General features: G+C 45.5%; 20 protein-coding genes and 1 non-coding gene across 30 annotated transcripts in view; 12 read left to right on the forward strand and 9 right to left on the reverse strand.

The window, feature by feature from the left end:
- Positions 1–1,067, forward strand: part of LOC129590774 (5-hydroxytryptamine receptor 1D-like) — a 1,209-nt gene extending 142 nt beyond the window's left edge. The window contains exons 1-2 of the mRNA XM_055486146.1: positions 1–355; positions 722–1,067. The exon at positions 1–355 is cut by the window's left edge and continues 142 nt beyond it. Coding sequence (XP_055342121.1) covers positions 1–355; positions 722–1,067 — 701 coding nt within the window. The remainder of the gene's footprint in view (positions 356–721) is intronic.
- Positions 1,068–24,714: 23,647 nt separating this feature from the next.
- Positions 24,715–31,516, reverse strand: LOC129590860 (CD109 antigen-like). The gene is made up of 17 exons (XM_055486287.1): positions 30,892–31,516; positions 30,442–30,726; positions 30,316–30,367; positions 30,147–30,244; positions 29,813–30,083; positions 29,638–29,728; positions 29,434–29,566; positions 28,525–29,373; positions 28,268–28,462; positions 28,024–28,185; positions 27,883–27,957; positions 27,401–27,711; positions 27,211–27,328; positions 25,813–27,147; positions 25,426–25,745; positions 25,170–25,335; positions 24,715–25,090 (listed from the first exon to the last, which is right to left on the reverse strand). Exons 1-17 carry the CDS (start codon positions 31,237–31,239, stop codon positions 24,935–24,937), a joined length of 4,965 nt encoding a protein of 1,654 aa, XP_055342262.1. The 5' UTR covers positions 31,240–31,516; the 3' UTR covers positions 24,715–24,934.
- Positions 31,517–34,850: 3,334 nt separating this feature from the next.
- LOC129590746 (uncharacterized) lies at positions 34,851–38,929 on the forward strand. The gene is made up of 11 exons (XM_055486114.1): positions 34,851–35,278; positions 35,641–35,925; positions 36,014–36,065; positions 36,149–36,298; positions 36,414–36,504; positions 36,572–36,698; positions 36,762–37,595; positions 37,670–37,867; positions 38,318–38,479; positions 38,568–38,630; positions 38,813–38,929. Exons 1-11 carry the CDS (start codon positions 34,973–34,975, stop codon positions 38,843–38,845), a joined length of 2,301 nt encoding a protein of 766 aa, XP_055342089.1. The 5' UTR covers positions 34,851–34,972; the 3' UTR covers positions 38,846–38,929.
- A 74-nt stretch (positions 38,930–39,003) lies between these two features.
- LOC129590775 (CD109 antigen-like) lies at positions 39,004–41,973 on the forward strand. Its single transcript, XM_055486147.1, has 6 exons — positions 39,004–39,128; positions 39,284–39,401; positions 39,480–40,823; positions 41,112–41,434; positions 41,530–41,695; positions 41,788–41,973. The coding sequence occupies exons 1-6, from the start codon at positions 39,121–39,123 to the stop codon at positions 41,923–41,925; spliced, it is 2,097 nt and encodes a 698-aa protein (XP_055342122.1). The 5' UTR covers positions 39,004–39,120; the 3' UTR covers positions 41,926–41,973.
- Positions 41,974–42,846: 873 nt separating this feature from the next.
- LOC129590745 (alpha-2-macroglobulin-like protein 1) lies at positions 42,847–62,130 on the reverse strand. Of its 2 annotated transcripts, none has more exons than XM_055486112.1 (14): positions 61,413–62,130; positions 60,955–61,239; positions 46,194–46,245; positions 46,034–46,122; positions 45,613–45,970; positions 45,435–45,525; positions 45,220–45,358; positions 44,409–45,161; positions 44,135–44,329; positions 43,916–44,077; positions 43,779–43,850; positions 43,398–43,684; positions 43,206–43,323; positions 42,847–43,141 (listed from the first exon to the last, which is right to left on the reverse strand). In XM_055486112.1, exons 1-14 carry the CDS (start codon positions 61,758–61,760, stop codon positions 43,118–43,120), a joined length of 2,973 nt encoding a protein of 990 aa, XP_055342087.1. In that variant the 5' UTR covers positions 61,761–62,130; the 3' UTR covers positions 42,847–43,117. The 2 variants fall into 2 exon arrangements, with proteins under 2 accessions (XP_055342087.1, XP_055342088.1); XM_055486113.1 differs by lacking the exons at positions 42,847–43,141; positions 43,206–43,323; positions 43,398–43,684; ... (7 more) ...; positions 46,034–46,122; positions 46,194–46,245 and adding exons at positions 57,229–57,747; positions 57,812–57,929; positions 58,002–58,288; ... (7 more) ...; positions 60,664–60,752; positions 60,817–60,868.
- On the reverse strand, positions 46,326–47,360 carry LOC129590747 (uncharacterized). Its single transcript, XM_055486115.1, has 2 exons — positions 46,771–47,360; positions 46,326–46,602 (listed from the first exon to the last, which is right to left on the reverse strand). Exons 1-2 carry the CDS (start codon positions 47,122–47,124, stop codon positions 46,429–46,431), a joined length of 528 nt encoding a protein of 175 aa, XP_055342090.1. The 5' UTR covers positions 47,125–47,360; the 3' UTR covers positions 46,326–46,428.
- Positions 47,838–54,940, forward strand: LOC129590744 (CD109 antigen-like). Its single transcript, XM_055486111.1, has 17 exons — positions 47,838–48,391; positions 48,517–48,801; positions 48,880–48,931; positions 49,011–49,108; positions 49,407–49,455; positions 49,583–49,673; positions 49,734–49,854; positions 49,937–50,776; positions 50,847–51,044; positions 51,303–51,464; positions 51,545–51,613; positions 51,910–52,238; positions 52,382–52,499; positions 52,572–53,909; positions 53,977–54,299; positions 54,390–54,555; positions 54,675–54,940. Exons 1-17 carry the CDS (start codon positions 48,086–48,088, stop codon positions 54,804–54,806), a joined length of 4,677 nt encoding a protein of 1,558 aa, XP_055342086.1. The 5' UTR covers positions 47,838–48,085; the 3' UTR covers positions 54,807–54,940.
- A 583-nt stretch (positions 62,131–62,713) lies between the features above and the next one.
- On the forward strand, positions 62,714–70,890 carry LOC129590813 (CD109 antigen-like). 3 transcript variants are annotated; one of them, XM_055486207.1, is made up of 14 exons: positions 62,714–63,262; positions 64,232–64,525; positions 64,608–64,659; positions 64,732–64,829; positions 65,055–65,151; positions 65,294–65,381; positions 65,451–65,559; positions 65,635–65,922; positions 65,963–66,499; positions 66,585–66,780; positions 67,034–67,195; positions 67,295–67,369; positions 67,558–67,886; positions 68,084–68,198. In XM_055486207.1, exons 2-10 carry the CDS (start codon positions 64,412–64,414, stop codon positions 66,762–66,764), a joined length of 1,563 nt encoding a protein of 520 aa, XP_055342182.1. In that variant the 5' UTR covers positions 62,714–63,262; positions 64,232–64,411; the 3' UTR covers positions 66,765–66,780; positions 67,034–67,195; positions 67,295–67,369; positions 67,558–67,886; positions 68,084–68,198. The 3 variants fall into 3 exon arrangements, with proteins under 3 accessions (XP_055342182.1, XP_055342181.1, XP_055342183.1); XM_055486206.1 differs by having other exon boundaries at positions 62,788–63,262; positions 64,735–64,829; XM_055486208.1 differs by lacking the exons at positions 62,714–63,262; positions 64,232–64,525; positions 64,608–64,659; ... (5 more) ...; positions 65,963–66,499; positions 66,585–66,780 and adding exons at positions 68,279–69,619; positions 69,687–70,009; positions 70,100–70,285; positions 70,414–70,890 and having other exon boundaries at positions 67,035–67,195.
- A 169-nt stretch (positions 70,891–71,059) lies between these two features.
- Positions 71,060–73,142, reverse strand: LOC129590814 (mitogen-activated protein kinase kinase kinase 3-like). 6 transcript variants are annotated; one of them, XM_055486211.1, is made up of 3 exons: positions 73,040–73,142; positions 72,420–72,829; positions 71,060–71,518 (listed from the first exon to the last, which is right to left on the reverse strand). In XM_055486211.1, the coding sequence occupies exons 2-3, from the start codon at positions 72,763–72,765 to the stop codon at positions 71,160–71,162; spliced, it is 705 nt and encodes a 234-aa protein (XP_055342186.1). In that variant the 5' UTR covers positions 72,766–72,829; positions 73,040–73,142; the 3' UTR covers positions 71,060–71,159. The 6 variants fall into 6 exon arrangements, with proteins under 6 accessions (XP_055342186.1, XP_055342184.1, XP_055342185.1 ...); XM_055486209.1 differs by having other exon boundaries at positions 72,420–72,789; positions 72,910–73,110; XM_055486210.1 differs by having other exon boundaries at positions 72,910–73,110.
- A 953-nt stretch (positions 73,143–74,095) lies between these two features.
- LOC129590763 (G-protein-signaling modulator 2-like) lies at positions 74,096–79,105 on the reverse strand. The gene is made up of 3 exons (XM_055486135.1): positions 78,372–79,105; positions 75,953–76,444; positions 74,096–75,091 (listed from the first exon to the last, which is right to left on the reverse strand). Exons 1-3 carry the CDS (start codon positions 78,964–78,966, stop codon positions 74,469–74,471), a joined length of 1,710 nt encoding a protein of 569 aa, XP_055342110.1. The 5' UTR covers positions 78,967–79,105; the 3' UTR covers positions 74,096–74,468.
- Positions 79,106–79,927: 822 nt separating this feature from the next.
- Positions 79,928–84,134, forward strand: LOC129590758 (N(G),N(G)-dimethylarginine dimethylaminohydrolase 1-like). The gene is made up of 6 exons (XM_055486128.1): positions 79,928–80,466; positions 81,104–81,210; positions 81,964–82,069; positions 82,904–83,097; positions 83,165–83,284; positions 83,691–84,134. Exons 1-6 carry the CDS (start codon positions 80,214–80,216, stop codon positions 83,832–83,834), a joined length of 924 nt encoding a protein of 307 aa, XP_055342103.1. The 5' UTR covers positions 79,928–80,213; the 3' UTR covers positions 83,835–84,134.
- A 1,260-nt stretch (positions 84,135–85,394) lies between these two features.
- On the forward strand, positions 85,395–87,713 carry LOC129590757 (uncharacterized). The gene is made up of 6 exons (XM_055486126.1): positions 85,395–85,571; positions 85,649–85,706; positions 85,771–85,943; positions 86,026–86,245; positions 86,303–86,568; positions 87,126–87,713. The coding sequence occupies exons 1-6, from the start codon at positions 85,496–85,498 to the stop codon at positions 87,518–87,520; spliced, it is 1,188 nt and encodes a 395-aa protein (XP_055342101.1). The 5' UTR covers positions 85,395–85,495; the 3' UTR covers positions 87,521–87,713.
- On the reverse strand, positions 87,355–90,261 carry LOC129590756 (fatty-acid amide hydrolase 2-like). Its single transcript, XM_055486125.1, has 4 exons — positions 89,282–90,261; positions 88,809–89,224; positions 88,547–88,695; positions 87,355–88,393 (listed from the first exon to the last, which is right to left on the reverse strand). The coding sequence occupies exons 1-4, from the start codon at positions 90,143–90,145 to the stop codon at positions 88,224–88,226; spliced, it is 1,599 nt and encodes a 532-aa protein (XP_055342100.1). The 5' UTR covers positions 90,146–90,261; the 3' UTR covers positions 87,355–88,223.
- A 1,206-nt stretch (positions 90,262–91,467) lies between these two features.
- LOC129590755 (kelch-like protein 18) lies at positions 91,468–101,768 on the forward strand. The gene is made up of 8 exons (XM_055486124.1): positions 91,468–91,667; positions 92,069–92,362; positions 98,549–98,815; positions 98,888–99,164; positions 99,316–99,586; positions 100,303–100,941; positions 101,473–101,548; positions 101,630–101,768. Exons 2-8 carry the CDS (start codon positions 92,295–92,297, stop codon positions 101,709–101,711), a joined length of 1,680 nt encoding a protein of 559 aa, XP_055342099.1. The 5' UTR covers positions 91,468–91,667; positions 92,069–92,294; the 3' UTR covers positions 101,712–101,768.
- Positions 95,516–98,188, reverse strand: LOC129590753 (kelch-like protein 3). Its single transcript, XM_055486123.1, has 6 exons — positions 97,800–98,188; positions 97,413–97,689; positions 97,065–97,332; positions 96,371–96,985; positions 96,079–96,156; positions 95,516–95,987 (listed from the first exon to the last, which is right to left on the reverse strand). Exons 1-6 carry the CDS (start codon positions 98,066–98,068, stop codon positions 95,800–95,802), a joined length of 1,695 nt encoding a protein of 564 aa, XP_055342098.1. The 5' UTR covers positions 98,069–98,188; the 3' UTR covers positions 95,516–95,799.
- Positions 101,727–108,301, forward strand: LOC129590752 (uncharacterized). Its single transcript, XM_055486122.1, has 12 exons — positions 101,727–101,856; positions 103,873–103,954; positions 104,052–104,123; positions 104,344–104,604; positions 104,715–105,155; positions 105,282–105,995; positions 106,069–106,268; positions 106,333–106,619; positions 106,681–107,006; positions 107,066–107,165; positions 107,408–107,514; positions 107,616–108,301. Exons 2-12 carry the CDS (start codon positions 103,885–103,887, stop codon positions 107,996–107,998), a joined length of 2,961 nt encoding a protein of 986 aa, XP_055342097.1. The 5' UTR covers positions 101,727–101,856; positions 103,873–103,884; the 3' UTR covers positions 107,999–108,301.
- Positions 108,302–110,655: 2,354 nt separating this feature from the next.
- On the forward strand, positions 110,656–117,856 carry LOC129590759 (uncharacterized). Of its 2 annotated transcripts, XM_055486130.1 has the most exons (8): positions 110,656–110,753; positions 110,963–111,608; positions 112,231–112,311; positions 112,480–112,794; positions 113,265–113,384; positions 115,246–115,407; positions 117,009–117,296; positions 117,429–117,856. In XM_055486130.1, exons 2-8 carry the CDS (start codon positions 111,029–111,031, stop codon positions 117,617–117,619), a joined length of 1,737 nt encoding a protein of 578 aa, XP_055342105.1. In that variant the 5' UTR covers positions 110,656–110,753; positions 110,963–111,028; the 3' UTR covers positions 117,620–117,856. The 2 variants fall into 2 exon arrangements, with proteins under 2 accessions (XP_055342105.1, XP_055342104.1); XM_055486129.1 differs by lacking the exon at positions 110,656–110,753 and having other exon boundaries at positions 110,796–111,608.
- Trnap-agg (transfer RNA proline (anticodon AGG)) lies at positions 116,108–116,179 on the reverse strand. Its single transcript has one exon. It is a non-coding gene; the product is annotated as a tRNA-Pro (tRNA).
- Positions 117,857–125,596: 7,740 nt separating the features above from the next.
- On the reverse strand, positions 125,597–126,330 carry LOC129590859 (uncharacterized). The gene is made up of 2 exons (XM_055486286.1): positions 126,207–126,330; positions 125,597–125,863 (listed from the first exon to the last, which is right to left on the reverse strand). The coding sequence occupies exons 1-2, from the start codon at positions 126,307–126,309 to the stop codon at positions 125,661–125,663; spliced, it is 306 nt and encodes a 101-aa protein (XP_055342261.1). The 5' UTR covers positions 126,310–126,330; the 3' UTR covers positions 125,597–125,660.
- A 1,224-nt stretch (positions 126,331–127,554) lies between these two features.
- Positions 127,555–134,277, forward strand: LOC129590776 (CD109 antigen-like). The gene is given in 14 exon segments (XM_055486149.1): positions 127,555–128,161; positions 128,264–128,545; positions 128,620–128,671; positions 128,762–128,859; positions 128,931–129,312; positions 129,402–129,492; positions 129,563–129,692; positions 129,746–130,145; positions 131,579–131,696; positions 131,762–131,879; positions 132,052–133,284; positions 133,344–133,663; positions 133,739–133,904; positions 133,980–134,277. Coding segments are annotated over 14 exon segments (3,897 nt in total). The 5' UTR covers positions 127,555–127,810; the 3' UTR covers positions 134,136–134,277.
- Positions 134,278–135,009: 732 nt separating this feature from the next.
- LOC129590777 (CD109 antigen-like) overlaps positions 135,010–135,463 on the forward strand; it is a 6,407-nt gene continuing 5,953 nt past the window's right edge. Inside the window, exon 1 of the mRNA XM_055486150.1 lies at positions 135,010–135,399. Within this exon, the coding sequence (XP_055342125.1) occupies positions 135,136–135,399 (264 nt within the window). The 5' untranslated portion in view covers positions 135,010–135,135. The remainder of the gene's footprint in view (positions 135,400–135,463) is intronic.

Raw genomic sequence — 135,463 nt, forward strand, 5'->3', positions numbered from 1 at the left:
CGTTCTTCCGAGGAACCGCTTTCCACACCCCGTTCAACATTTATTTGGTTAATCTGATGGCAGCCAACCTCTTGCACATTTTACTGGTTAAACCATTCGACCTGATCTCTACAGTAGCGCGCGGATGGAATTTGTCATTTTCCACGTGCACCTACTACCTGTGGGCCTCATACATCGTCGACTCAGGAATGTACCATGCGACCGCGCTGATTGCCATTAATCGCATCTGGGCGGTGACCTTTCCCGTCAGTTACAAATACCGGCACACGAGAGTAGCAGCTGGGTGCATATGTTTGGGCAGCTGGGTGTACGTCCATACTCTCCAGCTACCAGAGATTATTCGCGATGCACTATGGTACGAATTGTTCTTAATCAATACAACTGGAAGTTCTTTCTCTCCCAGCAAGATGTAGAAGGTTAGAAAATCGTGAGTACGCTGCTCATTGGCTAGCTGACGTACTGGCTACATATCGTTTACATCATTTAGTACGGAACTGTACAAAGGCAGAAGCATCAAGAGAAAGAAATGCAAAAAACTAAATCATTTAAATAATTACAGGTATCGACATCAGCAATCTTCATCATTTTGCTTAATGGCCGTTAGCGGGCAGTATCCACTCGTCGTATTCACTGAGTTCTGGTGTTATGTTCTACCGGCAGGCATCACCTTTAGCGCTTTTCCTTATGTAATGTATAAGCGACGTAAGCGTATTCTTGCAAGTGATGAAACAAGTGGGAAAAACATCACAGTCATCAGTGGAATTCGGAGCAAGAACCCCGCACGACCAGATAATGCTCTCGGCAGTAAAGTTCTGGCGCCCCATAAGAAGCGATCCAGTGGCTACATTATTTACACGGCATTAACCATTACGGCGTTTGTCTGCTGGACACCCAATCTTGTCTTTTTTAAAATGAACTTATTATCGGGACACTATGATGAGACCGTTTACGAAATCACGGCCATTATGTTTATGTTACAAGCCGCCCTTGATCCTCTTTTCTTCGTCTTCAGCTTGAAGGATATCCGCTTCTACCTGAAGGCAGCTTTGTGCTGCACATGCTTATGAAACAATTCAGACTTGCAGTATGCTCATTAAAGACGTTAATAAATCAAGCAAAGCTGAAGTGGAATGTCCAACGGTTAGATTAGTGTAATACAGTCTTTTATTCCTCCCTTTCATTCAATCAAGGACCCGAATGTATCCCCCAAGTTCCCAAACTGGTTCAGGTGTGAAATCGAAATTTACTTTCATTGCAAACGTTAATGCACATTTGCAAACTTCAGTCAGGAGTTCATCATGGAAACGCCACATGGGAGCTGGCGACCGGTTTTCGAAACGTAAAGTAAGAGTGACCGGTTGTTAAGAAATGCCGAAGTGCCTATTTGTTGCCGATATACAGTAGTTGTCCAGTCATTGACCTGTGGCCTTACAACATTTCAGGTAGCCGGAGCGTAGTTGTTTGCTGCAGTCAGCAGCAAATGTACGAGCACTGCAAGACAAGATAGAAACCGTTGAAAATATGTCGGATGATTGCCGGTGCACTTAACTAAACTTTGAGCATTTTACGCTATTTGGAGCGTTTGATTAGGACAATAAGCACTTCTCTGGATTTTATTAATCAATGTTTTCGTGTCTGCTGAATAAAAAAGGCATTAATGTATGCGCTGCCCATCCCTGGGCTATCACTGCTCGCCGGCGCTGAATTATGTGATTTTCGGCTTGAACACTGTACAATCTAACAGCGTTTTTCCGGTGTCAATTTTGGTGGCCAACAGTACATCCGATGTGCAGCCGGATGTATTGCTAACCGGTTATCGAAACTGGTCACCGGTGAATGGCAGCGCCATTGTCCGTCTTGCGGTTCTTCTTTTTATGTCGAGAACAGCAGACTGTCGTTTACAACATCAGATGTCATCCGAGCCAACGTCCTAACGCGGGTCGATATAGAAGTACGTAAAGTACAATTACCCGCGAATATCATGTTTACCAAAAACTAGGGAAGTGCACCGCTTTTGGCTAGCACTATTAGACCGAAGCAAAGCCGGAAACTGAGTTTTGTACAGAAATACTTACAATTGTTAGGTTATTTTTATGTGGTTTTAATACGCAACAGCCACCAAATTAACAAAAAAATTGCAACTGCTGGCACTATATCACAGTGAAAATTCAAAAACAAAATTGAAACTGCTTCTAAATCGGAAAACGCATCAAATTATGTTCTGACAGATCAAGTGATTTATTTCTATTCGCATATTTCAGAAATCTTTCAGTTTCAGAGGTCACCTATTGCGGAAGGGTCACACCAGCATCAGATCGTTGTATCTGTAGTGCTAAACTGGTGCTAAATAATTGTAGCACCCACAGAAATGTGAAAATACTATGCACCACACTGACGTAATCGGAGAGTTTGCGCTGCATTTAAATTATTATACGCAAGCTTTTTTTTTCAAAGGTGGGTGAATTCAAGCCCTGCAACGTCAGTCGTATATCTGAGCGTCAGTGTTTCGGACTCGACGAACTTGTTCACTGAGTACAGTATGTAACACCAGTGGCAATGGACAATGCAACCATGGGAACGAAGGGCGCGCTTTCCAAGCGCTCTGGCAGACCCCTGTTCCAGATACAAACGGACCAGCCATACTATAAAGCCAACGATACCGTGCGATTTCGCGTATTGACAGTGCAATCCGGGGCGGTTAAACTTTAAACTACTTTTTTTTCAGAGTTAAATTTTCCGAAAAAAAGTGTTTGTTTTTGTGTTACATGTTAGTTTTAATAACTCTTACCACTTATTCTTAGTATACAGCCATAGGGTGTACCCACAGCTACGTACATATTGTACAATTAAATACTGTTCTACCACAGTGTTTCGCTATTCAGTCGCTATCACTTGTCGGCAGACTGATTATATGGTCACGTGCATAGTACTAATTACTAATCATCTGAATAGTACTAATCATCGGAATTCCTTATCTGTCTGATTTCGGCTTCTCAATTAGTCGACTGCGTTCCTTACCATGGACAACAAAATTAGGTATGGTCTTGTTAATTCAGTAACCGAGCATCGCCGTTCTTAGAAATGTTGCACCGAAATTTACTCTGCACTAATCGCAGAGATCCCGAGATACATTTGCCGAAAATCATATACGTGTTTCAGGATCAGCAAAGCGGAAAGGCTGCTTTATGCTTACGTTAGTTTTGTTCGGCGTTAGGGTTCTATGCTCAGTAGTTAGTGGTTACGCTCAGTCTGCAACCTTTTGAGAAACTGTTACTAGTGCGAATTGTTTCTTAAATAACTGAAAATGTTCAAGAGCAATGTTCACCGTTACGGCGCAGTGGACGTGCGGGATGACGCCGGGCTTGTACGTCGTGGCATGGTTGTTGACGTAGACTCCGACAGACGTGGGCTAATTGTGGATTTCGATTATCCGGGACACCGTGCGGATTTCGTGTCCTTTAAAGATCGGGCACTATTTGACTATGTCGAAATGCCTAAACATAACAGCATGGAGGATACTGTTCGAGTTCTTTGGCAACCTTCTTCCAGTCAACCGTGGGGCTGGTATCCCGGCAAACTTCTGGCAGGGGTGCGGCTAGTAATTATGCTTTTGTGCAGTACAACAGTGGAGATGAGATTTATCGCGAGGTGACCCCGTTCGACCGGGTGGGCAGGAGGGCAGTTGGACGGAGAAAGCTGCGGGTGGCTCCTGCTAGCTTCTTCAAAAAACGCACACTACAACTGTCTGAAAACGCAAAAGTGCTCCAGCTTACGGGAAGGGACGATTTTATAAGCTGTGGAACAAAAGAACTGGCACGCTGCTGATTAAACTTGATGGGAGACTTGTGACGTACATTGCAAAATGTGACTTATCAACCAAGTCCGATTTAGTAAGTTATCAGATAATGTAATTTGCCCGTGCGAATTCTACTTGGTTTACAACGATTCTCCTGTAGAAGGAATTTTTCTACAAAGATTTAACAAAAGCCGGTCGAGGAACGAAGAGGTGCCGCAAAGATGAATTGGAATCTGAAGACGAAGCCACTGAGATCGATGATGAGAACCGGGCAGTTATGGACCAACTTATGGTACTTATCTAGTAAATTGCTGAAGTAGCTCTTTGCAATACCGCAGCATTCATTACTCCTACTTTAGCGACACTACAAGAGCGAACTTAACAGCATCTTAGCCGGTAACTATACAAGCTAGGGATGTCGAAAAACGATTTTTTACATTGAAACTTAAGCACAGTGTTTAAGACTTTATAGTTTTGATGGGTTTCCTGGTGATAAGTACATACAGTGCCAGCCGTAGCGGTAGGACACGTTATTCAGTTGAAAATTTAAAATAACTCAGTAGTCGAGACTGTATTTCTTACAAGTGCATGTGTGCATACCTTGTATGATTATTTTAGTAGCTTGAATAGATACATCTATTTTATTTTATTCTAGGGTGATCTCCAGCGCCAGAAGGAAGATGCTACCGAGAGAAACATCAACACGTACCTGCCTCCTGAAATTTTGTCCAATATATTGTTCTTTCTGACCGCCGACGACCAAATCACATCTCGGCAAGTATGCTCTGAGTGGAACGTCTTGCTGACGTCAGTTCCCACTATTTTCCATGTGGAGATCGACCTAAGCAAGTGCCAGTACAGCAACCGGAAAACGGCGTGGACATTATTCAAAACTGTATCGCCATCCACAAGGACGCTGGTTATTACGGACTCTAGTCGGAAGAAGCGATGCGAAGCACGCAATCTGCTTGTGATCAGAGATATGCTCAGAGCGCTGAACGTGAAAGTCCCTACAACCGTCATGTCGCATGTGACGGTTGTTTGCAGCTCGTTGTTGACGCATGACTGGATACCGCAACTGCACTCCGTATGGTCCACGGTCTGTAATCGGTTGGTGTTGGACGAAGTGAAAATCATTGTCAGGGAAACATACTGCGGACGAACAATCGAAAAACTGAAAATTCTATGTGGATTGGAAGTGTTTCCTTCCACTCATGATACCCGTCATTACACGGTGGTCCAGTTGCCGAGGAATATATGTCTTAACACGAAAGAGTGGACGGAAGCCGTCGCTGTGTCACAAGACAAAACTACGTAACAGTACAAAACTAGTATGTCGGTAACCACCAGGGACTATAAAAGAAGTGGAAAAACCAATATTACCTTTCCGAGCTAATTCGGTGTTACCTAACTTATACTTACCGTTGTGCTTTTTTTATGTTTACGGTTCTCTAGTCGGTTGACATTTGACATACATATAATCACGATGGTACGGAATGACACCATTTTCTTCGCTGGCCTTTGCCTGACGCGAATTGTATATTATTAATTGTATATTATTTGCCGATCTAGACCCATTAGCAATTAATATTTAGCAAAACAGAACTTTCAAAATTTAATTTTGAGTCATTTCAGTGAAGTAATTGTTGATGAATGCTGTAACAGACAATGGCGAGGAGATCACGAGTGTGTCTTTATTGACAAATAAAGGCTGACAATGCTGCGTAATAGCAGTCAAGGAAGAACAAAGGCACGTCTGGCCAAATCTAGCAAGTGTCCGCTAACAGGGTTCTTGAGCGTCTGCCAAGGCGTTGAAGAATGCTGGCGGCAACCACGTGCGTGCTGCAGGCCAGATGCGTCAGCTGTGTGATGATGCGCAGACTGGACTCTATCCAACGCGAGCGTATGAACGCTGAGTAGTACTGCGAGAGAGGAACGAGAGAGCAAGTACAGCTCAGTGTGTGCGCTGCGTATATCCGCTTCAGCGGATGAGTCAGTGCAGCAGCAGCACACGTACGTACAGCGAGAGAGGCGATAGCGGCATGCAATGGGTGCAAGTACGTCCTGTGTGGACCGTACGCACCAGGCGCAGGCTGCCGCCGCTGACATGCCTCTGGGCGGGAATCCGAGCTCCTGCGAAGGATGCTCCGACTCGGTACCGCACCAGTACCGCACAACTCTCCGGTCGGACCCATTGTGGGGTCGTCGGTACGCGTCCTCTGGCAGTGGAAGTCCGGTGTCTGGTCGACCGTCCCTTCTTCACTTCCGAACCCATGAGTGGAAACCACTCACGGCCGAGAAATCCGGAAGCCGCTCGGGCGTTTCGTTGGACCGGCGATGCATCTATTGGCTGGCTTCTTGCTTCTGTTGGCATCGGAGAACAATGTGAAAAGAAATGTAGTGAAAGTTTATGCAGCGCGAAACAAAATACGAAATAAAGTTTTAATCACAATTCCAGTGAGCAAAAGGGGTTACTAAACAGATCTGTCAAAGAGATCGAACTAGAAAAATACAGTTCCGTTTGTTAGGAAAAATAACCGTGGGTCCTATTCCGACTAGGATGACGTCCACGGGGTCTTCTGTCCAATTTCATCCGGTAAGTTGGGTCCGGGGCGTCGGTTCCCGGGTTACCCGTCGTAACCGGTTACATTCACCGAGGTCGGATAAACCTGGTTGACACTTACGTCCGACTCATATCCGTCCGTTAGGGATAGAGAGGCACTGTTGCAGGTGCAAATGCCGAGGCATCCTCTCTGAATGGGGAATAGGACCGAGGTCGGTTTGACCAAGGTTGGCCTACCGGCAAGTCGACCGGCGGCGAAGGAAGTTCGGCTATGTTCCGAATTCCCAAAGTTCAGGTCGGAAAAAGCTGTGTGTAGGTCATGCCGCCTGTGTGGTCGTCATGTACAGCAGTTCCGTTCAAAAAGTGGTCGGTTACAACCGTTCAATCTGCTACCACGAGCCTGGTTTGGAGTAATCCGAGTCGGACTGGCTCGAAGATCCGGTCGGAAATCATAGGTTTCTTCGATGGAAGTGTCAAGTCGACTTCCATCCGATGTGTTCCGCTGTTATCCGACCTTCGGTCGAGGTAGGTTATCCCATCCGACCTGTAGTCGAGGTCGGTTATCCTGTCTGTCGATGGTCGACCAGGGTTAACCTGCGATAACATGCCCATGTGGGGCTAAACAAGTTCCTTCAAGTCGAATTCGTCCACCGCAGACAGTTATCCGTCTTCTCTCGTCGTGTTGACCGAGTTAGCCGACCCTTTGTTGGTCGGTTATCCAGGGTCGGCTGTGGTCGACTTCGGAAGATCGGATAAACTGTGTGTTCATCCGTCCGAAAGCTGAATTCTGCCGTTAGGAGGTCGGTTTCGGACTTCCAAATGCCTCTGCCGACTTGTTGTCGCATCCTTCCGACCTGTGTTCGGTCACTTCCGACCTCGACTTGAGGTCGGTTATCCGTATGGTGTTCCAAGGTCGGCTGTGTCCGACTTCCCAAGGTCGGATGAACTATGTTTCCATCCGTCCCAAAAGCTGAAATGTTTCGCTAGGAGGTCGACATCCGACTTCTGATTGGTTTTCCGACTTGTTGTCGTGCACTTCCGACCTCCGACTGAGGTCGGTTATCCATGTCGATGTTCCAAGGTCGGGTATATCCGACCTCCTTAGGTCGGATAAACTGCGTGTTCATCCGCTAAAAGGCTAAATTCTTCCGCTGAGAGGTCGATTTTTCACTTCTGGTTGCTTTTCCGACTTGTTGTCGTACGCTTCCGACCTCCGTTCGGTCGCTTCCGACCTCGACTTGAGGTCGGTTATCCATTCTTCTTGATGGTCGACCTCCGAAGGTCGGATGAACTGTATGTTCATCCGTCCGAAAACTGAATTCTTCCGTTAGGAGGTCGGTATTCGACCTTCAGTTGCATTTGCCGACTTGTTGTCGCGTTTTTCCGACCTCTGTTTGGTCACTTCCGACCTCCCATTTGAGGTCGGTTACCGATATCGGTATCCTAAGGTCGGCTATGTCCGAGTTCCCAAGGTAAGACAAAATGTGTTTCCATCCGTCCGAAAGCTGAGTTCTTCCACCGGGAGGTCGATGTCCGACTTCTAATTCCTTTGCCGACCTGTTGTCGCACATTTCCGACCTCCGTTTGGTCACTTCCGACCTCCGACTCGAGGTCAGTTATTCCATTCTTCGATGGTCGACCAGGGTTAACTTGTACTGTCAGGCCCGTGTAGGGCTATGCAAGTTCCTTTTGGTCGGATTGGTCCATCGCGAGGTTAGCTGTTAGCTGACCATACGTTGGTCGGTCAACATACTCGACTTAAAGTCGGTTATCTCCGACCTGAGGTCGGCTATCCGTATCGATGTTCCAAGGTCGGCTATGGTCGACTTCCGAAGGTCGGATGAACTGTGTTTTCATCCGTCCAAAAGCTGAAATTTTTCGCTAGAAAGTCAAGTCGCCATCCGACTTCTGATCACTTTTCCGACTTGTTGTCGTATACTTCCGACCTCCGACTTGAGGTTGGTTATCCATGTTGATATTCCGAGGTCGGTTATGTCCGACTTCCCGAGGTCGGATGAACTGTGTTTCCATCCGTCCAAAAGCTGAATTCTTTCGCTTGGAGGTCAACATCTGACCTCTGAATGCTTCGCCGACTTGTTATCGCGTTTTTCCGACCTCCGTTTGGTCACTTCCGACCTCCGACTTGAGGTCGGTTAGGCATTCTTCCTGATGGTCGACCTCGACGGTTTACACCGTTACGCCCATGTGGGGCTAGTCGGCACTCGTCAAATCGACTTGATCCTGGGAACTAGTTCTGTGCGTCCGTCCTCATGGTCGGCTTCTGTTGATCGTTATGGTCGACCTGTGTGGTCGGCCATGATGTTGACTTCTCTGGTCGGCTGCGCTGTACCTGGTCGATCTGTGTGGTCGGCTAAGGTAGCGAGTCATGGTTCGGCAATCTGCCTGATTATAAGTCCGTTCTGGAAAAGGGGGATTTCCACAACCGATCTTTGTGATTGGTTTGCACAACCGACCTTTGTGGTCGGCTGGTGCAACAGTGTCCGCTATATCTCCGATTTATGGGCTAAGTACGGAGTCGACCTTTGTGGTCGGCTCAGGTACTTATAGTCGGATCCGAGTCGTCCTGCGCTGTTGGCAGCTCGGCCGAGGGATATCCGCTGTTTACAATGGTGAAGGCTGCTCGGTTCCGAGGTTGGCCACGGGTGCTTGGCAAGCATGGTGTGAAACGCGCGCAGTGACGTGCTTCGCACCATGCTAGCGTAATCCTCTCGGTTTCTGCTCCGGAGTCGGTTTGCCGGAGTAATCTTCTTAGCTGATCGTGGTTAACGGCAGGATTTGTAACGGCATGTAACCTTGATCGTGTGATCAGCTCCATGTAACGCGGATTGGGGCTTCTGTTGGCTCCGATGGTGGCAAAACGTGGTTGACGATCTGCTATGTTAGCAGATGTGCTATCTCCGGCCGGGGCGTCTGTTGGCGTCCGGTCGTAGCAGATGTGGTTCGCGATCTGCCGGTGCCATACTGGGGAACTGGGGTCGGTTGCCCATTTCGATCCAGGGGATTCCTCGGAGGACGTACCGGTACGGTAAAAGAAGTCGGCTTGTCAGGTCTAACCACTCGTATCCGGGTCAAACCGAAGAATCCGGCCGACTTGTGTAGTCGGCACACTGGCAACGTCATCGTTGACGTCCGCTGTATACATGGTTAGTCGGTTTCTGTAAAAAGAACTTAAGAAAAGTGTTCATTCCGCTGTTTCTGAGCTGGACTGTTTCTCAGTCAGGTCGGTTCTCGACCATGCCGTTTCTCGGCGTGAAGTCCCCTTGGGTGTTCCAGGTCGAGATCATGTTCCAATGTGGGAACCTGATCTTATCCCAAGTTCACAGGGACCGGCGGGGCCGCTATGACTGAGTCTGTCCGGTTTTGACTGCAGTTTTTAGGTGCTTTTGAATTGGTTATTTTGGTCGGTTTCTCCGAGTCCGCCCGTCCTTCTGAGATTCTCTCGAGGATTTCCTTGTGGGCTTCGTCTTCAACAACTTCAGTTTCCTCTAGCATCTGTTGTGCTGTCAACTTCGGTTTTTTAGCTGTCCCATACTTCCGTTTTGGCTTAGTCGGTTCGACTGCCTGGTCGGCTGCTACGACTTCCGTGGTCGGCGCCGATGTATTGGGTAAGTCGACCTTCCGCTTTGTGTACTTTCGCTTGGGCTTAGTCGTTTGGACTGCCGAGTCGGCTACAACGGCCTCTGTTATCGGTGCCGACGAGTCGGTGTTCTTGACCGTCCTCTTTTTCCGAGCTGGCTTTGTCACCTGCTTCGGTTCCTCCGTAGGTTGGTTGGCTGGCTGGACCGGCGTTTCCGACTTGTCTTCCGACTCTTTCGGTTTCTCCGTGGTCGGCAGAGCTTTGTTCTCGGCTTCTTCCGAGGTCGGTGCTGGTTCAGCTGCTATCACATCTTGTCTCTGAAGTTCTTTCAGTGCTGGTGTCTCGAAGTCGGTCGGAGATTTCTTCCGAGGTCGACCTCGTTTCTTCTTCGCCGTCGGTTCGGTTTTATCCGCTTCGTTGGGCGGATCCGAAGGTTCCTCGACGGTTTGTTCCGGTTTCTTCTTCGGCTTCCGAGTAGCTTTCCCTTCTGTCGGGTTGGCTACTGGGCCGGTTGACCGAGTTGCTGGTCGACTTGTCTCGACTCGGCAATGTTTCACTCGGTCGACGGCTACCGTATCTTCACGTCCGTCTTCGCATCGAAGGAGCAAGTTGTTTGGGCCAACGTAGTTGATGACCGTCCAAACTCCGTCGTAGCGTTCCTTCCGAGTTGGATCCTTGGTCGGAAATTCCACCGTTACCTTATCCCTCGGTTTGAAGGTCGGATTCGACTTCTTCTTATTATAGTGCTCGGCATTTCGTTCGAATGCTTCATCAATGTTGATGCGGGCAATCTCGTGTGAGCGCTGAAGTCGTTCTTTTATCCGTCGGATGTAGTGTTCCTTGTCGGTGAAGGTTTCCAGTGTATTCGTTCCGGCCACTACGTCCTGTGGCATGGTCATTTCTCGACCATACAACATGTAGAACGGTGAGAACTTAGTCGCGGCATGGACGGCTCGGTTCATTCCGCAGACGACGTAATCCAAGGCTCTGTGCCATCGGTGTCCGTCTTTTACATCGCAGAGCTTCCTTATTCCGTCCCAAATCGTTTGCGTTTGCCGTTCGACTTGTCCTTGTCCCTCCGGATGGTGGGCAGTTCCAAGTGTATGTTGGATGCCGAAGATCCGTGCGACCTTAGCGAACGTCTTCGCTGTGAAGTGTGTCCCTCTGTCCGAGTGGATGAAGGTCGGCATTCCGTACTTCAATAGGACATCCTTGACGAAGAACCTTTCGAATTCTCTCGCGGTGTTCGTCTTTGTTGCCCGGGCTACGGTGAACTTCGTCAGCTGGTCGGTTACCACTGCGATATACTAGTATTCCTTCGTCTCCGTCCGAGGAAGGGGACCTTTAAAGTCCGCGTATATGCGATACCAAGCTTCACCGACTTCCGTCTTTTGGAGTTTACCCGGTGGTGGGCATCGTTGCTTGTTCGTCATGATGCACTGTCGGCATTTCTCAATGTAAGCAATGGCGTCGCTATTCATGCGAGTCCAAAAGTAACGCAGCTTCAGTGCTTCGATCGTTTTCTCCCTGCCGAAGTGATTTCCGGTTTTCCCGTCGTGGAGCGACCGGATGATTTGATTCCGCATAAAGAGTGGTACGACGAAGCAACGTTCCAACTTTGTGTTGATCGTCTTCAGTCTGTACAATACTCCTTGCGCCATCTGGTAGTGTTCTAGATGCTTCGACTTGTGGTCGAGTTTCTCTGGATTCTCCAATTCGTCGATGATTTTGCGTAGCTGCGGGTCTCGCAACTGCGCTTTCCGAAGTTCCATGTTCGGTTCGGGTGGAGCTGGGAGTGTCTCTTCGACTTCCAACTCGTCATCCTCCGCCGTGTTGACGGTCCGAATGGTCGGTTCCGGTATCTCCGGTGCTGGTATGTTTATGACTCGGACCTCTGTGGTACTCAAGTCATCCCAGTCAGTTATGACATTGCATCCGGGGAGAACCGGTGGAAGTGGGATTTTCGGTGGTTCCTTCATGTCCTTCTTCCTTTTCTTTGAGGCGTTTGCCTTCAGACGTCTAAGAGTCCGTATTGTACAGACCTTAACTTCGTCCTTGAAGTCCTCGAAGTTAGGGACTTGGTCCAACTCTTCGTGTGGATCTTTGTCTTCACTACGTTCGAGTGGCCATCTCGACAGGGCATCTGCATTGTCGCAGAACACACCTGGCTTATACTCGATGGTTATGTCCCGTCCTTGTAAAGCCAGTGCCCATCTTGTTAGTCGAGGGTTGATGCCAGGTCGGTTTGACTCGCATCTGAGCAGGTTCTGCAGTGCTCGGTGATCCGTCCTTACGGTGAATGGTCCGTGGTCGATGAAGTGCTTAAATTTCTGCACGGCCCATACCACGGCCAAGCATTCCCATTCGGTAACTCCATAGTTGAGTTCCGGTCCTCGTAGGACTCTACTGGCGTAGGCAATTGGATGATCGTCTTGTGAGATCACCGCGCCAAGTCCGGCTCCGCTTGCGTCACATTCGATGACGGTCTTTTTAGTCGGGTCGAACTTCGCCAGTACAGGTGCTTCGGTTAGCGCCTTCTTGATGTCGTTGAACTCAGCCGTGTGGGCTTCCGTCCAATCGAGCTTGATATTTTTATCCTTCCGGAGGAGCCCGTACATCTTTGAAGTTTTCTGAGCGTATCCTCGGATGAATTTCCGATAGTAGTTGGCCAGTCCGAGGAACGACCTAAGTTGCCGTTCAGTTCTCGGGCAGCTTTGTTCTGCGATACAGGCCACTTTCTCGTCGTCGGTCTGGACTCCGTCCTTGCTAAGAACGTGTCCGAGGAACAGCAGTCTGTCCGTTCCGATCTCACATTTGGAGGGTTTGACCGTAAATCCGGCATCGCGGAGGCATTCGAGAGTCGCTCGGAAAGCCTCATGGAAGTCTTCGAACGTTTTGCCGAAGAAGATGATATCGTCGATGTAGGCGAATACACCTTTCTTCCGAGCTGATGCCGTGATTTTATCCATATGCATTTGGAAAGTTGCTGGTCCGTTGCAGACTCCAAACGGCATACGGTTGAATCGCCACATGCCTTCGGGTGTTACGAAGGTCGTGTAGTCCTTGGATTGTTCATCCATGGGAATTTGCCAAAAGCCGGACTGACAATCTACCTTGCCGTAATACTCCATTCCGGCGCATCGGTCTAGTAGCTCGTCCGGGTTCGGTAGTGGGTAGTTGTTTTTCTTCGTGACGGCATTCAACTTGATATAGTTGATGCAGAAGCGTGTTCCTACCGTGCCGTCTCCGTTCCGTTTTGCGGCTAAGACGACGGGGAAGCTCCATGCAGCCGATGACGGTTCGATGACTCCTTGGTCGAGCATCTCTTGCACGTGTTTTTGGATGAATTCACGTCCTTTCCAGCTTGTCCTGGTGGGGTTCATCTTAATCGGCTGTGCACCTTGGACATCAATGGTATGTGTTACTCCTTTGACGTCTCCGTAAGGTTTCTTCGAGGTCGGAAATACAGTCCGGTTATCCCATGCAACTGCCTTCAGTTTAGCTAGTTGCTCATCGGTTAAGTTTTTACCGAAGTTCATGGAGTCGATGATTCTCCGTCGCTCCTCCTGGGATTCAGCGTTTTCCTTTTCTACCTCGGCCGTGTTGACTCGTGCTTCTTCGACCTTCTGGTCGTCTGTCATCATCGTAAATGCTTCAACTCGGCCCATCGGTGCACCCTTGCGTAAGGTGACTTCCCGATGAGCATGGTTTGCCACCATGACGGTGAATCGTTTCCCGTCATGCTTGGTTACGCCGTCCATGAATTCGACTCCGTCTCGTTTGGGGTCGGACTCTCCTAGGTACATCAGTTTCTGGTCGGTGGATACCGGTACGTCCAAAACGACTTCTACCATGGTTACGGCACGAGGTATGAGTTTGACCTTCCGTTGGGATCGAACTCCTGTTGCCTCAAAAACTTCGAATTGGGGTTTGGGCTTCACCTCCCGTGTGGGGGGCCATGTCTTCGCCACTTTGTGTGGGAGTTCCCACTCGACGTATTCGTTATTAATTTCCGGTTCGTAGACATCGGCATATTGCATATGGCCAAGTCGTACGCCTTTCTTCAGCACCTTCGTTTGGTGAGTCGTATTCTAGATGTTTATCCAGGCCGTATCGTTCTGAGGTCGAATGTCGATCTTGGCTTCAATTGGCCGAATAGGTCGGATTACCCGTTGTAGGGTAGAGAAATAAATCCGTCTTCTCGGGTCCATTGGTTTGGCCGTCCGTACCTTGATCGAGCATGTTGACCATGGTGGGAGAGAGACTCGTTTGCTGTTAAAGACGACTTGTCGGTCTAACGCTTTCGTCTCTACGTGAGGATCCAGCTTCAGGTGGTGAACTTCTGGGCGTTTGTTGTCCAGGTTCAACTCTTCAATCGTCTGGACTTTGGCGACTCGTGCCTTCCATGTGTTAAAATGCTCCGACTTCTGTTGGTCGGTCAAGTTAGCCAAGGTCGGTTGTTCTGTTGACAACTGCTGGACGACTGTAGTTGGAGGTCGGAGATCGTCTTCCTCCGGTTTACCTCCTCCGAATTCCCACAAAGCCTTAAGTTGGTCGAGTTCCTCCTGTTGTTCGGAGTCGGCCGGCTTCTCCCGTTCGGTTTGTTCCGGTTGCTCGTCTATAAATTCTGTGTGAACTATAGACCGCAATGCTGTAGTTAGCCGCACATCGTAGGTCGGTTCTTCGTCCTCCGATGACGAATCGTCCGAGTCGTTTACGCTCGGTTTATCCGTCTTACAGTGTCGGACTGACGGGTCGAATTCTTCGTCGTCTTCTTCTTCGGATTCTTCCGAAGGTCGGTTATCGGAGTCCGTGTCCGCCGAGTCACTCGTACTCTGTATGTCCGAGTCGTCCGATCTGTAATCCTCGAATTCTATTTCCGATCCGTTTTTGAGATCGACTTCTGGCGTGTTATCGAATCCGGCCTTTGTGGTCGGTTCTGGTTGGTCGACTTTATCCGTCGGTTGGGTTGGTCGACCCGCTCCGTCCTGATTCTCAAGGTCGGCTGGCTGTGAGCCTATGTTGCTCAGCCATCTGATGCTCGTCTGTTGGGGCTTTCGAAAGCGATCTACCTTCCGTTCCTGTTGCGGAGGCGATGGTGACGACGGTCTGTCGTCCGACCAAGTTAGGTCGTGATGAGCCTTTATTGTCCGTACCACTTCGTCAATATTGTCTTGACAAATGGTGCACCGATAAGGTTTATCGGTTTCCTCCAGGAACACGTCATCCTGGGGCTTCGCTGGGCTACTCACAAACTTTACGTCGGTTGGAGTATGCTCCATAAGTAGTGGTAACGGTTTGGGAACTTGCCGCGTTATGGCGGTGTCCTCGCCGTACTGTTGCCAAAATGCAGTCGTTGACGATTCTCCGTGCAACTGTACTCGCTGCATATAGGTGAAGAGTTGGAAGCCTAATTCCTGGCAGGGCATCTCCAGCGGGGGTGGTATGGGAAGTCCGTATTGCACGTACTGTCGGTGGATGGGAACTCGTTCATCTTCCCATTCCCAAGCTTCGTCCTCTATGTCGTTCGTGAGGGCGATTACGGGTTCGCACCTTTGTTGTGCTTCCAGTATCTGGTCGGGAGTTACCGCTCCGTTCCGTTGCAGGGTGGTCACCATCTCCGACGTCTGTTGGTCGAGAAAGTGTCGAACTCCCGAGAACCAAGTTCGGTACTTTTGTCGTACTCGTTCTAGGTTCTGGGCATCCGCGTCAGCGGGTGCCTCTGGTATCGGGATAGACTTTAGTATAGTCTTCGCCGATCGTAAAGTACCAGTGCTTTTCCGTTCTTCGTACGCTTCGATGGCGTTGTGCAGCTTAAGTTCCTCGAGCAGAGTCCGGTTGTTGTCCCGGCAGTCACGGCAAATGTTACGCGAAGGCTCTGTCAGCTGGCCAAGCTGGTTTACCCTCACTTCACTTGGTAACTTGCCCGATGCCTCTGGTATCGGGATAGGCTGCACTACCGTCGTTCCTCCTGGTTGTTCCGGGGTGGGGATCGGTGTTAAGACGAAGGTGAACTTCGAATGCAGATAGTCGCATCCGAGTAGCACTGGAATGTCCGCTTCGGTCGGCTGGACGTGGAATGTATGGTGGCTCGTAAAACCCTGCATTGTTACAGGTGCGGTACAGCAGTGAGACACCATGAAGGCGACTTGTCCGCCTACACCAAGTATTTTGGTGTAATGTCCGAGGGGTTGCATCGTTAAACCGTTCCTCTCACAAAACCGTTGTTCGATGAGCGAAGTCTCCGCTCCGGTATCCAACATCGCCAATGTGGGCGTGGATCCGACTTGGATTTCGTGTGTCCAAGCTCGAACTGTCTTCGGTTTCTTGTGTATTCCTTTCTCGAAAGTTACTTCCCGTATCGTTGGTTTGATGGGAATTAATGACACCGGTCCGTGGTCGGTTTGCTGTTGAATTGAACCTTGAGTAGGCTCAATTCCGACTTCAACCACTTCTTGTACCTCAGGTCGGTTCATGACTCCGTCCTTCGGTATTTCGGCGGTTCGGAACCGTTGTGCCTGCGTTCGTTTACATTCTTCCACTTTGGCGTCCGTTGGCCTCAGTTTCGACCACAAATACTCGAGGTTGAGGAATGTTCGAGAACCGGCTACCGTTCTAGCTGGTTGCTCTTTTCGCTGGAAGAGGTCCGCTTCTCCCGGCCGAGAGTATACGGGTACCTGTGCTTCCAATGGGACTGTTTCCTATTCTTCGAATCCTCCCGGTTCTTCGGTGAGGTCGATGGCTGCCATTGTTACAGCGTATCTATCCGTTGCGCGTTCGGATGACACATTGGGGAAGTTTCTGTTGCCCCTGTGCGTGGATCGGCGTCCCGGTCCTCCACGTCTTGGGCCTCGTCTGGGCTGCTTGGTTGAGTTTATCCTCACCGGTAATCCGGTCCAACTTCCGTGGCCGGGCCGTACTATGTCACTTTGTGTGACGGACGGCGCAGTCGCGTTGTTCGCGCTGCTTAGGCCGGGCGTTTCTCGCGTTCCGACCTCCGACGTTCCAGCACCAAATCGAGGCGCTGGGTCGGTTGCCTCGAGTGCCTGTTGCATCCCGGGCCAGGCTTCGACGGTGCCATTGTTGGCGTACACGCCGAGCTGAGCGGCTAACTTCCGAGCCGTCTCGACCTACTTTGTGGAGGTCGACATCGCCTTTGCGAAGTCCTCCTCTGAACTGTTTTCGTTCAGTCCGAGTAGTTGTAGGATGGTTGCTATCTGTTGATAGCCTTCCTCGATCGTTGTGGGGAAATTCGATTCGTTCCAGACTTTCGACGTTTCAGCGCAATGTCGGCGCGCTGGGCCGGTTTGGCCGGGCATTTCTTGCGTTCCGGTCCGGATCTCGATTTCATCATTGTTGATGAAAATGCCGAGTTCGGCTGCCATAGTTCGGGCAGCCGTCGCCTCCTTTGTGGGAGCTGACAATGCTGCAAGGAATTCGTCTTCCGTGCAGCTGATCCAGTCCAGTCCTAATGCGTTTAGGACTGTTGCTATCCGTTTTTGTAACGGATTGAAGTTCGGTTCGTTCCGGGAAGTAAGCGGTTGGTTAGTCGGGTTATCCTTGTCCGGTGGTTCGGTTGGATGTTGGAGGTCGAATGAGTCACCGGAGCTCATCGACCTTGGGCGTTTCCCGGAGTGTTATCCAGAGCCGACCCATTGTTGGGTGGCGTCGAGCCCAAAGACTGACGAGGCGGTAACGGTTCTCGGTACGCCGGGGACCTTTGTTGGCTCCCGCCGCTATTCCTGCGGTTCCCGCCATTTCCTCTGCCGGGCGACCGGCTTCCGTTGCCGGAACCGCCCGAGCTGCCAGCCTGTTGCTGGCGGGGGCGCGGTGGTGGCACGATATCCCGCCAGTATGGGTTATCCGAGCCAACCGGGCCATCTGTCGTGTATCGGCGGTACCAGTCGTTGTACCACCGAAGGTTCGGGTTATTAGCCGGTCCGTTGGCGGCGTATCCACAGCGTGATCCGTCGTGGTTGTTAAACATGCAATGTCTGCATGAGAAGGTTCGTTCCTTAGTCCACTGGAAAAACGCTGCTTCCATATTGTCTACGTAAGTTGTAGACTGCCGAGCACTGCCGCGGTTGGAGAAGGTTCCATAGCCGCCTGTCTGGCCGGCTCCGCGTCCATAACTTCCGTTGCCGTATCCCTGTGTGGGATCCTGGCAGTATGCGGAGTATTCCGGCAGCCCGTGCGGCTGATATACGGTCTGCTGCGGTAGCAGTGGTGGTGGGGTTTGAGTCGGTACAAGCGTTGTAGCCCGGACTCTGATGTGGTCACCGTCCCGTAAACCCCTTGCCACTTTGTACATTTCCTTGCCCTTGACAAACTGCCTTATAAAGTCGCGAAGTTCGATCGGTGTCTTCGGCATCCTGATTTCCAGGGCTTCCCGTAGTCTGGGTTCGAGGATGTTCTCCTTGAGGTAGTAAAGTGCCGTCTCGTCAGTGATGTTGCGGACCTGGGACTTGATATACATCATTGCGTCATAGTACTGTTCCGGCGTCTCTTGTCCGAAACGGTACGTGCGTTTGACCATCGTCCTCATGGCGTTGATTTCGCTATCCTTATCCGCAAATCGTTCTTCAAACTTGGTCAGCCATAAGTTGACTGGCCATCCACCGAGCGGTTCCTCGGCTGCTGTTAATGTGTGCCATTCCTCCGCCTGACCTTCGAGTACGGCCGCCAAGTCGGCCATGAAAGTCTGATCGTCCTCGTACCATTGTTGGGCTTGACGATGCAGGCTTCGGATCCGTTTTAGCCACCCATGGAGCTTAGTGTGGTCGCCATCGAACGGCGGCATAGGTTGCCTCCGTCCGTGGGCCATGGCTCGTACCAAGGCGACGTGTGCAGGATCCTGTGCCGGAGGAATTGGGTACACCGGCGCTGCTTGTTATGCAGCCGGGGCGGGTGGCAGGTTAGGGTATGGCATCCGACTTTGTTGGTCTTCGTATGCCCCCTGATGATGAGCCGGTTCGTACTGGTCATCATATCCGTCCTGTTGCGGATGCGGTGCTTGAGCCTGGTCTGCGTGACGAGGCTGTTGTGACTGTCCTCCATACTGTTGTGGAGGGGGCGCTCGATTTTGTCTCGGCGCCTGCGGATAGAATCCACTCGGTTGGTGGTGGACTCTTCCGTACCGGTTGGGCTGTGTTCCCTGAGCCGGCATCCGACCTTGTATGGGTCGGTGTGGAGGCCTCCGGCTTTGTTGATCGGAGCTGTCCTCTTCGTTTCGTCCGTCCTGCCGTTGGTCGGTCGTATTATATGACCGAGTCCGTGCTTGTTCGAAGTCGAACGGCGAGTTCTGGCGGAGTAGGTTTGGGTTGGAGTTCGTCCTTGGTGGGCGATATGCTTCCGTGCCAGATCTCTGTGGTTGGAGATGTGCGGCCTCTGTTGTTCGATCTCCTCTCACATTGGGTATCGGCGCGTACGTTGTTGTCCGCGTCGAGTACGAGGTGCTAGTATATGCACCGGCTGACGTCGTCGTCGCCACGTTCAACTTTGGCACTTGTGGTGCCGCAGTCGACGTATTGTGTTCCGGTTCCGGAGCACTCGGTATCAGACTAGGTTGAGAAGGCATTCCTGTGTTCGGGTCGGTTGTTACGACTCCGACAAAGTAGGAGGTGTTGTTCTCCTTCTTTGCCATTTCCTGGGTCAGGTTGATGCCCCGCAGGATGTCGCTTATCGTTCGCGACGGGTGATGATCCTGTGCCATGGACGTTCGGTATGAGGGAGGTTCGGCCCGGCTTAGTTCCAGGTGCTTCTTCTCCTCCCTCAGACACCGTGTTTCAGTGTCCATTTCGTCCATCCGCCGCATCATCTCTGTGATGTTGCGGGCAGCCTGTTCGCCGAAATCGTAAAGTTCGACTTCGCGGGCTTCCAGGTAAACGATGCGGTTCCGCTGCGCCTCGTTCACCTTTTGAGCTTCAGCCAAGTTGTATTCCAGCTGAGCTCGGAGCTGGTGGAAGACTCCTACTGCCGTTTCCGAGGCTATCAGTGCTGTTTGCACATCGGCCAAATCCTTCTGCGCCTCTTCGAGTGCTTTGTGCGACTCGGCGAGTTCTTGGTTTAACTCGTGGACCGCATTCATAGATCGATCCAGCATACCTTTGAGTGTGGTTACTTCATCGTTGTCGTATCGACACGGTTGGTCGGTACGCTTCAGTATGGCGTTAAGTCGATCAATTTCCCGTTGTTGGGTGGCATTGCCCTTGTTAGCATCGGCCATATCTCGTTCCCATTTCCTCCGTTCGAGTTTGTGGGTGTCCTCCGAGTTCCGGAGTGATCCTTCCGCCGAGTTGACAATCCGGTCTGCCAAAAGGATCTGTGTGATCAGTTTACGGCATCTCGCACGGAGTCGGTCGATGTCGTCGATCTTTTCAGGCGGTGTAGCCGCGATCCACTTCTTCGCCGTATATTCGAGTGAGCTGGCTTGGTAGCCGAGGCGATCCTTGTTGGACTTTAGTGGTGTTGTGAAAAATCCGTCCGCACTGCTCGGTCGCGACATTTCTGTTGTGCGGAAAACTTTGTCTGTCGGTGACGGAGTGCTACCGAGTTCGCAAGGTTCGAACATCAGTGGTGACGACTTTATGTTCAGGTCGACAGGTCGACTTTGTGTCGCCTTAGTCGACTTCACCGTTTGTTGAGCATCGGTTGCTCGAGTCGACCCGCTTGCTGTTGGCGGAGGTCGCCTCAACGGCGAAATGACCCGTTGGTTGGGTGCTGGTTTGTTATTCGGCGATCCAGCTGGATGAGGGCCGCTTCGTGGCGGTACCTCGGAATCTTCCGTTCCGGTCAGTAGTTTGGTCGGCTGGACGGCCGCATCCGACTTTGTGTCGGTTGGTTGCCGTTCCGGGCTAGTCGGTTGCCTATTGCCGACTTCTTTTCGTCCATCCTCCGTGGTCGGCTTCGGTTGACCGACCTCCGTGGTCGGCTTCTGTTGACCGACCTTCGAGGTTGGCGAAATCCTTCCGACCTTTGTGGTCGGTTGGACTTTGCCGACTTCTGTTGTCAGCTGTTCTGGTCCAGTCGAGGTCGGCAACTGTTGTCCGACTTCCTTTACCGAAAGATGGTCGGCCATTTGTTGGTCGGCTTCACTAGTCGGTTGTTGTGCACCGACTTCTTTGGTCGGCGACATTCGCTCGACCTGTGTGGTCGGCGATTTGCGTCAGACTTCGTTAGTCGCCATGTCCGTGTTAGACAAGGTCGACTTCGGCGTTCCTTCCGTTCTGTTGGGTGATTGCCGCCCAAGCTCGGTGGCTTTTGTTGCCGTTACCGAGTCCTGAGCTCTGTGTGAGCTCGACTGTTGGTCGGCATGCGACAATGTGGTCTCTGCCTGCAGCTGTTCCACATCCCCCCGGTCGGGTGGGACGGGGCTGCTACGTCAGCTGGGGCTTCCAGGAATGTTTTATCCCTGGCGTCCTCGAAACTGTCATCCGAGGTTGGATTCGAGTCAGCAAGGAGAATCCGCTCGTTGCGCCTTTCCCTTGCTTTTGCCGACTTAGTCGAGTCGGTTGAGGACGGCTGACTTCTTTCCTGACCGGCGTACCGGGGCGAGTACGACACGGTCGGATTCATACGCCGGGAGTAATCCTTATTGTACTCCCGTGCATACTCGTTCTTCTTTGGGTTCGACATTGTTGTCAAACCAGGTCGGCTCTGATGGAGCCTTAAAGGTTTTTATCAGTTAGAAACAGAAAGTCGAACGATCTTCTGTGTGAAGATGTTCGATGGATTCGGGAACTTCTTTTCGGTTCAGGAACTTCCGAGTGTCAGGACCGTCCGGCTTGTTGCTGTGTCTGTTGATGACTCAGTACACAGGTATTAGTATACAGTACTATGGTACAGTACAGTACGTAATAGTAGTACAGTATGGTACGTCCTATACTACTGTGCTGACCAGTATGACGTAACAGGTTAAGTGGTCTTGCACTTTTGCCTACGTCACAGATAGCAAGCCGCGTGCAAAAGTTCCAAAAACGATGACTCACGCCTATGTTAAGCGTATGGGAAGTTTCCCCTGCACGCTGATTGGCTGACGCTAAAGTACTGAAAATCGGTCGTTCTGACGTCACAAGGAAGTTCGAAGAATTTTCGCGCTATTTCCGTAAGCGAGACAGATTATTCTTAGTCGGCCAAAAAGTTTATTTGGTCGGATTTCAAGAATCTAATCCGTTAGAAATAGGTTTTTCTATTTTTAGAATTTTTCTGGCGGTCGAAACGCCGTTAGAAATGAAAAGGAGGAAAATTTCCGACCTGTTGTCGGTTAGTTTTTGTTAGACAGTTCGTTGACCTAGCAGGTCGGTTCTCGACCAAAAGTAAAATTTTAAGTCGGATTCTCCGTTAAAATTTACTTTTTCACCGTTGGAAAATTGAAATAAGCCGTCAGAACTAGTTTTCTACGGTCAGAAAGTTAAAAGCCGACCTAGTTACGGCTAAAATCGACCTACAACCGTGACTTTACCAGTGTCGGTGTCGGTGTCGGTTCCGCTCGATTTCCTCCGTCCGAGGTCGGAAATCCGTCGTTTCCGTGCTGAAATCCGCAGTTAAAGTTGCGGGTCGGTGTTCAAACCGATGGCCCCCGTATGTTTGGAGTAATCCTGTCGCGCTGCAGACTCTCGTTCGAGTCTGATCCGTCCGTTGGGAGAAGAAAATCCGTGCGTGCGGGAAGTGAGATTCCGCTCTTCTTTTGTAGAAGAGACAAGGAACCAGGCTCACCAGCTGTGGTAGGAATCACTTCAGTGATCCCCGTTTATCCGCAGCTGTAAGACGGCAAGATCGGTCCGATCCCAGTCAAGGCAGAGGCTGCTTCAGCAGTCAATCTGGCAGTGACTGAAAAGGATTCCCTTCAAGTTCTCCGCAAGTGAAGCCTTCACCGTCTCCTCAGACAGTCCAAAGATCGAAAACCATAAGAATCTGCTACCATGTAACAGACAATGGCGAGGAGATCACGAGTGTGTCTTTATTGACAAATAAAGGCTGACAATGCTGCGTAATAGCAGTCAAGGAAGAACAAAGGCACGTCTGGCCAAATCTAGCAAGTGTCCGCTAACAGGGTTCTTGAGCGTCTGCCAAGGCGTTGAAGAATGCTGGCGGCAACCACGTGCGTGCTGCAGGCCAGATGCGTCAGCTGTGTGATGATGCGCAGACTGGACTCTATCCAACGCGAGCGTATGAACGCTGAGTAGTACTGCGAGAGAGGAACGAGAGAGCAAGTACAGCTCAGTGTGTGCGCTGCGTATATCCGCTTCAGCGGATGAGTCAGTGCAGCAGCAGCACACGTACGTACAGCGAGAGAGGCGATAGCGGCATGCAATGGGTGCAAGTACGTCCTGTGTGGACCGTACGCACCAGGCGCAGGCTGCCGCCGCTGACAATGCGTTTTGCGTGTGGAGCAATCGAATTTTCACGAACCGATTCGAAGTAAAAACGAGTTGAAAAAATTTGGCATTGCGCACCTGTGCGGTAGTTTTTGCTTGCCAGGGCCTTGTCACAGGCTCCCGGCTCCGAAAAATTTCGGTTTTTTGCAGGAAGACAGAGTTACCCCTGGGGCTTGGGTATATTTAAAAAAGTGTTTTCATCGGCCATGGTTAAATGGGCGCGGCTGAACTTAATTCCTATGCCATTCACACATGCAGCACTGTGTACTGTGAAATTTTCTGACATTAGCAGACCTCAAGCATATCCAGCTTTATCATTCCCAGCCTGGTATTGCTTTAACAATTTTTTTGGTTCGAAGTCCAAAGAGATAAGCAATAACCAATAATAACACATACCGATGGACTTATGCGAGCGATGTTTGAATGCTACGCTTACTAGTCACGCATCACCGGTAAAATGCATTTATCGTAAGACGATTTGTATGAGCGGCACCGGAGACTCGGAGAGCAGCGAAGGGATAAGGAATGAGAAATAACAGGAAATGACACTTCAACAATTTTGACTAAAAGAACTTCATAATTTTCTTACAAAATAATTGTTGTTTTAAATTTTCTACAGAGAAGCTTCGTAGTACGTTGCTAATTGCACGTATAAGAGGGAAACAATTAGCGCGATGGATCAGAATGTTTTGCACTGCTCTTCTAAAGAATGTGCAGCTGGGATGTTTTTCGCAAAGAAGATTTCGCCTTTGTCAAAATTAATTAATTAAGCAGATCAATTAACTAATTAAGCAGATCAGTTGCTAATTAAGTATCAGTTCATTTTGTGGCGCTGAATGAAACTGGAAACGTTTACTGTTGTTAGCCGACATGGCACAGTACATTTATGAATAATTAGCGCAGTGTAAACTGTAATTGTAAATTTGTAGTTTACAATTACAAAATTACCTAATGGTCTGATAACAGGTTAATTTTAATTGCTTATTTAGACGCTTATATATGTATGTGTATGTGCGTAGTAGACTGTTGTTTTCATGCTTACTGCCTGATGCCGTGATGCGTATTTGCAAAACGGAGCTGTTCACGTGGGTATTTGTAAAACGTGCCGTATCTTTCCTTCGACCAGTTAAAAACCAGATCGGTTCGGAATGTTATGAATCATAATCCTGGTCAAAACAAAACCAGACCAGAGATAAGAAAGCCAGAGGTGATTGAGGACGCGTATTGTACGGTACACTATCACGATATTCCCTTATTACATAGTACTGCATGTATTGCCACTGGAATTTAAGTTTGGCCACGTCCACTCAACCATGGCCGATGGAAATATTCTTTTATGTATGCCCAAGGGTTACTTGCAAAAAACGAAAATTTTCGGAGGCGGGAGCCGATGACATGGCCCTGGTTTATTATTTAACTTTATCGTGCGTTCAATTTACAGTGCACACACGAAGTCTTAATCAGCATTAAATTTTTATAACAAAAAAACCGGACTTTCAATGCCGCAAAATCTATATATACTCTTTCATTTGGTTAAGATAGTATAACCGAACACAACAAACTCTGTAAAAAATTACAGTACAGCAAGAGTCATATCAAACTCAAACGGAAGCCCCGTAAAACAGTGGAGCATACAAGACAGTCCGGCGTTCTTTGGGGTTATAGTAGTCATATACAACAACGCTCTGGTTCTTAATATTGTCCACTTTGTAGATTCGGTACATGGTCACAGTGAAGCACTTAGCGGACGGCATAATCTGCAAAATGAAGATAACGGGGCTTTTTGAATCAAGTAGATCTGTAGTAGCTATCACTGAACTGCAACCGCTATATTACCTCGTCAAAATACAGGTAAATCTTGGTGTCCTGGCTGTCGATTTCCGTTTTCCGTAGTGCCTCAACCGTTCGCGGGAGCTTCTTGATCTCTTCTTCATCGAACTGGTAGCCTGAAAGGGCGTTGACTTCGACAACCGCCATACTGCTAGTGCCATTTTTCAAATATCTGCAACACCTCGATCGGTAACACATTCGGAAAAAAACGATACACACGAAAACGTATAATTTGCAAAAAATAAAAGAATGTTGTACTCACGATGCACAGATGTTCAAGCGGTTTTTCTTTGTAGACGCTGTAGCGTATGTGACATTAAGGTCAAACGCCATGGTTTCTTTGGGTTCCACCACGTGATACGTCCAGCCCACGTAAGCTATGGCGACCCCACTGCCTCGGGCGTGAATCACGATATCTTCTGGTTTAGTGGGAAACTCAAACGATTGAGTTACTAAAGATGTTTCAGGAGTAACGCTTAAACCGTTTTTCTGGATTCCATCGGTAACATCGAGTTGCAGAGATGCCGGGGTGCTAAATACTACTGCGAATTCTGCTAACGCTTTAAGCGCTACGACGGTATCCTGAAAAGTAAGAAACGACAAGCTTACAGTAGTGCGAAAGAGCAGTTTTTGTGCGTTGTATACGTACCGCTGTTGAATAGAAGCCACCTTCCACATTCTGTTTGGATATGAGCCAGTTAACAATTTTCAACGATGTATTGAATTTTCCGTTGGCCATGTATGCTAGTAAAGCATAAGCGGTGGCTTCCACATCTTTCGCATTGAGTGAATACGAATGCCCGGAATCTTGACCTTCATCATTATTCGATGGGACGGTTGTCCAGTGGACTGTGGTAACGTTGGTCACCATTCGATCGTTAAGAAAACCAATCGCGTCAGCTGCTTTTGAACTGTTCGCTTTGGTCAGTGCGTACGCTGTAATCGCTAATGCGTATGAATCGTTCTTCACATTGTCCAACTGCGATTCCAAATATGTCACCGCTTTCGGTAGCGAAGAATTCATTTTGGCGAGGTCAGGTCTGCCAGTGCTGTTGTACTGCAGAAACGAAAGAAGTGTGAAAGCAGCCAATGAGACACCTTTAGAAGCGCCGCCTTGGTTATGTTTGTCGATGACCTTGCCACTTTCTTCGAACGATCCGTTTTCCAGCTGCTGATCGATGAGGAAACGCAGTGCCCTCCGAATAATCGTGTCGTCAATGATGGGAACGAATTCAGCAGCTTCAGCAAAGACTCGTGCGACATAAGCAGTTAGCCATGTGGAGCCATTGAGGTCAGACTGTCCCCAGGCGCTGAACGAATTATCATCGCGCCGGTACGTTAACTCCCGTTGGTATCCACTTTGGATATTTCTCAACAGTTGCTGACGCTGTGAAGCTGACAGTTTGTTGACCTTTTCCAGGTATTTCAACACCGCAAAATTGGGCGTCAGTATTGCCATGTTCTGTTCACCACACCCATACGGAAGCCGGATAAGTCTGTCGAGATTATTTAGCGAAGCGCCTAAAAGGTCACCAACGACGCGAACTTCCACTTTATCGGAGCCGGCAACTTTTCCAATGGGATCTGTCGGCATCGGTACGACCATGTCGAACTCGCTAAAATTGCGTAAATCAATTAGGATCGGTTGAGTGAAGAACTGTTTGATCCCTTCCGGCTTTACTGGCAAATTCTTTTCTAGTTGATCCGCGGCGAATTTGGATTGCGCTGTGACTTTGAGATTCAGGTCACCAATCTGTTCGGGTATGATGACAAATGTCGCCGTAGCGGCTTCATTCGGCACAGACAACACTTTCTTCGAGTACGTCGCTGTAGTATTGTCCGGATTTCGCAGCTTTAAGGTGACCGTAACGTTTTGCTGCATTGACATGTAGTTAAAGACAAGCACTTCGGCTGTAAGGTTTTCCAAGCGGACCACGCTGAACGGTAGGTTGAGCGTTACGAAAAATGGTTGGAAGACTTTTATCTGCAATAGTAGAGTTTAATGTGATTTGCCGGTTTTAACCACACTGATAATTAATAAGTGCACCTTAACTGGCTCCGTGGAGACTCTTAGTCCGCTGGTATTGCTCAGACTGAACGCCGAGATTCGCCATGTTGTGATGGCATCTGGCACTTTACGCTCCAAGGTGACATCGCCGTTTGCGCTAACAGTAACAATATCCATTACTGCATCACAGTGATTATTAAAGCGAGCCACAATAAAATTGCTCACTTACTCTGCCCAAGCTGTCTCAAAAAGGAAACTTTGACGGAAGTCTTTGCGGGTTTGAGCCGGTTGCTGTAAGCCGGAGTCAGAGGGAGAAGCTGATCCGTAACCGCTATTGTACGATGATGATCCGTAACTTGCGTAGGAATCGTATCCTCCAACTCCACCTCCACCACCCCCGCCACCGTTCATACCGAATCCGAAACCTTTATTGTATCCAAAACTGGACGTATAATAATCTTGGAGACGTGGAATTGGTGTCGTGGACAGCTTGGTGTTCGTCAGCAGAAATTGCTGTACACGACCGGAATCGATTGCTTTCTGCAATTTGCAATAGAAGCCGTTACGATAATCTTCAACTATTTTACGTACTGAACTATTTTTGTAGGTCAAAATGCATGTTTGCCTTTGTCTATCAACAATTTGCTACAGGAGAAAAGCAAACTTTCTGGTAATACAGTGTTAGGCAGGTTGCACTACGTCATACATTACCGTAAAGTAATCTTCCACGGACTGCATATCACCAGGCTGCTGGATTTGTTGTCTGGGTTTCGGCTTGGTATCAAGCTAGAAAAACCAGCACGTTAAAATCCGAGCTGTGGGATCTGTTCCAGTGAAATGCGAGATACTTACAACATTTTGAGTAATATCGTTGCCAGATTTCAGGAGCAGTAGGCTTTCGTCCATTGCAAGAAATGCCATGAACGATGAAGGACTACTGTGAGCTTGTATGGAGATCTCCGCAGCCGCTTCCGCATAGGATAAACCGCTTTTGGCTTGTGCTGCGAGGGTGACCTACGAGCACCAACATAAGTCAGTACCGGTAAATCGTTAATAATATTAATAATTTTGTGTACAATTCTCCAGTTGCACCTACATTTTCGGCCGTATCCTTGACAAGCGTAAGTGCCTTAATATTCCCCACAAGTTCACCGTCACCTCCCACATAGTACGCAATGAGTCGTCCCGATGCGCCCATCGCAGCGGCAATCGGCACGGACACTTTAACAAACTGACCGGATCTTGAAATCGAATCGCTCCATAAGAAAGTGGCATTGGAACTTGAAAGAACCTAAGAAGATCACAATACTCGTCTGGTTGAACTTTACTGAAATATCCTTTTCGGAAGCTTACCACGATGTGAATAGGTTGATCGGTTCTTGTCGTAGTGTTAATGGCAAACTCGGCCACTTTGTCAGCACGAAGACCGTTCGTGACCTTGTTGATTTCAAGGAAACTGCCGCTCGGAGATTGTTTGGCGAAAAGATATAGCCCTTCCGATGTCCCCTGATACCACATGGCTATCGCCATTACCGTCGCGTTCTTGGCAGTCGGATAACTGATGTTAATGGTTCCATCAGCGGCCACTTCCACTAACTTCTGATCGGGAACAGGGAAGCAACCCGACTCGTAATAACTGGAGCTGGAGGAGTAGCCCATGGGCATACCAAAGCCGGTGCTTCGTTTCTTTCTTCCGTAACCGCCGCCACCGCCACCGTATCCACCGCCACCACCACCACCGAGACCGCCACTGAAACCGCCTCCGTTCATCCCAAAACCAAAGATGCGGTCATAACGGTTACCGCCACTACCGTAACTACTGCCACCAAAAGGAGACGCGTATGGCTGTCCGCGGCAACTTACAGCACCGGACAGCGATACAGGCTTTGCGCGCCAATCAGAATACGAATAAGCCATCACACCCACTATGGCTTTCTTGGTGCTGGGAGGTGGCGGACGGCCGTCCCAGTCGGTGATAGTTGCCTTGATCGTGTACGGGTATCCAGGCATGAATGTCTTTGTGTCCGCCTGGATTCGAATTTTGTACGCTTCGGTTTTGACGGATACTGTAGCGGGCGTAGCGTTCCGCTTCTGACCGGTGGCGGCTTCCGTAAAATGTACTCGAATAATTATTTTTGATGCATCCGTGAGGTTGGCAAGGAGTTCCGCTGGAACGGAAACGGTCCCTGTTCCGCTTTTGTCCTGTAGAATTTCAAGAGCTTTCATTATCTGTTGGTCACCTTTAGCAAAGCGTGGTCATACCGCAGAAATAGTCTGGTTCCACACCGGATCGTACAGATCCCTCTCCTCGGAGCCTCCTGCATAACCAAATGCACGGCGCGGACGAAGTACCGCAATGTCGAAAGCGCCCTTTGCAGGCTCTCCAAATGTATAACTACAAAATTTAATACCCTATTTAAAAGAAATGCCAAATGTTTGTCAAAACGTATTAGACAGTGTTCATACTTCGCCACGACCTGGAAACGGAAATCCTCCTCCATCCGTGGGACGATGTAGCTCTTCGATGTTATAATTCTGACATCAAATCGCGGCACAACTGCAGAAAATTAAATCATCTTTCAACGGTTGTCAATTGTCACGTTAGACCAACTGAATATCCACGGAATGAAACTGTAGCTACCGAATTCTTCAACGGAGAAGTCTTTACTAGCCAAAACCGAATCCATCTGGGATCCGGTAGGCTTGCAGTCGTTTTCATCGTCGTCACTGCTTCTTTTCTTCCTGTCATCATCACTGTTATCGCCGCCACCGTAGCTGCTACCGCCGTAGCTGCCACCACCGTAACCGCCACCACCGTAACCGCCACCACCGTAACCACCACTACCGTAACTACCGCTGCTATAACTACTACTGGTGGTGGCGCTGGAGTAGTCGGGGCAAGTTGCTTTGACCTACAAGCAGAAAAAAATATGTTTTTTATCTGATCTACACGCTGCATCGGTTGGTTTTCGTACGCTTGTGTTTCTGTCGGCTGCGCGGACAACCCGCACTGTCCAGCTGCCTAACAGCGGATCCGACGACAACGGCATTTCCCCAGAAAAGTATCCGACAACTGGCAAAACAAATACAAAATACATAAAACTGATAGTTCGGTTGTGGCAGAATTTCTTTTTGACTACCAACCTTGCGAGTCATCTGCGTTACTGTTCAGTTGCACAATATTGCGTTGTGGATCCTGAAGATCCAAAAAAACATTTAAAACTTTTTGATACCCAGGACAGAATGTTTTAAAAAAGGTAATAATTTTACCAGAATCTGCACGTTAAAAGGCACGAACAGTGGTCGCAGTTGGCCGTCCACCGATTCCACCGATACGACTCGGAAGCGCACCGTGTCTTTGGCCTTGTACAGCGGCTGATCAGTCTGTATGAAAATAACCGGTTTCCGCTTGGTCTTGGATTTCTTCTTTATCTTCGTGGCCTCGCTGTTGTCGATACCAATTGGAGAAAACCCGGAACGAAACGAGTCGGACAAATCAGATCCGTTAAGGACAAACATCAAAGTTTCTTTAGCCATGCGGGAAAGGTCACCCACCTGTTGCAAAACACAACTATAATTATTTTATTTACTGATTTTGTGTAAATACTTACTAAAATACAGTACGTACTATTTTACTAAATGATGTACTGGAAGATTAATTTAGCAAACACTAACTGTACTGTGAAATAATAATACAGATGAAGTCGTTCAGGTACGCACACTGATCTCCAGGTGAGCCAGTTTATTGGCTTGGATAACGGCCGACGCATTGTACACCAGGAATCTATCGTCGCCTTTCAGAAAGGAAGGGGCGAAAGGCAGCATATACGAGTAGTCAGGACCGTAACTACCACCATAATTAGAACTCCCATACGACGTGGAAAGCCTTCCTATCAGGGCCAGATCAATGCGCACGTCCGAGGTGGCATTTTGCACCAGAATGGATACGGGAAATGAACTGTTAGACCGCGCGCTGTTCAATCCAAACACCACATAATCAAGGCTTTTTACACTGCCGGTCGTTAAAACCAGCATAAGAGCTGGGAGAGAGATATGCAGAAACTGCATGATAGCAAACAAGGAGCACGCCAGCCTAAGAAATATTTTGCCGGCCAAAATTTATGGGAACCGTTATGGTATTATCACCATGCATCAGAGTGTTGAGAAAAAATCACTCACGCAAATAAACACTGTAAATTTAATTTTTAAATGTTTACTAGTCAGTGCGCATTACTGGCGCAATATTGTGGTTGCAAATGCTGTGCAATACCACGTTGATAGCTTCTTTTGAGTAGCCGGAAAGACTGTCGGCACGACTTACTATTTAATGAATGTCAGATGTTGAGAACAACGTACTGTACACTGTTCTTCATGGTTCCGCTTACTGAATAGTAAAATGTTTAGTTCGTAGGCAGAAAATTTGCCAGAAAAACCAGTTAGGGTTAATAATCGGAGAGAGCTAACCAATCAAAACACCGAGTGTAACCGGCATCTTTCCCTCATCGATGACTGTCCGTTGTGATCAATATTTTGACACCGGCATGGAACCCGTTAGAATGCCGCAGGATACGGATCTCATACGCAGATGCGCAGCATCATGCCAGCCTGCTGTACAATAAAGCCACGATCAGCCACCTCAAGATCCGCTTCTACGGACAGATTACTGCAATTTTCTAGTTTCGAAGCAATGAACAAAAAAATGCATACAAAAAAGTCAAAAGGCTATAAAAACATAGCAGTCGATTCCTAAAAAAGAAAAACATGGATGAAGTTGGCATTTATTCTGTCGCTGTGATTAACTGCACTGCTTAATTGCTCTGCAATCTAAGTACTAATTTATTATTTTCGGTTAGCGGAAATAATAATACCTACACACGGAGGTTTAGGTTACTAAATTCAGCAAAAACAGCCTCGACTGGTTGCTGTAAATTTTTACAATAGATTCGATGCTGCCACATGTTAAGCTGTCAATAACTAGCGAAAATTAACTCCAAATTATTTTACATTCATACCTCTTTGTAAGACACACGTATAGGTTTTGCACTTAGATAGTTACCCTAAAATAAGTACTGTTTTTTGCTTTTGGTTGACACACATATATACAGAAATGTGAAATCCAAAAAATTACTGAATCATAAACCAATACAAACAATAGCCGAACTGGAACGCTGATTAAGGAAATTAGCAAAGCGCGTGTCCGCAATAAACTTACAAATTTTCCGGTTCATATGGCGTACAATTTCGCTTAATAATTATAGTCGGTCCAAGCAATATCCGTTTTTTAAAAAAGAAAATCTTTGACGTTAGGAATTCTCTGCCAAATGGCGGCGCTTCCTAACTTCCTCAAACCTCCCCTTACATCGGACTCTGGTGCTGTGCTTCCTATGCACAACTCGCTTGCCCCATGTTACTGGTATTGCTCGGCGGCAGATTGGAGGTCAACATCAAGATGTCGGTTCTTTGTCTGTCGCTTTGTCATAAACCCAGTTTCTTTTTTCCAACTGCCCTGGAAAACCTAAATTCTGCGGGCGTGCATTTAGCTAAGCTCCAGAATCTCTACTAAAGGTGACCAGCAGTTGTAATACGTACTGTAATTGATAACATCCGTGATTCCGCCACCATCCAGTGAGACAGCGGAAAGTTATGTCAACATGGGCAGCAACTAATGTTTAAGCAAATGTCTGCATAAAACTTAGATGATGTGTGCGATAAGATGTTGACATCGCTCCCACAGAAAAGTCGTGCAGACATCACCATGTCCCTTTTTCTTACCAATTACATACAAGTATAAGTAGCAGAAAAGCATCCCGGCTGTTCAGCAATGGGATGCGCAAAAACCAGTTGAACTGCAAGCACAAGAACTTTTATCACCTATGGCACATTTCGTACACGACTATTTTTTGGGTCCACGTTATTAGCTTGCAGCCCCGTAGACCACCGTAGCGTGCGTAGTCACCCGCAGTACCTGTCTGTAGTCAAGGTCATCCTCTTTAACTACATGCAGCATTTGCAGTCCCCGGAAGATTCTATAGCCTGTGCAGTTAACTGGAGTCCTTGTAGTCTGTGCAGGCAGTGTAGTTACTGCTAGTTAGATTATTATTTGTATTATGCTTAACATATATCATTGTAATAACAAGCAGTAAATGTAAAATATCGGGTACCTAACGAAAACCCGGCACCATAAAATTTATGGGTCTGTGTAAAATAAAATTCTTCTATTTAATAAAGTAAGTTTTTGCATCTAATAAAAAAAGTTATTTGACACAGAACAATCCGGGAACGGCCACCGCTAACCAACAATATTTTTTTATACCAGCTGTGAATTTCTTGTTCATGTTTACATCAATTTATTTGACTACGTTTCGAAATTTTGAGTAGCTTTTTGCGAACCGTATATCGCACCGCTGTACACAGAGTTTGCTTTGACAGCAGACGTCGCTTTCGGAAGTCCAAAAAGCGATCCGGAAATCTCGCACTAATTTTGCAGTGTTACCATTGCCGCAATGTTTTCTGCAATTTTCCCAGTACTGTGCTATTTCTCATCAACCGGTCAAATCTACTCTGAATTTTGAACAACCGGGCACCATGCTCTTTCTGTTCTCTCTTCCTTCCTCTCATTCTGAAACCGAACATACTCTGCAGCCGCAAAACTTGTTTAGGTGTGAATTCAAAATTTACGTTACTGAAACTTGTATCAGGCTCCTACCATGTAAAATGCCACATGGAGGCTGGTGACCGGTTTTTCAGAACGTGATAAATAAGAGTGACCAGTTGTCAAAGAATGCCGAAGTATCGCAGATACCGAAGTCTATATCGAACTAAGAATTGTGAACCGGACACGAGTGCAAACAGTTCATCTATGGTTGTTCGAGGACATCGAATGGACGTGCAAGATCAGTCACCAGCGCTAGATTCTCAATGGTTTCCTTGTTACAATAACAGCCCTCGGGCTGATCCTGTTTAGCGCATTGCCACCTGTCGCGTGTTCTTCTTCTATTGTACCGGCACATGTTACAAAGCGTATATGTACGCCGAAGTTGTTGTGCTGTGCTGTTGGCTTCACTCAGCATTTGCGTTGGCTCAATATCGCGTTCATTAATGTGTTGCTACTCATGTATCTTTTACCATGGTGGGAGAGCGAAGTGGGCATGTGGAAGTTCTCGGCTGGAAATCGGTGAAGCTCCGGCTGCGCACCTGGTGTGTACGCGCTTGCGCACCTGGTATGTGCGCGCCTGCGCACCTGCCGGTGTGCGCGCTTGCCGGTTTCCTTTCCCTGCACCTCAAACCCCCTTTATTTGGCTTTAGACAAAAAACAGAACACAAAACAAGTCGGGTGTGGCGGGTGGTAAAGAAAAGTTTGCAACTGCACGCTAGCTTGGCAAAACTGAAATGAGCTGCGGTGCAAGCAGCGATGAACTCTAACACCGATCGGTGCCATGCTGGCGCTGGGAAAACAGGATGTGGGCGTAAAATGAAAAACAGAACAGACAGCACAACACTCGTACGCCACATTAATAACAATTAAAACATTTTTAATTGGACATTAACCTGTACCAGTCATACAACGTTAAAACGTTTTAGGTAACCGGAGCTTAGTTGCCTGTTGCAATCAGCAAGCCTTATACTTAATTTTGTAGAACTATCGCTGTATCATTTGTTACAGTTTGTCGACTGATCACAATTGCACTCATGAGCCAAACGTTTAGAATTTGCACCATCGGGAGCATTTGATTAAGACAACCAATAATTCTCTGGCTATTAATAATTTTTGTTTGCGGGGTTGCTTTGTATAGTTGACAGCATGCCCTCCCGGCTCATCTCTGGGCTATTGCTGCTGGCCGGCGCTGCAAATGCGCTGAATTATGTGATTTTCGGCTTGAACTCTGTGCGATCGAACAGTGTATTTCCGGTGTCAGTTTTGGTTGTTAACACAACATCCGATGTGCACGTTAATATGACGCTACTCGGTTATCGTTCTGGGTCATCTGTCAATGCCAATTCCACTGATCCGTCTCGTCATTTTGATTTTGATCCTGAAGGCAGCGGTTTGTCGTTTACGACATCAGCTGTTATCCAAGCTGACGTTCTTACGCGGGTCGATATAAAAGTACGTAAGCAGGAACTGGTTTTATGAACTGTACATGAAGGTCCAAGCGTACAATACACAGATCCGCAAGTTATGATACTTCTCTGAATATGCATGGAATTGTGCTTTAACCGACTAGAGCGCAGATCTTTTAATTTTAGTGGCTACCAGCTGCAGACGGCTTATAAGAACTCTTTGAAAAATACTGTTGTAATATTTACGTAAATGCAGATTAATTTTATAAAAGATCAAATTTTCGAATCGTTTTTAATTTCGACCGGAGCGCAGCGTCAGTCTTTGATTCAACGGAAGCGATTAAAAGCAATCAGGCGATTGCACTGCATTTAAGATCGTATTGCTGTACCCATGCGTTTTTTCCAAAGGTTGGTGACTTCTCGGGCCTCGCAACGCCAGTTGCACGGTTAATCGTCAGTATTTCCGACTCGACGTACTCTTTCACGGGTTATGTGGCACCAGTGGCGTTAGACAACGCAACCACGGAAAAGAAGGACGCGCCTGTAAAGCGCACTGGCGAACCCCTGTTCCAGATACAAATGGACCAGCCATACTATAAAGCCAAAGATATGGTCCGGTTTCGCGTATTGACAGTGGAATCTGTGGAGGATAAACTACAGCCACTGTTCGTTCCATTTATTGTGCAAATTTTGGTAGGTCACCGACTCACTGTTAGCTTTTGCTGTGCGTGTATCCTGTGAAACCTTACAGCTCACTGCTAGCATTCTTTATTGGTTGCAGGACACACAGCGTAATGTAGTGAAGGAGTTCAATAACCCCAACAATTCCGAAGGTAAGCTTAGAAAAAAGTAAAGCTGTTAAGGGCAGAGGACTGGTCTAAAGACATAAACTAACTTGCTTGCGCACGTATTATAGCAGTGGGTTACTTCGCTGGAGAGATGCCGCTGTCGTCGAATCCATTGTACGGCACGTGGACAATCCGCGTGGTCAATGCTTCCTGTGATGAAGTAAACGCATGTGAGAAAGATGTTCTGGCCAACAAAGATTTCTTCGTTGTGGAAGCCGGTAAAACGTTAACTCGTAACACTGTCTGTACTTACTGGTTCCACAAGGTATAGACTTAGAGTGTTTCAGCCGTGACGGACTGATTTATGCCATAATAACGAGTCGATGATTGCAGCGACTCCAAGGTTTGCTGTCAAGATTGCTACTAACAAAACCTACATCGTCCCGTCGGTTGACGAAGAAATCCGATTTCAGCTCACAGCGAAGTACTTTCAAAAACCGGTACATAAATACGTACGTCAGAATTGCGGTAACACGTGTTTTTTTGTGCAGCTACACATCTGGAGACCCTGTCACAGGGATCTTTGACGTTGCCGTGACCTTTAAGAGATGGTTTGGCCCATATGTGGACGGCTACGGAAAAACTGAGACGACACTAATACGCAAGTCGATATCGACGGTAACGCCGCTACTTTCCTTAACATTAAAAAATTAAATTTTTTGACGCGCGGAACGGTTCTAGCATAACAACGGAGCAGTGACTGTTTCCGTTCCACTAAAAGGAGCGCTAAACAACACCCGACCGTATTACCACAACGCAGTGATAATTCAAGTAAATTTTACCGAAGCGACTACCGGTCTCAAGAAAAACGCTACGTCGGCTGTCATACCCATACAAACTGGACCGTATTATGCTAAATTTAAACCAGATACCGGAACGTTTATGCCCGGTTATCCCTACCTTTTGAAGGCGGTCATAACGGATAACGAAGGACGTCCACCACCCTCAGGCCGAAAGGCACTGATTATTGCAACATCGGCCAATGTCTCAGCATGGCAGTGGCAGATTGTTTCTCTCCACGGCGATGCGGCCTGCTTAAAGCTGTCTTTTTCGAGTCTATACGGTTCTCAGTATCCGGACGGTTACTCGCATTGGAGCCAATATGGAGCTGTCTTCGGTCTTCAGCCCATTAAGCTTGGCTTCGGCTTTGGGATGAATGCAGGAGGTCTCTTTAATAGCGGCTCAAAAGGATACAACAGGAAAAAGCGCGACCTGGGTCCTTTCTTACAACACCGTTCCACCACCTGTCACTACCTCCCGACTATTCTATCAGCCGACGTGGCTGCCGATGGAACACTGAACATCAGTATACCAACGCCAAAAACAGCCGATGCCATGAATATTGAGGTCTCTTATGATTTTCACTCACCGCAGACCAGGATGGTCTACGCAAGGGAGTCCGCCAGCGGCAGTTTCTTAGATATTACTCCGGCTTCTGTCGATCTGTTTGCCGGCCAAGTGGCAGAGTTTGTTATTGACACAACGACACGACTGGACGAGGTTATTCATATCGTGGTACGCCTGTAATGACGGTACACCATTGAATATACTTCTCTTCTCTTTAAGCCGTCTTACTGCAGTGTTTTTAGGTGTTGTCTAGTTCGAATGCAGGCTTCCTATGGAGCGATACGGTTTTTACGCCTGGCCAGCGGGTTATTATCTCTGTGCCGCTTGGGAATGCGATCGGCCCTGCGGGTCGTCTTATTGCGTATTATGTCAGGCAGGACGGCGAAATCGTAGGCAATATCATGCCACTACAAATTTCAGCTGATCTTTCGGGAAAAGAAGTAAGTGATACTTCAGTCCAAGAAAATCTCACTGATATTTGGTACGAAACATGTGGTACAAAGAATCCTTTTTCTTGATTAAATCAACAATCGGGGTCCTTCGTACAAGATCTCAAACATATCGTGCAAAAGATTGTTAGGCGTGTAGCGCATGACGGTTCTGGTTAGGCCTAGCTGTAACGGAGAATCTGTTGTTACGCTAATAACCTAGTTGTGGCCTCGCTCGGCGTTAGAGCAGCAAGTACTGGGCTGCATTCCCAGATCGGCAGATTTTTGCTAGTTGTCCGCAAGTGACGGTCAGCCTAGCAATACGCCAGTAAGATGCAGAACGAAAGCATAATTCAAGTATTCGAACAACACACTCAAAAGTCTCAGACAGATAACATATTATACGCACTTTGTATAATTGTTTATTCCCGTCAAAACCAACTTACGGCATTTTATAAATAGGTAACGTTGTCCGTAACATCCAAGAACGATCTATCATCTGTTCAACCAGGCGAAAAGGTTATCGTAAAAGCAAAGACTGCTCCACTGTCTTTGGTAGCCTTCTTGGCCAAGGAGGAAAGCCGGACATTGCTGAAGACGGACGGCGAGATATCAACGACCATTGTAAGCCGCTGCAAAGTCAATAATGATTAATATTTATCACCACACATTATGTATTTCTATGGATTTAAATAATCTGTTTTTTATGCAGATCCGCAAAGCTCATTTGAGCCAAAAGCCTAGTCGCCGGCTTTCGATAGCAGATTATTTTACGGTACGCCAATTGTTCCAAGTGTTTGACTGGGTATTTTAATTTTCTGTATTACTGAAATGTCGGTCAGCCAAAAAACGCGGTATATAGACGAGAGCTCTTGCATCTCCGATACCGCACTAGCCTTACATGCAAATGCCATACTCTGAGCTCGCGGTTGAAAGCAGAACTGACCGTCTTTGCAGAAACCACTTGATGCCGGCAGAGTGCAACACTGACCAACACTAAAAGTTCCGCGTCCGATCCCGGGATCGATGTACTAGTAGAGCCTCGCGCTAGCTGTTTTTGTCCCGATGCAGAATTTCGCTACGGGTTTCGCATCAACAATGATCATCATGAGGACTCGCAGTGCTCATACTACTGTCAGTACGAGGGAGATAAAAGTGCTGACGCTGATGGAGCAGAAGCCACCTCGTTCTTCGGCAATCCCACATCGCAGCTGCCTCTGTTGACGCGAAAACAGTTTTCCCAAAGCTTTCTTTTCAAAACTGCTATGGCAGAGTGAGCATACCTTTTTTTTGTTAGGCAGTTATAAGGAACATACAGTTTAAAAAATACTGCGTCCTCGCAATATATTCGTACTTATGTTTCGGGGTCACTGTGATAGCACACGCATTATTCAGATTAGAACTTCTTAAAATTTTGCTGCTTTTTAGCGCAAACGGAGATGTCGTTTTGGAGCGCAAAGTGCCGGATGCACTGACAACATGGGATATTTGGGCGTTCAGCTTTAGCAGCACTGACGGATTAACTGCGGCAATAAAACCCATCAAGGTCTGCGGAAAATTTGCTTTATGTCAACCTTAGGCAGACGCGCAGCGCATGATTAAATTTCTGGCTTTTATGTTTTAGCTAAAGGTTTTCAAGTCGTTACTTGCCTCCCTAGAAATACCATACAGCGTTATCCGCCACGAAAATTTCACTGCTGAAGTTTTCATTTCTAACTACTTGCCGCATCAACAAGATGTGACAGTTAACTTAACCATCCGCAGTCCGGACAACACAGTGATAACCTTTACAAAGAACATTATTTCTGAGCCGAATGGTACGGTAACGGCGGAATTTACGATAATTCCGGAGGAAATTGGTGACTGGGAACTCGAGGTCACAGTTCAATCTGCACTCGGCTCGCATCAGTTGAATAAAATTTTGCTCGTTAAGTCAGAAGGAGTCACGCAGTCCTATAGCCAACCTATCCTCGTCGATCTCCACAAATCAAATGTTTTTGATACAACGATCCAGTTGCCGATAGATCCAGTTGATAAGGTCACAGGTTCCGAGAAAGTGACAGTTGACGTTGTTGGAGACATTCTCGGAGTTTCCATCCGTAATGTGGAAAAACTGATCCGGCTCCGGCTGCCGACTGGGTTCTGTGAGCCAAACATGGCGATGGTAGCGTCCAGCGTTGCAATGTTAAAATATTTGAGAAATATCAACCAAAAATTGCCTCAAAAGGAGAAAGACTTGGTAAGCATCATTCAGCTGGGTTACCAAAGAGCGCTAACGTATCTGCGCAGTGATCATTCGTTCAGTATGTGGGGAACGTCTGACACTAATGGCTCTACATGGTTAACTGCTTACGTGACCAGAGTTTTCGCCGAAACACCGGAACTGCTACCAAACAGCAGCGCTACAGTTATGAAAAAAGCGGTACAATTTTTACTGGATCAGCAAAACCACGATGGCTCCTTTCGAGAAAGCGGAAAAGCCATCGACAGTTATATCGAAAGCGGCGAATCCAAACAAGTGCCCTTGACAGCATTTACGGTTCTGTCGTTCACGAAATATATTAAGACAGGAAAGGCTGGCACAGAGAAATCGGACGCTTCGCTCCAGAAAGCAGTCGCTTATTTGGAATCAAAACTGGGCAATATAAAGAGTGACACGTACGCTTTGGCGATAACAGCATACGCATTGGCGCAAGCTAACAGTTCAAAAAAGTTAGACGCTTTGGGTCGGTTGCAAGATGCAGTGGTCCAGGATGCTTCTACTGCGCACTGGAAAACTCTTGAGTCAATCAACGATGACCGGGAAGACATCGGCTATTCGTATTCCGCCCATGCCAAAGATGTGGAAGCCACAGCGTACGCATTGCTAGCGTGCATGGCAAACGGCTGCAACTGGAATATGTCACTCAAAATCGCTTCCTGGTTGATTTCAAAACAAAATACTGAAGACGGATTCTTTTCCACGGCGGTAAGTACAATATTCTCTTCTCATTACTTGTTATCTAGAGAACCACTCCGCTGTGGTTTGCTGTCGATAGGTGTTTTTAAAACTGTGAATATTTCAGCTTAGAGAAGTGGCCTCTATCCTAATGCTAATGTTGAGACTTGAGAATTCCAAACCTCGTAGGTTAATTTTCAGTATTCTTGAGGGTCTCTAGAAGAGGGACCTCTGAAAAAAATGCCTTTCCTGGATCGTTGTAGCAACAGCAATGAAACCTGCTCAGTTTACGAAATTCCAGCGCTGAAGGTTTTTTAGGATACAGCAGCTGCATTGACGGCGTTAGCCGAATTTGCCCAGTCATTCACGGCTGCTCCGTCAATTCAAATCGATATCATGGATGCCATTCAAAAGAGGGATGTGACGATCTTCCCAGAAACAGCGATGGCTGTGCATTCCGTGGAACTTGCACAGAAACCCACAAATATTGCGATTCATGCCAGAGGAAGCGGGTTGGCTGTCGCGTACGTAAGCTGGACGTACAACGTACTGCGACCGATAGAGGGCTGGACGTTTGACCTCAATGTCACTTCATCCCGTACTGAATCCGCCAAGGCTTGTCATTTAAGCATTTGCGCCAGGTGAGCCGTTTTGTGGTCAGTTGAGAGAACGTTCAAATGAGGCTTACATATACGAACCCGGTTTGCATGTCAACAGTTAGCATGTTTTTACGCAGACACTGGCAAGAAGGTGCAAGCAGCATAACCGTTATGGAGGTCACCGCCCTGTGCGGTTATCAGTTTGAGGAAGAAGAGGTCGACCAGCTGTTGCCCGCAGTCAAGTCAGTGCGGAAAAGCGAGCTGGACAGCAAGGGCAGCCAGCTGAATTTGTATTTCGACGAGGTAAGTATATATTTTTGCGGTTGGTGGAAGGTGTTCAGTCGAATATCACGATATACAAAGTAGAACTGATTCCGCGCTGTTTTTGCTCGTAGATGACGTCGACTGCCATCTGCTTCAATTTGACCATGTATCAGTCTTATAAAGTGGAGAATTTGAAAGCGCGAAGCGTAGTAATCTATGATTATTATAATCCCAAAGACCGACGAGCGGTTTTTTATACCCCGTTATAAATGATACTCAAAGCTGACCATCTACAGATAGCTACATAACGTAGCTTTGGCATTTACAATACTTTGAATGGTAGCGGTACAGCCGTTCTCCTGGGTGTGAATAACGATAAAAAATAGTATTACTGTATATTTATGGCAGCATATGCATTAGTCCATAATACAGTATACGTGAATATTCAATCATCTTAAAATGGCGTGTTTTGCCAGATTCCAAAAGAACATGACTGTATTTGGCGATATCTTACCAGAATAAAAAAAATAGCAAATAAAGTATGTACTGTATAACCTAAACTTGTACACTTACATTTTAGTAGTTCTGCACTAGTTTTTCGCATATCGCCAAAGTATGCAATAAAAAGCTACACTATTAATATTTCTCCGATGCACAAAGATCTTACAACAGCTGACTTGTGAGCTGCTTCGGGTCAGTCCACCGGTATACGACAAAGGCAAATTGCAGTGGAATTAGTCTTCCACTTAAACACCATCCGGAACTTCCGGAGAATCAAATCTCCAATGAATTGTGCAAACTGTATCGATCCCTTCGATATGAGTACTTGAAAGAAGAGTGTTATTACATAAAAGATTTGACGATGATTCCCGGTCAGTATTTATGCGAAAGCGAAGTAGTACTGATTTTCAACATGAACATGCTGTAACATCCTTATAACGGTTAAAATCTAACTGATGCAAATGACGTATGTACTTTGTTATGTATGAGAATGTTATATGTTCTTATTGTTATGTTTGATTTTCCCCTGCTTAACGACGTTTTGTGACAGCTAAAAATGTAGATACCATATCAAAGCTGAATCAGGTTTTAACTTTTTTCCTTTGTGTTCAAACAGCAACCTTTTTGTGGTGACCTTTGCTGAGCCCAGTTGCTGCAACCATGAGAGTATGTTTTAGTTGGGGCATTGCTTAACCAGTCACTTAGTTCGATTGTATCAAGTTCAAAGAATAAAACCCGAAACCTGTACAACGTTAAGAGCGTATACATCTTAAAACCCAAATTATACGAGTCCATGGATCAGGAAACTTTTATTGGTTCATCGATTTCCGAATGTTACATCATATTTGTGTTTCACTAATTCATGCTGATAGTTTCCTGTTTCGCGTTTCATGCCACATACTTCGTGTCAGATGTTTCGTTTCTTGAGTCTCTAAAATCGGGGTAGCTGTCCAACTCGTTTTAGGATGATTTTAAAACCTTCAGCTGGAATAGAACAATTTTTGCTGGTTACGGGCGTTTAGGTTTACATGATCACAAATACGCTGACCTTAAACGGCTCAGTGGAGACTGTTAGTCCGCTGGTATTGCTCAGACTGAACGCCGTGATTTGCCAAGTCGTGATTGCATCTGGCACTTTACGCTCCAATTTAACATCGCCGTTTGCGCTACCGAAAACAATATATCCATTACTGCATCACAGTCATTATTGAAGCGAGCCACATTCAAGTGGCCGACTTACTCGGCCCAAGCGGTCTCGAAGAGGAAACTCTGACGGAAGTCTTTCCGTGTCTGAGCCGATTGCTGCAATCCGGAGTCAAACGGAGACGCTGACCCGTAACCGCTTCCATACGATGCCGACGAATACCCCGCATAGGAATCGTAGGATCCTCCTCCACTACCAAATCCGAATCCTTGGTTGTTTCCGAAACTGGACGAATAGTAATCTTGGGCTCGTGGAATGGATGTCGTGGACAGCTTTGTGTTCGTCAGAAGAAATTGCTGTACCCGACCAGAATCGATTGCTTTCTGCGATAGGCAAACAGCTTTCGTTGCAAAGTATTAACAGTTCGTTTAAGGTAAATGCTTTGTGGTGTATAAAGTGCACCAAGTCGCGGTATACCGTAAAGTAGTCTTCAACGGACAGCATATAACTCGGCTGCATTCTTTGTTGAGGTTTCGGCTTGGTATCCAACTAAAAAATCCCCAGAAAAGGAGAATCGGAAGGTCTGATGTAATTTAATTTTAAAAGATACATACAACATTTTGAGTAATGTCGTTGCCGGATTTCAGCAGCAGCATGCTTTCGTCCACTGCAAGAAATGCCATGAACGCAGAAGGACTACTGTGAGCTCGTATGGAGATCTCCGCTCCCGGTTCCGCATAAGATAAACCATTTTTTGCTTGCGCAGATAGCGTGACCTATTCATCACTGTAATGTAGTATCTTAAACTGCAAATAATATCAGTGTACACCTACATTTTCTTGTGTGTCGTTGGCAACGGAAAGTGCCTTAATATTCCCCACCAGTTCACCGTCACTTCCCACGTAGTACGCAATGAGTCGTCCCGACGCACCCATCGCAGTGACAATCGGCACGGATACTCTAACGTATTGACCGGATCGTGAAATCGAATCACTCCATAGGAAGCTGGCATTAGAACTTGACAGCACCTAAACAAAACCACATGACATAGCTACAGATTGCACCCCGAATTGCTTTGTATGAAAACCATATTCACTGGAGCCATACCAGGATGTGAATATTTTGTTCGGTCCTTGTCGTAGTATTAATAGCGAACTCTGCCAATTTGTCAGCCCGCAGATCGCTCGTGACCTGACTGATCTCTAGGAAACTACCGCTCGGGGACTGTTTGGCAAAGAGAATTATCGCTTGCGATGTTGCTTCGTAAAACACTGCTATAGTCATGGCTGCTGCGTTCTTCCAAGTCGGAAAAGTGGCATTAATGGTCCCATCAACGGCCACTTCCAATAAGTGCTGATCAGGAAGAGGGGAACAGCCCACACCGCCGGGACTGTAGGAGTAGCCCGATCCAGTCATACCGAAGCCAAAATTGCGGTTATAACCGTAACCGCCACCACCGTAGCTGCTACTGCCATAGCTGCCACCGTACGGCGACGGGTACGTCTGCCCCAGGCAACGTACAGTGCCGTGCGATGATATAGCCGTTGAGTGGCCTTCAGAATAAGAATAACCCATCACACCCACTAAGACTTTTTTGGTGCTGGGAGGTGGTGGACGACCGTCCCAGCCGGTGAGGGTAGCCTCGAAGAAGTACGGATACCCAGGCATGAACGTCTTTGTGTCCGCTTGGTGAATGATATTGTACGCTTGGGTTTTGACCGATACAGTAGCGGGCGTAGCGTTCCACTGCTGACCAGTGGCGGCTTCCGTGAAATTTGCTCGAATAATTATTTTTGATGCATCCGTGAGGTTAGAAAGGAATTGCGCCGGGACGGAGATCGATGCCGTACCGTTTTTGTCCTGTAAATTTCAACAGCTTTCTTTATCTGTTGGTCACCTTTACCAAAGCTGGTCATACCGCATAAATAGTCTGGTTCCACACCGGATCATACAGATCCTTCTCCTCGAAGCTTCCATAATTTCCATAACCGCTTACGCGGCGCGGGCGAAGCACCGTTACTTCGAAAGAGCCCTTGGCAGGTTCTTTAAATGTGTAACTATAAAATTTAATATCCATTGAAGGAGAGACTCACAGGTTTATGAAAAACATGTGGAATTAGGCAGCTTCCATACTTAGCCACGACCTGGAAACGAAAATCCTCCTGCATCTGTGGGACGATGTAACTTCTCGATGTTACAATTCTGACATCAAATCGCGGCAGAACTGTCAAAAATTGAAGCATTTTTTTTCAAGAGCTGTCACTGGAAACGTTAATGTGGTTCAGTATCCATGGAGTATAACTGTAGATACCGAATTCCTCAACGGAGAAGTCTTTACTGGCCAACAGCCCCAATACTGAATACTGTCTACTGGCATCGTAACCGGCGTTGCAACCTTTGCCATCGTCGTCAATGCTAGAGGCACTTGGATCTGAATCACTCGGGCTTTCAGTAGTGCCCAGACCACCACCGAAACCACCACCGTTGATACCAAAGCTGAAACCGATGTATCTTTTCTTTCTGCCATAACCACCGCCCCCACCGTAACCGCCATCACCATAAGCGCCACTACCGTAGCTGCTACTGCTTCCTCCATAACTACCACCATTGCTAGAATAGCTAGACGTGGCGTAGCTGGAGGTGACGTAGTTGGGGCAAATAACTTTGACCTACAAGCAGAAAAAAATATGCTTTTCTACAAGACCACTACGCTCTTCTGTTGGTTTCAGTACGCTTGTGTTTGCGCGGACCACCCGCACTGTCCAGCTGCCTAGCAGCGGATCCGATGACAATGGCATTTCCCCCGAAAAGTATCCGACAACTGCCGAACAAATTACATAAAAATCGATAGTTTAGTAGGGCATAGAAATCAATTCTGTTTGACTGTCAAACCTTGCGAGTCATTTGCGTTACTGTTCATTTGCACAATATTGCGTTGTGGATCCTGTATAAATATCAAGAATGTGTGAGGCTTTTAATTTTCTGAACGTAAAGGTTTTAAAAAATCAATAATTTCACCAGAATCTGCACGTTAAAGGGCACGAACAGCGGCCGTAGTTGGCCGTCCACCGATTCCACCGACACGACGCGGAAGCGCACAGTGTCGTTAGCTCTGTACAGCGGCTGATCAGTCTGTATGAAAACAACGATTGCGCTTGGTTTTCGGTTTTGTCTCTGGCCTCGTCGTCTCGCTGTTGTCGATACTAATGGGGGAAAACCCGGTACGGAACGAGTCTGATGAGTCCGATCCGTTAAGGACAAACATCAAAGTTTCTTTAGACACTTTGGAAAGGTCACCCACCTAGCGTGGAACAAAACTAGGATAATAGTACGGATTTTGCAACTGCTGAAGTAAAATAAGGTACCAAAGTACTGTACTGAAATACTTAATAACTCTTTTGCAAATACAAGTACAGTACTAAATGCACAGTTATACAAAAATAGAAGCGAAGATTATTTAGGTACGAACATCGATCTCCAGGTGAGCCAGTTTATTGGCGTGGATGACGGCCGATGCCTCGAACACCGACCATCTGTCGCCTTTCAAGGACGTGTAAGGCAGTAGATACGAGTATTCAGCACCGTAAGGACCACCATAATTAGAACTCTCGTACGATGTGGCAGGGGGCCTTCCAATCAGCGCCATATCGATGCGCACATCCGATGTGGCGTTGAGCACCAGAATGGATACGGGAAACGAACTGTTAGACCGCGCGCTGTTCACTCCAAACATCACATATTCAAGGCTTTTTACACTGCCGGTCGTTAAAACCAGCATCAGAGTTGGGAGAGAAATATACACAAATTGCATGATGGACAACATAGAATACACCGACAAAAGAGAAACGGGCTACCGGCTGCGGTTTGGATTGACCGTTACAGCGTTATCACCATGCAGAAGCGTGTTGTGAAACTGCACCATACACGCTATAAATAGGTCTGACAAATCACTGCGTAATATTCTCATAACAGCTAAAATTACGGGGCAAAATCGCGCCGAAGCTCTCTTCGAGTAGCCGGCAAAACATACATATTAGCAAGTTAAATTTCAATTGTCAAATGCTAGGAACAACACACTGTATGTGACCGCTCATCAAGATATCACATCCGATAACGTTTACGCTAGTTAAACAGAAGCTACCATCAATAAAACCGCCTGCCGTGTAAAATGCCGCATGGAAGATGTTGGCCGGTTTTTCAAACGTGCTGTAAGAGTGAACAGTTGTAAGAAGTATCACAACAAATGGTAGTCCAATGGCACAGAAATATGAACCGGACATGAGCATGCACATGAACCGGACATAGTGCTATCGTTGTTCGAGGACATCGAATGGACGTGCAAAGATCAGTCACCAACGCTAGGTTTCCTGGTTAAAATAAAAGCCCTCGGGCCGATCCTGTTTAGCGCATTTGCCGCATTCGCGTCTTCTTCTCGCACTCGTATGTACCGGTACATGTTACAAAGTGCATAAACCGTAAACAAGAAGCTGTGCTGTGCTGGCTTTACTCAGCATTTTCGTTCACTGAATATCGCGTTCATTAACCTGTACCGATCTGACAACGATAGCCGGAGCGCAGTTATTTACTGCAATCAGCAACAACAGTACGAATAGCTACAAAACTTGATAGAAACTGTTGCAAAATTTGTCGACTGTTCACCGGTGCACTTACGTGCTAAACTTTTAGAATTCTGCACCTTTTGAAGCACTGGATTTCTGACGGCAAGCACTACTCATGATTTTAGTAATCTTTGTTTCGTGATTGCTTTTTGTATAGCCGACACAATGAACTGCCGGCTCATTGTTGGGCTGTCACTGCTCGCCGGCGCCGCAAATGCGCTGAATTATGTAATTTTCGGCTTGAACACTGTCCGATCTAACAGTGTTTTTCCAGTTTCGATATTGGTTGTTAACAGTACATCCGATGTGTACGTTAATATGACGCTAACCGGTTATCGAAATTGGTCACCGGTGAATGGCAGTTCCAGTGATGCGGCTCGCCGTTCTGATTTTAATCCCGAAAACAGCAGCTTGTCGTTCACAACATCAGCTGTCATCCAGGCCAACGTCCTTACGCGGGTCGATATGAAGGTACGTTAAGTGCAAACTGCTTCTTTGAATTATTTAATACTAAGGAAGTGTTGTAATGCTACCGAATTAAAGTGACAGGAGAATTAGCACTGCAATGAAGATCTTGTATGCGCTTCTTCCCTAAGGTGGGTGACTTCTCAAGCCTTGCCACGCCAGTTGCATATTTGAGCGTCAGTGTTGCCGACCCGACATACTCTTTCACGGGGTATGTAACACCAGTGGCGTTGGACAATGCAACCATGGGAATGCAGAACGCGCCTGTAAAGCGCACTGGCGAACCCCTGTTCCAGATACAAATGGACCAGCCATACTATAAAGCCAAAGATATGGTCCGGTTTCGCGTATTGACAGTGGAATCGGTGGAGGACAAACTACAGCCACTGTTCGTTCCTTTAAAAATACAGATTTTGGTAGGTTCACCGTAAGCTTTTGCAGTATCTGCACTTATGTGTATCGGCAACCTTGCTAATATTCTTTATTGGCTGCAGGATACGCAGCGTAATGTAGTGAAGGAGCTTATTAATGTCAATAATTCCGAAGGTAAGCATTGAAAACATTACAACCGTTTCGGCTCGAGCCATGGCCTAAAACGACGGAAGGAGAAATGCAATTTCTGTAGTTACCGGGTACTTTGCTGGAGAGATGCCACTGTCGTCGGATCCACTGAGTGGCACTTGGACGATTCGTGTGGTGAATGATTCCGTTACTGAAGAAATGGTATGTAAATGTTCTGACTCTATTTGAGTCTGAACAACTGCTCGAATGCAGCAGATTGATCAAAGTGATGGAATACCATGGAATAGAAGTTTTGATGGATCAAAAAAATGTTTAAGTAACACAAAATCGGTTTGATCGAACCGTCCAAAGAATTCTACTACGCGTCGAATTCGATACAAAAAAGTCATAAACTGAAAATTGTCTGCAAATTATAATCCGTTCGCAGTGTGCGCATCATAGTATAAATCTGCGTAACTAATTTCGTTATTGCTTTCATGAAGACAGCTGTATTCCACAGGACAAACGGTTCGTTCTGGCCAGCAAAAACTTTTCCGTCGTGGAATTCGGTAAATCTTAAATCATAGTGAAATAATTTGCAAGGCGGTTCCATAAGGTTCTGTACTTACCGGTTCCATAAGGTACAGATTTTTTTCTGCTTTGGCGGGCTGATTGATACAGTAATGATGATTGCAGGGATTCCAAGATTCGATGTCACAATCGTTACTAATAAAATCCACATCGCCCAGTCGGTTGACGATGAAATTCAGTTTCAGCTTACAGCAAAGTAATTCTAAAAACCAGTAAGTAGTTGCGTCAAAACTGCAATAATGTCATCTTTTTGCAGCTACACATCTGGAGAAACTGTCGAAGGGGTCTTTGACATTGCCGTTAGTAGTTGGTATGGTCCATCTTTGAACGGCGACGAAAAAACAGAGTCGACACTATTACGCAAGTCGATGCCGACGGTAACGCCGCTAACTTCTTAACAGCGAAAACATATCCTAGCCTTTCTGTGACATGTGAGGTTATTGGACGGAATGGTTGCAGAATAAAAACGAGACCGTAACGGTTTTGGTACCGCTTAAAGGAGCGTTAGACAACATACCGACATATCTCTATAACGCGTTGACCATTCAAGCAAATTTCACTGAATCGGCTACCGGTGTGAAGAAAAGCGCCACCCCGGCCGTCATATCCGTACAAACGGGACCGTACCATGCTGTATTTGAATCCGATACCGGGACGTTTATTCCTGGATACCCATATCTCCTGAAGGCTACCATAATCGACAGATACGGACGTCCACCACCTCCCATCGGCCGTAAAGCGCAGATTATCGCAACATCGGCCAATGTCTCGGCTGGTCTGTGGCAGATTGTGCCGCTCAACGGCGATGTAGCCTGCTTAAAGCAATCATTTTTGAGGCGCTACGGATACGATTATCCAGAAGGCTCCTCCAGCTGGAGCTGGCATGGAGCTGTTTTCGGTCTTCCGCGCATTAGTTGGGGTAAAATTAACGGCTTTGGAATGAACGGGGGAGGCTTTGGTGGTGGCTTGAACAGTGGCAGCAGAAAGAAACGTGATCTGGGTCCTTTCGTACAATACAGTACCAGCAGCTGTCATTATCTTCCAACTATCCTGTGGGCAGATGTGGCCGCCGATGGGACACTGAACGTCAGTATACCGACGCCAAAGACAGCCGATGCCATGAATATTTTGGTTTCTTATGATTTCCAAGCAACGAAAGACAAGATGGTCTTCGCCAAGCAGTCACCCAGCGGGAGTTTTTTGGATATTACCCCGGTTTCTGTCGATCTGTTTGCGGGCGGTGTGACAGAGTTTGTTATTGACACAACGACGCGACTGAATGAAACTATTCAGATTTTGGTACGCCTGCGATATCTATACACCACTCGTTATTCCTGTAAAAACTGTCAGTTTGTGTTTTTTTATGTAGGTGTTGTCTAATTCAAATGCCAGTTTCCTATGGAGTGACTCGGTTTCCACGCCTGGTCAACGGATTACTGTCTCCGTGCCGCTTACTGATGCGATCGGCCCGGTCGGGCGCTTGATTGCGTATTATGTCAGAAAGGACAGTGAAATCGTCGGGAATATCATACCACTGCAAATCACGAATGTTCTTTTGTCGGAACAGGTAGGTGGCACTTCCATGCTAATAAATGATGGTTCTCTTAATTAGCAATAGGATGACACTCGTATCTCGTTAAGGCGCAAAATATAAGCGTATGTGAAACTTGATAAGTAAAAATATTCCCAAATAGTCAGACATACTCGGGTTCCCGCTTGAGTACATACAAGAGTATTAATTTTGTAAATCGACAGAGCTCCGACAGTTGTAAAGTTAGAATAATCAAACCGACATCGCAACCGATCACCGGATTTCGTTGTCTAGGTGACTCTGTTCGTAACATCCAAGAACGGTCAATCATCTGCTCAACCAGGCGAAAAGGTTACCGTGAAAGCAAAGACCGGTCCATTTTCTACGGTAGCCTTCTTGGCCATAGAGGAGAGGCGGTCGTTATTCAAGGCAGACAACGATATCAGTGATAGTTTTGTATGTTAATTTAAAATCAATCAAGATTACCGTATTAACATACTTTTCTATGGATTTCCGTAATTTAACTTTTTTTGCAGATTGGCAAAACTAAAAGAGTTTCGAACGCAAAACCTGGGTATCGGCTTTCGATAGCAGATTATTTTACGGTAACGCACGCTTTTTAGGCGTTGTACTTGTACTCGTATTTCATTTGATGGTACTAAGCTTGTACTTTGTTTAGCAAGTAAAATTAGGTGACCCTTAATTTGTTTTGAGAAACATAAGATAGAAAAAACATCATAAGAAATTTCGGATCAGTCAGACAATGCCATCGATGAGAACTGCTGCTTCGGCTAAACACCTAAACCGTTCTGCTGCAGCTGCTAACGCTAGACTACTAACTGAATGCAAATGTCATAGAACATCGTGTTTGAAAGTAAAACTGAATTGTGTACCTTTCCAGACACCGCTTGATTCCGGCCGAGTGCAGCACTTTCTTCTGACCAACACCAAAGGTTCCGCGACTGGTCCAGACATTGCCGCACTAGTGTGGTCTCGCGCTCAGGACGCTGGCTGTTCATGCCCCACGGGGGAATATCGTTACGGCTTTCGTATCAACACTGATGATGAATACTCGTACTGCTCACACTACTGTCAATATCAGGCGAGAGACAGAAGAGTGGATGCTGATGGAACAGAACCCAAGTCGTCATCGTTCTCCGGCGATTCCATATCGCAACTGACGCGTCAACACTTCCCACAGAGCTTCCTTTTTGAAACTGCTCTAGCAGAGTGAGAAAACATCGTCTACTTGAAATTTAATTGTAAAGCAATTAAGTCCATTTTACATACCGTATAATTAAATAGTCCTACCAAAACTACTGTACTAGGTATTTCTGAATTAAAATGGTGATAAAAATGTCGCTGCTTACTAGTGCAAACGGCGATGTGATTTTGGAGCGCAACGTGCCGGACGCATTAACAACATGGCGAATTTGGGCGTTCAGCTTGAGCAGCACTGGCGGATTAATTGCGTCGGCGACACCTGTCAAGGTTGACAGAAAAATTCATAACATTTCAACCAGTAACATCAAACGTGATCGAACTGGCTGCGTGTTGTTACAGCTTAAGGTTTTCCAACCATTAATTGCCTCTCTGGACCTACCGTACAGCGTTATCCACAACGAAAATTTCACAGCCGAAGTCGTCATTTCTAACCACATACCACAGAAGCAAGAATTGACAGTTAACTTAACCACTCGCAAGCCGGACAACACAATCACGACCTTCACAAAAAATATTATTTCCCTGCCTAATGACACGATAGCGACGGTATTTACGATCATTTCGGAGCAAATTGGTGAATGGGAACTCGAGGTCACTGTTAAATCTGCACTCGCCTCACATCAGTTGAAGAAAACTTTGCTCGTCAAGTCAGAAGGAGTCCAGCAGTTCTACAGCCAGCCAGTACTCATCGATCTCCACAAATCCAGTGCTTTTGATACAGTGATCCAATTACCAATAGATCCAGCTGATAAGGTCAGCGGATCCGAGAAAGTGACAGTTGCCGTTGTCGGTGACATTCTCGCCGTCTCCATTAGTAATTTGGATAAACTGATCAGACTTCCGTCTGGAGGTGGAGAACCGAACATGGCAATAGTAGCGTCCAGCGCTACAATGTTAAAACATCTGCGAAATACCAATCGGACATTGCCTCAAAAGGAGAAAAACTTGGTAAGCAATATTCAGCTGCGTTACCAACAAGCGCTGTCCTATCTGCGCAGTGATCATTCGTTCAGTATGTGGGGAGCATCTGACACAAACGGCTCTACATGGTTGACCGCTTATGTCACCAGAGTTTTTGCCGAAACATCCGAGCTACTTCCAAACAGCAGCGCTGCAGTTATCAAAAAAGCGGTTCAGTTTTTACTTGATCAGCAAAACAACGATGGCTCGTTTCGCGAAAGCGGAGGAAAGGTCCAAAACAGCTATACCGAAAGCGGTGATTCCAAACTCGTATCCTTAACAGCATTCACGGTTCTATCGTTTACGGAATATATCAAGACAGGAAGGGCTGACACCGAAAAACTGGACGCTTCGATTCAGAAAGCAGTGGAATATTTGGAATCGCACCTGGAAAACGTTAAGAGGGATTCGTACGCTTTAGCGATAACTGCGTATGCATTGGCGCAGGCTAACAGTTCAAAGAGCTTAGATGCACTGAACCGGTTGAAAGATGTAATGGTCTACGATGTTTCAACTGTGCGCTGGAAGAATATTGCGTCAGCCGACGATGACGGGGAAGACAACAGCTATTCGTATTCCACACATGCCAAAGATGTGGAAACCACAGCGTATGCGCTGCTGGCGCATATGGCCAATGGAGATCGGAACATATCGCTAAAAATCGCTTCCTGGTTGATTTCGAAACAAAATACTGAAGGTGGATTCTTTTCCACAGCGGTACGTATAATCGTTTTCGTATTTTACGGTTTCTTCTATACAAACTGCAGCACCGCCGGTTTTTTAGGATACAGCAGTTGCGGTAGAAGCGTTAGCCGAATTTGCCCAGTCCTTCACGGATGCTCCATCGATTCAAATCGATATCACGAATGGCCTTCAGAAGAGCGATATGGCGATCTCGCCGGAAACATCAATGGTTGTGCATTCCTCACAATTTGAACAGAAGCCTACGGACATCGCGATTCATGCCAGAGGAAGCGGGATAGCTGTCGCTTACATAAGCTGGACATACAATGTACTGCAACCAGTCGAGGGCTGGGCGTTTGACCTCAACGTCACTCTATCCCGCACCGGATCCGCCAAGGCTCACCGTCTGAACATCTGCACCAGGTTAGCCGTTTTGAAGCCGGTTGTATGAGCGTATGTGTTGTAAGAATTTTTGCTTGGATTATAAATCAACGTTTAGCACTTACTCAACAGATACTGGAAAGATGGCGCAAGCAGCCTGACGCTTATGGAGGTCAGTGCGCTGTCCGGTTACCAGTTTGACGAAGAAGAGGTCAAGCAGCTTCCGCCAGCAGTTAAATCACCGCGAAAAAGCGAGTTGGATAATGAGGGCAGCAAACTAAATTTGTATTATGAGGAGGTAAGTGCTAACAAGTAAGAATGCTTTTTGCGGTCTGCTGAACGTGCTCAGTCGGGATAAAATGTCAAAGACCAAGATACTTAGCGAGTGAACTGACTCCGCGCTTTTTTTGCTTGTAGATGACGCCGACTGCCATCTGCTTCAGTTTGACCATGCATCAGACTCACAAAGTGGAGAATTTGAAAGCCCAAAGCGTAGTAATTTATGATTATTACAATCCCAAAGATCGACGAACGGTTTTCTATTCATAAATGACTTCCAAAGCTTACCATATACAGATACCTACATAACGTAGCACTGGCATTTATGTACCTGATACGGCAGCGATACACCCATTCTCCTGGGTGTGAATAACGATACAAAATCGGTATTATATTTATTGCGACATATGCCTTGGTGCATAATACGTGAATATTCAATCATCTTAAAATGAGATGTTTTGCCCGATTCATAAGAACATAGCTGTATTTGGCGATATCTTACCAGAATAAAAATAGCGAAGCGAAACCTGTGCACTGACATTAATTTTACATGACCACCCACCATGATTGAAATCTAAACTTGTGCACCTACACTTTAGTAATTTTACAATAGTTTTCCGCTGGTATACGACAAAGGCAAATTGCAGTGGAATCAGTCTCCCCTTGAAAAATTATCCGGAATTTTCGGAGAATCGAATTTTCAATGATTTGTACAAATTGTATCGGTTCCTTCGATAGGAGTACGCAAAAGATGGGTGTTAAAATTAACATTATGGCTGTGTGCACGGGTAAACACGGGTGTTGGCTGCGTGCACGGGTGGCCTTATTGGGTCCGCACGGGTGCCGGCTGCGTGCACGGAGTTTGGGAGCGGGTGTTGGCTGTGGGCACGGGATTTCTGCACGGGCGTTCGCTGCGTGCACGGGTAAATTATTTAATTTTTTAATTTAAATTTAAATGTATATTCTAATTATAATTTTTTTACATAATTACTACTTATGGAAACTTACTCACTTTACCCATAATTTTTCAACGAAGTACAGTTACAGTAAGTGTAGGACCACTGTAGGTACCTGTACAATACCTAAAGTAAGTACTGCAAAATTTCCTGTACGTAGCAAGTACTATGTTAACAGCTACTGCTTGTTAGTGCGATATGCGATATCATGAAGTACTTGTAGGTCACAGTAAGAAAAGTCGAAGACGTGAGAATTGTGTAATATTTTCCATGAGAAAATGTGTAATACGGTACAGCTCGTGGAAGGGCCACTTTCGAGCAGGGTCTGATGCGAACACGTAGTTGCTTATAAAGCATGCAAATGACACCATTCCCACTTGCATCAAGCCGTGTACAAAAACTCTGAGCCGTAAAACAAAGCATCTGTAAGTTGTGTAACTATTTCTAAATTATGGCACATGAAAAAAATATGTCAGAAACCGGTCCAAAAACCTGTTATGGTTGAATAAGACCTGGAAACCTATAAATGTTACGACCAAAATTCGAAAATCATAAAAGAGTTAAAAATTGAAAAAGCCGTGTACAAAGCCAACACCCGTGCGTACCCAAAAAGGTCACCCGTGCACACAGCCAATACCCGTATCCGAACTCCGTGCCCGCAACCCAACACCCGTGGAGACACCCGTGCACGCAGCCAACACCCGTGTTTCCCCGTGCACGCAGCATCAACCTAAAATTAATGAAATAAATTAAAAGTTTGACGAAATCTCCGGTTAGAATAATTTATGCGAAAGCGAATCAGTATTGATTTTCCACGTGAACAAGCTGTAACATCCTTAGAACGGCTATACTCTCAGTCTCTCACTGATGCAAATGACGTAGAATTAACGCGCTATGCGTAGACTGCGCGAATTACATACGTGTTATGACGTATTAGATATCTGTTCTTATTTAATGCATTTGATCGCTAATTCCATCAGGGATTCTGGTTTCCATCGCTAATTTTTTGCGTTAACATGATCTAAATGAAAAATTCCTTCCAGTTAACATGAGATGGAACAGTCCCCAAAACACTCTGAGCATTACCACGTTGAATCTCAAGACTTAAACGTTGAAAAAGAAAACAGGTAGAGCGGCTTTCTTCAATTAAATGTGTGAGGTTGTTGCTATCTGAAAGGTCGTGTGACTCTAGGTTAGAAGGAAGTTCATTCATATCTCGTTCTGTTCTGTTCTGTTCTGTTTGCGTTGTTTGCTGGGTGATTAAACATTTAGGAAGTTTCTGAGTGCTTCGGTTTCGGTAACTTTCGTTAGGCACGGCAATCCGCTTGTACCTAGCGGAAGTAGGCAGTTGTACCACTTACGTAGTCCAGAGCATATTCCCATTCCACCGAATGAGTAGGTTTGATCATCTGTGCGGTTATCGCGGTGCGACTTCCGCATAGCATGTCAGTATATTATGTATGAGAATGTTCATATTGCTACGCTTGAGTTTCACTTGCTTAATGACGTTTTGTGACAGCTAAAAAATGTGGATATCACATCGGAGATGGATTAGGTTTTCTTTAGTGTTCAGACAGCATCCTCTTTGCTGTGACCTTTGCCGAGCCCAATCGCTGCAAACAGGAGAGTAAGTTTAAGTTGGGACGTTAACCGCTCACTTATGGTTAGTTTGATTGTATTAAGTACGAGCATGCCCTTAAACCTATATAACGTTAAGAGCATAACCATCTTAAGAAATAGCACGAATCACTAAGAACACAAAACAAACGAAACCCAAAACACAGGAAATAGAAGAAACGTATCAAGTGCACGAAGCACTTGAAGCTCACGTGAAACCTGTGAAACATATGTAACCCTTCAAATATATGAAACATTTATGCATTAAGTTCAAATTTACGATACCAAACAAGCAAGGATACACGAAGCAATCAAACAACGAATTATCAAGCTCAAAGCCCACAACAAGTCATGAATCACGAAACGTTTACTGTTTCACCGGTTTCCGAATGCTACATCATGTTTCAGTGTTTCCCTAATTCATGCTTATCGTTTTGTGTTTCATGCCACATACTCGATACGAGATACTTCATGTTAAATGTTTCTGTGATGTAGCAACGCCAGCTGTAGTATGTTCAGCTCTGTTTTGTGTCGGTCAGTACGGATGTGAGGTCACGACAGTTCCGTCTCTTGAGTCTCTAAAATTCGCGTAACTGTCCAACTCGTCCAATGTTTTATGATGGTCGGAAAACTTTCAACTGGAATAGAACAATTTTTGCTGATTACCGGCGTTTAGGTTTACGTGATCACGAATACGCTGACCTTGACCGGCTCCGAAGTGACCGTTAGCCCGCTGGTATTGCTCAGACTGAACGCCGAGATTCGCCAGGTCGTGATGGCATCTGGCACTTTACGCTCCAATTCAACATCGCCGTTTGCGCTACCGAAAACAATATCCATCACTGCATCACAGTAATTATTAGAGCGAGCCACATTAAAATTGCTGACTTACTCGGCCCAAGCGGTCTCGAAGAGGAAACTTTGACGAAAGTCTCTGCGTGTCTGAGCCGGTTGCTGTAATCCGGAATCAAACGGAGACGCTGGCCCGTCACCTCTTCCATACGATGCCGACGAATACCCCGCATAGGAATCGTATGAACCTCCTCCACTACCAAATCCGGATCCTTGATTGTATCCAGAATTGGACGAATAGTAATATTGGGCGCTTGGAACGGATGTCGTGGACAGCTTTGTGTTCGTCAGAAGAAATTGCTGTACCCGCCCAGAATCGATGGCTTTCTGCGATTGGCAAAAATCAGTTATTATTTCTATTCACAGTTCGTTCTGGGTAAATTCGTTTTGGTGTCTAAAGTGCAAAGTCGCGGTTTACCGTAAAGTAGTCTTCAACGGACTGCATATAACTCAGCTGCATTTTTTGTTGCGGTTTCGGCTTAGTATCCAACTAAAAAATCCCCAGAATAAGAGACTCGGAAAATCTGGTGTGATTTACTTTTAACAGATACGTACAACATTTTGAGTAATATCGTTGCCAGATTTCTGCAGCAAAAGGCTTTCGTCCATTGCAAGAAATGCAATGAACGCAGAAGGACTGCTGTGAGCTCGTATGGAGATCTCCGCTCCCGGTTCCGCATATGGTAAACCGCTCTTTGCTTGTACTGATAGCATGACCTTAATATCAATGTACGTTAGTGCTGTAATGTGTGAATAACGTAAGTGTGCTCCTACATTTTTCGTCGTATCGTTGAGAACCGAAAACGCCTTAATATTCCCAACGAGTTCACCGTCACTTGCCACATAGTACGCAATGAGTCGTCCGGATGCACTCATCGCAGCGGTAATTGGTACGGATATGTTAATAAATTGACCGGGTCTTAAAATTGAATCACTCCATAAGAAACTTGCATTGGAACTTGAAAGAACCTAAGATGATCACAAATGCTATTACTCGCCAGGTGGAACCTTTACTGTAGCCGCTAGATGAAAGTCACCACAGAGTCTGGTGTACGGAAAACATCGCACACGCTGCTGTAACGTGTGCGCTTTCCGGCATGGGGCAAAAAGCGGCCGGATCTGAAATATGTGCCATTTCATCTAGCGGCTACAGTACTGTTTCGGAAGCTTACCACGATGTGAATAGGTTGATCGGTCCGCGTCGTAGTGTTAACAGCAAACTCGGCCACTTTGTCAACCTGAAGATCGTTCGAAACCTGACTGATCTCTAGGAAACTGCCGCTCGGAGATTGTTTACCAAAGAGTATTAAGGTTTCCGATGTTCCTTGGTAATACACTATTACCGCCGCTGCAGTCGCGTTCTTTGGAGTCGGCAAACTGGCACCAATACTCCCATCAACGTCCACTTCCACAAACATTAGACCAGGGAAGGGATGACAGTCGGAACCATCAGAACTAGAGCTGTAGGAGCTGACCGGTCCATGGATTCCAAAGCCGGTACTTAGATTCTTTTTGCCGTAACCACCGCCACCGTGACCACCGCCACCGAAACCACCGCCGTTGGTCTCAACACCGTAAGCACCACCACGATAACTACTATCATAAGCGTCCCAGTGAGGCGGTGGGTATATTTTCCCCCGGCAACGTACAGTGTCCGACGATGATACGCGCTTTGCGTGACCTTCGAAGTAAAAGAAGCCCATTAATCCAGTTATGGCTTTCTTAGTGCTGGGAGGTGGCGGACGCCCATCCCAATCGGTGATGGTAGCTTTGAGCGTGTACGGATATCCAGGGATGAACGTCTTTGCGTCGTCCTGGAATCGAATATTGTATGCTTTGGTTTTGGCCGATACTGTTGCGGGAACAGCATTCCACTTCTGACCGGTTACGGTTTCCGTGAAATTAACTCGAATGGTTATTTTTGATTCATCCGTGAGATTGGAAAGGAATTGCGCCGGGACGGAAATCGACGCTGTTCCGTTGTTGTCCTACAATAAGTAGTGATTAAGTACTCAAGCTGTTTCCGCTCTCTGCTGCTTTGCTTTCAACGGCTGAAAAGTTCAACATACCGCAGAAATTGTCTGGTTCCACATCGGGTCAAATACATCGTAGCGTGCATAACCTTCTTCACGATGCGAGCGAAGTACCCCCACATCGAAAGTGCCCCTGGCAGGTTGTCCAGATGCATTACTATAAAATTTAATATCCATTTGAAAAGAGGCACTATTTATTAAAATTTTTGAAGTTTGGCAGTTTTCGTACTTAGCCACGACCTGGAAACGGAAATTTTCCTCCATCCGTGGGACGATGTAGGTCTTTGATGTTATTATTCTGACATCAAACCGCGGCACATCTGACCAAAATTGACACATTTGTTAAGGGTTATCACTTGACACGTTAAATACTTAATGAATAGAATGTAGTGGAACTACGGTTACCGAATGCTTCAACGGAGAAGTCTTTACTGGCCAACACCGTATCCTGGTATTCAACAGGGTCGCAAATACTTTGATCGTGGTCACTGTTACGTTTCTTTATGTCATCATCATTGTAACCGTTACCATCCCAACCACCACTGCTTTCATAACTACTCCCGTAGGGTCTGGGAGTGGTGTAGCCCAGGCAATTGGCATTGATCTGCAAGCACAAAAAAGACTTTTTCACATCTGATCACCACGCTTTATCGGTTGATTTAGACCTACGCTCTTGTTTGTGCGGACCACCCGCACTGTCCAACTGCCTAGCAGCGGATCCGACGACAATGGCATTTCCCCAGAAAAGTATCCGACAACTGTCAAAACAAATTAGTATCATTAGAACTAGATTGTGACATTATTTCTGTTGGATTGTCAAACCTTGGGAGTCATCTGCGTTACTGTTCAGTTGCACATTATTGCGTTGAGGATCCTATATAAATACAAAGACGTTTAGAACTCCTGGATGTTTAGAACTTCTGGATGTACTGAATGATTTTAGAAAAGCAAAAGTTTTACCAGAATCTGCACATTAAAGGGCACGAACACAGGTCGCAGATGGCCGTCCACCGATTCCACCGATACGACTCGGAAGCGCACAGTGTCGTTAGCCTTGTACAGCGGCTGATCAGTCTGTATGAAAACAACCGGTCTGCGCTTGGTTTTCGCTTTCTTCGTTACTGTCGTGGTCTCGTTGTTTTCGATTTTAATTGGTGAAAACCCGGTGCGAAACGAGTCCGACGGGTCAGATCCGTTAAGGACAAACACCATAGGTTCCTTAACCATTGCGGAAAGGTCACCCACCTGATGCAAAACAAAACTCCATAATGGTTCGGTGTAAATGCTCTACTAAATACGGTACATAATCCTGTACTGTAATAATGCATTTAAAATTAATAGTAATTTGACAACCATTAGATAATGTGCATCTTGCGCTGTTACATAACAACGTAGGCAAAGTTCGTTCTGGTACGCACGTCGATCTCCAGGTGAGCCAGTTTATTGGCCTGGATGACGGCCGATGCATTGAATACCAGGAACCGGTCGTCGCCTTTCAATGAAGCGGACGCGTAAAGCAGCATCTCGCCGGAATCGTAGTTAGAGTAAAGCCCGTACGATGTGGCAGGGGGCCTTCCAATCAGCGCCATATCGATGCGCACTTCCGATGTGGCGTTGAGCACCAGAATGGATACGGGAAACAAACTGTTAGACCGCGCGCTGTTCAATCCAAACACCACATACTGAATGCCGGTTGCACTGCCGGCTGTTGAAACCCACATCAGAGTTGGGAGAAAAATATGCAAAAACTGCATGATGCCAACCATCGAACCCGGTGGCAAGAGAAAAACGGTTTACCGGCCACAAATTAGGCGAACTGTGTAGTATTACCGCCATGCATCGATATGTTATGAAATCGTTGCATGCACGATGTAAATTCAATAACTGCATGAGTCAGAGCGCACTAAAACTAGAACTTGAAACACTGCGCAGTAATATCGAGCTGAAGCTTCTCTTTGAACAGCCAGAATGACAGCCGGCAAACTTGCACATTACAGTTCAGTTGCATTGTCAGATGCTGGGAACAACCGGCAACCACCGTTCATCATGGTTTCGGTTTGCGTTAGTTAGAAAGCAGCTGAAAAAGGAAAATTTGCTAGCAAAACCAGGTAAGGTTAATAATCGGTGAGAGCTAACCAATCAAAACACCGAGTAAAACCGGCGTTCTTCTTTCGTTGATGACTGTCTGTGTAATAACATTCGACACCGGCAATGAACCCGTTAGAAAGCCGGAGGATACGGATGTGATGCTCAGATGCGCCGGCTTATGCAGCCTCGCTCGGCCATTGCAAGATCCGCATCTGCGAATAGAATACGACAATTTTTCCGAAGTAATGAATAAAAAGTGCGCAAAAAAAGTCAAGGGTCTGTTGCTTTTGCGTGTTGCAATATTCGCAATGATTTCTGCGGTTTTCGCAGTTCCGCAAATGGTTGTCCGTTAACAAACAAATACATATCTGAGAAGCGGATACGAGCACGGAGCACATGCAAGGATCTGCCGCTGTTCAGAAACATCGGATAGACATGCATCTTCAATCACCAAAGCTAGAGCAGATTTTTAATGCTTTCCTTGTTACAATAACACCGTAACAGCCCTCGGGCCGATCCTGCTTAGTGCAGTGCCGCATCACGCGTCTTCTTGTACTGTACGGGCACGTGTTACAAAGCGCATATAACAAGAAGCAAGAATAAGCCGTACTCAGAATTCGGTTGGCTAAATTGCGCGTCCGTTAACCTGTACCGGTTTTTGCGACGGTGTAGGTTAGCTTAGCTGCCTATTGCAATCAGCAACAACGGTAGGAGCAGCTTCAAACTTCAAAGCAGGATAGAAACTTTTAAAGCTTTGTTGACCAGTGCACTCCCGGACCAAAGTTTGAGTAATTGCACCATTTGGAGCAGTGGATTAAGGCAGTGCAGTTTTGGGATTTCTGTTCCGGATTTGTTTTCTTTAGCTGACACTAAGCACTGCCGGCTCGTCATTGGGCTATCATTGCTCGCCGGCGCTGCAAATGCGCTGAATTATGTGATTTTCGGCTTGAACACTGTACGATCTAACAGTGTATTTCCGGTGTCCATTTTGGCTGTCAACACTACATCCGATGTGCACGTTCACTTGACAATAACCGGTTACTGTCAGTTTTGGTCACCGTTGAATGTCACGTCCGGCGATCCGTATCGCCGCCCTGGCTGTGATCCCGGGAACAGCAGTTTGTCGTTTGCAACGTCTGCTGTCCTCCACGCCAACGTCCTCACGCGGGTCGAGATAAAAGTGCGTAAGGCGAAAACTACTTCTATAAAATTTACATGAAGATCGCAACATACAAGCCTGTCGACAAATTGAGCATTTGTAAATTCAGCGAGCATTTCAAATTTACTGGCTACGCGTAAATCCACGGCGTGCCGCTCCACACTGCTTAAACACGTAACAAGTGTCTGGGTGGCTGGTGGCACTTCAGATATTTTAATGAGAATAATCGTAAGTACTTTACCTTTTAACCCGCGGGGGGGATAGAGATTTTGGTTGCTTTTTTAATGTTTAAATTTTAACTGTGATGTAGTTTGCCCGCGCTTGCCTTTTTTGTTATTTGATGGCTGTTGCCTATTAATACGGTACAAATCGTAACTGTCTGGCGAAATGTGGCTAAAAACGGTCGCTGCAGTAATGGACAATCTGACTGCCAAGCGCAGTTACGCCGCTTACGCGCTGCGATAACCGCAGTGCAGTGGCCATTATTCAAGCGCCAACTTCGCGCTAATATCGCTCTACCTGTACCTTTACATGCTCAATTTGTCGACAGGATTGCACATGTGCAGATAAGCAGGTTTTGATGCATCTAAGAAAATGCATCGAAATGCGCTTTGACTGGAGCGCAGCTATCAGTTGCTGAATGGTCACACCAGCGGTAGAATTTCGTTGTACAGATATAATGCTAATCTGGGGTGTTAGGGCTCGCACAACATTACTGATTTGCTTTCCATATGTCTGTAGTATATGCAGCAGTGGGCCGGCACAGTGGCACCCTTTTATTAGTTGAATCGAAGGACCTTTGCTGCAATCCGGTCAATAACTAACACAGCAATTTAGAAATTTTGATGTATAACAAGAAGTACTGATTGGTCAACGTATAATATGTATCTTATTCTGCCACACTGTAGGTATTTACGGTTGCACCCAAAGAACATAATAATAGCATCCTTGTAACTGTGGAAATAAAGTAACCGGGCGCTCCTTCCACAGGTAGGTGACTTCTCGAGTCTTGCAACGCCAGTCGTATGGTTAAACGTCGGTGTTTTCGACCCGTCAGACTGGACAAACTCGTTCACGGGTTATGTGACACCAGTGGCGTTAGACAACACAACCACAGGAACGAAGAATGCGCCACCGAATCGCAGTGGCGAACCGCTGTTCCAGATACAAATGGACCAGCCATACTATAAAGCCGAAAATGTGGTGCGATTTCGTGTTTTGACAGTGGAATTTGTGGATGACAAACTACAGCCGCTGTTTATTCCCTTTACCGTTCAAATTTTGGTAGGTTCACGGTTGACTTTAAGCTTGTGTTGTACATGTGCCGGTAACCATACAGCTTACTGACACTTTTTATTGGCCACAGGATACACAGCGCAATGTGGTGAAGGAGTTCATTAATGCCAACAATTCCGAAGGTTAGCATCGAAAAAGTTACAAATGTTTCGCCAGAGCTATGACCTAAAAAACTTTAAGCTGCATTATTACAGTAGCGGGTTATTTTGCTGGAGAGATGCCGCTGTCGTCGGATCCTTTGAACGGCACATGGACGATTCGCGTAGTGAATTCTTCCGTTAATCAAGAAACGGTAAATGTTTTAGCAATGTTAAAGTTCGCTTTAGAAACTTGCCGAATGCAGCAGACTGTAGAGGGATTACGATGCCGAAACAGATCAGCAAAACGCCGGTTTGACTACAGGAAGTTGTTTTCAGTTTACAAATGTTGCTGTAGTAGTTACAAATTTACAGTCGATTCACAGTTTGAGCAGCGATATACAAGTTTACGTAAACAACTCTGATCCTGGCTGTTGTAGATGACCGAGACACATAACTCGTGTTATTATGCCTACAACTGTGCACAGGAGACGAAGTTCGTTCTAGCCAGCAAAGATTTTTCCGTTTTGGAATTCGGTAATTAGTAAAGCATAAATCATAGTACAATTAAGTAATTCGAAAGACATTGCTGTATTTACTGGCTCCATAATGTAAATAGTGGATCCTGTTGTGACGGACTGATTAATTTTATGTTATAAGTTTGTAACCATGATTACAGTGACTCCAAGATTAGATGTCAGAATTGCTACTAACAAAACCTACATCACATCGATTGACAAGGAAATGCAGTTTCAAGTCACGGTGAAGTACGTTCAAAAACCAGTTAAGATTTTTTTCACCGCAACACTGCGTAATATATGATCTCGTGTGTGCAGGTACACAACTGGAGAAGCTGTCAACGGGATCTTTGACATTGCCGCGGTTAATAGATTGCATGGCTACAAAACGACAGATACGACACTATTACGCAAGTCGATATCGACGGTAACGCCGCTACCTTACTGGGTATTAATACTTAACAAAGTAAATCTTTTTGACGTGTTATCGGAATGGTTGCAGAATAACAACGGAACAGTAACTGTTTCTGTTCCATTAAAAGGAGCATTAAACGAGACATTGCCGCATTACTATAACGAGGTGACCATTCAAGCAAATTTTACTGAATCCGCTACCGGTGTCATGAGAAGCGCCACACCGGTGGTCATACCCGTACTTACTGGACCGTATCATGCTAAATTCGAATCAGATACCGATACGTTTATTCCCGGATATCCATACCTACTGAAGGCTTCCATACTCGACAACCACGGACGTCCACCACCTCCCACCGGTCGCAAAGCACACATTATTACATCGGCCAATGTCTCCCATCGGTCGCAAAGCACACATTTCCACATCGGCCAATGTCTCGGCTGGTGTGTGGGAGATTGTTCCACTCCACAGTGATGCGGCCTGCTTGGTGCAACCATTTTGGGGTCTCAACAGTTATAGCTTCACCGGTTGGAGTTGGCAGGCAGCTGTCTTCGGTCGTCAGCGCCAAAATTGGGGTTTCGGCTTTGGAATTAACGCAGAAGGCTTTGGTGGTGGCATCTCGAACAATAATGGCAGAAAGAAGCGCGATCTGGGTCCTTTCGTGCAACACAGTTACAGCGGCTGTCACTATCTCCCGACTATCCTAACAGCCGATGTGGCCGCCGATGGGACACTGAATATCAGCATACCAACGTCAAAATCAGCCGATGTCATGAATATTTTGGTTTCTTACGATTTTCAAACATCACAGAGCAAGACGGTCTTCGCAAAGCAGTCCGTCAGTGGTAGTTTCTTAGATATTTCCCCGGTTTCTGCCGATCTGGTTGCCGGTGCGGTGGCCGAGTTTGCTATTGCCACATCGACGCGGCTGAACGAGCCTGTTCATATCGTGGTAAGTACCTCAGTCATATTTATACGCCACTCGTTCACAGCACTCTGCCCTAGATAAGAAGTCTTTCTCGGTTTTATTTGTGTAGGTATTTTCTAGCTCGAATGCCAGTTTCTTATGGACTGACTCGCTTTCCACGCCTGGGCAACGGTTACTGTCTACGTGCCGCTTGCGGAGGCGATGGGCCCCGCTGGGCGCCTTATTGCGTATTATGTCAGAGAGGACGGGGAAATCGTTGGCAGTATCATACCACTGCGAATTAAAATGACCTTTCATTAGAAAAGGTAGATGAAACTTCTTTCCAACAAATAACAATTCCATTAAACATAGATATCTTCCAAAACGTCCACGTACGTAAGACGCAAAGCATAAGTGTAGGCGTATAAAAAATTTTGAAATAGCCGGACGCACGGTACTTGCTTCCTGGTATCAGAGCAGCATTACTTTTAAAATTAAAAGAGCTACGGCAGTCGGGCTTGTGAAGTCAGGATAACCAAACCGAAGTCCCCGTCGTCACCGTATTATTTCCTTAAACAGGTGACTCTATCTGTAACATCCAAGAACGGTCAATCATCAGCTCAACCTGGCGAAAAGGTTACCGTGAAAGCAAAGACTGCTCCATTTTCCATGGTCGTCTTTTTGGCCAGGGAGGACAGACTGTCGTTGCTTAAGCCAGACAACGATATACCTCCTTCCACTGTAAGCCGCTTCGATATCAATAATGATTATTCTCTATTACCACATTTGACTACGGATTTCTATGGATTCCAATAATCTATTCGTAGTTTTTTTATGCAGACCGGAAAACCAAAAAGAGAATGGAACACAAAGCCGGTCGGCTATCGTCGGGTTTCCATGGCCGATAATTTTAATGTACGCATGTATTTTAGGTATTTGTCTACTGCTGGTATCTGTACAAGTACAGTTAGCTGAAATTTTATGTATTCTTCTTCAACTAAAATTCAAATAGAGGGTTGCTGTTGCATCTGCAAAATTAGGCACTCCCTAAACAATAAAGCAAATAATTATGGAAAAAAGACTGAATTATGTACCCTTTGCAGAAACCAGTTGATTCCAGCAACATGCAATATTTTATTCTGACCAACACCAAAGGTTCCGCGACCGATCCAGATATCGAAAAGTTATTATGGCCGTACCCTGGATACAGCAGCTGTATTTGTCCCAGAGCAGAAATTCGTTACGGGTTTCGCATCAACAATGATCCTAAAGAGTCGTATTGCTCATACTACGGTTAAGACGAGCGAGATAAAAGTTCGGATGCCGATGGAACGGAAGCGACATCGTTCTCCGACGATTCCACAACGCTGCTCCCTACGTCGACGCGAAAGCCGATTCCACAGAGTTTCCTTTTTGAAACTGCTGTGGCAGAGTGAGTGCACATTTTGTCCTCAAAATTAACGTGTTGATCTTGCATTCCGATTATCGTACATAGGGTAACATACCGTACCACTTAAGCGAATTATTCGCACTTCTGTTCTGGAGTTATTTTAATTACGGACACAATTTTAAAATTAAAAATGTTTGAAATATCGTTGTTTGCTTACTTACGCGATGTTGGCTCACTAGCGCAAACGGGGATGTCGTTGTGGAGCGCAGAGTGCCCGATACACTGACAACATGGCATATCTGGGCGTTTAGCTTGAACAAGACTGGCGGATTAAATGCGTCGACACCTGCCAAGGTTGACAGAAAAACTAATAATATTATCAATTTTAACCAGTACCGCCAAACATGATTAAACTGCCTGCTTTGATGTTTCAGCTTAAGGTTTTCCAACCATTACTTGCCTCTCTGGATCTACCGTACAGCGTTATCCACAACGAAAATTTCACCGCCGAAGTCGTCATTTCTAACTTTATGCCGCAGAAGCAAGATGTGGCAGTCAATTTATCCATTCGCAGTCCGGATAACACAATGATGACCTTTACAAAGAGCATCATTTCCAAGCCGAATGATAGGATAACGGCGGCATTTAAGATCATCCCGGAGCAAATTGGTGACTGGGAACTCGCGGTCACAGTTAAATCTGCACTCGCCTCATATCACCTGAACAAAACTTTGCTCGTCAAACCAGGAGGCGTCACGCAGTTCTACAGCCAGCCAATCCTGATCGATCTCAACAAATCCAATACATTTAATACGGTCATCCAGTTACCGATGGATCCAGCTGATAGGGTCACAGGGTCCGAGAAAGTAATAGTTGACGTTGTCGGTGACATTCTCGGCGTCTCCCTCCATAATCTGGATAAACTGATTAGGTTGCCGACTGGAGGCGGCGAGCCGAACATGGCGATAGTAGCGTCCAGCGTTGCAGTGCTCAAATATCTGAGAAATACGAATAAAACATCACATCAAAAGGAGAAGAACTTGGCAAGCAACATTCAGTTGGGTTATCAACAAGCGCTGACGTATCTCCGCAATGATAATTCGAATTTGTTCAGCATGCGGGGACCAACTGACACAAATTCGTCTACATGGTTGACTGCTTATTTCACCAGAGTTTTTGCCGAGACCTCGCAACGGCTTCCCAAAAGCAGCACTAAAGTTATCGAGAAAGCGATTCAGTTCCTCATTGACCAGCAAAACGACGATGGTTCGTTTCGCGAAAGCGGAAAAATTATCGACAGTTACGTCGAAAGCGGTGATTCCAAACAAGTGTTCTTGACAGCATTTACGGTTCTATCGTTTACGGAATATATCAAGACAGGGAAGGCTGGCATCGAGAAGTTGAACGCTTCGCTCCAGAAAGCAGTGGCATATTTGGAATCGCAAGTGGACAGTGCCAAAAGCGACTCGTACGCTTCAGCAATAACAGCGCACGCATTGGCACAAGCTAACAGTTCGAAGAGCTTGGATGCGCTGAACCTGTTGAAAGATTTAACGGTCACCGATGCTTCAACTGTGCACTGGAAGACCCCTGCGTCAGTCGAGGATGAAACGGAAAATGCCGGTTATTTGTACGCCACACACCCCATAGATGTCGAAGCCACCGCGTATGCGTTACTGGCGCACTTGGCCAATGGAAACTGGAACACGTCGCTAAAAATCGCTTCCTGGTTGATTTCAAAACAAAATGCTGAAGGCGGATTCTTTTCGACAGCGGTACGTATAACTGTTTTCGCATTTTATGATATCTACTATGCAAGCTCAACCCCACCGGTTTTTGTAGGATACAGTAGTCGCGATAGAAGCGTTAGCCAAATTTGCCCAGTTCATCACCGATGCCCCAGCGATTCAAATCGATCTCATGGATGGCATTCAAAAGAGGGATGTGACGATCTCGCCGGACACAGCGATGGCCGTTCGTTCCTTGGAATTTGCACAGAAGCCCACGGATATTGCGATTCATGCCAGAGGAAGCGGGATGGCTGTCGCTTACGTAAGCTGGACATGCAACGTACAGTGACCGATAGAGGGCTGGACATTTGACCTCAACGCCACTTTATCCCGTACCGGATCCACCAGAGCTAATCGTCTAAACATTTGCACCAGGTGAGTCGTACTGATGCCGGTTGTAAAACGCATGTGCTTTACAAATTTTTGCCTGGATTATAAATCAAAGTGGAGCGACTTATTCAACAGATATTGGAAAGATGGCACAAGCAGCCTGGCGCTTGTGGAGGTCAGTGCGCTGCCCGGTTACCAGTTTGACGAAGAAGAGATCAAACAGCTTTCGCCAGTTGTTAACCCAGCCAGCCAGCCGCCAGCCAGCTGCGGAAAAGCCAGCTGGACAATAAAGGCAGCCAGCTGAATTTGTATTTTGACGAGGTAAGTTATAAGAATGCTTGTGCGGATGGTTAAAACTTAAAAGTACTCAACCAGGATTAGATGCATATGCCGATAATCGAGATACTTCACGACTTACAGGTATATGATCGGTCTGTTTGTGCTTGTAGATGACTTCGACTGCCATTTGCTTCAATTTGACGATGTACCAGACGTACAAAGTGGAGAATTTGAAAAACCAAAGCATTGTAATTTACGTGATAGACGAACGGTTTTCTATAACGCTTTGTGGAATGGCATTTAAAGCTGACAAGCTACTAATAAAGTACATAGCTTTACCGTTCATATAATTGGTATACGACCCTTTTCTGGATGTGAACAACGATAACAGATGCTTAAAATTTTACATATGTATGTAGAATTATTTAAGGAGACATATTAGTGCAGAATATAACCTCAAAACGACTTGCTGCCGCGATCCCAGAAGACGCATCTGAGTGTTATTGTATCCGCAGATGTCAATAACCAGCACAAAAATTAGCCCAGTGAAAGCTTGAAGTGAATTTAATCACCCATAACGATTCGTGAGCTTAACTGTTAGTGTTCGTGACCATAATCATATCGGACAAGGTAATTTTAAGTAGACGTTCGGCTATGGACTAAAATCTGTACGACTACTCCTCTAATGCGATAAACGGGTCCTGCAATAGCTGAGCTGCCGTTGGTCGATCCGCCGGTACTCGACACAAACATCTCCTAATAAAATCTCCAGCTTCCACTGGAACATCCTTGGGAATTTCGGGAGAACCACCCTTACCCATGAAATACACAATCTGCATCGGCTCCGTTATGACGGTAGGAGGTTGACCGGCATCACGTCGAATAAACTGCGGAGGGCTTCGCGAAAACATTTGGATCACCACACAGCCCACACTCCAGATATCCGTCTTCCTCCCGATCTTCCCTTATGGCCGATAAGCTCGCCGCCCATGATCTCCGGCGACATGAAACCGACGGTGCCGTGATTCGTGGAGACTTCGTTGGAGCGGGTCATGGCCGTCTCCAACTCTTTGTTATCACCGAGGTCGCCGATCTTCAGGATGCACCTAGCGTAGTCGGCAGAGGACAGGACAATGTTGCTGCCTTTGATGTCGCGATGGACGATACGGTTAGCGTGGAGAAAGGCTAAGCCGGCTACGATCTGCTTCGTCCAGCGCGCGGCGTACCTGTTTGCATCGAAATCTGGGTTTTGTACCGCATCGTGCAGTGTCCCACCTGTTTATGTAAGATAGTGTCAACAAGCGTAAAGCTGTTGATGGTTTTGTGGTGGAGTAAGACGCGAAATGTATATCTTGGTTATTACTAAAGGTCAGCGGCATCATCTCGACTGATGACATTTAGTACCTTTAATACTCAAACCACCGTCGCTAATCATATTAGACAGGCTGACCGTTTCCGGTCTTTCCATCTTCATTGTAGACATCCAAACGGCCAACTACTTCACAACTTTCAAGACAGTCAGATTACCAGTTCACCTTACCAGCTTAACAACGGACTCTACGGGAAACATAACAGAGCCGCCTACCTGAGTGATTCACAGCACAAGACAATTATCATAATCCATAGACAAACCATAGGTCAAGAAATCATCGATTACTTTAAAGTGCTAAAACAAGGCTTAACCATCTTCAGCTGGGCTATTGCTCCCTCATAATTGGTTGCTTATTCTGATTCATACTGGAATTACGTAATCACTGGGAATGTACATGTATGGCTGCGCTTATGACCAACAGACATACTACACGTGACAATAGGTATGTACAATTTAAAAACATAAAACGCTACATATAATTTTACTTAAAGGGCAACTACAGGATTTATGCACAAACGAGAGAGTCAAAACACGACACATGTACGTCACGCAAAAACCGGCTTCCTGTGCGAATACAAGAAAACGCTTTTATCATAATTATGACCAATATGGACGTCGGCTTCATCATTTAAATTAATTTTGGTTTGCTTGACTCTCCTTTCTATTATCTTTCCCTTTCTGTTATCTTTCGCGGTCAAACGGAAAGATAATAATATTATAAATGATGAAACAGTTAAAAAACGGCTTTCGAAAACGTGACTGAAAGATCTATATTAAATCGTGCTTTCTGCAACTTTTCGGTACCTTGACAATATTCCGTTAGTATGCAGTAATAATCAACAGGACATTCGCCGGCCATATTGAAGATCTGCATGGAACGTTGTTGCAGTTGCAAATGATGGACCAAGTGTAGATGCTGCAGTTCAAGAATACCTTTGTACTGTTTATTCAGTCGGCTAATTAGGGTGCTCCTCGTTGTAGCACAATCGGGAAGTGCAATCAGCTTGACGACGATGTTACAGGCACCCTCTGGAATATTATCCGTTCTCCTGGCTTTGAAGACGTACCATTTTCTACTGACATGCAGTTTATCAGCTAACTGGAACGGAATAGCAGTATGATCGTCGGCTCGGTTAGCCATAAGGCTCATAAACAAAGAATAGCATCGGCGATTCTGTGGTGAAGTACACAGGGCTGTAACAGTAGTCTTGATTCTGCCAAATGCGAAAAGCAAACAAGAAAAATTTAACTACGTCGAAAAGAAAAATTTAACTACTGTACGTCGCTGACTTACTGAAAGGACAGTAAGCCCTGTAATCCGCATTCACAGTAAGCACTTCGCACTATCTGTATAGTATACAAGTATACATATATTAAGGAATTTCAGCACACTCTGATCATAAGGCAGTCAGAACTGAAAGTACCTATTGTAACAACGGTCTATCTGGCTGCTATGTACAGGTAATAAACACTACTAAGTAGCAGGTGCTGTTGGATGTTGTGGTGGCTGCGGAAAGTGCATTACAGCACGTAATCGGCAACAAGCCTGAGTACGTGAGGATGGAGCTTTGGATGGGAAGTTTATCGCAGTTATAACTGTATGTCAATAATTCTGCTCGTAGTGCAAGAGTTCACCAGAATTCAACAGCAACCTCAGCGTCTTCTGTTTGAATTTTGTTATCTTTGTTGTATGACTTGTATCAGTGTTACTTACGTGCCTGGGCATTTTTATCAGTGACCTCCTGGTACGGCTTTTGTAAGACTTAGCCGCCCATATAACAACAACACCACCACCACCATACATAATTATTGTGATAAGTCAATTCAACAAAGTTCGTGGCAATTTTTTTCATTGACCTTAGCACCATGTGACCGTTGTCGCGATGCTAAAGCCGGACTCTTCGCAATTCCCGTACAAATTCAAGTAAACACTTTAATCCTACTCCGCTGATAACTGATAATATGGATCTGCAAAACAAATAACCAACTGGCGTTTGAAAGATACTGGAGTGTTCCAAAATTGTGTGGCAAGGCCGTTTTACTTTGTATTTTATATAAATATATGATCCCGTTGACATATGTACTTACTGTTCCAAGTACAAGTTGTACAAGTACAAGTTGCACTTTCTATAGTGTACTTACTTTCTATAGAAAGTTCCTGACTGTACTTTTCATATATTGTCAGAAACTAGCAAGGATAAGTGAAATCGTAGCATAGTGGCCGATAGATGCCAACGTATGCCCATTGGCCCAAAACGCAGATACGAATTAGTACTGCTGATGAAAAGTAATTCTGCGATTTAGTGGCTCGTATATTTTTTTGTTATGGAACATACTCCCATATTTTTTGTGTTACATGTATACTATTTTAAAAAGACGAAACAAATTAAGAATAAGTAAGTTAAACATCGAACTGGATGATCAACTTGAGGTAAAAGCGGAAAATAAGAAATAAACGACACATTAACAGTAACTGCAACTTCGTGTATTAATTTAATGAATTTAATAACGCCTTCATTACAGTGCAATTAATAATCGGGTCCGTGCTCTTAACACATACAAATTCTATAAACCAACAAAGATCGTGGAGAAAAAGATCCAGGACATCGACAGCGTACTCGGCAATAAAAAGCATAAAAAATAAAAACACCAATCTACACAAATAGGACTATCCAACAAAATCGATCCCTCAAAAGTACGCTTTGACACCATAACATGGCAGAATACACCAACACGCCTATACAAAAAACAATAAAGATTTCAAAATAAAAGATCAGCATAAAGCGGAGAAAGTGGAGAAAAAATCCCCCATGGAACCAACAAAAAAATTCCCGAAATTCCCAAAAATCGAAGTTATTCCTTCCCGGGCTCGCTGCGCTTGCCCATCTCATCAAAATTCAACGTGGCCCGCTGATCGCCCATCCGTGCGCCCTGCACCCGCATCAGCATATCAAAAAACTGCTCATCCGGCACCGTATCCGTCTCCTCGGCAATACTGACCGATTTGCTGATGGAGGTGTTGCGTTCCCGGGGCACCGGGGTCAGGGGACTGGGGAGATCCGCCCGCTGCTCATCCAGCCGTTTACTCTGCACCCCGGCGATCATATCCATCAGATCCTCGAAGGTCCGCACCTGGGCGTGCGCCGTGCCCGTCTTGGAGCTGCCGTTGCCCATGCGGTGGTGGTTCTCCTTGTTGGCCACGAAGGAGCAGCGCTGATCGTCCAGGCGCTTGCTCTGCGCACGGCAGATCATGTCCAGGAGGTCCTCTTCCTCGGCCGGCGGGACAGCGCCGTTGCTGTGCGGGGGATGGGGAGCGGCGGCGGTGGGTGCGGAGGTGGAGGGTGGTGTCAGTGCCTCTTCCGGGAGGGCCTGGAGGGGGGCTTTGGACAGTTTGGCCATGTCGGGCGACAGGCGCAGGAGGTCCATGTGCTCCATGGAGATGCGACGGATGCGGGCGGCTAAGTCTTCCGGGGAACCTGCAAACGATTACACTGCATCAAGTAAACATTTTCAACAGCGCTTCCACTAATTTTTTATCAATTAAAATTCTCACTTTTGTAAGCGGTTTTTCCAGTGAGTTTCTTATTATTAATGAAATTTTTTAAGCAAAGTGTTAAAAATGAAAAATAAAATCATAATTAAATTTTAAATTAAAATTTTCAGTTAATGAAAATTTCAAGAAGCAATAATAAAAATAATTGAGATCTGTACATATTAAGCACCAGCACCAAGAAAAAACGATCACATCATGTCGCCTTGCGCAACGTAAAGAAAAAAATTATTTTTAGTTAGCACTTTCATGATCATGATCTTACAACAAGCAGTTTTGCCTCTACCGATATTCATCTGCCTATAATTTTGCCTTCATCTGATGAAAATGGTGAACACAGCCTTGCGTTGATGTGACGCTACACTACGATGACCGACAGTACAAGATATATAATTGCCTTAATCAATAATCAGTACTGTACTTTCTTCGACAAATTCCCTACTGTCAAATGAATACTTTAAACACTTTTTTTTTTAATTTTATGATTTATACGGAAGCGGTTAACCACTTAACCTTATCACCATTAACGTAATTTTTAACGTAAAATAAAAAAAAAACGCACGCAGCTTAAATACGACAAAAACCAAGTCCGATCGATAAATATATCCAAACACTAATTAACAAATCAGTCCTGAACTTTAAATCCCCAGCGGGATCAAACCCAGACATGCCGCAATCCTCAAGGGACCACATTCACCGTACACATCGCTTTCAATCACTCTTAACCCTCCGCGATCCCCCCTCCCAGGGGACGTGACCTTTCTCCCTAAATCGGTAATTCCCTTACCTGGCTGCCCATCCATCCGCCCGGTGTACTCCTGGACGTTGGCCTGCGCGAACGCCGCCCCCACCGCATCCCCCAGCTCCTGGGCGATGCGGTAGTGCTCCGTGGCGTAGCGCAGCGCCGCCTCCTTCTTCCCCAGCGCCGCGTACGCCGCCCCCAGCGACCAGCAGGCCCGGCCTTCGCCCACGCGGTCCTGCAGGGCCTGCGCGATGTGGTGGTGTTTCTCGTAGTAGACGATGGCCTTCTCGTGCTGATTGAGGAGGGAGTAGGTGTTGCCCAGGCTGTAGCAGGCCTGGGCTTCCAGGGCGGGGTCACGGGCGTTGTCCACCAGGGAGAGGGATTTGAGGTAATACTGCTCGGCCAGGGCGTACTGCCCCAGGAAGATGTGACAGTTGCCGAGGTTGGTGTAGGCGCGCCGTTCCGCCGGGATGTCGTGGCATTCCCGGGCGAGGACGAGACGTTCTTGATGGTGCATGACGGCTTGCGGGAAATTACCTGCGTGTCCACATCGACAGCAGGTTAACGAAATATATATTTTCTTATTTAATGCGCATTAATATCTCAGATATCTGTACTTTATTCGATCGATTACGGTACCTTTCCAATTCAGCGCTACGGACTTATTCCCACCCACTATTTACTTACAATTAGTATGAGTTGACCATTAAAAATCCATAATTAGCATGCATAGTTCTGTAGTTACAAAATTATAAATGTCACAGTAATTGTTGAAAATTATTTTAATTCAACTACTAATTTTAAAATTTTTTAATTCAACTACTAATTTTAAAATTAATACGATTAATCTGTGATGAAAATACACCTTTTCTCCACTTAAGATGGTATTAAAATAACATTAAGTGCAACACTACACGTGAATGTTGCGAAAGATTTTTAAAACGTGAAGTCAGTTATTAATTATGACGCACTGTCTATGTGACACGAAGACGCGGTCAACAGTTTTCCGGTAAATGCAATACACATGGCCATCTTCTCAAATATTTAAAATCAAATTCAACGGATTTTGCGGTATCTTTTCAAAATAATTACTACCAAATGTAAAGGCTTTTGCGGCATTAAATTTAATGAAGAGCCATAGTTTCCCCCGCTGTTTTATCTTGCTTTTAACACTTCTACAAATTCCTTAAACCAATGCAACAAGAAATCGCTCAAATTTAGAAATCCATGGCTTCTCCCGAAACAATCAATACTTTCAAACCATGCACCACCACATCTGCATACGTAATTTAGCCCACGCAACAGTCCCGCATTTTTCCATCGTGAATCTTTCCTATACAGGTCGCTCGCCACCATCGGCACACTGCAGTCGCAAAGGGAAAACAATGTAATTTTCAGGGAAAAGAAAATTAATTTTCCCGTCTGAAGCACGAGCGCAGTGCGTTGCACCGCACTACGGCAGCCGAGGGGATAAAATTAATCAAGGGAAAATTGTCCTAATCGATACAGCACTTTATGCACCACTGCCTGACAACAGAGTGAACAGCCGGAGCAACGTGTGCAGCAATTAACGGGACTGCTAATGCACAATTTCGCACACCCTGGCGTAGACTTTAACAAGCACTGCGCGCTCGGCCTGTATACAAATTCTCGCTCAATCGATGGGCGATAAAACCGGGGATACATCCGCATCAAACTTCATAAGGACGGACTGCCTTGTACAAGTCATTTGACACTTCCGTGTAAAACACGCGTAATGCAATGTCAGTCTTGTCAGATTCGGGAATTAATCAATATCAAATTACGGCACACAGCGAATAAGAATTTTAAATAATCCGAATATTATTCGCGTCTTGTAGATATAAAAAAATATTACCAATAATTCAATTAAAAATTTAACCGATATTTCAGCGATTAAGGATAAAAATACAGAAATTCGGTTAATTCCGGTGATTATTCCAAACCCAATGACCCGGAACATCACACCCTCTACTTCGAAGCGCCTTATTAAAGAAGACGAAAAAATCAACGATAATTCAATCGTCAAATCAATAGAAATCGCAGTTTTCCTGATTCGCCATTAAACTTCACATCTTCCATCTTTATTTCCAATTTTACCGTTTATTTTACCATTTTATTTTTTTACAAATTATTTGGAACAAGCTTAATTTATCCTGAGTACTGGTATTCCGTTAATACAAAATCTGTAATTTTGCATTTAACAATTTTAACATGATCAACTTCGCCTTAAATTCTGGGATAATTTCGCAACAAATTAAACCCGCGTCACACAATGTAAGCCATTACACAAGAATTATTTTTCCGAAATTTCGAAAATAAATTCTGTAATTGTAATCTCTGGCTGAGTTCGCCCTACGACGAATTTCTGCTTCTTTTGATTTTTTAATTGTACATATAATGCAAATTTTCGCTGAAATAAATAAGCTAAATTCCGCAAACTCACCAAGCAAATACTGAGCACTCCCGAGATTCCCGCACACCCGTCCCTGCGCGGCCAGATCCCCGAAATCCGTGACGAGATTATAGTTCTCCAGATAGTACCCCACCGCCTGATCCAGATGCTCGCGAGCCTCCGGGGGCGCCTCATAGCACTCGCCCCCGCCCCCAATAACCGCCTTGGCCTTGGCTAAATGAATATTTCCCAGATTGTACAGCGCCCGACTCACCGCCACCGGATCATCCCCGGCCGCGCGGTACAACTCCAGCTGGCGCTGCCCACAGGCCACGGCCGCCTCAAACTGCCCCAGACTCTTCAGCGTCATGGCGATATTCCCCGAGGCTTTGGCTTCCCCCCGGGTGTCCTTCATTTCGCTGGCGATGCGCATATCTTTGGTGTGATACTCCAGGGCCTTGTCGTAGTTCTCCAGGTAGAAGTAGGCATTGCCCAGCTGTACGTAGATGGCGGAGAGGACGGAGAGATCCTGGGTGCCAATCTGCAGGGCGGCCTGGAAGGCCTGCACGCCGGAGCGAAAATCCCCCGCGCGACACAGGGATTCGCCTTTCAGCGCCAGGGAAAGACATTCGTCCGGTTCGGTCATGATGCGGGGAAAATTGTGGGAGAGGAATGATGCGGGAGAAAGATGCTGAGAAAGAGGGAAATACTGGAAGCCTTACATTGGAGGATGATGGATTTTTATACGTGTGACAAGCAGGACGGTAATGAACGCAGAATCAAACAGCTGCCTTCGCTGCCATTTAAAATTTTAATGGTAATCGCGCGCGCGCCAACTGAGACAGTGTGAAATGGAAGTTTGCCACTGGCAGTGATGTACGGAAACCAAGCGCTACGCGAGTGTTTCTCTGTAACACACCACTTGTCTGACTCTAACAACCGGGAGCGTTGAATTTAAGCCACAATTACAGAGCTTTCTTGCTCTTTTTAGCACTAAGGAGACGCACTGGCATATTTCCCTGTACGTTGTGGCTTTTTATTTACCGCGTGAGACAAGGATTTAGCAGCGCCTAACAGCGTTTTGACATCGCAAGTCACGCTAGCCGCACACTGGCCGGATTATCCCTTTTTCAATCCCCCCGTTTCCGGTTGGCTGCCACATAATTCTGACACGGCAGAAAGCAGTGAAGCGAAGAGGGATTTGCATGGAAAGCAGTGCGTGCGAACCGATCCACCGGAGTGTTGCACAGGAACAACTTGCTCACTTTTGTGCAGCTCGACATTCCCAGAGGCCATCACGTTCCCTAACCTTTCGCAAACTTGTGCTGCTTCCATCATATGACGGTGGAAAAATGTGATAGATTGCTTGTTCCTTTCATCCGACTGGTCAGGCATGGGGGATAAAATTTTATCCCGGCTGTGGCCCATAATCACATCCGGCGGGGATCATTAGGCAAATCGATCAACTTTATCGTGCAAGGCAGCGCACGGTGCCAATGGAATTGGAAATACGTAGTGGAATTGACCGCGAGTGGTCGTCCCACCACAACAACCACCGTCTGCCTGCTCGTGAAAAACTGCAAATATTTGCATGTAAAAATCTTTTTATCGCCGTTTCATTCCAAAGTCCGTCATATTTTTATCGTTTTCACTCGCAAGCGGACGGCCAGCGCTCTTATCACCCTTCATACGGCATCCTTGATTGTATTTTCTCACACACGGCTGGAATCAAAAATCTTTCTGCTTCATTTCCTGGCCAGCAATGCGTAACAGATCGCGGTTGTTGAAATAAATAGAAAATTCCCTGATTTTCTTGCGCAATCCGTCCATAAATTCCCTCCATTTTTTGTGCCTGTTTTCTGGGGAATTTTCATGTTTGATTAATTGGCGAATATGTCGGGGAGTATTTCGGAGGAGACGTACGCCCGCGGCCTCGGCGGGCAGGGACGGTCGGGCTCCCTGAGTCAGGCGGGGGGTCGCATGTTCCACTACACGGACGCCATTGTCTGCGGTGTGCCTGACAGTTTCATCCGCGGTCAGACGTCGCTGTCGCTGGCCACCCCGGTGGATGTGCGTAAAGCTCGCGATCAGCACCGTGTGTACGTGGATGTACTGCGGAAATTGGGGATGGATGTGTGGGAATTAGGTGAGGGGAGTGGCAAGCACGAGCCGTCATGGCGTGACTGTCTTTTTGTTCTGGCATTTTTGTCATTTTATTCATTTTCATGTGTGTGTGTGACTGTTTTTCACATGCGACTCCGGAGAGCGTAATTTTTCGTTTTTCAAAAAATTATTCGATTCAAAGAAATTTTTCTAAAAGGTGTACGGTTGCATAACTTGCATTAAATTACGTTATATAATTTTATAATGTACTCTTAATAAATTTATGCCAGTTTTTAGTTGATCGAGAAAATCAGTTTTTTGTTGAAGAAAAATGTTTTAGAATGTGCTGAATTTCTAAACATTGGAAAGAGAATTTCTAAACATTGAAAGTTAAAATGTTAATTAATTAATTTTAGTTTTCATCCAATTAGTGCGTGATTAACTGATCTGTGGAATTTTCGTGCTTGAAATTCAGGTGCATTATAAAACGTTGTTTTGGAATTTAAAATTCTGTTCTTAATTCTGTTTTCAGCAGGAAAAATTTGGTACGGAACACCTTGCGGTGTACCCAGTTTATCTTAATTTAAAAAAATAAATTTGCTGCAAGAAGTCCGTAATAATTGTGGAATTTATTAATTAGTACGACCTAATATTGGAATTTATTAATTGTTTTCTTGTAGACCCGGATGAAGCCCTTCCCGACAGTCCGTTCGTGGAGGACACGGCGGTGATTATCGGTCCGACAGCGTTAGTGTGCCGTCCGGGTGTGGCCAGCCGTGAATCTGAGGTACTGTTTGTCTATCTTTTCATATTGCACAAAAGAGAACACAATGCTCTCGCATCGGACGACGCCGATTAGTCATTGCGAATATTAATTTACTAATAGTGACACACTTCCGAGGAGTGGCAGGCATTATTAAAATGATATTAAGGCGGGTAGTGCCATTTCTTAAACTTCCACACTATGTTTTCGAATTTTCTGGGGACGTTTAATGGTCCGAAATTCTTGAATATTATTCTTATTTTGCTTTCCAAAAATTTGTATGACCTTAAAATCGGAAAAGAAGTAGCGCCAGATCAGAAACAGATAAAAAATAACAAGTTATTAAAAAGTTATTCTAGCAAACTGGTTGTGCAATATCTTAGTTTTAATTAACGGTGGAATTGCTGTCTTGCGGTGGGGTTGCACTAGAAGCCGCAGTTCTACATTGTTGGGCGAATTATCGGAGTTTTTTACGACATGAATGTTTTACGTAATGCGTTTATGGAGTACCCTGTATACGGGAAAATGATATTTTTCAGTTTCTTATACACTTGTAAAAAATGCAGTGATTCGTCTGGCAAAAGTTCACTGTAAAAATAAAGTAGATAATTTCTGTAACAGCTAGAAACGGTTTTTTAATAATTTATAATACTATTTTAAATTCGGTGGCGGCTGGAGCAGCCGACTCCGACTGAGCGAGAAGCGGCGACTGCGGTGAAAGTATTGATCCTTTAATCGGATTTTACTTAATGCGAAGTCGGGATTTTTCTGCTGCAGGTGAAAGTGGTCAAATCCATCCTGATGAAAGAATTCCCCGACATTGAGCTGGTGGAGATGAAGAATGAACGGGCGCGGTTGGACGGCGGCGATGTGCTATTCACCGGTAACGAACATTTACCAACAAACACCGTTTTCATGATATTTATTTTTCCATAAATTGTAATATCTTGTGTGACGCGCTGACAATGGCAGTATGTGTGTTGGCTGCTTTCCGGTCGGCATTGGTGGTCGGTGTTGCGTGGCTGGTTCTTCGCGGCCGCGGCTTAATGGGTGTTTAGTGTAAGCAATTGTAAAGTCTTGTATGAACAAATATGGCGCTGGATATTCCACTCCGCTGGTTCCGCTCTCGCGCGCGCGGCGCAACAGATTAGCGCGCTGCTTTGTTGACACAGCAGTGTTGAGGAGAGATAGCGGCGATGAATGTACCGTGGAAAATGAATACCGTTTTGTCATCTGCAGCGCAACACTGGCTTCTATAGAAAATGATGTTTCACCAGTCGGTTGATTTTTGTAATGTGTGGGTAATTGCCTGAACTAACTTATCCATTATTGCTGGATGATTTTTTTACGATATGTAGTTTTTTTTTTATTATCTCACTCAATTTGTGATGATGGACTTGTACGGCAAATTGTTAAAAGTTTTAATTTTTTACAGAATGGACTATTATTTACAGTATTAATTAGTTTTAATTAGATTTAATTAACTACTCTGTACACGCTTTTTTTGGCATGGCTTTTTTCGATGGTTTTGAATTTGGCAGAACCTAATGCAAGAGCAACTGCATTCCCTTTCTAGGAAACTTGTAAATTACCGGCTAAATCAACGGATATTTCGAGGCTTCATTGTTTATCGTGATGCAGTATTGCTGTTTCCCTGTTGTTGTTGTTTTATTTTACCATTTTTCACTGTTTTATTTATAAATTGGTGGTGCTCTAGGTCGGGAGATCTTTGTGGGCATTTCCAAGCGGACAAACGAACTGGGCGCCCAGGAAGTGGCCCGCGCCTTCCCGGATTATCCCTGTTTGGGGGTGCGCGTGGAGAATGCGCTGCACCTGAAGACGCTGGTCACCCTGGCCGGGCCGCGCACCCTGGTCGCCGGCGACAGTCCCAGTGCACGCAAAATGGTCCAGGTACACATTTTACATGCGTCCATTTTTCTTTGTTGATAGGTGTTAATTTTTGGAACGTTTCCGATAGAAAATTGAGAGCGATGCGATCTACCGCTACGACATCATCCATGTGACGGACGATCTGGCCAACACGGTGTACGCCAACGGCACACTGGTGCACAAAGCCGGATATCCCAATGCCGCTAAGGTAAAAAAATGTTCTTTCTTCCGTAAATTGTTTTACAGTTGACTACCATAAACCAAAAACATTAAAAAAATTACATAAACATTTAAACAAATTGAAAGATGATTGTCATAAAATTCCAGCAAGATGTAGTTATTTGTACTACTCGTACCTTCAGAAAACTTTAAAAATGATCAAAAAATTATCGTAGTACAACGAGCTAAAAATTAATTTTAAAAAATTGGAAATATTGATAACGTAGTTCTTGTGTGGCACGGTTATTTACTCTGTCTTTGGAAAACTTTGGAAATGCTCACAGTAATTTATTTAAAACCAGACATTAAAAATTATATACAGAATAATATAAAAAATGTAAAGAGAAACGAAATAAATAGAACAAAAATAAAAAAAACTTGGCTTATCCCGCTAGATTCTGACGGAGAAGTTGCGATGCCCGAAAGTCAGCGTGGATTTGAGTGAGTTCGCCAAGCTGGAAGGCCACCTGACCTGCTGCAGTCTGCTGTTGTCGCGCACCGCATCCCTTGGCGGCAAAGCGCGGACCTTCCAGCGCTAAGAGTATTTTTGTATCCAGTTTACACGGGAAAACCTTTCCAGCCATCCTACCTAATCAAGTTCCAGTCGGGTGTGTGGATAGTGAAGTGTGGCAGCCGGGAATTGATGGGTCTCGAATAAGCGCCTTTGGTGTGTGTTCAGCCTTTTTATGAAGTGCTTTTATTCTTTTATTTTCTTTTTAACTTTGTATAACGAAAAATCCGCCCAACGATGGTGCCTTATGTTTGTAATGCGGCCTTCGGTGTCAGTTCGGGTGTATAAGCATTCCCTTCTCGCACTTCCATAAGTATGGATCAAAGGATTTGTTGTTGTCTCTTCCTGTACAATTTATAAGCGTGTGTTTTTGTGGAATTTGTAGTCATTTTGTGGATTGGCAACACTTGTTGAATTTGTTTCACGGCAAACATATTTTTGAGGGAATAATAAAAGCCGGTAAATAATCATAAATCTAATACTGAAACCGTGATTAGGATTTTATTAAATTAAATTAGGACCAAGTCAAATGTGATTGTAACGGCCTGTGCTTAGAGCGAGTAGAGTTCTTCAAGAACCTGTAGGACTTTCTCGATCCACTTTCTCGATGTAAATATAAACGAATAAACGTAAACGTGGCAGAAGCGGCTACGGTACAACCATTAGCATTGCATGGCTTTCGTAGAACAGTGGCGGTGACCAGTACCCCGGCGGTTGCTCTGTTATTTCGGCGGGCCGTTATACAAGATCAAATAACCTAAAAAATTAAATTATTTACACTTTTTTAATTTTAAAAACAACAGTATCGTACTTACCGCTCACATGAAAATTTTTAACGCGCTAATACACCTGTATACTTTAAGTATCTAGGAAAAAACTGAAGCGTTTTGCAAAATTTGTGTATACAAACTGCAAAACTTAACACATAAGTTGTATGTATGTATAACACATAAGTTTGTTTGTATTTTGTCATCCTGATTACAGCAAGTCGAAAATAAACCTTATTGTGATGTGGTTTAAAAATAAAATCCCGTCGACCCTGTCCGTCCGTGACGCAACGCCCGGCACACGTAAAACAATAGAACATCGTATTGTTCACTGCTAATAAGTAATCCAATAATATTACATTGGTCTTTTTACAAAATCCTAATTCCTTTTCCCTTTTCCATCCTAATTATTTTCTTTGACGATATTGACATGTTATCCCCCTTTTTTGCCACCACTGCAGGTTATCGTAGCTGTCACCAGTGTTTTTACATTATTTTATTTCGGTAGTGTCTTCGTTAGGTTGGTTGAGATCTCGCAGCGGTCGACCTCTGCACGTTTGTATTGCCGTAACCTTTGTGTACTGCTTACCTGGCGCCAGGGCTGTGCATCTCCTACGCAGCCGCACTTTATCATTTCATAGTATCGTCCAGGTCAAGGTTAGTGTTGAAATAATTTAATCGGTAACCGGAGAGACAACAGTATGCTCAAAGGAATTCCTGTATGGAAGCGGATACATGCGATAGCGTTATCGGAAATTACGACACTGCACCAGGTAGCCGCTATTATATAAGACGTGCATCTCTGCGTCAGATATGACGCCCCATAGGAAACGTTTTGCAAACTGCAGTTGACGGCCCTCTGGATCAAACTGGTTTTGGTGTATGTATATTGAACGACGCCGAGTGTAGCAGCAAGTAGAAAATGTTGACTGTGCTCTGCTTTATAACTTTCGCGGTGTTGGTTGTATCGGGACAGGAGCATTCCGGAGTTTTGCGAAGTTAGTGAGCACGAGTTTTCCGCCATCATCATATCGGTTTACTATTCACAGTAACTGTAACGTTAGACTTTTTACAGGAGCACTGCATGATGCTGCACTGCAGAAGCTAAACCAATCGGCGATCCGCAACACAAAGTACGACGTTCTTCAGTTATTGGCGTATTGAACAAATTTCAGAATGTTAACTTTGTTGTTGTAGTTGGGTAACACTGGGCAGCTGCGATATGGGTACGGTTGTTCAGCCAGCTGATGAATCTGGGCATGGCTTGGCCATCACAGCGTGCTCAAATCCATCAACTATCGGCTACTGGTACCGCGCTGACCCGTATTACAAGTACCTGTTCGATATCGTACAGTCACCGTTTGATACCGGTAGGCTTGACACTTTGACTACTGCAGAGTATGTGCACTAATTGAAGATCATGTTGTTTTACGTAAGTACTTTGTCCGATAGACGGCATCGCTGCGGTTTCTCAGTGTACCCAAAACCAAATTTCCACTGTACTGCTCCCGGTATCAGTAACACCCTTAAACAGCTTCACCGTGTGGCCCAAAGCCTGCTCGGTTTATCGACTAACGTTCCGGTACACGATGGCTGATCATCCCACATTTTCCAGCACTCCCCACGACGAGTTTAACCTTAAAGTTTTCATTGAAGATTTCCCACTGGACAAGTAAGTTAGCGATGTTCGCTTCTTAACGCGCATTTAATGATGCAACTGCATTTAAAGGGCACCGCCGCCGCGTCCCACCGGCCCAGGTGGACAGGGTAACGGAGGCAATGGTGTAGGAGTTCCGGTGGCTCCGGGATCGTTGAAGTTAATTTGGGGAACACAAGCCGATTATAGCAGTTTCACACCGGGAAGTTGGAAGTCAGTTGAGGTCGTTTTTGGACGCAGTTTCCAGCCGTTTAACGTTGGGTTGCACGCTTTCCACGACAATGAGTGTCAGGCGCCCGTTAGAGCGATTGCTGTGGATGACATCAAAATCGAGCAGAGTAAGTGATGCTGTAGAGAACTCTACTTAAATAAATTTCCCTCGTCTCGTCTGCTCGAAAGCAGCCTTCTTGCCGGTTGTGCGCTTTGTACGCAATCCCATACTATTAAGCTTATGGAACTAAATTTGAAAACGATGGTACTACTCTGTATTTAGGACAATATTCTCATTCCTCCACAAATTATTGCTTAAAGTGCAAATATGTATAAAAACGAGCGAGAGCAGTGCGACATACTCGTATAAGGTGAAAAACTGGTTTTCTGAAATTCTGAGTGAAGGTTGAAAAAATGGTTTTATCGTGTAACAAAGTGGGCGTCCGCTTTACCGCCGAAACTTTGGCTAACGGTCTTGTCTTCTGTTCTGACGGTTTGACAGAGAAACAGTACTGAATGTCGCAGCTGTTTTCTGGCTTTGAATTATGGTGTGGCGCGTATGCAGTACTGTGTACTCGTTCTTCGTAATCCAGCTTCTACGAAATAGCAGCTAATGCCGACTACATCTACAAAATTATTATTTACTAGAATTACATGGAATAAGATTATTATCTGCGTTTTTTAGCTACCATGATCAACGAAGCCACAGGATTTGGATGGGCACTGACGATGGTTATCAATACATTGTCCGTGTCGCAGCAGTTTCAGAACCTTCTGTTTCACGATCCAGTCGTGCAATGTCTCGGCGATAATCCCGGCGTGGAAACCATGGTCTGCTTAATGCAGACTGACACTGCGCTGGAGTTTTACGAATCGCAGTCAGTGCAGCAGTGTGTGGACGCTCAGGGCGGAATGCAGCACTACATCCAAACTGCAGCTTGGATTGGACATGCGCTGAATACGGCCGCAGCGCTGGGCGCTACTACCGCTATCGAACAAGCGATCCTCGATGAAATGGGGCAGGTTGTGGGGCAGCAAATCGTTTTGTGGCTGCATGGCCGTCCGGAATTCGGGACATAAAACGACAGAAGTCGTGCAACGAATGCAGATGACTGGGAAATGTTTTGATCATAGCAAACGAGATGTTAAAGTTTGTGCTCTTTGGTTTGTGCTTTTCTACCTTCGTGCATATGAAATGAATTTCTCCGCATGACAACATTTCGGCTATTACTAACAAAAAGCGAACTTTCTGTAGAAATGTAGAGTTTACAGACAGGATCAGAAACCGTTTCTATAAACAGGATCGATGCATATTAAAGGCAGCAGTGAATGCCAAAGCAAAATTAAAGCCGGCATTCGGTAATAACAAACTCGCCCCGTGGGCTTGTGCTCCGTGCAAGACAGAAAAAAATAACGATAGAACCTTTTAGCTAGATAGTCTAAAATTCAGGTCACGACATGAAATTACTCGGTCCTGAAAAAAACTGCTCAGTTGCTTAACAGCCAGCAATCATATATAGCGGCAGACCGGCAACCGGTTGTGAGATCTTAGGATATGTGTACTGTAGGTATGATATGGAATTGGATTCGTATCGTAGGACTGTAATGTGTATCGCAACTGAGCAGAGAACCGACTGAATGTATTGGCAAGAACCGTAACCAGAGAACAGAAGAAGCACAGGAAGTTGCTAGGACGAAGGACAGCGAACAGAAATACAGAAAGTACAGGAAGGTCAAGAAACACACGAATCCACATACATCGCACCGCTCATGTTGCTCCAATTTAAGTCGGCTCTCGCCAGCCGCCGAACGTCTTCTCCAGCTCACAGGCCACCGCCAGCGTGAGATGATCGTTGTAGTGACTGCTGATGATCTGAATGCCGTACGGCAGTCCCAACCCGTCCCGGCCCATCGGCACATGGGTCACCGGCAGACCCAGGGCATTGAAGAGGGCTGCACAGCAAACAATTTCAATAATTGTTTCAGAGTAGTGAAAATTTTAATTAAGTATCCAAACAGCACTATAAGAATTTTGTTTTGGTAGTCGGTTCTGTGTATCGACAGTGCCTTATACACGTAGCTAGTAAATACTTCGAACACACTTACTTGTGTAGATAGTGTTGAGGTGCATCGCTTTAGGCTGGTTCTGGTAGGGCGCCGTGCGAGGATGCGTGGGCATAATAAGAATGCCGTCGTTGCCTAGAATGTCCACGATCTCCTTTTCCAAGTCATCGCGCACTTTGCTCCAGTGCTTCCTACAATCATTTCCGGCTTAAACGCTCACAATCGCTAAGTGCTTCTTAGTAGTGTGCGTCGCACTTAATTGTGCACGCTAATAGATAAAGTATACATCAATTCCGATAAATACCGGTTCTGGTCAGTGGGTGTGGCTTGTTCCATAGCGGCCAGAAGGATAGCTGGCAGCGTGTGTTCCGAGCGGCCGCGGATCCATCGGAAAAATTCCGCACGCGGCTGCAACTTCCCGACTCCATTCAGCATGTCCGCCGAGAAGGAATGGTTGGGATCATGAATAACTTCGGCCGTCCAAAATTCGGCGGTGTAGCAAAAGGCTTCCAATCGGTCCTTAATCTGCGATTCCGGGATGATTTTGGCGCGGTGCTTGGTTGCCAAGTGGTTGACGGCCTTCCGCACCGCTCCCTTAATGTAACTACGCACCGGCGTGACGAAGGGGTGCTCGATCTGCAGGATGTAGTGCAGGCGCAATTTTGACAGATCCACCATAGTGTCCAAGGATAACGTCTTGGCTTCCGGTCCCAATACAACCTGGAATTCGTACCGTTTATTCATTACTGCAGGTTGGCTATGAACAATACAACGTACTTTATAGAACGGTTGAAGGTCCTCCGCGTACCGACACAACGGGCCGACGGTGTTGAATCGCGCCGTGTTCTCACTGCTTTCCGGAAACATCCCCGTCAGCGGCGTCAACGCCCGCGTGGGTTTGTGGCCGAAGACCCCACAGAAGAAGGATGGAATGCGGATACTCCCGCCAATATCCGACCCGATCCCGCACGGTGACCCCGCGGCGGCGATAATGGCGCCCTCTCCACCGGACGACCCGCCCACCGAACGGTTAACGCCATACGGGTTTCGGGTCCGTCCGTACACTTTGTTGTCTGTCTCCCACCACATGCAGATCTCGCAGATATTTGTCAATGCGAGAACGATGGCCCCGGCACTGCGCAACCGGTGCACCGCCTCCGCATCAGCCTCCGCCACCACGTGTTTTCGGGCCACCGCCCCCGCGGTCTGCGGCATACCCTGTACCTGCAGGCACTCTTTGACAGTGATAGGGACGCCAAGAAGGGGTTTGCGAGCCTCCGAGAACTCCCCGTCGTCCAAGTTCTCGAAGCCGGTGTCGCGCAGACGTCGGTCCAGCTCCCGGGCGTCCGCACGCGCCGCCTCGAAGCGCTCGGCGACGACTGCGTTGATGGCGGGGTTGACATCCCGGATGCGCTGGATGTAGGCTTCCACCACGTCGGCGCTGGTTAGCTCGCCGGCACGGATACGCCGCACCAGGGCGGTGGCGCTCTGGCGGAGGAGATCAGAGCGGATGGGTGGCAGGCGTTGTGTCGAGCCGAAAATACGGTTATAAACGCCGAACAGGAAGTCGGAGACTATGTCCATGTATAGCCGCAGCAGGCACACTAACCAGTCCTTCCAGGACCAGATTTTCCCTCCCATTCTTGTGGAGTTCCTTGGAAGTTGCAACTATGTTGTATCGTAAAGAAGAATGTGTTGAATGTGACAAACACTGGCTGTGCAGTAAAAAGGCAAAAGTTGTTGACAAGGTTGCAGTTTTTATCAGTTGCGGAAACAGCCGAATGGAAGATGCGCCGTACGAGTGCACAGCTGAACGGCAGAGATAAACCGGTTTAACGTTCAGTCCACTGAACGATAACACCGAAAAACTGTACATAGTACATACGCCTTGTGCATGCATTTTTGTTTAATTGACTACTATGCCGAACAAATTATCACTTTTAATTTTAGCACTCAAAATTAATACACATTAGCTGTACGCGAGCGGTATTGATAACGGCTGATTAACACCACATGTATAACCTTGATACGAACACTTTAATAACACCATTAAACCCAGACTTTAGGTATTGTACGTGCGCTTCTCAATCGTAGCCGCTTGCCACGAGACCGTACAGTTTATGACCAAACGTACCTCACTACCGTAATCCGCCCCAAAACGAGCGACTCTATCGAAATCGGTTGAGAAACCTGCATCGTGTACACGAATCGTGCAAAGATTCTAACGGGTATGCAAAATAATATTGGCCTCTCTAACTCGGCGCGGTCTGGAGAGGTGTGAGCTTTCGGAGCAGAGACACAAGGTGCACCCACGCAGGCAACGTGCTTGACCTGCCCATGCGTTCGCGGTGACCCATCCGTCCTGCTGGTGCACCCTTACTCCTTGCCCTTTATTTCGAAATGCAGTCGAGAACAACAAGCAAACCAGTGCTGCAGTGGTGGGGCGAGAGAGAAAAAAATGGAAACACGCAAAGCTAAAGTTAAAAATGAACAGCTCAACGTGGCTGGCGACGTTTTAGTACGTATATTAGGCCCAGTCCGGCCATCAAGAAGTAGGCGAAATCGTATTTCAGATAGAAATAAATCGAAATCAAAAGGTTGTTTCAGCTTACGTACATAATTTGATACCAAAGTGATGCTCTGATTGGTTTGCTAACAAGCAAGACTAGGATGTCACTCAATGTTATTTTTGTATCTGATTCTGATGTACGATTTAGGTAATCATGTGCTGTACATGACATGTGTAATTCAGGAATGCAGCGTATTAGGGTAGTATGTACCGTATAAAGTACCCATTGTCCTCGAGGCAAATCGCGAAATTCTTTCAATATTGTACCAACGGTTGAACGCATGCAGTTTAATTTTCCCTCCGGGAAAGCGTCTCCGATCACGCGAACTCCAAGCTAAACAAATCAAATCAGACCTATTTGTTTCTGAAACGGTTCATATCTGTCCAGGCCGAATTCACACTCGCCTTCCGTCGATCATTATCCAAATTTATATATTTTTAAGTTGGAATTCTCCGTCCGAGCCCTTGTCAAATTGCTGCTGTGTAAAATTTAATACTGGCGCATTTGTGCGAAAGACCATTGGTTATCTAATGATTTACGGACCATGTCGCGCCTCATAATTCTTATACCGCTTTTTTTGTGGCAAATCGGAGGTATGGTGAATATTGATAAAAAAATTCTAACTCAACGACTCGCAAGTTCTGATCTTCTGCTGACAAACCCCTAACTGATTAAGTGATTTCCTTTAATTTCCGATAATCGATTATTACACCACCACCCAAGTAATAAAAATTCCACAACCTTGTTTTGTTTAACGTCCAGTTTAAAAATAGTGCGGGATAGTGCGATAAAAACTGCACAGTTTTTTCACATGCTCATCTGTTGCTATCTGGTCTACTGGTCTGCATATGTGATACATATACAATGTATTACAAATACAACCCTTTAGCTGTTAATATATGTGGATGTACACATAATTATGTATGTATCCTGCCGCGAACGCTTTGTTACATTTATAAGTGCGTACGACTGAAATATTTTCCCTTCTTTTAAGCAACTTTCGGATTGGATCCACAGACCTTTAATTTCACCCTGAATTTCGACTTAACTCCGATGACGTTGCGCGAGTGCAATGCCCGGCCCACGAATTACTGCGGACCAAAGTCGCTAGCTTTATCCGACTGCCGTCACCTGCAGAAGCGTTCGCCAGGGACCTAAAAGGCAGAGTGCAGCGATAACTGCCTGGAAGTCGTACCTTGTCAAAATGGGATTAAGCATAAATGACAGCTCGACAGTTATTAATTCTCATATTACACTTTCCTGCTGGAGTTCAAAGGCGACAAAGCAGGTACGTAAAACGAGTGGCAAATGATTCCTGCAGTTTTGTGACGAAACCGTTTCTATGTATTCCAACGAATGATGCTGCAGGATTTCGTAAAACAAGCCTTAGCCATAAAAAAGCGCAGTCCCTTTCGTGCTGTACTGGCCTTCATTGAGGACGACGACTTCATCGCACCAGACGCGATTGGTTTAATTGGACAACAAATCGTAGTTTTAAAGTTAATAAGCAAGTCGCCAAACATCACATCCCGAATTGCAGAAATTGATTTGGTTAACCTTTTGGATTGACCTTCTTGCATTGTGAAAGCTTATTGATTCTGAAAAAGATCGATTGTGCTGAATTACGGAATGTGCGGATAATTACTTTTCGACACAGCGCAGTTGCTTCTGTCGAGCGCGATACATTTATTGATCTGCCCAATCTACAGTTGCTGGATATGGAGAGCGACAATCGGTATTTTAGCAACACCGAGAGCTACAACGCAATGATCAAGTTACATTGCGATATAAAGAACCGTTGGTTATGGCTATGGCTGGATCGAAATCCCCTTCTACGCCAGGAGTATGGTTTAGGGGAATTGTATAAAGTGGGCAGTCTATTTAACTACGCAGTGGACAACCCATCCGACGACCGGTACAATTGCTCCACACAGCCACAGACAAGTACTACTGGACCCGGAAACGAGTAGCTGAATGTAACGGTTTTCCACATAAATTTTTACTTTTCGCAAATAAGTTCTCTCTGACGCTCTGTTTATCCTTGGCTAACATAGAGGCTCAAGCTGAGGAGAATGCCATTCCTTATCATTCAGAACAATCCACATAATCAATGCCAGTAAATGGACCTTTTGGTCTTGCTTCTACATAGTTCTGATTAATTTTAGACATCTTTTGTGTCGTTCTTCCTTTGTTCAAATCGAGTATTATTGGCTGCGGTTTGCTTATGCATTAAAATTGCTGTGAAGTCTGTATCGGCGTGTATAATTGGAAATAAAAATAATTAACGACGATAAACAAGTGAGGTCTAACCTGACCTTTATTCCGCAGTTAGTATTTCAGTGTCCATTAGATACTTATTTGAAGCTGCGGTGAAGTTACCAAGGAAAGATTGATACCTTACCAGTGCGGAGGAAGGAAGCTTATTCCATGCTGGGGGAAGGATTTTCTGGCGTGAGGAGTTGGCTGATATTAACGTGGAAAAATTAATTGATAATTTACGCTACACAATATCATATAAAAAACCGGGAAAGATATGCTTCTTCATGTCCAGATTGGCAGCCGGTAAATCAGTACCAGTTCTGAGCGTCCATGGTGGCATGGTGGACTGATGTCGCTAATTAACAAGGGTGTTCAAGTTCGGAAGATGGAAATACGGCAGTTTTCTGAAGTAAAAACGCCAGTTAACCCTCCAACGCTCACTACCCGAATTGGGTGGGAGATTTCTCGTGAAAACTGGGATTTCCCGATGAAAAAATTCAATTTAGAAAGGGATTTTTTTGTGTGCCTGTACTGACCATAGGTCACCGGCGGTGACATGGGTGTTTAGCAACACCATTGGGCGCAGACGGTCCTAGTCATGAAAACGTTTAATTCTATAATAATTCGGCGAACAACAGCTGACCGAAACAAAAACGTTTATCCTATAGTCCATAAAGAGGCTTAGGCTTCAAAACACGGGTATTGCAGTGGTCAGTAAACTGACCGCTGGTCAGCAAAAACTGTAAAACAAAAGAAACGGTTTTTGCATGATGTAGTGAATGGTGGACAACTAGACACAACAATTACAGCGATTTTCAACAATCCTGTTCTCAAAATAGCCATTACATGTCGTATACCATATCACGTAACAGTCTTTATGCCACGCCGAGCTGCCTTTACACTGCATGCCTGGTGGATGCTTGCACTTTTCATGGATGTTGCCCCTGCGTTTGAATCGGACATCGGACAGTCCAGTAGCACGTGCGGTAGTGGTGCGCGAAAGCTCACATCAGCAGTTCTGGGAGCAGCAGCCGCCATCATGAACGCATCATCAGCGGGAAGTTATTAATACACGTGGCGCAAAGGTCACTACTAACTACCGGCTGTTTGTTTATCGGAGTTGTTATCATCCACGGTTACAGGACACTGACGTATTTTGTTTCCTGCACGTCTACACAGCTGTAAGGTCCGGTTGGTGTAAACTGCAGATCGCAAGAGCAAATGGCCTACTGCAGAGTTGTCATGCCGATTAGTGGCAATGCACTATTGCAAATTACGAAACAAGGTTACCACGCTCGGTTATCTTGAAGGTTTGATTGTCCAGAAACGACCACCGATTCGTTTGTTTGAGGGAGATAGCCGACCGCCCAGGGTGCCGCCCAACTAAATTGTTTTTGAAAAAGTTCTGGCAAGCAGAACCATGTGCAGCTTGTTAGAAGACCGAACAAACAAGACCTTATCCGATTTACATAATTATAAAAGTGTCGAAATTGCGCACGCCCGTACTTCAGGACCATACATGCCCAATGGTGTCTGCACGCAACACGAGTTTTCGATGGACTGTGGCCATCCACTGTTTAACTTTCAGAACCGATAATTGTTATTTTTTAATAAAGCATCACTGATAGTACATTACTGAATTATCTCAAATTAATTGACTTAATGACTAATTAGTTAATTATCAGGACTTTCGGGAGGTCAGAAAGTTCGAAATTAGCGACTTTCGCGACCTCGTGGTTCTTGAGGGACTTTGGATTCCAGTTTGGTTTGTTTTTTTATTGCTGCTGTAAGGTCTCGTAACGCTAATTACGCTATCAGATAGTGGTTAATTGCTCTTGTTCATTAAGAAAAACATTTTGAAGACCCTGTTGCGCCCCAACACCAATGGGCGTCAGTGGGTTAAATTCGAAAACCGCTACGGGGGGGGATTACCTGGCCAGCTCAAGCAGCGATCGGAAGTGAGCAGCAATCGAGATTCGATCGTTAGTTTCCATTCTGTCATTTCATGCTTTTCCTTTTACTGCACTTTGCTATACATGTCACCTTACTTAGTGCTACGGAGATGTCCTCTGGCCCGCAATTATTTTGCTCTGCATGGTATTTACGCAACACGTAAAGAAATACAGACAACCCGCAATTAAATACTCTCCATTTCAGAAATATTTTCATTTTCCCCCACAAAACCAAGAACATTTACCACAAAAAAGTTAGCTCGAACTCCGCAAATCGCAACCTTGTGCAATCCCAAACAAAAGTCATCCAGTCAGTATAACAAGAATTTTTTACGACCAGGACAGAAAGCAATGCATCACCGCACGTACAGTATACCATTCCCACCCGACCGTTCCCGACGTAACGTGAACCAATCCGCCTCTCATCATCCCATCCATCAAAGGTTAGGAGTTAAGTGCACATTACGCTTTTAACTGGCGCGCCGATGGCCTCTTTATTCGCGCTTCAGCTTCATCACCACGCAGCCAAAATGGGACTTGGCCTGCGGCAGCCGGCATTCATGCAGCGCCCAGCTGTCCGTCTCTCGTCGTACACCTCGATGCTGTCCTGGTACACCCCTTCGGCAAAGAACCCGCCGATGACGTACAGCCTCCCACCCACGCTGACACACTCGTGACTCGAACGCTCCTCCACCAGATTGCCTGTGGTCAGAAATGACGATGTAGCCCGGTAGATTTAAGATACTTGTCGCCTGTCGGTGTTCCGACAACAGATGTCAGGATACACACGTACCTTTCTTCTGCCACTGATTGGTAACACGGTCGTACGCTTCCACGTGCACACGGAGTGCATTATCCCACGTTTCTCCACCTAAACCATAATTACCAGTTTCACATGGCGACAATACCATAGAACAGTGAACTATGATGGTTTATCTTAATTCCTCACTTTATTGGTCAAATCATACTTCAAGCACAGAATAATGAAAAGAAGACACAAAGAACTACAACACGAAAATCTCATTTGGTTATCCAGCCCTTCCATGGTACCCAGTACTGACGCCGCACTGCCTTGTTGTACCTACCGGTGACGTAAATCAGTCCACTGGGAGCCACACACGCTCGGCAACCGATGCGTGCGGTCGGCATATCGGCCAGTCGCCTCCAGGCGTCGGCTGCGGGATCGTAGGAGAACGCAGCATTGGAAATGCTCTCCGGGCCGCCTCCACCGAAGACATACAACCGCCCCTCACACGCCACCATCGCTAAACCGATCAGCCCGACGGGCAGCGCGGCCACGGCGCTCCAGGAATCGCTCTTGTGATCGTACGCCTCCACGGAAGACAATGGTACCATCCCGTGGCCATACGGACTAAAACCGCCGGCTGCGTAGATGCGGCCGTCCAGGGCGGCCAGCGCGCCCGCTTGGCGCAGTGTGGATACTCGGCCCGTCTCGTGCCATTCGCGGCGCAGGCCGGTGTAGTGGCTGTTGCGGCGTACGGTCCCGACGCAGTGCATGCTGTTGATCAGCAGCCAGCCGGGATCCAGCATCGCCGCCGAGCAGCACTCGACGAGCTCGGGCAGATCCCGCAAGCGCCACACGGCCGGGATCGACGGGCAGAAGACGTCCACGGAGGCTTCCTCGCTGCCCACCGGATCCTGGCAGGTTCCGCCCAGGCACAGAATCACTTCCCGTGCTCCTGACGCCAAACACATCAATTGCACAAGGAATTCCCATGGTACACCGCAAATCACTGCGACAAGACGGTCGATCCTTACCGTATGAAGGCCGTGGATTGGCGCTCGGCGTCGTCTCATCGGCTGTTTGACTCGGGCACTGTGGCGTAACCCTAAGTGCGCTGGTGAGGATTATCGAGTGCTCCAGTTGACACTGCTCGCTCAGAAAGGCCACACGGACCATCTGCAGAACGGCGGCGGCGTGCTCCAGTCGTCCGGGACGGTCGTGATCCAGCCAGCACAGCGCCGCCTGCAACACCTGATCCTCGCTGAAGACTTCCACGTTATCCGATGCCAGCAGTGCAATCAGCTGCAAACAAGTTTAATTGAGAACGCTACCAACTGGATAGTTCAGAACAGTCTTTCCGTCATATTTTATTCCTATGTCACCTGTTGCGCGTCCAGCTCCAGAAAGTCCTGACTTTGCGCCACCTGCAGGAAGTTGAGATGGATCAATTCCAGCGCTGCCGCGGCCAGACGGGGATGGTGGTGGTTGGAGGCCAGTGCATAGACGGCAAGATAGTTGGAGACACATATGTGCTGCTCCACGTACTCCCAGCAGAGCAACTCCAGCGAACCCATCTGCAGGAACTGCGCGGCAATCACGACGCGTTCCACGTTGTCGTCGTTCAGGTCCACCTCCAACGTGTAGGCGTATTTGACCAAACTAGTCAGTCGACCAAAAATTATCGCAATTTCTAATTTACAATTTCGAATATTTAATAAGATAACAGTACAGTAATGACTGAACATCTTCAGAAATTACATTGTACTCACTCGTTCAAGGTGTGACTGTCAATGTTGCGAAGCTGAAATACTGGTTGCGATGAGTCCTTCCAGTCCTGCGTCAAGACGGCCCGAAAGTAGGAGCTGTGCACGCTGAGGACGTTGCGATGGCAGGGAATGCCCACCGCGGACTCTTCGCATCCCTGCACGACGATATCGCACAGGGTCCCTGTCGACTGCTGCTCACGCAGTCCGCGCAGGAACTCAGCCAGACAACGGTGAGGAGGATGATCTCCAGAACTGCTGGAACTGGACATCATTCAGTATGGCACTGCAAACAGTCAAGGAGGAGCAGTAGGGGCCCTACTAGGGGGTAGAACAGTTATTGATGGACAAGTATGACTTGCATAATTTAAACCGGATTGTAGATGCAACTTCGATATCAAAACTGGAAAAGCAAAAACGGCACCTGTAGCTTTTTTACACTTGCAACTTCAGCTGCTCGAATAAAACCGTACTAGTAACTGCCGGTTTGAGGAGGTTGCCTGTGTTTTTGCGTCATCGCATGTGTTTTTGGCTTTTTGCTCTCACATTTCACAATTCCCAGTGACAAATTACAATAAGTAAAAAGATTAAAATGCGTTCAGCAAATGTTTTAAATTTTAATTGTTCATTATTAACTAGTTACTTACGATTATTAACTAGTTACTTAACTAGTTCATTATACTAGTGCACTTACTAGTTACTATTACAAGCAAATCCTTCATTGACTACATTCCGTGTCATTTTGATTTCTGAAGGATGTGGGAGCCAGGCCCTGCCGAGCGACCTCTGCATGATTGTCGGGCTGAAGGATTCCTGCGCGGTCTGCGTGAACTGCAGTCGACAGGGACGCTATGCGATGTCATACTGAAAGGCTGCGAAGAATCCGCAGTGGGCATTCCTTGCCATCGCAACGTCCTCAGCGTGCATAGCGCCTACTTTCGGACCGTTTTCACCCAGGACTGGAAAGACTCGTCGCAACCAATATTCCAGCTGCGCAACATCGACAGTCGCACCTTGAACGAGTGAGTGGCAGCGTGACACAGTTCTTTACTTTTGTTGTCACTGTTTACCTGTTAATTTTGGTTCGCGGGTAGGTTAGTAAAGTACGCCTACACGCTGGATCTTAGCCTCAACGCTGACAACGCGGCGTCCATCTTGATTGCCGCGCAGTTTCTGCAAATGGAACCGGTGGTCCGGCTCTGCTGGAACTACGTGGAGCAGCACATGCGCCTGTGCAACTGCCTGACCGTGTATGCACTAGCTTCTAATCACCACAACCCTCCACTGGCTGCCACCGCCGTGAGCTTAATACGCCGACACTTCGTGCGCTTGTCGCAGGACAAACAGTTTCTGGAGATGGACTCCCAACAGGTGGCGTGTCTGCTCGGTTATAAACTTGGCGATAAGCAGTCCAGAAAGTTAGGCACGAACACAGAACCATGTAGTGAAGCTTTCTTCAGTGAAAACATGCAGCGGAAACGGAATTTCGCTTAGGTAAACTGTGCCGTTTCTGCATTTATAGCTGACTGCAGTGATCGTGTCGGACGACGTGGACGTGGGCAGCGAGGATCAGGTGTTGCACACTGTGCTGCGCTGGCTGGATCACGACCGTCCCGGACGACTGGCGCACGTGCTCGCCGTCTTGAAGGGTGTTCGCGCTGCCTTGCTCAGCGCCCAGTGTCGGTTCGCCTACTCGCAGGTCCTCGGAAGTGTAGCGACGCTGATGCCGTCCTGTCTAGTCGACGAAATGCCGACCCGTGACATGCAGAACAGTACACCGCGACATTCGATCGGTAACCATCAGCCGCATGGTGCAGCATTGATGTGGTTTCATAATGCGTTCTACTTCTTTAATAGGTTATAGTTCTTTAATAGGCAATAGCCAGAAAAATAAAAAGTGCAAGGCAGCGGGGACACCGTATTACTTTCTACAATTGAAATTTAATCGTTAAAAAACAGTCGAAGTCGCTGTCTTCCCGTCAGCTAAAAGGTTAACAAGGTCAGCTAAACGGTCAGCTAAAAGGTTAGTTAACTGGATAGTGGATACATCTGTAACGCTCCTTTCATGACAGCCAAACTACAACTTTGTTTAAGACTTTTCAGGCGTTTTCAGCATACTGTACATACATTTCGGCATGCTAATGCGTCGCAAAAAATATTTTTTGGTTTGCATTTTAATGAAATCATTTCCAACGTTTTTTTTTAAATCTGTAGTGTCTCTAGCTTTCTTACGGGTTTTACATTTCTTTGAGTTCCTAAAATGTTCACGTACTTCTATACGCATTTCTTCGATATTTCAAATCTTGATTTTATGCCGAAATGTCCTTATGCTGAAATGTTGCTCAAGGAAAGAAGTAGCAGTCATGCAGCGCTTCTCCAGTAAGTTAGCAAATTTTCCTCCCCATGAATCGCAACAGTTCGCTTACAGTCGGACCGAAGATACCCACAACATTCCAGTATCACTAAAGATGAAAAAGTGTTCAGTTAGTGATGTTATTCTTGGTGTCAGGTGCGCAGGAAGTGATCCTCTGCGTGGGCGGTGACGGTGTGGATGGGAAGGTAGTGGCGACGGTAGACGTTTTCTGCCCATCGACAGCGACCGTGTGGCGCCTGCAGGATTTGCCAACCAGGGTGGAGCTGTGCACGGCAGTGCTGGCGGATCCAGGTTGGATGATAATCTCCACCCGTCGCGGCCTCAAAACCATTCAACGCGACGTCCGCTACACCGACCTGTCCGGAACATGGCACAGCATCGCCCCGATGCAAACACTACGCCATGCCGAAGGCCTGGCCGCCTTGGATGGTCGTGTTTATGCCGTCGGTGGGTACGGTCTGTATTCGGCTGAAATGCTGGCGTCCGTGGAGGTGTACGATCCCAGTGTGGATTCCTGGAGCGCCGCCGCCCCTCTTCCCGTTGGTCTGGCTTATCCGGCCTTGGTGGCGTGTGGCGGGCGGTTGTATGCGTTTGGCGGAGATAGCACGGAGAACTATGGCCATCACGGTGGTCGTGCTGCAATAGCAAGGGCGACATCGTCGGCGTTTGCCTACGAACCCGCAGTCGATACGTGGAGCAGACTAGCCGACATGCCGACCGCACGCAGCGTGTGCGTTGCCTCTGTGGCTGCCAGCGGGCTAATCTACGTTTTGGGTACGCTTTGTATTTTTTTATTAGGTTATACAAAAATAAACATTGGTTAAACTTAATCACGCAGTACATTCCTTAAGCACATAATATACCTGCTACCAATACAGTCATTATACAGAACGTTTCTGAACGCAAGGAGCATTATCCCGCATTACGGCCATACTGATTCTCTGTGTGCTGTTGTTTGATAGGCGGCAAAATATTTAACAAAATATTTAACAAAACAAAAACTGTCGTGTTACTGTTGCTGTCCCAGCTTCCTACATGTTACTGTTATACTTTTTGTTCTCCTCACCACCTCGCTACGGTGTAGACCGACGTATCTTGTACTAGTATGCTTTTGTATTACCACATACTTCACAGCAACGCGGCAGCACTACGTCATTAAATAGAAGAAATTTTACCTTTGAAGAAAAGTGAAATCGTTGTCGTCCCGCGTGGTCTGAAGAACTACATAATACGGGAAGGCTGAGCTGGACTAGGGTTGAAATTACACGTTTTATGTTTAGTAATTTCCTGCGGAAAATGTTTTAGGTGGACATCTGCATTCTCACGGTCGTGCGGACGTGGATGCGTACAACTGCGTGACCAATCAGTGGGTGAGGAAAAGGTGAGCGTTTTCCGTCTGCCGATTGTGCACGTTCACGGACATCGCATTGCCAACCGTGTTTGATCACTTTGATGGTGGCAGGCGATTTGCTGAAGCCGCGAAAATACCCCGCCTGCGTCTGCCTGGACGGGAAGTTGTACGTTCTCGGTGGACGCGGGAGTGAGGAGGACGGGCATGACACCATTGAAGTATATGACGAAGAAACTGACCGCTGGATGCTGCATGCATGCCGATTGCCTGAGGCCAAGTTCGGCTGTGGCTGTGTGGTCATGAAGCTGAAGCGCCGTTGACTGCCAGCTGGGCCATATGTATGTACCCGCAAATTCAGTCTGAAAACGATTTGTTTGGCTGTGGTTCTGATAAGACTTACCAGCCCTTAGCGAAATCTCAAACTTTCCTGTAATGTTTTAATTGGTTCTGTTACTTGCTGTACCAGACTATAAGCACTATTTTGACCAGACTTGTGAGTCCCAGGCGGGATCGTCTGCTCAACGAATCACCCACAGCAAACTATAGTTTGTTTCACAGATCATCCTAAACATGATTCCCTTAGAACATGGTACCCGCTACGCTTCGAAGCGTGGTTCCTGGTGCTTTCCGCAATCTGTTAATCCGCTCTAACGTCACCAACGAACTTTGGTCTTGTTGAATGTTTTTTGCCGCTGATTTTGAGAAAATTGGTAATTAGAATGTGCGTGCGAACTGCTAACTATGCTTAGTTTAGGTATGTGTTAGGTACCCGCCTGGTACCGTTTCTTCCCGTGTTAATTGGAAATGACTTTTTATTTCGATACTTTCTTATCAGGCGCAGCCATTCTGAAATTTAATGAATATTGTCGCTCAATATTAAAACGATGCTCATAAAGCATCTCAACTGGAACTACTTATACAGCGCTTCCAGGGAGCAGTCGACTGTTCAGGTTGGAAAAGGATGCGAGGTCACGAAGCAGCTATGATTACGATTACCAGGATCGAGAAACACCAATTCACTCTGCCGCCACATCGCAGGCCTTACTTTATTAATACGTCCCGTACGAACGGAAGAAGAAACAAAACTAAAATCAAGTTTAGAAATAGAATGGGCAGCCTCCGATAAAAGTGTCTAGTCATGCTATCCGCTTGGTGAGCTCGTCAGAACAGGTAGCCACACATGGTGAACCGTTTAGACAACATTCATTCGCTTTCATATTTACGACCAGCAACAGAAATGCACTGACTTCTTCACTACGGCATGTACCGTAATTATCGAATTCGTGGCCCTGGGGTGCAAATAGTTCGAAGGTTATGGCGGAGGGGGCTTATTTCGGGGAGGGGGCTTAATTTCGGGGGATGGCATTACTTTTCAAACGGCATATTTTGGAAGGGGGCATTATATTTCAAATAACTGCGCATTCTGTTCTAGTGAAACTGAACGCAATAGTTACCGGTTTATACAACTACACGACCTTACGAACACACATTCTGGAGCATATTCTTACCTAAGCAACTGTTTCTCAACAAACACCACATTATGTTGATGTCCGTTTACTGTTTACCCATCAGATTTCAATAATAGTTAGGAAGAAATTTGCGGTGTACTTATCATTTCGCAGCGCTTGACATTTAATAACGGCCCCCTGGGGCGTAATTTCGGGGGGGGGGGTGGCATTATTTTTCAAACAGGATCGGGGAGGGGGGCTTATTTCAGGGGGGCTTTTATTGCGGGGGGAGCCACAAATTCGATAATTACGGTATCCCATTCCATGTAAGTATCCCATTCCAGACATTTGTACCTCGGCAGCTGTTTACGCAACAACTTATTTTTTTGCTCAACCAAATAGTTCATTTGGCATCCAAATTAAAGTTCCGCATCACTCGATGAGCCGCAATAGGCTAGTACGTAAACAGTATAATTACAGAGAAAACAATTAGATAACGCAGACACGCATATGAAGTGTATGACAATCTTATCTGTTGATGTTATGCAAACGGAAAAGCCGCCGCGCGTGTTTATCTATGATATTAGTTTGTTAAACTAACTGACGAGAAGAATGAGTTAGTTCAAGAAATTAGCTAAAATCGCCAAATAATCTTAATCAAAGCATGAAAGTTTTGGCAGCAACTTGCAGCATCCAAGGTTTTCAGCGCTGACTGTGACGAAGAGACGCGAAACTTATCGCAGCAAAAACGTGTATCTTCATTTCTAAAGCTGCTTATTAAAAAGATTTTTCGAAAAGTTCTGGAGAGCGAAAGATGGAAGTCAAACTTTTGTGAACTTATCTTGAGTTTGTCTTGTTAACCGATTCTGATTGTGTTAAGTTGCATCTGCTACATCACCGCTCTAGCAGCCATCAGCCATGGAATACGGGAATTATTGTCGGCAACAGATGTTCTCTTCTCTTCTGACTGCCATAGCAGTTACTTGCGGTATGTCCTACTTGAAACTCCTACATGTTGTTTGAGACGTTATTTATTTACTTTACCACGTCGGAGCTGAAATTTTAATACGATGCGGTCTTTGCAGCTGGCATCATCATTTATGTCTGCATATGGTTTGCAGTGGCTTCAACGGAATCAGTGACTTCAGATACACAACGTAAAGCAGACACCCTAACTAATTTCTAAAATACTGTGATTATCGCGCTATACTTTGCACTAACTAAAAGTGGCATCAACAAACGCTTTCCAGACGATCTAGTATCATTCAAAAAAATCTTTCTTATAATCGTACAAGTGCAATAACTGTTGTGAACTTGCGATTTAATTCGTGGCAGATGTGGTAAATTTATGGTTGGTTTTTTCTTCTATAAATGCAGATGCAGTTTCGAGCAGTCGTGACCAGAATAAAGGATTTACTAAGGATCTGTCGGCGGGGTGCACGCTTCCATATCCCTGCTACAACTGGATGACAGAGACATCGTGCACTATGGGAACAGCGGCCCAACCCGACAATGACGGCTCAGTGTTAAACGCGTGCAGCGATGTGCCAGCAGGACGGGTCTGGTTTCGAGGAATGCCGTATTATAAGTATCAGTTCGATATTAAGACGGCTTCCGTTGACAACATCACAATGCAACGTACGTCTCTGCAGACTGTAGAGTTTTGAACTGACACAATTACTATTTTACCACAGAGCATTTTGGCCTAAAATCCAATGTACAGGCTCCAAATAGATCCCGTTTTGCAGGTGATATCGTTGCTATATCCCAGTGCACTACAACGAATTATTTCATGCCAGCACTATACAACGATTCCATGGCCGTACTTCGCAGTGTCGCACTGAATCCCGCTTCCTGCTCGGTGTTCCGGCTAAGATTTTGGTACTGCCTGTACAGTGTTCCGTACTTCGCAGCCTCCAGTCCATCCGTAGACGAGTATAACCTCAAAGTGTTCATAGAGCAGGATGGTAGTCTAGTATCTCAAGAGTTTCCCACACAACTGCTATGGGGAAGTGCCGCCGATTACACACACTTTAGTGGAGTCCGAGAGTGGCATCTGGTTGAGGTTGTTTTTGGGCGGCAAGCAGGCCAACGGTTCACCGTTAATTTTTTTGCCTTCCATAAAGATGGATGCCGGAGCGACACAATAGCTAACCAGATTTATGTGGATGACGTGGAGATCGAACGTGGTGAGTTCTTCGTTGTAGCTGATACTTTTCTGCTTGAAAGAACCGAGCTGAGACGTTTACTTATATAATTATGTAGCTCACCAATAAGGAGCGATCACGTAAATTTTAAAATAAAATTTTTTACAGCGGTGCATAGCTCTCCAGAAAACGGCACATGTTGGACAACAACAGCGGCAACAACAACTTCGACACCATCATCGACCGCAACAACAGCAAGCCCAGACGAAATAACGGTTACCGTTTTTCTCTTGGAAGAGCTGAGAAACGCTACAAATCGGACATTGTACGACAGTGATTATGGGTATTACGTTCAGTCTCCACAAAATGTACTGAATGCGACACAAAATCTGCTAATCGGCTCGCACACTGAGGTCAACTTTTCCAATATCCAGATAATATCCGAATTTTTCTTGCACTTTGCTGAAATGCCAATTCCCAATGGTCTGCCCAATAGTGCTCAGGAAGCCACAGTCAATATGATGCTCGAAATCGTTGACGTTATCATTATTGCGGAAGAGAATAAAAAGGTCATTCCACCGGATTCAAGAGAAGATGGACCTCATGCTGCCGCCGCTGTTTACCAGGCTTTGGAAATTCTTTACAATAATCTCCCGCCAAAGGAGCAACCTTATATCTTCAATACTACGCGAGTGGTAACGTTCGCAAACGCCCTCGCAGTGAACTCCACTGCACAATTCGCTAACCTGAATATATACACTGAAATGAATGTACAGCGTTTTGAGAATGGATTGCTTTCGGTCGATGTCAGTGGTGAAAAAGCTGCGGTAGCCAGGATTGCGTTGAATAAGGATGTTCTCCGGGAAGCATACGAAAAATTTCGTCAGTAAAGATACTTCATCCAGAAATTAACCGTTCGCCTTCGCAGTTCCTGTACTTGTACTTTAATTTTCAGAACGAAATCCCAATGGAACATTCACATTCTCCTTCTCCCTTTCCGCGATGCCGGTATTCAGATTTGGAAAACACCCGACGCAAAACTCACGACAAGAATTTGCAAGTCCTCTGGTTTTACTGGCAGCCGTTAATCGGCAGCTGACACTGAAAGGAACCAATGTCATTCAGATTGAACACAACATCGATAAGTTATTCAAAGTATGTGAGAGTGACTGAACTTAGCGAAGTCATCCAATAATCAGCTATGAATTCGATTTACTAGGAAGCCCATGGAGCTCGAAGACGGCATGGTTGTACGTTTCTCGGCTACACTTCCAAGAAATGGTCAACTAATGGCTGCAGAATGTCATCAAAACTGCCCTCATGGAAGGGAACCATTGTACAGTGCACATGTGACCATCTTACACCGTTTTCACTGCTGTTAACCTTGTGCAGCAGCATATCACAGATTCCGACGACGCAAACGTTCTCGTTGGATCTCGCAGTAGTCACCACGAGCACAGCAGTTGTTGCGGCGTTGTGCTGTTTCTTTGCTCTGGTTGTTATTGCGTAAGAGAAACTATTGTACATGTTTATCCTGGTTAAAAAGAAGCTATACGAACCGTTTCAGATTCCGAATTTGTCGACGCCAGATTGTTTTCGACGAGGATACCTTTGCGCGTACTAGCCTATGGATAGTGCTGTTTGCGATGTACCTCTTTGTGACCTTCTCCCAGCTGATGCTGTTTGCTCCGGACCTTTGTGGACCGACGTCGTGTTTCGCCACCGCCGTTCTAGTGCACTGGTTCTCCCTGATGAGTGCGGCCTGGACCGGTGTGGAAACATTCCGTCTGCTGCAGATGATACGCTATCCCGAACGGTATGCACGCAAAACGTTCAGCATTCCCGGGGATACGTACAACGGATTTAGGATGAAAGCGTGGCTAGGCGCAACTTGTGAGTGACCTTTAAACAGTTCGATTAGGAACTGTTGGAACTTGGAATCCTTATTTCAGTCATTCCACTGCTGTTTCCCTTTATTGCTTCTGCCAGTCATCATTCAGTGGAGGCCAGCAGAATCCTTGGTGGATATGGGTACGCAAGCCATGAAAAATGGTAAGCGGCAGTAGGGTCTGCAAAGCGCTTGACTCCGCAGTATAGCGTGACTTACAGCTTAAAATTTACATGGTTTATGTAGATTACTTATCGACACCGTACTAATAGAAGAACCTTTGAAACAAAATTTAAATGCTTTCTGGATGAGTAAAAATATTTTGGAATAGTAGATTTGTTAAAGTATTTTGTGGTGCAACGTCCGTGCAACGTGGTTTCTTGGAGTGTGTTATGTCATTTTGCAGGTGTTGGTTAGATGGCGATCATCCATGGATTACCTGGGTGACGTTTATCGCTCCAGTCTCCGCTGTTGCTCTGCTAAATATCTGCGCAGTGCTCTATTATCTATGCAGTAAGTAGTCAGTTTTTGGGTTTCTTGTCTAACTGATCCCGACTCCATTACGAGATATCAGGACCATATAATAAAGATCGCAATTTCATTGATTTAATTAGGGAAAAGAGCATTGATTAACGGAATAGCAAAAGCGGATGGACATGGTTCAATCAAACCTGAGCGACTTATTGAATTGCGGAGTAATCTCTCCGGTCATACATTTGCACGAAACCATTTTCACGGAGTAATCGTAACCACCGCGTTAATGGGACTGATCTGGTTGAGCGTGTGGCTAGCGTTGTTTTCCTGCTTTATTGACGAAACAGTACAGCACGCTTTCGTCCTGCTGTTGACATTAACGTGTGGATCTCAAGCAGTTTACATTATCTCGTTTCAAGCCATCGCTCCTCGGAAGCGGTTAACCGGACGAAAGCCTTCGAGAGTCGGGGGAATCGCTCATATCCTGGAAGCTCCGACACATGCGGGGCAACCAGTGCCTTAAGTTAACAGCAATCGCAGCTTGCGTCACCAAATACTGCAGTTAACCTTCACTTGGTTAAGTACTGCTAGAAGTATTACTAGAAGAGTGTGTCCAGTGATTGCAACTGTGAGATGTATGACTAGTCGTAAGCTAAGTCAGCTTGTGCACTTCAGCCAATTATTTCACGATAAACTTATTCAAGTTTAATCTTTTGACCGGTGAAAATGCGTTGTTAGTCATCGGTCAGTTTGGAATGCCGCACAATCATGAGGTATGTTTGGGATTGTCGATGTTTGGGATTGTAATGTTTGGGATTCGTCGATGTTTGGGATTGTAATAGTCATAAATTTGTATGCTTTGGTTCTTCCAATTTTCCACTTTGTATGTCTGATACATCGTCAAATTAAAGCAGACGGCAGCAGATGTCATCTACGAAAACAGGACAGTATCAGATCATCTTGCTCTTCGACATTCTACCTTGACTGAGTACCCACAGGGTCACATTCAACCGCAAAAAAACCTTCTTTGCACTAACCTTGTCAAAATACAAATTCAGCTGGCTGCCTTTGTTGTCCAACTCGCTTTTCTGCAGTGACCTAACTGCCGGCGGAAGCTTTTTGATATCTTCTACGTCAAACTGGTAATCGGACAGCGCGGTAACCTCTAGAATCATCATGCTGCTTGCAACGTCCTTCTGGTACCCGGCTAGATAGTCACATTCCTTTGTTGTTTGCTATTCGTGATATCGATCTGAATCGATGGGACACGGCTGAAGAACTGAGTAAATTTGCCTAACGCGGTCAGCACGATTGCCGTATCCTAAAATTAAAGAAGATGCTTGAACTTGCGCTACTGACGCAGCTTTCAGAACCATGACGAGCAGAAAAATCCGTCGTTCTTTTACGCCCTTTCTTCTAATGAAAACTACTAAACTTAACGAAGTTTAAGACTCAACGTATTCACGGTTACAAACCAAAACGCTTTGTCGAAGTATCGGAGTTTTAAACGTCGGCATATTTAGTGAACCATAGTGATAGGTTATCTAGAAACGTGAACTTAGAAGTGAATTGTACAGACCATTGTGGTAAAGTATCCGCCTTCAGCATTTTGTTTCGAAATCAGCAAGAAAGCGATTTTCAGCGACATGTTCCGGTTCTGCGGCTAGAGGTTGGATATGTTCTTGTACTCTCGGACCGTTTTTTTATTGGCGGTAGAAAGTAACCATATTCCGATTTCTAAAATATTTTTGAAACCAATATTCGACCGAAGCGAGACGAAGGTATGTTCAAGAAAACAGGAATTTTGTCGGTCACGTCGGTCATGTCGGTCACGCACTAATAATTTAAACAAAATATGGAAGAACGCACGTACACAAAAGTATTAAATAAAACATAATGTTGAATAATATAAATAAATTTAAATGTATTAATTAAATGTATTAGCGCATTAATTAATGTTATAACTTAATATATTTTTAGGCAGTTTTAAAACAAACTTAGCAAACAGTTCATTAAGCTTGGTTTCCCGCTTCGCTTCGGTCTTTTAGTGCAAGCCAACAGCGGTGCACTTTCCTAGTTAAAATAAGTACATAGTACATACAATAATAAATTTAAATTCAAACGATTAATTTTAAATACAACAATAACTTTCAATGATATAATTATTTTTTAATATTTTTATTTCACATTTCATTTCATTTCTCGTCATTTCACGTTTTCATTTCCTTTCAAAACTGGGTTTTAACGTAGTCAAGCTGAACAGGCAGAGCGATAGAGTACAGAGAGAGTTATCAAGGTCCGGCCGCACTATGATCTGCCTATGCTCAAGCATTCGCCGATGCGATGACTGTGCAAACAAACCATTCTATTGTCTTCGGGACCCGGTGGCCATAAAATACCGGGTCCGGTGAAATAGGCAATTCACATTGGTCTTCGCTTGGCCAATAGCTGTCATAAAAACGAGCATGTCTGACCAATGGCTATCGTGAATACCGGTATCACACTGGAAATGCCAGTGCCGATGCAAGTCAATGGTTATGGAACTATTTTTCTGCTAAACTACCAGGGCATGATGGGCATCCATTCCCGATATTATTATTTTTATTTTGTGATTACAGATGTTTTCTCGCTTTATGATTATGATTGTAAATAAAGCCCTTATTATAATGGTGGTGTTTATTACAGAATTATGGCTTAGTAAACGGCCGCCATAGAATCTGCTATCTGCTATTAGTTACAAATAAGTTCATATCATAAGTACAAATACAAATAGCATTATATTACGTCACATTAATTTCATGGTTATTGTGCCTATATACCTATATCCACATAGAATTTAAATTTTGTACACTTTAATAAGCAATAGCCACCAAAATAACAATGATGGCAAGCGTTGGCAGTTGATAGTTAAATTTCAAACATTAACATATTTGTATTATATTTGTTGATTTGTGGTTGATTATTACCATGAACAGGGATGTCTTAAATTCACGAGCGCTGTGTGTAGCTGCAGTCTAGTTGTAAATGGAATGAGTAAGCTGGAATACGTGACATTTGGAAGGCTAGAAGCCCTCCCTCTGCCTGGTTCTGAGGTGGGGCTTGTGCTCTTACATCGCATCGGCGAAAAGTTTCTACGCTCTGTCCGGACCTCTTATAAAAGTAGCTCTGTCTGTTGTAGTAGCAGATAGTAGCTCTATAAAAGTAGCTTGACTACGGTTTTAACCTCTTGAATTTCGACCCTGGGCGTGGATGCGGTCACCGCCTACGAAGCGGGCTCCGTACGTAATCACCTACCCGTCAGGCGGTCACCTGTTGCTTTCATAAGCATTGCGAAATGCGAATTTCCTTTCCCCATAATCTGGAATTTTTGTTTTGTTTGCTTTGCAGATTCCCATCGTTACTGTACAGTTGTACTTATCTTATCTACAATAGTTCAATAAAATATGTCTTTTGGCGTTCTAGAACACTTAAGCGTTTTTTTTTATAGAAGAGTGCCTGCACGGATGCCAAAGTAACCGTCGTCAGCTGTAGAGATAACACAGCAAAATCTACAATGAAGCGCCTATACTTTCGCCTGCCTCGACAGCCAGTACCCCCCGTCCGCCGCACGCGCTCCACGACAACCACCGCCCCGCGTCTCACATTCCAGGAGCTGGCCGACCTCATGGAGCCCCAACTCGAACCCTCCTCTGTCTGGCGCAAGGCCGTGGACCGGGAAGCCTGCGTGGCGCTGTTCTTCCAGCTGAATCTGCGCAGCGACGAACCCCGCCTGGCCAAGTGCGTCTGCCTCCGTCTGCAGGAGTTCCGAGTGGGCGCCCACGCCGATCTCCGTCTCGTTCCTTCAGTCTTCCTCGACGAGCCCCTAGTCGTCCCGGAGACAGAGCCCTGTGTGCCCCTACCCCCCACCATCACCTCCGCCACGGATGTCGTTAAACTGCTGCAGAATTTCGAGCTGTATCCACACCTGCCCGATGATGAGGAGAACGGTGTGCCGCGCACATTGCAGGAGTCTTGCGCTGAGGAATGTGGGGTGGAGGGTGTGTTGGTCATGGGGGATTCCGATGGGGAGATGGAGTTTGTGGATGATAATGATGCTGGGGATTATTCTCCAGCTGAAGGCCTTGTAGAAGAAGGTGAGCTTGTAAGATTTAAGAATTCAGATACAGAAACTTATTAATATTTCGATAATGTTAGGTATATTATTAATATTTTTATATTTTATTAATTAATATTTTAATATTAGTATAAGCCTGAATCTACAAAACTATTAAAAATTAATAAATAGGTAGACCAGCTAGTAAGTGAATTATTTAATAAAATATAACAAATTGCATTATTACTGTTGCAAATATTTGGGTATAAATCATTTATATCCAGATTACTCTGACTTGATGACTTGATGATTAAATTACTCTGGTATAAATTAATTAGAATGATTCCAAAATTTCAAGGTGTATCTGTTCACTGGCAGGAGCTACGCTCCGGTCTGCCAGTGAACCAATCGGTGTATCTTCCTAGTTATTTGAAATTTATAACCATAAAATTTTATAACCATATAATTTATCATGAAATTTTCATTCAGATTAGTAGCAACTAGCAGATTACACTCGTACTTATACATTGTTCTTGTCAAAAGCACTTGTTTTCACATGCAGGACCGTGATACGTTGCATTTTTTGGAGAACAATTTTTGTCTGCCTGTCGGGGAGTAATCAGCATTGGCAGTTTTGTTGCATTATCGATTTGTTTTTGCAGCTGACACGGTGACGAAGTTGAAAGGGGAGAAGTGCAAGCCAAAAAAATTCTCTAAACGACCTAAAGCAACATCTACCCCGGGTAAGATATTTTTCAGTATTTTGTTAAAGGCTAAAAAAATTTCTGCCGAAAAATTAAAATTGTATTTAATTTCAGAATTTTTCTAAAAAATATAACACTTTTTGCCCATTGCTTTTTCGAAATACTGCATGTGGACTTCACTTTTTAAAATCGATTGCTTGACTGCAGGTTTAAACGAGCATCTCCTGGCCTCCATGCAGCTCATCAAAGTATATCTCCATCAGGCGGGGCCAGATAAAAAAGAATTATATCCGGAAGCCGGAATGTTTGCCTGCTCGAAACTCGTGAAGAAATTCCATGAGAAACACTTTCGGCCCTTGCGCTACAATAAAATCCACCCCCAGATGCATCGGTTAAAAGCGATGGGCGCGAGTATAGCGCTGGATCTCATCGATTCACTGGGGAAAGTCTCCGACCAACTGCCGTCACAGCAATGTGCGCTGCTGGAATTGATTGATAAAGAGTTTTTGCAGACCGTTGCAAGTGAGTTAGCGGACGCACATCTCCTTTAACTAAGAATACCACATTCGAATTTTATTTTTATTCTGAGTTAATAGGATTACACGGCTCAATTATTTTGGAAATTAGTAATTTTAATAAGACCTTAATAATAAACATTAATAACTTTAGTAAGCCAGAATATTTTGTTATGTTATTACTCTTAATGGTGCAATGCTGACGGTAGTCATATGAATAACGGTTGTTATGTCGCGATATGAACATCAATAATTGAATCATCATCTGGTATCTACAAATTTCATTTTTTCATACTCGTGTTTTTTTGTATATTTTAATATATGTTTATTTTAAATTTTATGCCGTATAATAACCTTAGTAATTATATGTCTTGTAAATTTTAAAAATTTTATTTTTATTCCTTGTGTGTTTAATTTATGCGATTTTTTAGATCACTGCTGTTGCTTCTTGTCTGCATGTTGTTGGTTTTTATGTAGATTTTGTGAATTTGAACGATCCGCGCGTTGTGAAAGAGGATCTACCGCCGTTATCCACGGATCAGCTGCTACGAGGAATGCGGAATAGGATCAAATATCTGAAGGTCTTACCTGAAATGCGTAAGTTGATGAGTTCTTATTTGCAGATAACAGTTTTTCGGATGTGAACGCAGCAGGCCGAATTTGTATGCATTTGCGTAATTACTGTAGTACAGAATGTATCATTGCTATTTGTTAGAATTTATATTAGGAGATTATTATAGTCACGGGAACAGAAACCGGAAGCGTCGCACACACTGGTGTTGTTCTGTTATGTTCTGTTCATCAACGTTATACAAGCAGGTTTCTTATATAGCACTAGGTACATTCACGATATTAGTAAGTTACTGCACCTAAACATCTGATAAACAAGGGGATTGGTGACCTGGGTGCACCGTACACTCATAGATCAGCTAGTAAGACAATGATCATAGTTCACAAGTAGATGACACATTATGAGTGTATATTATATTGGTAATATAATTTCTAACACCCCTTCACCCAGCGCGCCATATCCACTGAAATGCACACTGGTTCCAAAGGTTCTTGATTCGGATCCTTGATATCTTTACATTGATTCTCTCACGCGTTCACGTCGGCAATATTGGGCTTTATGTCCAACGATTCCACAGTTGGCACAAGCAGGACAGGTTGGGCACTGTCTGGTCGTATGTCCTTCCATTCCGCAGTAGTTACACTGGAACTGGTCGGTTTGATCGGTTTGATTGGTTAGATCGGTCGGTCGGTCAGATCGGTCAGATCGGTTCATATGGTCAGATCGGTTAAAATGGTCGGATCGGTTAGATCGGTCGGATCGGTTAGATCGGTCGGATCGGTTTGATCGGTTCGGATTCTCTCTTTCTCTCTGGTTATAGCTGGAATAGGCTGATCCAAAAGGTCCTTTAAGATATCCACGATTTTCTTCCTGGGTCTTGATCATCTGTTCTGTTAACATCAGCTTTTCACGGAAGACGCTCATCTTTGGGTCGGGGCCGGCCATCATGTTCCATGATGCCACAAAGGGTCCGTATTCAACTGGCAGGCTGGACAGTGTTTTCGAAATCAGCCACTCATCGCTGGTTTTCACGGCTTTCCCACAGGCGTCGATCTTCGATGCCAATACGTGCAGCGTTGACATGAAGGTGTTAACGTCGTCGTTATCCTTCCACTTCAGTCCGAAAAACTCAGTCATCGCGGTCATTAAGTCGCATCCAGTTTTCGGCTCCCTTAACTCTTTAATCCGATCCAAAATTTCTGCTGACGTTGCACAGTCGCGTACCTGATTGAAGGTAACCTCGTCGAGCGTTGCGCGCAGAATACTTCTTGCTTTTCCGTCTCCGGATATCCATTTATTATAAGCGGCATGCTTCTTTTCGTCTGCTGGATCATCTCTTGGTATCTTGTTGCTTCCATCCACAATGCTCCACACGCCTTCTCCAGTTAAGACGTCCTCCACTTCGACTCTCCATCGAGCGTAGTTCGAGCCATTGAGTACCGTGACCTTTATCTCCTTCAACGTTGCCATCTTGGCGTCCGTAACAGTAACAGTAGCAAACCACTATACTAGTAAGACACGGCAGATACAACTTCCTGCTTAGAGACAAGCAGGTCTCATAATCTGTTAGAATTTATATTAGGAGATTATTATAGTCACGGGAACAGAAACCGGAAGCGTCGCACACACTGGTGTTGTTCTGTTATGTTCTGTTCATCAACGTTATACAAGCAGGTTTCTTATATAGCACTAGGTACATTCACGATATTAGTAAGTTACTGCCCCTAAACATCTGATAAACAAGGGGATTGGTGACCTGGGTGCACCGTACACTCATAGATCAGCTAGTAAGACAATGATCATAGTTCACAAGTAGATGACACATTATGAGTGTATATTATATTGGTAATATAATTTCTAACACTATTTATTGACTGTAATTTTCAGTTGTTGCTCAAAGACGATTAAAGCAACGTAAAAAGGAAGAAAGGAAACGCATAAGGACAGGCGAGACACTGCCGCCTCCAGTACTCGGACCGTCGGCACCGTCGCTGATCTCCCCATTGGACAATGGTCCATGGAATCCCGATCTCCCTTACAATCATCCCGGTAAGCACTAAGCATTCCTCTTCGTTCTCAGAACTCGTTTCCAAATATTATTTTATTGTTATGTTGTCGTTTTGCATGGTTACACACTGGAAAGTGTTTTTCTCATTTCTCAGTACACGTGGGACTGTAAAAGTGGAGTTAACCACTGACCACACTGTTTCCTTTCACTCGATTCACACCTTCCGCACTACCTTTCACTACATGTGATATTTTTTCGCAGTACCGCTCATTCCGTCCACAACCTTTTCCCGAGTGCCTCTAAATCCGGTTCGCACGGGTTTATTCTTACTTGTTTGTTTGTTTAATCAGCTTGACGTTTACCACAGTCGGGTCAACCATGCGACGTGTTAGAGGCTAGGCTACCACGGCAGAATGTGTTATCAAACTAATGAACGCGTTACGTGAAAAACTACTAGCAGTGCCACAGTATTCTACAGTAAAGAATACTCATCAGCATTTACAAAACGCGTAGTCCATTAAACACGATCCGGACTGGAGCCGAAAAAGGCGATGTTAACGTATCGCTGCTCCCTGGGTATCAACACAATGAGAAACGGCAGCGATTTTTTTCCCGAAACTTGAAAAAATTTTCGCCGTACGGGGAAGGCTCTTTTTGTACATTAAAGGCTAAGACCAATAGCTGGTCATTTGCATTGTTTCAGGATATTCGACTCCAAACGAATGGTTTTCGAAAAAAAATGGGGACAGCCGGGAATTGAACCCGGGACCACCCGCACCCTAAGCGGATATCATACCCCTAGACTACTGTCCCGTAATACAATGAAGAATAATGGTCAGCATTAACGAAAAGTCTGGTCCACTTTAGGTACTCGTACTTAAATAATATCAAGCCACTTTCCGCCACAGCTGTTGTTTAAAATTTCAATCCAAGTTTTGTAAGTGTTTCGTAAAATGATGGTGTTACTTCCAGTAAATAGCGCACGCAATTCCATTAATGTTGTCTCTAACCAGTTCATGCACGTAGAATCAGGAATTGAAATACGTATACAATAATATTGTGTATGTGACATTTTTTAACTTTGCAAGAATTATAATGCGGAAAATAAGTCGCGAAGTTTACTCCCCATTTTACTCATGGGAGAACGTGAAAATCGAAAGTAACGAAGTGTAGTGTGCGGTTGAATTTTTGCACAAGACCTGTACAGTGCGCGCAAACGTCAGTGTACGGAATGAAAGGAAGTGCAGAAGGTTGTGAAGCGAGAGAAAAGGTGGGAAAGGTAATTACGGGGTGGTCACTATAAGTGGATACTTTATTTTAACGCATGTTGTGGAAACAAACGCTTCTCTGTTTGCATCCAGTGCTGGCATTTTGAAGGATCAGGGTGTGTTCTTGTTGCACACTGTTTTTAACCTTCAAGTTTCTGAACCGTGAGCCGAGTGGGAAATTGTAGTCCTACTATGTGTAATTTGTAAAGCTTTGTTATTTCAGGTATGAAATATTGGATCATTTCTTAACATGCGCTGACTTCATTATAAACAAAAAAGCGCTAGCAGTGTTTCTCTTAGAAGTCTTGTGATAAAAAAGCTATAAATATAAGCAGTTTTCTCCTTGTAATAATTTTTCGTTTTAATGGTTGCAGATTTTCGCGTATCCTACCTGGTTGACCGGCCGGACTACGTGTCGCTATGGCCCGGCGGCGACAATCCACAGGTTTACATCAAGCAGGAATGGTACGACTACTTCACCAGAGAGCAGTCGCATGTCGATTATCCCCGCGATCAGAACTGGATCCGCGCGCTGCTCTTCAAGATCATCGACGAGCACGCGCTGCTCCACATGTGCCTGCAGCATCGCCAGCGCGAACGGCAGGGAGTGCGGGTCGCACAGCATACCTTGCTCAGCACCGGCTTTCTCAAAATACTCGAAGGTAATGTACTTCGTACCGTTTTTTCGAAAATGCGTAAAGCTGCTGTTATCTTAAATATCTTGGATCTCACGTCAGTGAAAACATTTGTTCGATCTTGCAAGTTTTGTGAAGATTATTTGGAATTTCACGTAGAATTCATACGGTGTCGCGGTTCGATTTGCTTCGATACGGAGTCGTTATTGTACACCTTCGCTGATTGGTTTAAAGACTACAAGCGCAACATCAACCGGAAAGGCATCCTCGACCAGGATCCGGCCACGCTCAAACCCAACCGTCTACGAACGGCCAGACGGAAGGGATATGGTCGCAGTACCATGCAGTAGTGATCGACGTATTGTTTCAAATACGATTACTCTTTCCCTAGTTTTTTTTTAAGTTTTTAACGAGCAATGGCAGCTGATGGAATGGACATTGCATCAGCGTTTGTTTTCCTGTGGTTTGCATTGCGACCTATGCTAATCAGCTATGCCTTGTACAGGTCTGCAGATAAACTGTTAACCAGCGATGGCGTATAGTGTCCAAGTCAGGCTGGTACAAAGAACATTGCTTGGTTTATGGTGCCAATTTTTGAACTTTCCATCAGTTATACAGCAGCTGCCGGCAGCGCAGTGGGCAGTATTTGGTACAAGACTGTTTTATTGCTTGTTAGCTCGTTTTTTTAGTTTAGTTTATTCATTAAGCGGACAAACCCTTGAGGCACTTACAAGTCTGGTCAATACACTGCTTGAACAAAAACAGAAATACAAAAACTACCAGAAATGTTTAGATTTCAACGATGAATGCTAAGTCTTAACAGAACCGTATCCAAACAACTCGTTTCTGCTTCGCAGTTCGCACTACTTTGTTAAGAAACCCTTCAGCCTCTTCGCTCCTCTTGATTGTCTTTCCAGTTCGTAGTTTTGACGCAGGTACATCCAGACGTTCTTTCCAGCGGAAATCGTACCTCATGCCAATGTCCTGGAATGAAACAAGATTGCACATGTATACTGGCACATCAAAACCGTCTTGGTTGCGAATCTTGTACAGCTACATGCCTATTGTCTGAAGTCGCATAATCTTTTTAATAATCATGTGTTGCAAAGAACGCTTTTAGTTGGGTCCGGATGTTTCTCAAACTAAGAATAAGGAAAAGCGGATCAAGCGCGGCTTGCAGCATAAATATGGTGGCTGTGACTTCGTAGATGGTCCCATCCCAATATCCCGCTAGTAAATTCAACTTGAAGAAGACAAGATTGGGTGTCCAGCAGACAAGAGCCGTGATGGTTAAGGCCGTGTATATGATATAGCCAATGGATCGCTTCCGGTGGGAAACCGGGGCCTTACTACCGACAGCGCCACTCGGTCGCGCAGGGTCTTTGGTCCGCATTCCACTGATGAGTGCGATGCTTCTATCAGCGGTTTCCTCATTTGCAAGGACGCGCTTATGTCGTTTATAGATCACATAAGGAAAAGCGCCAAAAATGACGGTCGCCGGCAGAACATAACACCAGAACTCGGTGAATACGATGAGCGGATATTGTGCGCCAACGGTCAATAGGCACGATGATGATGATTGCTGATGCCGGTACCTGAAAAGACTGTATTATTAAGGAATTCCGGTATCTGCGTTATTTTGGTACTTACTGTAGCGTTGTACAATACGTACTACATGGTACTGTACATTTGTCTTTCGTTGGTGTTTTGAATCGCATGAATTGTGTTCCAAGAGAATAAATTACGATGCATTGCTTAGAAACAATCGAAGTATGCATATTGCTGTTCAAGTACCACAGATCTATGTTTACTGTGCTGATACGTTGCTGCCGGAGCTTCTCCACTCGAACTGCTTGTTCAGCGCTTCGAGGAAGCTTCGAGCAGACTAGGTCTGCAACAACCAGTCATAACACAGTAAACCCATTAGAGTGATTAGACCGCCTTATTTTCACTTTATTATGTGGACAGATCGTTATGTAAACTCGTGCTGATATGAACTATGAAAGGAAGAAAACTTATTGAAAGGAAGTACTTATTGATTCTCTCTCTCTAATATGTACAGTACCATAGCGCATCGCGAATAATCTCAGGAAGTTGGAGAGTATGAATGTACACCCAACTACCCAAACATATGCACACAGCTGTGGCTCTCGTATGCCGAAACTTGTAGCTCATGGGAAAGGTTACCGCCCAGACGCGATTAACGGTGATCAGCGCGTGCGCATGGTACATTCCGGGGTTGATGATGTACAGAACGTACAAATAGTAGGAACACGTGAAATACGACAGATTCCAGCCGCCCGCCACCGTGGAGATTACGTCGAAGGGTTTAATCAGTAAAACGTGGAGGAGGTTGGCCGACATTAGATTCAATAAATAAATGTTAAACGGTGTTGGTGAGGCGTTCGCTCGGAAAAACGTTAAGAGTACCAGTAGATTCAAGATGGCGGTAACGGCGGCGATGATCAGCGTAACGATCGCAAATGTATTCCACTGTACCGGCGGCTCCGAAGACGCGCACGTCTCAAAAGCGGAGACGTTGCTACTTCCGTTCGTGTTCATGGGAGAAATTGTTGCAGCTGTGGATCAAAGTTGCGGGAAGCGGAAACCTTTTTGTACTAATTCAAGCTGGAAGAAGTTATTAATTTGCCTTGTAGTTTTTTCACGCCCAATGCTTCTGTATCGGTGATGTGGCTTTGCTGTAGCATGCAAAATGCTTGGTAAGAGAAGCGCACTGCGATGATGATGTGCAGTTGTGTACATAGCCTCCCTTTGCGAACGAACCGGTATCATGTTCGGTACGTCATCTACGGTGGGTTTTGTTGCAGATATTGTTCATACTATGTTGTTATCCGTATTGACACAAGTTTTTCGCTCACCGTGAAATGATTGGATGGAGATTGCGTAGTTTGCCAACACTGGCTTTAACAAAATATACAGCCCTGCTACGCCAAGTTCGGACACTTGCATAAAATAAATTAAAAAATAATTTTCTTCGTTATAATGTTTTTCTTTTAACACTTTTCTAGTGTAACTTTTCATTGCGGATCTAACGATACCAAAACTGGAATCTTTCGACATATTACTGAGCAGGTAGGCGGTGATTAAGTGGCGGGGCTGTGCTGGTTTTTTGGGTGCTTATAACTGTCCCTCTAGAAACTTCACGAACCTGAATTTTTAAGTGAAATATTTTGGAAACTGTATAACTACCCGAATGGTGTTCGTTGCAGTTCAATAACTCAGCCCTGTGCAATCGATCCTCGAGGTGACCTGAAACCAAAGTTGGTCTCCCATAGACTTGTATGTTATAACACACCCGCTGAAGAACGTGGTTGCCTAGCGTACAAATGTGGATGATTTGAAGTTGACCGCTTCCATAGGTGAAACATGGGTCAGGTTACACGATTTTAATGAGTCGACAGCTATTTACCACACAGGCGGGAAAATGCGTGCACCGGACAGCTGGAAGAAAAACCTAACAAAGCAGTGTCTAGAAAATGTTATCATTGATATCATAATTCGTTGGGACGATACGTATCCGTTTTTTTGTGGGAATGAAAAACCTGAAGTAGACGCACAGTCATCTATAAACAAGATTTTATCAAGATTAGACACTTGTGACTGCTCACGGCTGTACGGCTAGCGCCCGAAAAAGGTCATCCTATATTTTGACGGTGCCCGCACGAAAGCTGGAAAGGTCACGTAGTCTTGGTAGAAATGGGGATGTGTTAAGCACCATCCGCAAGTGAATTGATCGGCAAACTCCATAAATTTAACTAATCTAGACTAGAGAAGGTGTGGAATTTTTTAACGAATTGTGAAAAGGGAGATGCATCCCTGAACAGATGGGTCGAGCGGTATTTGGAAGCTGGTCCGTTCTAGTTTAGACCTCACTGTAATTCGGGGCATGCTTTCAGCATAAAAACTCTTAATGAAAAAGTTGCTGGATACATACGCTGATCATACAAAAATGAGAGGCAGTTTTAATTCTTAATGGGTGACTTTTGATAATTTTTCGATGAAAGTGTCCGAACTTGGCGTAGCAGGGCTGTAATTTAAAATCTGGGAATTTTCTGAGCTTCTTGGAAGTGTGCTGTAAAAAGGTGCAAAAACGCCACAAAAGTTATTTTAGTGCAAATTCGTTTTCGATGTTGTAGTTATGGTTTTTGCACCGTCCGGTGCGGCTGTGTTTGATTGGATACCCTCCGCTTCGGTTGCAGTCAAAGTCAGTAAGTCAGTGACATCAGGATTTTTTGGTCGAATATACAGTATGACAACTTAAACAATCATTTGCAACACCAAAACGCCTTCAGCTGGATGCGAATGTCTTTCAAACTAAAAATGAAGAAAAGAGGATCAAGCGCAGCTTGCAGCATAAACATGGTGGCAGTGATCTCGTAGACGGTCTCATCCCAGTATCCCACTAATAAGTTCATTTTCAAGAAGACCAGATTGGGAGTCCAACAAAAAAGAGCTGCCATGGTTAAGGTCGTATATATGATATGTCCACTGGATCGTTTTTGACGGGAAACGGAAACCCTGCTGCCGATACCACCGCTAGGTCGTGCGGAATCCTTACGGAGAATTCTACCGGCTGTAGCGTTGTAACCAGTGGTTTCGTCATTGGCAACCATCCGCTTGTGTCGCCTATACATTACATATGGGAAAGCACCAAAAATGATGCCTGCTGGTAGAACAAAACACCAGAACTCGGTGAAAACGATGAGCGGGTTCTGTGCGCCTGCACTAACGGTCAGTATGCAGGACGACGTCGATTGCTGATGCCGATACCTGCAATCCAGAGAAACTGGTTCCATAATTTTCATTTGGTACTTAATTCAATAATCGCGCTACTCAGCGGAACCAATGGGCAATGAGATTTGAAAAACCTATGAGTTGTAGCCTTTCATTTGTGCTTGCATGTATCTGAAAAATTAGTTTTTCGAGAAATTTTAAAAAATCTTGTAAGATTTTGGGCTCAACATTAAATCTAACTTTCTAATTTAATTTTCGTTTTGATTTCGTACTGTAACAGGCAAGCGCGAGGAGATCACGAGTGCACTTTATTGACAAATAAAGGGGGAACAATGCTGCGTAATAGCAGAAAGCAAGAACAAAGCACTGATGGCTAAGCAAGCAAGTGAATGCTAGAAAGGTTCTTGAGCGTCCGTCAAGACGTGAAAGAAGCAACTGGCGGCAAGCACGTGCTGTGTGCCGTCAGCTGTGTGTTGAAGCGCAGACTGGACTCTATCCAACGCGAGCGTATGAACGCTGAGTCATACTGCGAGAGAGGAACGAGAGAGCAAGTGTGGCTCAGTGTATGCGCTGCGTATATCCGCTTCAGCGGATGAGTGCAGTGCAGCAGCACACGTACGTACAGCGAGAGAGGCGATAACGGCAAGCAATGGTGCAAGTACGTCCAGTGTGGACCGTACGCACCAGGCGCAGTCGTACGCCTCTGACAGTACTTACATGTACAGTGTACTTCGCAGAGGGCCTCTAGTTTTCCCGTCTGTACGTTAAGGGAAATCTTGTTTCCCCCGCACAGCTATTAAAGCGGATGGATATTGTCTAGGGTGACACTATAGGCACCCCAAAAACCGCCGTTTACTATAGGCACCCCTTTTCCGCACCCCGTTAATTAAAGGCACCCTTATCTTATTAATTGATTCTTTCGTGCACCCTGTTTTTTATAGGCACCCCTATGAAATTTTAGCATATTATACTGTAATTGTAGTGTTAGAACCTAGATACGGTAATGTTGAAAACTACTGCTTGTACGCTGTTGTTGTGCAAGATCGCCACGGGAAAGGTCGTCCAGTTGCACTTTGTTTTATGTCATATGAAAGGAACCACTATATCGACGCGTTTTTCACCGCCTTTAAAAACTACCACAAAGACACAGTGGAAAAACTTTGGTGTCCGAAAAGAACCCAAGGAGGCCACCCGGTGTTCGAAAAGAACCGACAGAAAACCGGCATCCGAAATTACATACAATTTCGAAACGAAACATCAAAATTACCGCCGACGATGCCATCCTCATTAGATCTAAGTTAGCAGATCAGCCTCACCGCCCGATCATCGGATGGAAAGCCTGATTCTGTCTGTATGCGAGTATCTGTATGAGACTGACGCTCGTACAGTACATGAAATCATCTTCGAATTCTGTATCCGAAATATGCTATTAAAGGGTGCCTATAAAATACATTGACAGAGTGTTTCTATTTAATAAACAGAAAAGGGTGTCTATAAATTACGGGGTGCGAGAAGGGATGCCTATAATAAACGAGGGTGTAAGGGGTGCCTATAGTGATTTCCTATTGTCTAACCGATTCACGATGTTGAGGCTATCTGTCCGGACCAGCTTACCATTAGCGCAGGATGACTGCCAAAATGACTGCGCACATTATCGGAAACTGTTTTTAATCCTGATTTTAGTTTTCGTTCTTCTTCGTACGACACGTTCTAACAAGTTAGGCCTGCGATCAGGCCGCACAGTGTTCCGTTGTTTCTCGATCTCGAGCTGCTTCGAGATCTCGCATTCTTTTCAAACCTGAACAGTCATTTGCTACCTGGAAGCGCTGCACAAGCAGTTCCAGTTGAGATCGATGCTTTAAAAGCATCGTTTTACTACGATCTAAGCATGTAATACAGTAAACCGAATCTGATATTTGGTGTACCGGTAATCTATGAATTGTGAGAAGCCGCCTCTACGCGGTAGCGCATAAGGAATTCGAGCTGACTGAATGTTTTAACGTTATCGCTACAGTACATACAGCCTGTACAGGTACAGTTGATACAGTACCATAGTGCATCGCAAGTAATCTCGGGAAGCATGAGAATATGGATGTACACCCAGTTGCCCAAACACAGGCACACAGCGGCGGCTCTTGTATGTCGATACTTGTAGCTCATGGGAAAGGTCACCGCCCAGATGCGATTAATGGTGATTAAGGCATGCGCATGATACATCCCGGGGTTGACGATGTACAAGACGTACAAGTAATACGTGCACATGGAGTAGGACAACTTCCACCCACCCGTCACCGTGGAGATCACGTCGAAAGGCTTAATCAGTAAAACATGCAGAAGATTTGCTGACAGCAGATTCACTAAATAAATGTTAAACGGGACATGGAACGCGTTCGCTCGGAAGAATGTTAAAAGCACCACTGTGTTTAAGATGGCGGTAATGGCAACGATGATAAGCATGACAATTGCAAAAGGATTCCATTGCTGCGGTAGTTCAAAAGAGGGGATCGTTCCGATATCGGAGAAGTTGCTTGTTTCGTTCGTCTTCATGAGAGTAAGATCCATAAACTGCGAGATCGTGAAGATGCTAGAAGCGGAAAACTTTCCGCATTTGGTGCTGGATGGAATTCGACATACCAGTAGACTTTTCACGCGCAAGTCACGGCGCTTCCTACTGAGTACAATGTATCTCGGAAATTCGTTCTGCTGTTTATAGCAACTGGGAAGAGAAATGCACGCAATGGTGGTCTCCCTAGGGAGCGGTATCGGTATCCCATCGTACTCTTTATCCTGGTTCTGCGGCAGATTAGTCAAACAATTGTTATAGTCCATGCTGACATGTTTTTTGGTTACTTTAGAGTGTAGACTGAGTGGATAGCACTTTTACCTATTGCAAGCGGACGAGGAATTACAGTAAATTGTTAGGGAGAAATAGCAGATAATGATTTTACATAATAACCCTTTATTTTCAGTTGGTGCATGCATGTTTGTGCGAGACAACAGGAAAGGTTAAATAAATCGATCAAAGCTGCTTTTTGATATTACTGTACACTGTTTAGTTTTTCGTTAAAAAGGTGTCATTTGCTCTGCAAATTGCATTGGCATTACGGGTGCTGTAACACCATCACCCCAACAAGAAGAGTTTTCATTTTTTATGCACGCTCATTCTCATGTATTGATTGTCATCGATAGTAACATTGTTATTTCCAAAAAATTCATTGTAAAAACACCGGAAAAGTGTAATTCATAACTGCGGCCAGACTAGCCGATCCCCGATCAAGATAGCATAGAGGAAGTGTTTCTGTTATAAATGCTGTTTCGTTTTGGTACATAGTTTGTACTCGTATCATGATACTTATTAGAAAGCAATCTGCTGACCACGAATACGGACCCCAATACCGATCCAAATTAAAATCGTGTTTGTATTGGTATTCGGCCTGCTTTTGAGTATTCGGCCGCTAGCGGCGGAAGTACGAAAAGCGAGCAACGTAACTGCCCTTGAAGCAGTTTTACCACTTGCCACAAATGTCAAAATCACCACAACTATCTGTCGCATTTCAGTTCCAAAAAAAGTTTGACATTGTGAATTTAAATATTTATGATTCAGATTCGCTTTAGTTTATTTAAAAATGAAACTGGCTACGTTAATGAAGTTGTATCTCCGGAAAAATATCTCTCGACGGCTGTTTTTAATTCTGCGACGTAAGATTTGAATTTCCTCTCTTCTGACATTTGTGGGACAGTGGCTGCTTTTTCTGCCCGTCGGAGACGAACTTCCTCTTGCCAATCTTGAATGTCGCCGCCGTTGGCGCTGAGCCAGTCGTTCATGGCATCTTCATCATCTAGAATTCGAAAGCCCCGGTAATAGTTTGAAATGTTGTGCATAAAGACGAGCATCTAAATGTCCAAAAAGTAATAAAATTTCTATGAAATTACGTAATCCAGCAATCAAATTTGACGTGACGTACTTACGGGAACTGTCGGAAAAAATAAAAAATTTAAAACTGAAAATCTTCAAAATCTAACACGAACCAAATCAGCGATATTTTCTCAAGAAATCAGAAATACTAGATATCTACAAGTAGAACTTAAACGTGCATTTGTATATACCGTACATCAACATACCGTACATCAACATCCATTTACGTAATTTTTTTAGATTATTTTGGTTGTTAAGCTTCTTACCGGATAAAACGGAGACATCGTCAGGAGCTTCCTGCTCGCCCTTCTTTCGCCCGTGCTCTCCTGCAGAAACCATGAAGGCCGCTGTCCGCTTGCGCATCGCCATTTGCTCAGCATGGGTCTTAGATTTCTGCTGACGCGTTTCATCGGCGCTCTTTACAAGAGTCAAAATTTCCTGGAGTAGCTGCTCCATCTTGTTGTAGTCCTCCTCCGTTCCACTTCGGAACTTCTTTTGCAGGTCGTTCGCCTGGAATGCCGTGATGAGCACGCTGAGTCTTTCTTTCACAGCTCGGACGTCCAGAGACTTTGAAAACAGAGCAGCATCGTTCAGACTTTTCACCACATCCATCCACGCTTTCTCCTTGTTTTCAGCCGCATAGGGATTAAAATGTTGGACTTCACCCAACAAAGCCAAATCAGCTTTCGCGTAGAATCGATTATAAGTTTTTTTAACTAGAGTTTTTTCCATTATGAACGTTTGTGAAACAACAAGTTAAAAATTAAAATAAAATACTACGTATAATTTGAAAATAACGCACGACTGACACGAGCCAGTGCACACAAGGCAACCTATGTGTATTACTGCAATATACCGCGGCCAAATTAGATTTTACAGCCTGTTTCGGTGCTCTCCTGGGATTCATATTTTCATTGTTTATTTCGGCTTTTATCGCCCGACAAAACATATCAGAAGATAGGAAATGTTTTTTTCTATCATTCTGCAAAAACAAAACGGAAATTGGTCCACTACATGTTCCACAGCAGCATTTCGCAACAGACACACGATTCAAAGCATAAATTCCGTATTTTACGGAATCGTACGAAACGAATGGGGCTATGACTCACGCAAAAGAGGCGGAGATTAGTATTAGGGTCCGTATTCGTAGTGCGCAGATTACTTTCTATTAAAGGTTATTCAGCCTTATAACCGTATGAAAGTTGACTTTGTCGATGGCTTTTTCTCGTTGGCATCCGTTTCACTTATTGAACGTATTGACAGCAGTTCACAAATGTCGGAAACGAGAAAAATGTTACGTTTTACCCGTATGCGGATCATGCGGTGATTGATGGTTCCGGTACAGCGTGCTAAATAACAGATCCGTATCCCCCGGCATTCTCATGAGTTCGATGCCGCTGACAAGATATTATTTCTATCGCAGCGACAGCCATCAATGAGGGAGAAGATGCCGCTTTCACCGGTATTGATATTGGTTGGTTGTCCGTTTATTAACCTTAACTGGTTTTTCTGGCAGATCCTGTAGCTGTTCACCAAGTTAAGCACTAGAAGTACTCCACCAAGAAGAACCGTGATGAGCAGTTCATAAATACAGCAATGTATTAAATACCTGACACCAAAAATACAGTATTAACTTACAAATCTGCACGTTCAGTCGGCAGTCGTTGTGGCTGCTCAAACTTTGGGTATGATCGGTATGATATTGCGCAGCCCACGCAGTCATATTATGCCACAAACTGTTAAAATTATTAGCAGTTTGTAGTGACTACACTTTCAAAACACTTTGCTGCATGCCGTGCGTAGTGACTACACCACAGAGATTTAACCAGAATCGTAACCGGTAAACCGTTATTTTTTGTTGGTCTGTTCCATGATTGCGGTCATGCAGTTTTTGCGGATATTTTTCCCGACGCTAATGCTGATTGCAACGGTCAGCAGGGTAAAAGGGCTTCAATATGTGATGTTTGGACCGAACAGTGTGCGGCCTAACAGCCCATTTCCCGTATCAATCCTGGTGCTCAACGCCACATCGGATGTGCGCATCGATATGGCGCTGATAGGAGGGCCGCGCTCTAACACATCGTACTCTGGCAGTATGAATTACGCAGCTTACAATATGATGCCTTTTGCGCCGGCTTTTTTGAAAGGCGACGTCAAATTATTTATGTGCAATGCATCGGCCGTCATTCAAGCCAATAAACTGGCTCATCTGGAGATTGCTGTACGTTACGTACTTCGAAAACTTTAATTATTTTAATATTTACGCATAAATTAAATGGAGTTCCCCGGAATTAATAATTGTTAAGCTGGGCGTGATTGACAGGTGGACGACCTTTCCAACGTGGACGGAATGGTGTTTGCTCTTAACGGATCTGACTCGTCAGACTCTTTTTCGACAATGTTTATTGGACCGATTGGTGTGGATAAGAGCAATGCCACTAAAGCAAAGGAGGAACCGAAAACCAAGAGCGAACCGAATATTTTCATTCAGATCGACCAGCCGTTCTACAAAGCAAAAGATACTGTCCACTTCCGAGTCGTGTCGGTGGAATTGGTGAATGGCCAACTGCGTCCGCTTTTCGTGCCCTTTGATGTGCAGATTCTGGTAAAATTGATTCGTTTTTTTTGCAAATTTAGATTTATTTCTGAAGTATTTCCTAATTCTTCATATCTGTGCAGGATCCACAACGCAACATCGTCCAACAGAGCAGTAACGCTAACGATACGCAAGGTTCGAAAATTAGTACTTCGCGAATAAAAGACCACAATCAGCTATCATAATGTTATGTAGCTGTTAGTTAGCGCTGCTGATTCATTTTAGTTGTCGGATACTTTTCTGGAGAAATGCCATTATCGTCGGATCCGCTGTTAGGCAGTTGGACATTGCGGGTGGTTCGCTCAAGCGATAAGAACACAACCGTACGAAATACAACTGACTTCAAAATGTGATTAACGAAACATTAATATTGTCATACATATCCTTTTTGTAGGTCGGAGCTTCTTGCCCGACCTCCTCCTCTAATTATGGGAGTAGCAGCTCCAGTGGTTATAGTGGTGGCAGTTATGGAAGCAGCAGCTACGGTGGTGGCAGTTACGGAAGTAGCGGTAACGGCGGTTACGGTGAAGGCGGTTACAGCAGTTGCGGTTACGGCGGTTGTAGCGGTGGTTATGGCAGAAAGAAAAGATATATCGGTTTCGGCTTTGGTATCAACGGTGGTGGTTTCGTTGGTCGTAACAGTCCTTATGAAAGCCGCAGTTATAATGATTCAGAAGCCTCCAACAATGCCGACGAAGAAAGTGACACCGACTGCAACCCTGCCGATAGCCATGATTTGGTGTTGGCCAGTAAACACTTCTCTGTTGATGAGTTTGGTAAATTCGCTCCTAGCTTTTTATCCATAGATATGCAGATATGCCAGAGTGTCAACTGACAAACCTTGAATAATTCAAACTTACTACAGTTGTGCCGCGATTTGATGTCAGAATTGTAACATCGAAGAGCTACATCGTCCCACGGATGCAGGAAGATTACCGTTTCCAGGTCGCAGCGAAGTACGAAAACCGATAATTTCACATGTGCTTCGATACATTTGTAAGCGTTTCTTTTCATGAATATTTGTAGTTACACATCTGGAGAACCGGTCACGGGCACTTTTGACATAGCGGTACTTCGGCCACGCCCTCCGCATTGTTATGGGTGCTCCGAAGAGAAGGATCTGTATGATCCGGTGTGGAACTTGACCATTTCTGCGGTATGGCCAGGTTTTCCGCTAAAGAAAATCCCGCTAAGTCCCATATTTTGCAGGACAAAAGTGGAGCAGCATCTGTTACCGTCCCAGCAGAAACCCTTTCCTCTCTCACGGATACATCAAAAATAACCATTCGAGTAAATTTCACGGAAACTGCCACCGGTCAGAAACGGAACGCTACTCCCGCTGTTGTATCGATCAAAACCGAAGCATATAAAATTCGCATCCAAGCGGACCCAAAGACGTTCATGCCTGGATTCCCGTACTCTTTCAGGGCCACTATTTCCGACTGGGATGACCGCCCACCACCTCCCAGTCCGAAGACAGCCCTGATAGGAATATTTGGCTATTCCTACACCGAAGGTCGCGCCAAGTTCGTATCACTGTCCGGCGATGTGAGCTGCCAGATGTATCCATCGCAGTACGGTGGCAGTTATGGAAGTCTTTACGGACCAGGCGGCTAAGGTGGCGGTGGCTACGACAGCGGCCATCGGGGTGGCAGCTATCCTTTTGGTTTTGGGATAACCGGCGGAGGTGCTAGTAACCTCGGGGGCGGAGGCGGTTACGGTGGGGGCGGCAGTGGTTATAGAAGAAAGAGGAGCAGCGGTTTCGGTATCAACGGACTTTCACTTCGTTTGAACGGATATTCCCAGAGCCCCAGTTTTTACGGGTCAGGTTGTCTCCCAGTCGCCGATCATCAATCTGTGGAAGTGCGTCCTGATGGAACCATTACCACCAGTTTCCCGACTTCGAAGAACGCAACATCAATAACCGTAGTCGTATCCTATCAGGGCATAACGGAAAATAAATTTATCTACGCCAAACAATCGCCGAGTGGCAGTTTCCTTGAGATCACCCAGCTCACAAACGGTCTATGGGCTGGCAACGTGGCCGAGTTTGCTATTAATACCACGACAAGGACTGATGAAATTATTAACATCTTAGTAAGCTTAAACCTCTATAGATAAACCAATTGGTTCGTGGTTCACTCTGCACGTTATAATACTTTATGATTTCTTCAGGCCTTGTCAAGTTCCAATGCCAGTTTCCTATGGAGTGATTCGATTTCAAAATCGGGCAGATATGTTCAAGTATCTGTACCAATTGCCGCAGCGATGGGCGCATCGGGACGACTCATTGCGTATTATGTGGGAAGTGACGGTGAACTCGTGGGGAATATTAAAGGGCTTACGGTTGTCAACGACACAGCAGAAAACATTGTAAGGGCAACTGGAGATTTGCATAGAAAACTGATATTATTCACGATTTACCAGTAGCTCATATTGATTCAGGCAAAGGTCACGCTGTCAACACAAGCACGAAGTGGTTTATCGTATACGGAACCGGGAGCCGAGGTCTCCGTGCAAGCTCACAGTAGCCCTTCGGCGTTTGTGGCATTCTTGCTATGGATGAAAGCCTTTTCCTGCAGATACCCGGCAACGACATTACCCAAAATGTCGTATGTATCCGCTAAAATGATTGCATCAAACTCTTCGATGCCCCTAATGTGACGACTTTTTCAGCTGGACAAAATGCCGAAACCTAAGCAAAAAGTGCAACCGAGTGATATGCAGTCCGTCGAAGACTATTTTACGGTACTCTATAACTTGCTGAAGCTTGCTTAATCACCAGAAGGTTTGTGTTTCGCCTGTAGCGAAATATACAGCGGAATATACAGATATACAGCGAAATACACAGATTGATGACATTAAAATACAGCTGAAACATTCAGTAAAAAGCGTCGTTTAAACTCGGGCAGCATGATAGCAGAGGATGACCATTACAGCATTTGTTTTGAAAATTGCAGAAAGCAACCGATTCCGGTCCGGTGCAACAATTCCTTTTGACAAACACTAAACTTTCCACAACATCACCTCCACGCATTCAAGATTACATCGGCTATGAATCGTCCGCTTCGGTATCTCCGTCTGATTTCGGACCGCAGCAGCCGGCTCAGGCACGCAGAGACTTCCGTCCAAGCTTCCTCTTTGAGACCGCTTGGACAAAGTAAGATATGCAATCGTAATGTCGGTCTGCTGTTGCGGTGTTGTAACGAGTGTTGTTTTTGGTAGCATCAACGGCGATGTCACCTTGACGCGTAAAGTGCCAGATGACACCACGGCATGGCGAATCTCGGCGTTCAGTCTGAGCAATACTAGCGGACTAACCGTGTCTTCGGCGCCGGTCAAGGTCTGTTTATTGTTACCCAATGAAGACCATAAGCCCAGGAATCAGCAGGCTTCTTTTATCGTAGCTGAAAGTTTTCCAGCCATTTTTCCTAACGCTCAACCTACCGTTCAGTGTAGTCCGCCTGGAGAACCTTACAGCCGAAGTACTTGTCTTTAACTACATGTCAACATAGCAAAACGTTACGGTCAATTTAAAGCTGCAAAATCCGGACAATACTACGGCGACATACTCGAAGAAAGTGCTGTCTATGCCGAATGAAACCACAATGGCAACATTTGTCATCATACCCGAACAGATTGGAGATCTAAATATCAAAATCACAGCGCAGTCCGAACTAGCTGCTGATCAACTGGAGAAGAATTTGAAAGTAAAGCCGAAAGGGATCAAACAGTTCTTCACTCAACCAATCCTCATCGATCTACGCAACTCTAGCGAGTTCGATATGGTCGTACCACTGCCGATAGATCCCAATGGAAAGGTCGCCGGCTCTGATAAAGTGGAAATTCGCCTCGTTGGTGATCTTTTTGGCGCTTCGCTGAATAATTTGGACAAACTTATCCGACTTCCGTATGGGTGTGGTGAGCACAATATGGCAGTACTAAAACCCAGTGTAGCAGTGTGGAAATATCTAGAAAAGATGAATAAATTATCGGCTGCGCAGCGCAAGCAGCTGTTGAGAAATATCCAAATGGGGTAACAGAGGGAGTTAACGTACCGACGCGATGATAATTCGTTCAGCGCATGGGGACAATCCGACTTCTACGGCTCCACATGGCTAACTGCGTACGTCGCACGAGTCTCTGCTGAAGCTGCTGAATTTTTTCCCATCATTGACGACACGGTCATTCGGAGAGCGTTGCGTTTCCTAATCGATCAGTAGCTGGAAAACGGATCGTTCGAAGAAAGCGGAAAAGTCATCGACAAGCACAACCAAGGCGGCGCGTCAAAAGGCGTCTCATTGGCTGCTTTCACACTTCTGTCGTTCCTGCAGTACAACAGTACGGGAAAGCCTGACGTCGTTAAAATGAATATATCGCTACCAAAAGCGGTGGCGTATCTGGAATCGCAATTGGACAACGTGAAGAACGATTCGTACGCATTGGCAATTACAGCGTACGCACTGACCAAAGCGAACAGTTCAAAGGCAATTGACGCGATTGGTTTTCTCAACGATCGAATGGTAACCGACGTTACCACAATCCACTGGACAACTGTCCCATCGAATAATGATGAAGGTCAAGATTCCGGGCATTCGTATTCACTCAATGCGAAAGATGTAGAAGCCACCGCTTATGCTTTGTTGGCGTACATGGCCAGCGGAAAATCAAACACATCAATATCGTTGCAAATCGTTAACTGGTTGATATCCAAGCAGAATGCGGAAGGTGGCTTCTATTCGACAGCGGTACGTATACAATTGTGCCAAAACTGGCTTTTCGGATACTGCAGGTCTGTTTGTTTTAGGATACGGCGGTGGCGCTGCAAGCGTTAGCTGAATTTGCAGTAGCGTTTAGCAGTCCATCATCGCTGCAAATCGATGTTACTGATGAAATTCAAAAAAGCGGTTTAAGCATTACTCCCGAAACGTCTTTAGTAACACAGTCGGTTGAGTTTTCGACCAAGCCAGAAGATATCGTGATTCACGCCCGAGGCAGCGGAGTCGCCATAGCCTACTTGAGTTGGACGTACCACGTGGTAGAAACCAAAGAAGACATGGCGTTTGACCTTAATGTCACATACGCTACTGCATCGACCAAGGAGAACCGCTTAAACATCTGTACAGCGTGAGTACAACATTCTTTTTTTTCAAATTACACGTTTTCGTTTATGCGGAGGTGTTACCAATGGAGATCTTGCAGGTATTTGAAAGATGGCGCCAGCAGCATGGCGGTTGTCGAGATCAGCGCTCTTTCAGGTTATCAATTCGATGAAGAAGAGGTCAAACATCTTCCGCGAACACTTGAGGCGCTGCGAAAAAGCGAAGTGGACAGCAAGGACACTAAGCTCAGTTTGTATTTTGACGAGGTGATTCTTCCGACATATCATCAGCTTTCTGATCTGTCTCAAGAGCACATCCACGATAATTATCTTTTTTTGCAGATTACACCGACGGCCAAATGCTTCACTGTGACCATGTACCGAATCTACAAAGTGGACAACATTAAGAAACAGAGTGTTGTCGTTTATGATTACTACAACCCCAAAGAACGACGGACCGTCTTGTACGCCCCACTGTTTTACGGTGCTTCCGTTTGATTCTGAACCGCCTTGTTTTGTTGGATTTTGTGCCAGCGATTTCTGTTATGCTGTTTAAGCCCGTCTTAATCAAACGAATGATATATCTGGGACAACCATTGTCGGCCAAGCTTTCGTATGTTAATAGTATATGTAGATGTACATGGCCATTAAACAAATCGTTATACCAATGTGTACAGTGCAAAAAAGTTTCAAAACCGTCATTCATCCCATCGCGGAAACGACGAAAACATTCGCAGTCAAACACTGAAATGATATAAATAAATTTTAGTTTATTTACTTAGTTTTATTAAATCAACAACAAGCAGGCCACTTAATCGTCAAGCCCTTGGATATCGTACCAACACAGCTCGCAGTTTTTGGAATGACAACATCCGCTTGTTTGTTTAGCGTGTGTTTGTTTGCGAACTTCTTGAGCTTAGTCAAATTTTGCCGAAAGGGAAAGCTGTTTGCATTAATTCTGTCGTTATGGCTCATGATGGTGATTATGGCGCATGTGACAGTGTGATCCGTATCCTCAGGCATATCCTGCTCGGTTAAATACCATGGTGCACAAATTAAACCGGCTGCAACACTTCACTGCGGTTACTCGTAAGTTCGTAACAGAAAACGAGTGCCGGCTGTGCACAGCGTTACGATTCAACACTATGATGGTGGTTGACCGATAACTTGTTTCAGAAATGAATCTGGCGATTTTCCACCTGACTACCTATTACTAATCTTAGTAGAGATTCTCATAAACATAAAGAGATCCAGTTATGTTCAGCTGTCAGTACCGGCGCTGGGTAGTCACGGATGTTGCCTGCAGCTCTCCAAGAACAGAACGGCAACTCATCGTTGCTTGTATCACATTATTTAATACCGCTAGAGCGCATCATACTTTACACTATTAAAAAACGCGTGTTGAAGTTCTCAAGCTAATAGCTTATTTCGAAAGCATTTTCTTGCGTAGTGATGCATAATAAAGTGCTGCTGTAAAGTGTCAACACAGTCGACAACAATGCATCTTTGGCCGAAATGCGTCTTGACATCTGCGCTTCTATTGGCCGTTAGTGTTAGCGGGCTTGAGTATGTGATTCTCGCACCGAACATTATTCGGTCCGACAGTAAATTTCCGGTATCGGTTCTTGTGCATAACGCCACATCAGATGTGCATATCGATGTGGCGCTGGTTGGAAAACCGACAGCCAACGATGGTGACACCTTGGTGTTCAAAAATTCGGCCGTTGTGCAAACGGACAAATTGGCTGTTATGGAAATCGATGTACGTATTCCCTATTACGGCTATTACAATGGACATTACTATTAGGTGTCAGAGTGTGATGCAG

Source organism: Paramacrobiotus metropolitanus, unplaced genomic scaffold (assembly GCF_019649055.1).
Source record: "Paramacrobiotus metropolitanus isolate TYO unplaced genomic scaffold, Prichtersi_v1.0 Parri_scaffold0000042, whole genome shotgun sequence".
Taxonomy (NCBI): domain Eukaryota; kingdom Metazoa; phylum Tardigrada; class Eutardigrada; order Parachela; family Macrobiotidae; genus Paramacrobiotus; species Paramacrobiotus metropolitanus.

Bases quoted from the DNA above. Each gene is read 5' to 3' on its own strand.
- LOC129590756 (XM_055486125.1), bottom strand. From the start codon at position 90,145: ATGGGAGGGAAAATCTGGTCCTGGAAGGACTGGTTAGTGTGCCTGCTG. The intron at 88,696-88,808 runs GTATTTATCGGA...AAATGATTGTAG, and splicing joins ACACCCACTGACCAGAACCG to GAAGCACTGGAGCAAAGTGC. The intron at 88,394-88,546 runs GTAAGTGTGTTC...TTTGCTGTGCAG, and splicing joins CCTCAACACTATCTACACAA to CCCTCTTCAATGCCCTGGGT.
- LOC129590859 (XM_055486286.1), bottom strand. From the start codon at position 126,309: ATGGCGATGCGCAAGCGGACAGCGGCCTTCATGGTTTCTGCAGGAGAG. The intron at 125,864-126,206 runs GTAAGAAGCTTA...TTCGAATTCTAG, and splicing joins CGATGTCTCCGTTTTATCCG to ATGATGAAGATGCCATGAAC.
- LOC129590763 (XM_055486135.1), bottom strand. From the start codon at position 78,966: ATGACCGAACCGGACGAATGTCTTTCCCTGGCGCTGAAAGGCGAATCC. The intron at 76,445-78,371 runs GTGAGTTTGCGG...GTGGACACGCAG, and splicing joins GAGTGCTCAGTATTTGCTTG to GTAATTTCCCGCAAGCCGTC. The intron at 75,092-75,952 runs GTAAGGGAATTA...AATCGTTTGCAG, and splicing joins GCGGATGGATGGGCAGCCAG to GTTCCCCGGAAGACTTAGCC.
- LOC129590757 (XM_055486126.1), top strand. From the start codon at position 85,496: ATGTTGACTGTGCTCTGCTTTATAACTTTCGCGGTGTTGGTTGTATCG. The intron at 85,572-85,648 runs GTTAGTGAGCAC...GACTTTTTACAG, and splicing joins GCATTCCGGAGTTTTGCGAA to GAGCACTGCATGATGCTGCA. The intron at 85,707-85,770 runs GTACGACGTTCT...TTGTTGTTGTAG, and splicing joins TCGGCGATCCGCAACACAAA to TTGGGTAACACTGGGCAGCT.
- LOC129590744 (XM_055486111.1), top strand. From the start codon at position 48,086: ATGAACTGCCGGCTCATTGTTGGGCTGTCACTGCTCGCCGGCGCCGCA. The intron at 48,392-48,516 runs GTACGTTAAGTG...TTCTTCCCTAAG, and splicing joins TTACGCGGGTCGATATGAAG to GTGGGTGACTTCTCAAGCCT. The intron at 52,239-52,381 runs GTGAGAAAACAT...GCTGCTTACTAG, and splicing joins TTTGAAACTGCTCTAGCAGA to TGCAAACGGCGATGTGATTT.
- LOC129590860 (XM_055486287.1), bottom strand. From the start codon at position 31,239: ATGCAGTTTCTGCATATCTCTCTCCCAGCTCTTATGCTGGTTTTAACG. The intron at 30,368-30,441 runs GTAAAATTATTA...TTGGATCTTCAG, and splicing joins CTTTTAACGTGCAGATTCTG to GATCCACAACGCAATATTGT. The intron at 27,329-27,400 runs GTAAGTGAGCAA...TGTTACTGTTAG, and splicing joins TTTGAGACAGCTTGGGCAGA to CGCAAACGGCGATGTCACCT.
- LOC129590759 (XM_055486130.1), top strand. From the start codon at position 111,029: ATGAAGCGCCTATACTTTCGCCTGCCTCGACAGCCAGTACCCCCCGTC. The intron at 111,609-112,230 runs GTGAGCTTGTAA...TTGTTTTTGCAG, and splicing joins TGAAGGCCTTGTAGAAGAAG to CTGACACGGTGACGAAGTTG. The intron at 112,312-112,479 runs GTAAGATATTTT...GCTTGACTGCAG, and splicing joins TAAAGCAACATCTACCCCGG to GTTTAAACGAGCATCTCCTG.
- LOC129590753 (XM_055486123.1), bottom strand. From the start codon at position 98,068: ATGATGTCCAGTTCCAGCAGTTCTGGAGATCATCCTCCTCACCGTTGT. The intron at 97,333-97,412 runs GTGACATAGGAA...ACTTGTTTGCAG, and splicing joins TGGAGCTGGACGCGCAACAG to CTGATTGCACTGCTGGCATC. The intron at 96,157-96,370 runs GTAGGTACAACA...ATTATGGTTTAG, and splicing joins TGGACTGATTTACGTCACCG to GTGGAGAAACGTGGGATAAT.
- LOC129590813 (XM_055486207.1), top strand. From the start codon at position 64,412: ATGGACCAGCCATACTATAAAGCCGAAAATGTGGTGCGATTTCGTGTT. The intron at 65,382-65,450 runs GTACGTTCAAAA...TCGTGTGTGCAG, and splicing joins CAGTTTCAAGTCACGGTGAA to GTACACAACTGGAGAAGCTG. The intron at 65,560-65,634 runs GTAACGCCGCTA...GAATGGTTGCAG, and splicing joins TACGCAAGTCGATATCGACG to AATAACAACGGAACAGTAAC.
- LOC129590775 (XM_055486147.1), top strand. The intron at 39,402-39,479 runs GTCTGCGGAAAA...TTTATGTTTTAG, and splicing joins CGGCAATAAAACCCATCAAG to CTAAAGGTTTTCAAGTCGTT. The intron at 41,696-41,787 runs GTAAGTATATAT...TTTTGCTCGTAG, and splicing joins TGAATTTGTATTTCGACGAG to ATGACGTCGACTGCCATCTG.
- LOC129590745 (XM_055486112.1), bottom strand. From the start codon at position 61,760: ATGGTTGGCATCATGCAGTTTTTGCATATTTTTCTCCCAACTCTGATG. The intron at 45,971-46,033 runs GTACTGAAACCA...TTCTGCTTGTAG, and splicing joins TGGTCCGCGCAAACACAAGC to GTCAAAGTTATTTGCCCCAA. The intron at 43,142-43,205 runs GTCAGCGTATTT...GTTCTATTCCAG, and splicing joins TCTCCACTGAGCCGTTTAAG to CTGAAGGTTTTAAAATCATC.
- LOC129590746 (XM_055486114.1), top strand. From the start codon at position 34,973: ATGCCCTCCCGGCTCATCTCTGGGCTATTGCTGCTGGCCGGCGCTGCA. The intron at 35,279-35,640 runs GTACGTAAGCAG...TTTTTTCCAAAG, and splicing joins TTACGCGGGTCGATATAAAA to GTTGGTGACTTCTCGGGCCT. The intron at 36,066-36,148 runs GTAAGCTTAGAA...CACGTATTATAG, and splicing joins TAACCCCAACAATTCCGAAG to CAGTGGGTTACTTCGCTGGA.
- LOC129590747 (XM_055486115.1), bottom strand. From the start codon at position 47,124: ATGTTGTCCATCATGCAATTTGTGTATATTTCTCTCCCAACTCTGATG. The intron at 46,603-46,770 runs GTTCGTACCTAA...GTTCCACGCTAG, and splicing joins TGGCTCACCTGGAGATCGAT to GTGGGTGACCTTTCCAAAGT.
- LOC129590814 (XM_055486209.1), bottom strand. From the start codon at position 72,939: ATGCGGATTACAGGGCTTACTGTCCTTTCA. The intron at 72,790-72,909 runs GTAAGTCAGCGA...ACTTCACCACAG, and splicing joins CAGGGCTTACTGTCCTTTCA to AATCGCCGATGCTATTCTTT. The intron at 71,519-72,419 runs GTACCGAAAAGT...TTACATAAACAG, and splicing joins ACTAACGGAATATTGTCAAG to GTGGGACACTGCACGATGCG.
- LOC129590755 (XM_055486124.1), top strand. From the start codon at position 92,295: ATGACAGCTCGACAGTTATTAATTCTCATATTACACTTTCCTGCTGGA. The intron at 100,942-101,472 runs GTACGCTTTGTA...AAAATGTTTTAG, and splicing joins CGGGCTAATCTACGTTTTGG to GTGGACATCTGCATTCTCAC. The intron at 101,549-101,629 runs GTGAGCGTTTTC...TGATGGTGGCAG, and splicing joins AATCAGTGGGTGAGGAAAAG to GCGATTTGCTGAAGCCGCGA.
- LOC129590752 (XM_055486122.1), top strand. From the start codon at position 103,885: ATGGAATACGGGAATTATTGTCGGCAACAGATGTTCTCTTCTCTTCTG. The intron at 104,605-104,714 runs GTACGTCTCTGC...CCCGTTTTGCAG, and splicing joins TGACAACATCACAATGCAAC to GTGATATCGTTGCTATATCC. The intron at 106,620-106,680 runs GTAAGAGAAACT...GAACCGTTTCAG, and splicing joins TTTGCTCTGGTTGTTATTGC to ATTCCGAATTTGTCGACGCC.
- LOC129590758 (XM_055486128.1), top strand. From the start codon at position 80,214: ATGTCGGGGAGTATTTCGGAGGAGACGTACGCCCGCGGCCTCGGCGGG. The intron at 83,098-83,164 runs GTACACATTTTA...CGTTTCCGATAG, and splicing joins GTGCACGCAAAATGGTCCAG to AAAATTGAGAGCGATGCGAT. The intron at 83,285-83,690 runs GTAAAAAAATGT...TTATCCCGCTAG, and splicing joins GATATCCCAATGCCGCTAAG to ATTCTGACGGAGAAGTTGCG.